Here is a 121,896-nt window from a genome sequence, read left to right as displayed (position 1 = left end):
CATGTGAATAACCTGAATTATGGTTTCAGTTGAGTTTTTCTCTCTAAAACCGAATCCATAACTCAAATCCTAGTGTTTCTCACCAAAGTTGAATGAGAAACCCATAACAAATGCCTATCTTCCCATAGCATGGATCAGTTTAGATAAATAAAAGTAAATAAATTTCCAATGAGATGACGTTAATATAATTCATGCTTGGAATGCCTTAATAGAGAAGGGATTACATGTCAATCTCATTAAGACCTTTATTTATTTATTTATCAAACCACCACCAGTCCTTTATTATCAATAGCTTAGAGAGGGCATTGTTTTAGATGCATAAACCCATGTATACATACATACATACATACATATATATATATATATATATATATATATATATATATATATATATATATATATATATATATATATTATTTTATTTTAAGTAAACAAACCCATACAAACAGGCCCATATTATCACACATTGGGCTCTATCATAAACCTGGACATGATGAGTAATGTATTTAAAGGCCTCATTGTTAGTCCCACCTACAAGGATTTGAACTATTTATATATATATATATATATATATATATATATATATTATCCACTACAGCCCCAAACGACCTAAGGTCCCCTGCAGCCGCATCATTAGTGGTGCCAAAACGGCGTCGGAGCAATCCTCAAACTACGTTGGCAACGGTACGACGTCGCCAATGGGGGACGACGCCAAAACAACGTCTTCAACTCCGATCCCCAACAACAATGAGAGCGGCGTCGCAAGGAGGCTTGCAACAACACCTGAAAATAGCGCTTCTGACCGGTGCCTGAACGGAGGACTCTACAGATCTGGAACGCCTGCAACAATTGTGCCAAAACGGATCCTAGATGGCGTCACCTGACTAGGAACAACACCATAACGGTGTCTGAACTGCACCGCCGTCTGGAAAAGACGTCATAACGACGTCTCGCTTGCCTGAAATGGCGTTACAGTGGCGCTCCCAACCGTCTTCTAAGTGGCGTCGGAGGAATCCAGCGTTCAGAGACACCAGCAGCGGCGCCAAGGATCAGAGTCGTCTTCTCCAATCTATAATCGTCCGCCAAAACGCCATTGCAGGGAAGGCCACCATGACAGGAGCAAAGTTGTATGCCTATCAAGGGCTTTGACGGAATGGGTTGCAATGTATTTTACAAAGAAATATGCATTAAGAATTAAAATGTAGCAATTTCACAATGATTAAACATGTCGGCTTTGATACCAATTGATGGGGACTCCATTGTAAATCCAATGACAGACTGGGATCTCATGTTGAATCATATGAAGAATTTATGCCAAACATCTTTATAGAAATGAACAAACCTGAGTCAATTTTTGCTTTTCAGTTTTGAACAAGGTATGGATCTTCTAAGGCTATAGAGGGGAAACCACCATCTCTGTATTCTCTCTGGCGATGGTAGTGAGAGAGAGCGCGTTCTATTCTATTAAAAAAATATCCCAAAAAATGAACAGACACTTGACTTTATATACTCTTTATGCCTTAGGGACCATTCCCTTTAAATATTGGGTCATATGTGTCTCAGGCCCATCATCTGAGACACATATGGTATCGGGCTCTACACATGAGGTGGCCCATACTTTAGAACAAATAGAAAATAAAATACGCGAATGCGAATAGCTTAATCATAAACTATGTTACATATATGAGTCCATATTTTAACATTTGAAACTAAGAAAATTCCTTTTGGATTCAGCAGAATATAATGCATCATCAATGATAAATTTGATTCTACCAAGTAATATAATAATGACTCTTCTAAAACCTTGAATCAGGTTTACAAAACCTGATATTGTATTTACATTAATCAATCCAAATGTTAAGTTCGAAAAATAGTTTTTATTTCAAAGAATTGTATGTGTTGTTGCACAATCAACAAGACATATATCTTCATTATGTGTTGTGGAATTAGAAGGATCCATCTATCTTATCATATAGAAGGTTTTGAAAATATATGAGATTTTGGACCTTGATATAGTCTTGTTGCGTGCTCCTCTATTATATCCTAGTTCTCCTTTATTGTGTTTGATAACATATTGTAGAAAATAAAGTGGAAGAAGAAGAAAATGAGAAAAAAAAGGAAATATAATGTTATGGAGGAAACATAATGAAAATTCGTTAAAGGTCTTCCCTTTTTTATATAGAGCCACAAAGAGATTTATATTATCACGTATGATCATCCATAAATTTGCACGATGCAACAAATTCTAAATTATAACAAGGTCTTCTCATTTTTTGGTGTTTATAATTTTTGGTTCTTTTTTCTATATTGTTTCAAATTGGTGAGTCAAAACCCATTTTTCCCGGTTTATAAGTACCTCTACTTTCATACCTAACTTTAATAATTTTTTTAGAAGATTGTGATTGAAATATAACTTCTTTTTATTTTAATTTGATAAGAGTTAGAAATCTCATTGGAATAAAATTATTATTTTAGATTTTTAAAAAGTTTAGGAAATATTGTATCTAAGAAATTCTATTTAAACGGGATTAATAATGTTTTTAATTTCTTAAAATTTTAAGAAAAAATGCTTGTAAGACAAATAATAGCATATGCTTGTTTATTAATAATCTTAAAATTTTAGGAAATTTTAAGAAATTTTAGACCATACTCCCCTGCTCTACACATAATAATATATGTTTATTTATTAAATAATAAAAAATAAATTAATTACTTTTAATTTGATATCTAGTTTTATTTATTTATTTATTTATTTTTTATAGAGTTGTCATGATAGTATAATATTTTTTAAATATAAATACTTAAAATTGATTAAAAGTTTAAAATTTTTGTTTTATTTTTTTCTAAATTATTTTTTTAATAATTTTTATTAAATAATTAATAATAATTAATTCCTTTTTGGAAAATATTAAAATAGTTATATAAAAATATGCTGATGTGTTTTCTATTTCGTTTATTTTCATTTTCATGTAAAATTAGGGACTGAAGCTCGACGACATCATTTAGTTCGGTTAACCTTTATCTCTTTCCTCACTTCAAGTTGGATCCTTCTGCAACTGGTCCATGACCTGCGCCGGAGAAAAGGTATTCTCATCCTTACCCTCCTCTTTTTTTACTCAAATTTTCCTGCTCCGCTTGGTTGCTCAAAAACCCTAGGAAAACGAAAGACAGGATAAGAATAAGAAAGATTAAGCCTTGTAGCTTCTCGTCTTCATTTCAACTTCCATTGAATGTTGTGCAATTCCTCTAGTGATTTGATTTTTAACTAGTAAACAGAAGAGTAAAAAATGCAATTTTATTTTATTTTCCTTTTCTTTTCTGACACAGGGTTAAGGTTATGTTTGGTTCTGGAAAATACTAAAGAAAGAAAAAAAAATACAAAAGAAAATGATTTTTCATGTTTGGTTGAACTATGAAAAATATGAAAGAAAATCAAATATAATTAAAACTAATTAAAAGCTTATATATTTTTAAATTATTTAATCTTTATATTGATGAGTTAAAATAAATAAAATGAGTTTGAAGTAACAAAAAAAAAATTATCAATTTTTAATCTATCTTTTTATTTTCCTTCACTTTTTCTTTTCTTCTACTTTTCCTTTATATTTTCTTTCCCTTGCATTTTCCTTCAAATTTTATGGGAACCAAACATAGCTAAGGGTTTTCTTTATCAGATAGACACATCCTCAATTGACTTGTTCTCTACAGCTGTTATAACAAACTTTATCTTTTTGTATATTCTCTTTTCCAGCTTAATATTTCCATGTATATAGGCTTAAGACTAGGCAACTCTGTTATGGTTTTAGCTGTATATATTGCATCGATTCCTTCAATAAGATATCAGAATTTCCAATCTCTTATTATGTTATGGTATCAGAGCCATTAGCTTAAATTTTTATTTTTATTTTTTTTCCCTTCCCTTCTAATGACTACCAGGGCCAACACCACCATTCATAACACAAACGACCCTCATAGCACATTGATTAGCATCAATGTTGCAGCTCAAACTCCATTAAAGCTTACCTCCACCAACTATGTATCTTGGAAACTACAATTTCAGACTCTCTTTATTGGGTATGATTTTCTAGGATTCATCGACGGATCATATCCTTGTCCAACAACAATTCTTCCAGGAACCACTACACCAAATCCAGCACATACACTTTGGATTAGGCAGGACCAACTCCTTCTCAATGCCATTCTTGGTTCTCTATCCCCCACCATAATTCCATTTATTGCTCGAGCAAAAACAACAAGGGAAGCCTGGACAATATTGGCCAATACATATGCCAAACCATCTCGTGGAAGAATCAAGCAGGTGAAAAATCAATTAAAACAAATCACGAAGGGATCCATGGGTGTCTTTGAATTCCTTCGGACCATCAAGGCTTGGGTTGATGAACTTGCCATTCTAGGCGCAGTTGTTGATGATGAAGATCTCTTAGAAAAGATTCTTGAGGGACTTGGTGAAGACTACAAAGAATTGGTGCGGGCAGTTCAAGCTAGAGATACTCCAATCTCCTTTGATGAACTCCATGAAAAGCTTCTCAACTTTGAAGCTTCTCTTTAAAGCACCACAAAGACTGAACAATCCTACTTCCCTGCCTCTGCTAATCCTGCCAATCGTGCCTACTCTGGGTCACGAAACCTACCATACTCTAATTCTTCCTCCGGAAACAACACAGGCTAGCGTCCACCCTCCAATCCTGGCAATAGCACTACGGGCTGGCGTCCGTCGCCCACCTCTGGTAATCGATTCCCTACACCCACTAGCGCTAACAATTTACATTCAGATCGCAGCTCTCCAAAGCCTTATCTTGGCTACTGCCAAATCTGTAGAATTCAAGGACATACAGCAAAGCGCTGTCCCTTTTTCAGATTAATACCAATTGAGACATCCACCAACACCAGTACAGCAACGCCAAACTCCTCCTAGCAACCAAAAGCTCACTTTGCTGCTAATACCTCCAACACCCCAACATGGCTATTGGATAGTGGTGCTTCTCATCACGTCACCTCCGACTTGAGAAATCTCTCTATTCATGCACCATACAATGGCTCTGACGACATTATGATTGGTGATGGAACAGGACTTCCCATAACACATACTGGTTCCCTCTCTCTCCACACTTCCAATGCTCAATTTTCCTTAACCAATGTTCTCTGTGTTCCTAGCATGAAAAAAATTTTGATTTCAATTTCCAAACTCTATATCTCCAACAATGTTTCAATTACATTCTTATCATATTCTTTTCTTGTAAAGGATCTTCACATAGGAGCAACACTTTTGAAGGGCAAAACTAAGGATGGTGTGTATGAGTGGCCGGTATCATCACCTCTACTTGCCTTCTCCAGTGTCAAAACCAGCTCATCGGAATGGCATCACCGATTGGGACACCCTGCTTTTCCTATTTTAAAGCATGTCATCTCTACAAATAATCTTGCTTTATCATCTTCTAGCCTTTTACATTTTTCTTGTAACGCATGTCATTGCAATAAGAGTCATAAACTCTCATTTTCCAATTCTACCATTAATTCTAGTCGTCCTCTTCAAATACTCTATTCAGATGTATGGACATCACCTATTATTTCTTATGATGACTTTAAGTATTATGTAATTTTTGTTGATCATTTTACTAAATATATCTGGTATTATCCTCTAAAACAAAAATCCCAAGTCAAAGACATATTCATAAGATTTAAAGCCATTGTAGAAAAACACTTCAATCAAAACATCCATACCTTGTACTCTGATAATGGTGGTGAATACATTTCTCTCTCTAACTTTCTTGCTCTTCATGGTATCTCTCATCTCACTACTCCACCTCACACCCCCGAACACAATGGCTTCTCTGAGCGATGCCATCTCCACATTGTTGAAACAGGTCTCACCCTTCTCTCTCATGCTTCTATTCCTTTGCCTTACTGGTCTAATGCCTTTTCCACAACCGTTTACTTGATCAATCGGATGCCAACTCCAACATTAAATCTCTTATCCCCTTATGAAAAAATCTTTGGTACTCCTCCCAATTACTCAAAACTCAAAATATTTGGTTGTCTATGCTATCCTTAGCTTCGCCCCTATTCTAGCTATAAACTTGACTCTAGTTCTAAGCCATGTATTTTTCTCGGGTACTCTCGAACTCAAAGTGTCTATTTCTGCTATGATCCATCCACATCAAAATTTTTTGTTTCTAGGCATGTTAGATTTGTTAAATCAATTTTTCCTTTTAAATCTTCTCTTCCACAAGCTCCACGACCTGAATCAACCTCTGTTTCTACTTGGATACCACCACTAATTCATATCAACACCACAACATCAGCACTCATACCACCATCTGCAGTTCATCCTCAACAACAACTCCAATGTGAAGCTTCTGCACCTGTTACTTCTCATCTCAGCCCCGCCAACAACCAAAACCAACCACATCAGTTGCCCTCCACAAACTCCTTGCCACCCACCACTCAACCAGACCACCACACCACAAACTCAAACCATTCTATGCAAACTAGAGCCAAAAACAACATTCGCAAACCTATTCAAAAACTCAATCTTCACATCCAATTATCCAAACCTCTTGATCTTGAACCCGCCACACCAACCCAAGCTCTTAAAGATCCAAAATGGCGCAAGGCCATGTCTGAAGAATATGATGCTCTTGTTCGGAATGGGACATGGGAACTAGTGCCTTCCAATCCTAGTCAAAATGTTGTGGGTTGTAAATGGATTTTCCGTACTAAACGTAATTCTGATGGCTCTATTGACAGGTTCAAGTCTCGTTTGGTTGCAAAAGGTTTTTATCAACGCCCAGGCATTGATTATTATGATACCTTCAGTCCGGTAGTCAAGCCTTCCAATCTCTTATTCTGTTATTCTTTTCTCCTTCAACATTGTTGTTGAGTTTGATTTCTTGTTATATTTTGATTGAAAATGATACCAGATAGGTTGAATTTTTTCTCGTGACATTTTTAGCTTTGGAAATTCTGGGCTCTGGAATTTTGGTTGTCTGATTGTTGGTGGTTTATTCAACGTTGTGGTTGAATCTTTGACATGGTAAGTCCTTTCAATATAAACTGTTTCATTTTAATTATTTATGAACATTTTAAATATAAAATAATAATATATAATATTTAATTAATAAAAAACAAATTTAATATAAAAATAAATACATGACAACAAATTTTGAGATTACATTAATATATATTAAATAATTTTTTTTTTCTTTTAGGAAATGGCAATCAAATCTTCATCCACCTCCCATATATGATGTGTTGCTAATTGGGTTCACTTTTGTCCAATTAGAGTTTGTTTGATAGTTGTTTTTAAAAATAATTTTGAAAAATAATTTTTTAGAACAATTTTTGAAATTGTTCTTTAATTTTTATAAAAAAAAATCCGTTTGAAAACCTAAAATGTTTTTAATATTTTAAAAATAATTTTTATATCTAGTGTTTTATTTTTAATCATTTTATATGTTTGTATCATTATTTCTTAAAATAACCTTAAGAAAACAAGTGAAAATTTTTAGAAAACAACTAAAAAATGTTATTTGAAAACACTATATTTTATGTTCTTAAGAACAAAAAATAGAAAACGGTTTTTTATTACCAAACATATTTTTTGTCTTTTTTGTTCTGGAGAATATAAAACCATTCTAAAAACCAATTCTCAAACAAACTAAAATTTGTTATATATTTTCTGTTCTTAGAACATAAAATAAAGTGTTTTCAAATAATATTTTTAAATTATTTTCATTTATTTTATGATATTTGTTTAAAAAAATAATTATACAAATATATAGAATGATTAAAAATAAAGTATTTAATATAAAAATATTAAAAACAAGTTAAAAATATTTCAAGTTCTCAAACAAACTTTGGTTCTATAAAACATTAAAAAACAGCTTTTCAAAATTATTTTTTGAGAACAATTACCAAAAAATGCCTAAAACTCACTACAATATGATTCGAGTAAATAGGTTTTATAAGTTTTAGGAATATAAACTAATTATGTTTTATGTACTTTCATAAAAACTTAAACTGATAGGATTTAGGCCCGATAATATGTAAGCAAACAATTCTAACCCCTTTATAAGGTTAAAATCTACTAATTATATTTTATAAGTTCTCAAACAAACTTTTGTTCTTTAATTTTCACTGCTCTTCTTCTTTATTTGACGCCCGTTAGTTCTTCATTTCTTCTCTTCTTTTCTGTGTTTCTGTGAAATCTTACTAAATTGTATGAAAAATTGTGTCTATCAGAGATTGAAGGACCCGAAGAAACTGTATATGCCAAAGGAATCTGCCTCGACATTCTCAATCTACCTCCTAGAGTGAGTTACTTTGTTGCTGGAATTGATATCTGAATAGAAAAACTTGGGTGCAATTTGCATTTTAGAACGTTGAGTCTCTAGTTATTGCTTAATTAATTTGCCTTTGGAACGAAATTTTCAAGGGAAAGGAATGAGAGGAATTGAGCACTGGATTTGATTTTCTTTCTTTTGTTTGGCAATAAGAAAATTTAAATATGAAGATAATATACACTGACCCCATTTTCCCTGTTATTTTCTACCACGATTCCCTTGGCTGGGTGAAGATAAATCTTAGGTTAGATAATATACTTGTTAGTAAAAATATACAAGTATCATCTTACACCCTGCTTTCCTATTTTTCAAGAATAGGCACAATACCTCCACCAAATATCTTATCATTCACAGAATACTAGAATAAAGTTGTCTCTATTGCTGTAAAAAAAAACAAATAGCACATGGAAGACAAGCTCTTCACTCAGTCCCTTCCTTTTTAGCACAAGAGAATCATTTGCCTAGCCCATGGGCTAAGACCCCTTCCCAATAGCAGAACCCTGGGCCTTTCCATGTGAGAAGCCACGAGATACCACTAGGCTTCAGAGGCCCGTACTATTCAATCACTTAAATAGAGAGACTAACCTATTACAAACCATTCATAAAAATCATGAGCTGATATTTTTATCACACTTAGTGCATGTGTGTGCATCTGGGCCCATCCATCGTCTCTTTTGGTTGTCGTGACGTACAAAATAAAATAATAGAGTAGGACTCCATTGCCAATCAATTATGAATTCCAACTGTACTTTGGGCCCATCCATCGTCTCTGTTGATTGTCGTGACGTACAAAATGATAGAGTAGGAATCAAATAAAGTTTTGTGACAGTGACTATAACTTAAATTAAATTTTCCAGGTGGACTTCCTGCTCCCTTCTCATATGGGTTACCTTCTTACCTACCGCCGGATGCACTTAAATATCCAATTTAATAAGACTTTTGCTAGCCATTTATTGAAAGCGGGATGGTGGCAATGCCATTTATAAGTGGCCATTGATTTTTTGAGCCAACCCCATTTACTTTATAGTCAATTTTTTGTGAATTCGATCTAATGATATTTTTAAAATTATTGTTGTACTTTTAGGGGTGCTTGGGGCCTAATGTGGAGCTGAAAGTAATTAGAAAGAAACAAGAGGATCAAAATTTGTATGAAAATTTTACTAAATTGTATGAAAATTTGTGTTTATCAGAGATTGAAGGACCCGAGGAAACTGTATATGCCAAAGGAATCTGCCTCGACATTCTCAATCTACCTCCTAAAGTTGTTGGAAAGTCAATCTTCCTAAATCTTCCCTGTATATGTTAGTTTTCCTATTGTAATGCCTGACTTATAACTGGATAGTCTAGAATATGGTAAGCTGATTCCTGACTTGTAGAAAAAGATCTCAAACCTTCTTGTATAAATACACACTTCAACATCAATAATATTAATTCAACCAATTCTTCTTCTTTTCAAAAGTGAGTTACTTTGTTGCTGGAATTGATATCTGAATGGAAAAACTTGGGTGCAATTTGCATTTTAGAACGTTGAGTCTCTAGTTATTGCTTAATTAATTTGCCTTTGGAACGAAATTTTCAAGGGAAAGGAATGAGAGGAATTGAGCACTGGATTTGATTTTCTTTCTTTTGTTTGGCAATCAGAAAATTTAAATATGAAGATAATATACACTGACCCCATTTTCCCAGTTATTTTCTACCACAATTCCCTTGGCTGGGTGAAGATAAATCTTAGGTCTGTCATTTTCAGCTGCGAGACTTCATATCCATAGTCCAGCCATCAATTTCTGCAAGAATATAGAGTGTCATATTATGATTCTTATTGCATCATGTGTTTGTAAAACCCAGTGCTTCAAGATTCTAAAGGGTAGTTCCCATAAGGTTGACTTCAGGTCCAAAACTCTTGCAGCTGCAAACTTTCTACAACTTTCAGTAACAATGGTATTTCATTTCATCTATTTTTGAAGAAGAATGATATTTCACTTTTAAAAAATGCAATCGAGTTCAAAATGTATAAGCTTTCAGTTCTATAACAACCACAAATATTTGTACAATTCTTGGAAAGCTATTCGGACAATAATAGCACATGACCAGCTGTTGGTATTTATAGACACGTACGATGGTTGGAATATGGTACTTGGCACATTGAATTCTCTCGAGGTGACGATGAAGTTACATGACCACTTTTAACTCTCTCGAGTCATGGTCACATGGAGAGCAAATTATTACGGGATAATTGTGTTTTGGATCTAGTTGGGCACAAAAACTAAGTTTTGGTCCATATAAGTTCACCATTTAAGCCCAAGACCTAGAGAAAGCGTGAAAATTGAAAAGAAATATATGAATTTTTTATCTTTCCAAAAATGACCTTTATTGATTATAAAAAAAAAAAGAGTAGAAAAACATTTATTTAAATTTTATTCTTTTTGTAAACCTCAATAAAATTTAATTTAATTTAGTGATTTGGAAAAAAAATACACCATTTTCCAAAAAAATAAAAATAAATTATTAATAATATTATTATTATTTAAAAATCAAACATCTTGAAAAATATATATATTTAAAATTATGTATGTAAAAAATAACTAAAAATATATCAAAATCATTTTTTTTAAATGATATATTTTTAGAATTTTTTTTTAAAAAAATAGTTTTCTAAAAATAATAAATTTTCAAAATAATTATTAAAAAAATTAAGATAAAAAAGTTTATCAAATATTGTAATAGAAAATACTTAAAATAGTTTTGAAGGATATATTAGTCTCTTCATATTTTATATTATTCTCATCAATTATGTAATTTTTATGGGTCAAATCTTAATTTTTGAGTCCAATTGAGTCCAAAACATAATTTTTCCAATTATTATAAACACGTACGATGGTTGGAATATACAAGGTACTTGGCACATTGAATTCTCTCAAGATGATGATGAAGTTACATGACCACTTAAACTCTCTTGAGTCATGGTCACATGGAGAGCAAATTATTAGGAAACATAATTTAAAGTATCTGAAAATGTAGTGAATGCATCGGATGGAAAATTTACCTACTATAAATAAATGAGGGACTTGGTATAGTGATGAACATGGAAGGTTATAAATGAAATTTCACTATTTATGAATCTTGTTGCATTAGTCAATTGTATATAAGTGATTTTGCATTGTTTATGTAAAAAACATAGGATCTATTGATTTAAAGGTTAATTTTATTCACATTCCTTGAGGTTTTGATTAAATACATCTAACATCTACAAGTTTGAAATTTCATCATATACCTTCCTTTTTTTTAGTAAGAGGGAAAGTGAATAAAAATAGGAAATAAAAATGATAAAGGAGGTATTTGATGAAATTTCAAATTTATGGGAACTAGATGAATTTAATCAAAACCTTTAAAAAGATGAATGAAATTAACCCTTGATCTATAATTAAGTGGTTCGTGAAGTGGACAACTCATAGGAAGAATAAGTAAACGAGAAAGTGATAAAAATTAAAGCTAAAGAAGAGAATTAATATTTGCAACGTTTTAAGAATAAGGCCAGTAGAAAACATGGACATTGGTTGGATGTTACAAAATTTGAATCTAATTAGGGCTTCAAAATTTGTATTGAATTTTTGGAATTGGGTTTGTTTATCAAAAGTTGATGGAAAACTTTGAAAAAGAATGACGAAGAAAAAGAAAGAGAGAAAAGGTTTTAGAGTATGTGGGAATGTTTTTAAAAAATTAATTTTTAAAAATAATTTTTAAAAACAATTCTTAAAAATCATTTTCAATTTTTTTAAGGAATAAAACTGTATTTGGAAACTCAAATATGAACAATAATTTTATTAGCTTATTCCATGCATTCAATGTACAAAATTATTAAAATATTTTCCATATTTTCAATTATTTCTTAAATATTTCCCGGAAAATAACTAAAATACATCAAATTTGTCAGTTTATTTTTCTATCAGTAATTTACCAAACATATTTTTGAAGTTAAAAAAAAAAAAAAACTGCTTTTTATTTAAAAAAAAAATTATTTTTAAGAACCATTGTTAATAGGGCCTTGGTTTCTTATTTATTTATTTATTTTTATAAATAAAGATGAAGAGTAAATGAAACATAAAAATGGATGTGCTGCACTTATACTTGCTATTTAACCGTGTGCTCTTCACTCAATTGCTCACTCTGCACCCACATTTTCATGGAGAAAATGGAAAGCTCCGCAATCCCTTTTTTTGAAGAAGTAGATTTTGAGAAGCTTAGCGATGAGTGTCAACAACTACTCGCAACCCTTCCTAGAGAAAAAACCTGGGATGGAAGCTATTACTATCTCTATCAAGGCTTTTGGTTCCGAGCTATACCCCTTCATGGCATCATTCTCTTTCAGAAACACTTCCAGGCAGAAGACGAAGATGTATTAATCATCACTTCTGCAAAATCAGGCACCACTTGGTTGAAGGCCCTCACCTTTGCCATTGCCAACCGAAAGGATTCCCCACTCACTCAGAGCCCTTTGCTCACTACCAGCCCTCATCAACTGGTACGTTTCCTTGAATATGACCTTTATTACATGAAATCGGAGTATTCCGATCTCCAAGACCTTCCTCGCCCTAGATTCCTTGCAACCCACCTGCCATATGAACTGTTGCCGCCGTCCATTAAAGATTCCAAGTGTCGGATTGTGTACATGTGTCGAAATCCAGTAGACAAATTCATCTCACTGTGGCATTTCGTAAACCACAATCGCCCTGAACCCCTGCAGCCAGATTCACTGGAGGCTGGTCTGGAGATGGTGTGCAAGGGAATTGAAGGATGTGGACCATACTGGGATCACGTGTTGGGGTACTGGAGGATGAGTAGGGAGAGACCAGAGAAGGTGTTGTTTCTGAAATATGAAGATTTGAAAAAGGACATCATCTGTCAATTGAAAAGGTTAGCCCACTTCCTGGGCGTTCCTTTCTCTGAGGAGGAAGAGAGACAAGGGATGATAGAGGAAATATCAAGATTGTGTAGTCTTGACAGCCTTAAAAACTTAGAGGTGAATATGAATGGAATGCACACCAGTGGACTTAAAAATAGCAGTTTCTATAGGAAAGGAGAGGTGGGAGATTGGGTTAATTATGTAACCCCTTCCATGGCAGAGCGAATTGAAAATGCTTTTGAAGAAAAGCTCAGTGGCTCTGGTTTATCCTTTAAAATGTCTTGCAACACTAAGAAGGAGGATAATTGAGTATTACTTTGCTAGTTAGATTTATATTTAATGTTTTAAGTTTCTTGGTGTTATGCATCCTTGTATTTTAGACTTTGATGTTGATGTAATAGTAGATAACCATGAGTGTTGACTTTCTATGCACTCACTCTTCTGCATTATAAAGTTTTCATTGTCTTCATTCATTAAAGAATTAGAAAGTGTATCATAATTTGAAAATATCGGTTTTGATCAATGTTTTAAGAATCGGACCAATGATTGAATTAGAAAAGTTATCAATTCACGACTCACTGGTCAAATTAGTGGTGAAACCGTAGTCGAACCTATGACATCATAAATATATAATTTATATATTATATAAAATTTAACATAATTATAAGAAATTAAAATTATATATAATTAAATTTTTTTAATAATATTTCATTTGTATATTTGACATATCAAATTAAATGATGAAGATAAATATGAATAATATTTTAAATTTTATTAAATAGAACATATATAATATTTAAATATAAAGATATATTTAAAATGAAAAAAAAATATAATATTTAATTTCATTTGCATGTCTTTGTATTTTATTATTTTAAAATTATTATATTAATTAATTTATATTATTTTTATAATTATCATTATATAATTATTTGCAAATATAATATAATGAAAAGGTTTCATAGCTTAATGGTTCAGCCTTAATTTTAATGGATAAAAAAATCTGTAAGGATCATGGGGTTTAAAAGGCATGCAAGAATCTTTGACTTGCAAGACTAAAAGCTTGTTGGACTTGATGACAAAAATGGGTTGGATGGGCTTCTCATGGAGTGATCTGGTTTGCATCAAAACGACGTCTTTTTGGCTTAAAAAACATAATCAAATTGTTCAATTCGTTAAGAACTATCTGGTTCAGGTGATTCACCAGTTCAACCGCTAGTTCACAGAAAGTTCAATGTCCAAACAGTGAGTAGGGGTGGATCAAACTGATTTGGTCGGTCGATGCTCAAACTGGCCGATTTGATCTGATTCTTAAAACATTGGTTTTAATGGATATATCAATAACTTAATTTTATGGATATCGAGAAATATTAATGGATATTTTAACACAAAATATAAGTGAGATAAAAATTAATAAAAATAAAAAATAAAAACTCATAAAAATGTTGGAAAAACTCAAAAAATGATAGAAAAATAATAATACATTTATTGAAGTTGTTTTAATAAGGAAATTAATATATATCAAAAGATATAAAAGAAAATAAGATATATAAGTATTTTTTTCATTTAAAAATGTTGATAATTTTATTTATAAATTTATATTTATTTTATATTAAATTATTATATAAAATACATAATAAAAAATTAAAATTAATTTATTTATAATATTTTTTTATTTTAATTAATTTATAATATAATATATAAAAGATTTTATATTCTCATTTAACCTAGTGGTAAAGGTTGTTGATTTCAATCTCAAGGTTTTTAGTTGAAACCCTACCTTGCATAAGTAATTTTTCTATTTAGGTTTGAAAAAAGTAATCCCGCATAGAGAGTGGGAAAGAAAGCAGAGTTGTATTGAATAGGTTAGTGCCCCACATGCTTCCACATATCCTATTGGGCTCAGGCACTAGGTTAGTGCTATTAGGCCGATACAGCCTATATGCATGATTTGAAATTGCATGTTGGTTTGAAATTATTGAAGTCTTGAAATCCCTACTACTCCTTTACTTGATAACACTATCGTAAATTGTTGAAATCTTTAAACTCTCACTGATTGTGCCTAAGGATCCAAGACAATCTTGAAATCTTTGAAGTTTTAATTCAAATATCTTGATTAGAGAGATTTATCATTGATCCATTAAATGGCTTTAGCTTTTACTTATTTCGCATTTGAGAAGTTCTATTATCTTATTTCTATAAAAAAAAAAAAATTGTACATGAAAAATGATAAGAGCAATTGCATGATTGGTGCTACATAATCACACGATCAAAAACTTTTGTTAGGAGGGGGGCAATGAGAAAAATAACATATGGTCATCATCTATAAATTATAATGTAATTAATGGTATTCATTATTATTAAAAAAATATAAATAATGATTGACTTTAATTATGAAAATTTATCAACTTAAAAAGCAAAATCCTAAGAATATTGAAAAAAAAAAGTTTTAGGGTTTATAAAAAAAAATTATCAAGAACATTTGAAGGAAAATTTCAAAAGAATTAAAAATAATATGAAAATTGATTATAAAATTTCAATAATTTTGATAACTTTTGTAGGAAAAATACTTAATTTTTTTAAAGAACTTGATAATTTTTCTTATAAATTTTGAGATTTTTCAAAGTGTTCGATTGGTTATAGTATCAAAGAGGTATCTACCAAAAAAGTATGATCAATCTAGTATCACACTGCATTGAAGTTTCATTTTTTTGTTCCTTAATCTCATTCATATATACCTTAGTTTTATCTTTATATACCTTTATCCAATAGCCTTTTTTTTTTCTTTTTATACTTTCGTCGGTGGAGATTGAGATTTCGGTAGATACCAAATCTATACCTTAGTAATTTCTTTTTTTAAAGAACTAAACTATAAGATAGTTAAGAGTAAAGTTTTGAATTTAAAACTTATGTAAAATTTGATAGCAAATTTTAGAAATGTATAATGAGTAGCTATTTTTTTTTTTTTCAAATTTCTCTATTTTACATAGGAGTTATTAATATTATTATAGAAAAAAGAAATATATCAAAAGAACCTCTTAACACTATAACTTAATATTAAAAATAATTTGAAATAATAAATTAAAATAAATAACTTTTTGGAAAATAAATTATAATAATGCCTTAGTTGTATTTGTTTCTTTGGTTGAACCACATGTTTTTGCTTAAAGCTTTACCTTTACAAGGCCCACCAATATCTTTTCTCACACTTAAGTTATCACATGTGTTAGGACAATAAGTCGTTATCGTGTATTGGTAATTTTGTTCCTTTTATCTTTTGCCTTAGAAATATTTTTATATAGTGACTTCCTCTCCATTGAAGATCCAAGGTTGTTGCTCATCTAACTAAAAATGTCACAGTATATCTAAAAAGGTTTGACTTGTAGTAGGTTAGGTGATCAAGGGTTTAAAAGAGATTGATATGTTTTTTCTAAAATTAAAAATTGTTTTATTTAATATTTAAAACTGCAAGGACCGCTCCAGCGGGGGAACAAGACTCAATCACCAAGGCCTCTCAAGCACTTAAGCGACGCTCGAGCGATGGTTAAGTGCACTCGAGCGTTCCCGCCAAATCTACTAGAATATGACGAGAATATTTTCGCGATATTCACGCAAATCGAGTTCGAAAACTTTGAGATACCAATTCATTATACCTTTTATGCCTATTTACACCCCTTTATAACCCTTTTAGGGTTAGAGGTTCATCTATGGATTAAGCTTACCTTGCCACACCATTCCCAATCTCTCATCGAAGGATTCAAGTGTTGAAACTAGGGTTATTTAAAGACCTACATCCCTTCGGCGAGGGTGAAGCGTATTCACCAGAGCAATTGGAGGTTGTTGCGTCGCGGATATGGAACAAGTTGTAGGTTATGAATAGTAAGTCTTTAAGGTAAAAGTTGTCAAGTAAATTTGTATAACTTATTCTCATATAGTGGATTTAGATTATAGGAGTGTCCACCTTTTCATATGCTTTTTCTTGTATTTTTTTTTTCCTGAGGAATTATATCTTTTGAGTTGACAAGTTTACCACGCTTCAAGCATGACTTAGATTTATTTGTTTTGATATTACTTAATCATCCTATAGGTACATCGATCTATGTTGGAGTATTTACTTTGGTCACTTTCTTAGCATTAGTGAATGCATCTAGTAGTTGATTCATAATTTTTTGCATGTGAATAATCTTTTGAACTTTTAATTCATATTGTTTTGTTTGAGGATCAAGGTGACCAAAGCCAATGCATTTCAAGAATTTATTATTTTCAAGTCCTTTTGAAACTAATTTTACTCCCCCTAAGGATGGGAAAATTGTCTCATCAAAATTGCAATTGACAAAACATGTCATAAAAGCATCACCTATTTGGGGTTTCAAATATTGAATAATAGATGGAGAATTAAAACCAATATAAATCCTAAGATACCTTTGAAGACCCGTCTTAGTCCTTTGAGGAGGAGCAATAGGGACATGGATAACACAATAAAAAATTTGTAAGTGGGAAACGTATGGTTGTTGATGAACTACAAGTTGTAAGGAGTGAGAGATTATTCTGACAGGAAGGTCAAATACGAATTAAGTACACAATATGGAGTATAGCAAGACCCCAAGCAGAAAGAGGTAATTGAGTTTTAAGAAACTATAGTCAAATTATCAATTGAAGTTTTTTGATAAGGGATACAACTAAACTATTTTGGGTATGAATATGAGTAATAGGATGTTCAATGTCATTAATACCAATTGACATACAATAGTTAATAAAGGATTGAGATGAAAATTCACCCGCATTATCAAGATGAAATTTATTGATAAAATAATATGGAAATTGTGCTCTTAAATGAATGATTTGAGCAAGTAGCCTTACAAAGGCGACGTTATGAATGGAAAGAAGATAAACATGTGACCACTTAGTAGAGACGTCTATTAAAACTTAAAATACTAAAATGGTCTACATGGAGGATGAATGAAGCCACATATATTCCCACAAATTATTTCTAAAAAGTTTGTGAATTCCAAAACAACTTTGGTAATAGAAAGTTTGATAATCAATTTACCTTGTGAACATGCAACACAATCATTAGGAAAAAGAATCTTTGGGTTCTTTAAAGGGTGCCCATGAGAGTTGTTAATGATACGTTGAATCATGGATGATCTTAGGTGACCAAGTCATTCATGTCAAAGCATATAGGCATTTAGTTCATATAACTTTTGATTCGTGACAACATATACTTCAATGGATCTAATGGTTGTGTGATACAACCCATAAAAATAAAAATAGGGACCTTCTCTAATAGATGCTTTTGTCTAAAAATAAATGAAGTAATATAGAGATTTTTGATATTATTTTTATTCATAGTTTTAATATGATATCCATTTCAACGAATATCTTTGAAACTAAAAAAAATCCTTTTGGATTCAGCAGAATATAATGCATCATCAATGATTTGATTCCACCAAGTAATACAATAATGGCTCTTCTAAAACCTTGAATCGGGTTTACAAAACTTGATATTGTATTTACATTAATCGATGCAAATGTTAAGTTTAAAAAATATTTTTTATTTCAAAGAATTGTATGTGTTGTTGCACAATCGACAAGACATATATCTTCATTATGTGTTGTGTAATTAGGAGGATCCATCTATCTTATCATATAGAAGGTTTTGAAAATATATGAGATTATGGACCTTGATATAGTCTTGTTGCGTGCTCCTCTATTATATCCTAGTTCTCACTTATTGTGTTGATAACGTATTGTAGAAAATAAAGTGGAAGGAAGAGAAAATGAGAAAAAAGGAAATATAATGTTATGGAGGAAACATAATGAAAATTCGTTGAAGGTCTTCCCTTTTTATATAGAGTCACAAAGAGATTTACATTATCACGTATGATCATCCATAAATTTGCACGATACAACAAATTCTAAATTATAACAAGGTCTTCTCATTTCTTGGTGTTTATAATTTTTGGTTCTTTTTTCTATATTGTTTTCAAATTACTGAGTCAAAACACACTTTTCCCCGTTTATAAATACCTCTACTTTCATACCGAACTTCAATATTTTTTTTTAGAAGATTGTGATTGAAATATAATTTCTTTTTATTTTAATTTGATAAGAGTTAGAAATCTCATTGGAATAAAATTATTATTTTAGATTTTTAAAAAGTTTAAGAAATATTTTATCTAAGAAATTCTATTTAAACAGGATTAATAATGTTTTTAATTTCTTAAAATTTTAAGAAAAAAAGCTTGTGAGACAAATAATAACATATGCTTGTTTATTAATAATCTTAAAATTGTAGGAAATTTTAGACCATACTCACCCGCTCTACACATAATAATATATGTTTATTTATTAAATAATAAAAAATAAATTAATTACTTTTAATTTGATATCTAGTTTTTTTTCTTTATTTTTATAGAGTTGTCATGATAGTATAATATTTTTAAAATATAAATACTTAAAAATGCTTAAAAGTTTAAAAATTTTGTTTTATTTTTTTCTAAATTAATTTTTTATAATTTTTATTAAATAATTAATAAAAAAATAATTCTTTTTTGGAAAATATTAAAATAGTTATAAAAAATATATGCTGATGTGTTTTCTATTTTATTTATTTTCATTTTCATGTAAAATTAGGTACTGAAGCTCGACGACGTCGTTTAGTTCGGTTCACCTTTGTCTCCCTCCTCACTTCAAGCTGGATGGTACCTTCTGCAACTGGTCCATGACCCGCGCCGGAGAAAAGGTATTGTCATCATTTCTCTTCTCTTTCTTTACTCAAATTTTCCTGCCCCGGTTGGCTGCTCAGAAACCCTAGGAAAACGAAAGACAAGATAAGAACAAGAAAGATTAAGTCTTGTAGCTTCTCGTCTTCATTTCAACTTCCATTGAATGCTGTGCAATTCCTCTAGTGATTTGATTTTTAACTAGTAAACAGAAGAGCAAAAAATGTAATTTTATTTATTTTTTCCCTTTTCTTTTCCGCGGTTTCTCAGTAACAGAGGGTTAAGGGGTTTTTTTTTTTTCCTTCGACATTGTTGTTGAGTTTGATTTCTTGTTATATTTTGATTGAAAATGATACCAGATAGGTCGAATTTTTTCTCATGACATTTTTAGCTTTGAAAATTCAGGGCTCTGGAATTTTGGTCGTCTGATAGTTGGTGATTTATTCGACGTTGTGGTTGAATCTTTGACATGGTAAGTCCTTTCAATATAAACTGTTTTATTTTGGTGGTTCTCTTTGGTGGCATTTTGTAGCTTTTGTGTCTTGCTGATTTACTTTTGATATGCCATTGTGATAATGTCGTGGTTTATTTTCTTTTATTAATTTATTTCCCTTTGGTTTTTCTGTTTATGTAATCGTGTTAGCATTTGTGTATTCTTCTCAGGAAATATTCAAGCAGGCCTTACTGAAACCTGGGCCACCGGAAAGTTTTGCTCTCCAGGTAGTGCAAGAGGCCATAAAACCTCAGGTACTTGCCCCAGATCCTTCTCTTTAAAATGATTTTTTTCCCCCTTTCATGTTTCTGGCGATCCGCACATATGGATGGTTTGCTTCTTTGTTCAACTTGAATGTAAAATTTGAAATTCTTTATGCCCGTACTTTTGAACTTTACTAGACATTCCTGGTAACCTTGGTTTAAAGTCCAGTCCTGTGAATGACTGAAATTTTTTTTCAGAAAAGTTGGAGCTTAAACCTTGGGTTTATAGCATTGACATGCTAAATAACTTCATTCATTAGAGGGTGTCATGGTAGCTTGCTGACAAGGTTTCGGGGAGGTTTGATGGGATTGAGTCCTTCCTCAATATGGGTTTAGGGGGATCATAATTCTGAAAAGAGCCCCATTCTGGACCCCATAGTGGCCTTTGGAAGAAACCCCAATTACATTGTTCCTCTTTGGCTTGGTAGTCAAAGTTCTCCACTTCTATGTCAGAGATTGATCGTCAGATGGATTTTTCTTTGATAGTCAAATAAGAATATATATATATATATATATATATATATATACTGGAAGAAAAACTATGGCAGTTACATTTGGTAGTATTAATTTCTTGGCATTTTAGTATGTGCAAATCTTCCATTTTTGGGTGTATGATGATATGCATTCCGACTAAAACAATGACTACACCAAACCAGTACAACATGCTTAGTTTCTTTATTTTGCATGTTCCTTTTATGGAGTCATCTTGTTTAGTTTGATCTGACCAGGTGAATTGATTTTGTCTTGACAGAAGCAAACAAAACTAGCTCAAGATGAGAATCAATTGTTAGAAAATATTCTTCGGAAATTACTTCAGGAACTTGTGGTATGTAATATTACTGTACTGGCCCATAGAATTTTATGGTTTATTTTCATTTCACTTTTGCATTCAAGTGTAACATATTTCATTGTCATTGATTCATGAATAAGTACAATGGAATATCATATGAAAGAACATCAATCCTGAATGGTCATGGTTCTAAGTAAATTTGCTCTTCTTATCCATTTTCTTTGAGCCATTATTTCATTGGAAGGAAACAAACACTAAGACAGCAAAGAGGCGTACTACTGTTCAGATGCTCCATCTAAATTATGTAATACATACCATAACCATTTAGTTATGTATAAAATTGTACTTGTTTACAGCTGCATTGATGTAATGCTTGCATACTAACATGCTTGGCTTTCTTGGTGCTTTGCTAAGATTCCATTCAGCTGCAAGTCAGTAGAAATTATACGGCCATAAGTTTGGATGTCATCTTTGTGAGAAGTAACATTTTTTTCCTTGACATGCTTCAGTTTTTCATGAAAACTTATGGCCATGTAATTTTAAATTGAAGGGAGGCAGAATGAGTTGCAGATAGGTATAAAAATTGCATTTGGGTGAGTCAGCATATATTGGAGTTACTGTGGTCAGTAAAATTCAATTTTCCAAAGAGAGAATGACCCAAACAACTTGCAAGTGGTATGATTTGTAGTTTGATCTTCTTCAAGTCAGTGGAAATGAGGTGGCCATAAGTTATGTCATCTTTTTATGAAGTAACATTTTTCCTTTGATATGCCTTATATCCTTTCATGAAAATGGGAGGCAGAATGAGTTGCAGTTGGGCATGTTTTGAAAAAATTTGATTCAGGTGAGTCACGATATATGGGAGTTGGTTGCCTGGTCAATTTCAATCATCCAAAGAGAGCCATGGGCCTGAAAACTTTCAAGTGGCATGAGTGATAGTTTGATATTTGGCTTTAGCTGAGAAGGAAACAACTATTCTTTTCCCCTCCCCACCCTACCTCCTTCCAAGTTCCAACTTCTTCCCCTAGAAGATGATTTTGAATAGGGAATGCTGATGAACTTTACTGCACCTAATAAGAGTTTCTTTGGTTCTGAACTTCAAATATGATTGGATATTGTACTTTGACGTCCATGATGAAGTTATTATTGTGGATTTTTTGGTATTTATAATAGTTTGAAGAATGCAGGAATTGATTGGGGAAATACCATGGTAAAATTGGGGTGAAGTGATATTGATCAAATCCATCAAGGACCAAAATGAAGGGAGCAAGTGTGTTGCTGCAGTGTAAGGGAAATCTGCGGTTTGATTTTTAAGAGTCTTGTACGGGTCAATTTTAAATTTTGGCATTCTTTAGGGGATAGCTACATGGGTTTGTTTAGGAGACACTTTGGAGAGTAATTGCCACAAAATAAGGAGTTGCTTATAGTGGATGGAATCCCAAGGTAGTGAGTGCTCTGTATGGTTGTGGCCTCTATGGGGCTATAAACGAGGAGCCTTACTTTTTAAAAAGGTGTAGAACTCAGGGTAGCTTGTAGAAATTCAATTAAGTTTTGGAATGATATGTTAATGGTGATGGTGCATTGAAGACCAATGGGTTCACCAATATGGAGGATAGGAGGAATGACTTAGTTCCAGTTGAAGGCAACAAAAGGTTGAAAAGAAGGCCAAAGAAGATGAAGGTCAATGTAGTAGAAAAAGCATATTTGTCCATGCTATGTGAAGGTATAGCTCTAAATGGAGTTGAATGGTGAAATAAGATTTATATTGCCAATTCCAAGTTGTTGGGAGTAAGGCTTAGTGGAGTTAGGTTGGGTGGTATGATGATGCGCCTCTTTGATGGAAATTCCTTGAGATACTTCGTCCCTACTTACCGTTATTATGATGTGCTACTTTGAGTCGGCTGGAAAATGATGTAAGAAGATAGGTATTTGAATATCAGTCTTCTTTTTAGTAAAAGTTTTCGCTCGTTATTGTTTGACATTTTTTTTTTTGATAGTTCTCATTATTGTTTGGCATTTGAATATTATAATTTCAAAATTTAAAAGAGAGTTGAAGAGAGTAGAGTGCATTGTGAAATTCAAGGGTTTTTCAGGTAGTGGGGCAGGTTGTGGCAAGGAAGGCTAGGATCAACTTCAATTTGCAAATGAAGTTGAGAATTATTTCTTAACATGTGAGGGGGGCTAATGATAGTGATAAGAGAAAGATAATCATGTCTGTGATTTGTATGTAGAAAGCTGATTTAGTTTGCTAATAGGAAACAAAAATTTAGGAAATGTTGAGGGAGCTTTTGAGGAGTTTAGGGGTGGGAAGATTTTTGGAATAGGGAGTTGTGGGTGTAAGGGGAGCCTTTGGTGGGGTGCTAGTGTTTTGGGATAATAAGGTGTTGGAGCTTGTGGGTAGGGAAGAGGGTGAATATTTGATTTCATGTTGATTCAAAAATTGCGAGGATGGCTTTTTCTGGGTGTTTATAGGGGTGTATAGGGCCATCTTGAGGAGGGAAAGAGAGGGTTTTAGGCAAAGTTGGGGGCCATAAAGGCTTGTGGGATGACCCTTGGTGCATTGTATGTGATTTTAATGTGGTAAGATTCCGAAAAGAATGCAACAAAGGTAATAGATTGTCTTCAGTTATGAGAAGGTTCCCGAAGATGATTGAAGAGTTGGAGCTGTGGGATCTTCCATTGTTGGGGGCCCAAGTGCGGGGAACTGAGTTATCAGTCCTTATTGAGATTAGACCTGTTTTTGGTGGTTGAGAGATGGGAAATCTATTTTAGTGAGGTGGTTCAAAGCAATTTGTTGAAGCTTGTTCTAGATCATGTGCCTATTTTGCTAGATGGGGGTGGGATCAGGAAAGGAAAATATGTGGTTAAAGGGGGAGGGTATCAAAGAATTGCTTAAAGGGTGGTGGATGGGGTATGATTTTAGTGTATCTCCTTTTCATTTTGGTAGCAAAGTTGAAAGCTTTGAAATAAGACTTGAAAATTTTGAAACAAAGAGGTGCTTGACAATGTCTCAATTAGGAAGAAGAGGACCTTAAATTCGGTGGGATTTTAGGATTCCAAGGAGAGTAAGGGGACCTTTTCTCAAGAAGAAGAGGAAGCGAGAAGCACAACAAGGGAAGAGTTTCGCAAATGGGCCCTTTTCAAAGAAGCTTCGTAGAAGTAGAAAATCTAGGGAGATTTTAGTAGAACTAAATTCTTCCACAAAATGGCCAATGCTCATAGAAGAAGGAATTTTTTGGCCAAAGTGAAGGTTAATGGGGCATGGCTATTTAAGGATGGTGATATAAAGGAAGGAGTGACATTGACCTTTCACAACCTTTTGTCTGATCTAGAAGAGTAGAGACCTAGCATCGATTATGTGGCTTTCAATACTCTTAATGGGCATCGATTGGGTGTTTAGTGCTTTGTTGGAGTTGAATGGGAACAAAAACCTAGGTTTAGATGGGTTCTCAATTGAATTGCAATTGGGATTTTGTGAAAAATAAGGTGATGAAGTTTTTCAAATAGTTTTTTGAACAAGGGAGATTTGAGAACAATGCTACTTTCTTGGTGTTAATCCCCAAAAATGAGGGAACACAGGATCTGAAGGACTTTAGACCTATTAGCTTGGTGGGAGGTTTATATAAAATTCTTGCTAAAGTGTTGGCAAATAGATTGTAGTGGGTGGTGGGAAAAGTAGTTTCCAAGTCCCATAATGTTTTTGTAGAGGGAAGACAAATTCTTGATGCAGTGGTGATAGCTAATGAGGGAGTTGACTCTGTGTTGAAAAGTGAGGGATGAGACATTATGTGCAAACTAGGTATTGAACAGGCTTATGACCGTGTTAATTGGAACCTCTTACTAATAGTTCTTGAAAAGATGATTTTTAGGTAGAAATGGAGAAGATGGATTAGATGGTACATTTTCATTGTAAAATTTCAGTTTTTGTTAATGACACGACACCTTTTCTAAATTTTTTCAAAGCTCCAAGGAATTAAGAGAAGGGAAATCTATTCCCCCTACTTATTTGTCATTGTAATGGAGGTCCTTAGTTGTTTGTTGAAGAGGGAAAAGGAAGGAGGCTACTTGTTAGGTTTTAGGGTGAGTGGGAGAGGAGGTGAGGTGGAGAAGGTGTCTCATTTGTTGTTTGTAGATGATACCTTTATTTTTTATGAGGCTAATCAAGATCAAATGGTTCATTTAAGTTGGTTGCTCATGTGGTTTAAAGCTATATCAAGTTTGAAAATTAACTTTGAAAAGAGCAAGTTGATTCTAGTTGGAAGGGTGGACAATGCAGAGGAGTTAACCTATGAATAGGGATGTAGGCTAGGAGAACTTCTGTCTTTTTACTTGAGGCTTTCATTAGGAGCTTCAGTAGCCACTTAGGATAGAGTGGAAGAGTGGTTTTACAAAAGGCTATCAATGTGGAAAATAAAATATATTTCTGAGGGAGGGAGGCTTGTTTTGATATGAAACATATGTTCTAGCTTACACCTCTATTTCATATCATTGTTTTTAATTCCAAGATCAGTTACAATGAGTCTGAGGCTTGAGAAGATTCAAAGAAACTTCCTCTAGGGAGGAGGGCCTTTGAAGAAAAATATTCATCTAGTGAAGTGATCAACTATTTGAACGAAGAAGAGAAAGGGGGGTTTAGGCATTAAAAGTTTTTCTTTGCTAGATAAGGCTTTTTTGGGCAAGTGAAGTTGGTGTTATGCATTAGAAAGGAACCTTATGGAGATAGGTGAAAAGTGGAAAATATGAAGAGGAAAAATTAAGGCCTATGCGTTGGGATCGGTATTCCACTTCTCTTGTAAGTCCTCAAGGGTGCTTCCATAATGTTTCTCATTAGGAATTATTATCTTCAATTTGTTTTGGACTTTTGGAAAGAACATCAATACCGGGTTACGACTTATGTTGATAAGAACTTCTTTATTGCTACTTATCTATGGGTTACTAATGAAGGTATGTAATGTAACTGGCGAGAAGATCAGGTGGGCAGTCCCTTTGGTTGTTTTCAGGTTGTTTCTTGGGGATGTTGGGCCAAATAGGGTTAAGTAGTGTTATGGAAATCACTATGGGAACAGAGCTAATTGTCACAGGATGCACAAGAAACGGTGGATCACCTTTTACTTCATTGTGTAAAGACGCGGGCCTTGTGGAATCTTCTTTTCTCCCTATTTGGTGTGGCTTGGGTTCTCTCTGGTTCAGTGAAGGAAACTCTCTTTGGGTGGTATGGAGCGTTTGTGGGGAAAACCTGTAAAAAGGCTTGGAAAATGACTCTTTTATGTATATTCTAGTCAGTCTGAAAGGAAAGGAATTTGTTAGCTTTCGGGAATGAGGAGCTTTCGTTTCAAAGACTGAAATATTCTTTTGTATGTAATCTTTGGTCTTAGGTTAAGGTGTTTATAGTTTTGAACCCTTCTTCTCTTATTAGCTTTTTTGAGTGGCTAGGCTCTAAGTAAGGGTAGGGGTTTTGTTGTTTATTTCCTACTCCCTTGGTTTGGAGCTTGTGGGCTGCTTTTGTATACTCCCTGTATACTTAGAGGCCACTATTTTGGTGCTTCCTCTTTTCGTTCAATATAATTCTCTTTATCTATCAAAAATAAAAAATAAAAATGACCCTCCCCATGGGCTTATATAGGAGGAGGGAAGCTTTTGGAAACTCGTGGAGCCATTTACACTAAGCAATTAGTGGGAAGAGTGTGGAAGTTTCTAGAGAAGCCTAGAGATGTCCACACATCTCTACACTATGGTAGAAGGCATGAGAAGAGTCTAAGGCTTTCTAGAGAGTTCTAGAAGTCTCTTGTATATTCTTGTACATAAGCTTGTACATAGAATTGTGTAGGGTGTTCTAGAATATTCATGAATTGTAAGGAACTCTCCAAGGTTCCAGAGAGTTCCATTGGTGCCTATAAATAGGTGAGGGCCTCATTTGGCCAAGGTGCCAAACAAGTGAGCTTCCAAGCATTGTATAGCTTCTTTTGAAAGCAATAAAGCTTCCATTCTTTAAGTGTTGTCTACTATGCCCTCTAAAGCTTCTAAGTTGGGTGCATCTTAGCCTAGCAAGCCAAGCATCGGAAGTAAAGCTGACTTAACAAGATCAAGTGTCTTGACTTGTCTAAGTGCCGCACGAGCTTAAGAAAAGATTAAGTCCGTGACATAATGCTCTTTGCCAAACTAATCAATTTTACTGTAATCATTGAAACTGGGATATTAGCCTCAATGGAAGTGTTGATGGTGGAAGTAGATGTGGGCATTAATAATTTTTTGATGAGAAACTATACAAGTTTTCTAATAGAAAAGTAAGTAATTGTCAAAAGAAAGAAGGATGAGAAATCCCTCCCCCCCCCCCACCCTTGCTCCCCCTCTCCCTCCCCCTCCCTAAAAAAATAAAAAGAAAAAAGAAAAAAAAAAAAGACGTATTCAAGAGTATAAAAATAGAAAAGCAAAAGAGAAGTCCCTGTAGTAGAAAGTCTTTGGCTTCCTGACCTTATGGGAAAAGAGCAATAAAACTTTGGGGACAGCGGCGGCGGCACAGGCATGAGATCCCAATAAAATCAATAGAGGAAGGGGCTTCTCTCTTGGCCATCCTATCGGCTTATTAATTAGTTGATCTAGGCCTCCATAAGAAGGAGAAAAAGAAGAGTCTCCTTTCTTGGGTACTGATGATTTTCATGTAGAAAGGGTCAAGACATTGTTCTATCCTGGTTATCTCAAAGCAAGAGGGTCTTGGAGATGGGGTTTGGATTGACAAAATTCCTGACCTTTCAGGGGGTGTGGTTGCTCTTCCTACAGCGGTCACCCATGTAGGGGACGAGTTGGCTAAGTATCAAGCCTCATAGCTAGAAAAGTTTGGTGGAAATTTCTTGCCATTATATATTTTTGTCAGTATTTTTTTTTTCCTGTTGGATCTTGAGAAATTCTCTCTACCATGTGGGCAATATGCTGCATTTGAGACATTAATTGCCGTTTCTTCTTCTTCTTCATTTGAGACATTAATTGCTACATTTGCTTCTTCTCTACCGTCCCTGTACTGTATCCATTCGATGACTTAAATTGCTTGTATTTTGTGCAGTCATGTGCCGTTCAATCAGGGGAGAAAATTATGCAGTATGGGCAATCAATTGATGATGAGGAAGCAATCCAAAGTCAAATTCCACGCCTTTTGGGTCTGTACAAGCTTTTAATATTTTTGTTAATAATGCATAAAAAGAAAAATGATGTGCTAGAAGTATTGTCAAATCTCCAAACTTTGAATGCAAGATATCTCATCTTGGATTCAGCATCCCGATGCATGAAGGGAATTATGAAGTCATCCCATAAAGTGTGATAAAATACGTAGAAACCAGATAAGTTCTTTAGTTAAGTAGCCAAATAGAAAATTGAAATGCATTTTTTTCCTTCTATAGATTGATCGACTCTAAGAAAACTGAAATGAGAGCTAGAATAAAGCAATTAACTTTACTCTTGACGAATCTCTGTCTCTTCAGTTGCTTCTTGAAAATCATCAAATTAAGATAAAAAAGAGCATGGACTCCTAGCATGTAGAAAAAGGCATTGACTTGGGGCATGTGAGCATGTGGTGTGTGCAAGCAATAAATCAAGTATTAGTATATCATTAAGCATAACATGGTTGTGTTCCAATAGATAGATAATAATAACATTGTGCAATCTGAACATGAAATAAGAATAAGCAAATAAATCTGCTTACCCAGTATGTTTACATATCATCATGTCAAGTAATAAATTAATAATCCCAGTGTCACTCTTGAGCATGTAGAAGTAGAATCCTCTTGACAAACAAACATATTCAGTGCTACCACAATGTGAAGCAGAATTTGATCATTAGTGCACAATAACTAAGGAAACAACTGCAGGAATGCCCTGAAAACAATCCAAATTGTAAAGTCCAGAAGCAGTAACAATGCAGTAGTTCATATGGGATGTCCTGATAATTAGTGCACCTCACTATTCTAGACAGGTCCAAAGTTCTCTTAATCCAATGATCTTATCTACAAGATGGTGGGAAATTTTCTTGTACCTTGAGTCAACAAGGAAAGTACTGTTGTTAACTCCTTTTCACCATTTTTGAGATTCCCAAATGAATGAATGTTGATACAAAGAAGAAATTGACCCAAAACTGATGTGATTGCACTATTATTTCTAATTTCACGATTGACAGTGATCATTAAAATTGGGAATATTACGAAGTACAGAAACGAAAAACCATAAAAGAAGAAAAGCCCTCGCCTTTTCTTATCCTATGACTTTTTGTTTTTGTACTTTGTAATATTCTCAATTTTAAAGATCACTGTTTACTATGAAATTTGAAATAATAGTGCAATCATAGGTGTTGCTTTGTTAGTCTTTCACTAGTGAGCATTTGGCTATGATAGTAGTATTGGATGGTCTCACGACATTCATTTCTTTGGGAGTCTCAAAAATGGTGGAAGGGGGTCGACAATAGTACTTTCCTTGTTGACTTCAGGTACAAGAAAATTTCCTACCCTCTTGTAGATAAGATCATTGGATTAAGAGGATATTGGACCTGTCTAGAATAGTGAGGTGTGATCTATTCAGGAGGTCTAGAGAGGCACAACAAGAAGCTGATAGACTAGTCAAGAGAGGAGCTTCAACCTTCTCTTCCTTTGTAAGAAACCACGTTGTCCTCCATTGCTCAATCTTGTTTATCATCTATCCCTACTTATTTCATTTCAATTTTTAAGGTCCCAATTAGTGGCCTCTAGGATTGAGAAATTGCAAAGAGACTTTCTTTGGTAAGGTTTTAGGAAAGGGAAAGAGATCACCTAGTTTGTTGGGATCATGTGTGCAAACCGAAAAGGGATGGAGGATTGGCGTTAGGGATAATCTCCTTAAGGAATAAAGCCCTTCTAGGTAAGTATTTGTGAGGTTACCTATAGAGAACACCACTTTTTGGCATAGAGTCATCTAAGTATTTATGGGTTGCACTCCAATGGTTGTGATGCCAACATTGTTGTTCGGAAGTCGGATTATTGTTCTTGAAAAGCTATTTCTCAGATTCTTGACAATTTTTCTATATTTACTTAGTACTCAGTGGGAGATGATACTAAAATTTGTTTTAGAAGGATACTTGGTTGGGCAAATGACCTCTCAAGTTTCAATTTCCAATTTTTTTAAAAGTTATAAGGTGTAGAAATGTGCCTGTTTCATCAACTGTAGATCGATCCTCTACTTGTCGATCTTAGAATTTCAATTTTCGATGAAACATTTCTGATCTAGAGCTTGAGGAATTAACTATGTAGCCTCCTTTCCACCTTATTACATGTGTAATCACCTTCCTTTTTAGATGAAAGGGTTTGGTTTTTGACTCCTTTAGGACTTTTCTCTATGAGCTCATTCTATAAAGCCCTCTCAGTCTATCTAGCTTCTCTTGTCTTGAACCCTTTTGCTCCCATTAAGTTAATGAACTCAAGAGCTCCACCAAAGGTCAAGTCTTTCAGTTAGCTTATGACTAATAAGAAGGTTAATGCCAACGATTTACTTCAATTGAGGAGGCCTTACAAAGCTCTCAATCTAGATTAGTGTGTTGTGTGATCAAATAGTAAAGAATCACCTAATCATCTTTTTCTTCGTTGTCCCACTACACTAGAACTTTGGCATAGATTGTTTTGCATAGCCAATCTCTAGTGGGTTCCTCCCAGAGGCGTTGTAGAGATGTTGAGAATCTTCTTTAAAGGCTTTGGAAGCCTGTCAAAAGGGAAGACTCTTTGGTAGGTGGCTATCGTATCCTTGATATGGTTCATATGGTTAGAGAGGAATGCACAGATGTTTGAGGATAAATAGAGACTGTGGATCCCATTCGTGATTGGATTTTCTTCTTCTCTTTTGTATGGGCCTTGATTGTTGAACCTTTTGCGGATATTCCTCTATATATTTGAATGCTAGATTGGAAGAGTGCTTGCTACTTGAACATGTCAAAAAAGAAAGTTATGATTCATTGGTTACCCCTTAAGGAGGTTTGGTAAAGTTAAACTTTGATGGATGTTCCTTAGGTAATCCTAGATAGATGGGTATTGGAGGAGTGATCATAGTTCTCTAACTCTTAAGAGAGCCTCACTTTTTCACTCAAAAGACTTGTACCTCTCTTTTTCTCTCAACTTTGGGATGGCTAGAATGAGGAGAGGAGACCTTTATTTATAGGCTCCTACCACCACCAGGTTTTCCATGTAGATCACACGGTATTGCCAAATATATGAATGACAATATACAATTCTGATTTGATTTACATGCTATTGCCAAATATAAATGGCAATACATGATTTTGTTTTGCATGTGTCCATAATTTCCTCATCCAACATTCTTTATATATATCATACACACACACACACATATATGGTTGTGAGATTCTCTGTGTATATTTTGTGTCCTAAAATCAAGGACTTTCTGACCAACAATATGGTTGTCCATGTTAACAAGCGGACAACCGTGTGGTCATCCACATGCTAGACAGTAACTTCCCCAACTAAAACATAGCAATTTGACATCCACGTGGTTGTCCACTTGTTCTCTCACCCAATATATTCCTCGAAGTTCATGCATTGTTTTGGGACTAAGACCTTCTTTTACTAACACATATGAATTTAGACCACCTTTGAACAAATCTTAATCGATATTTTGAGAACTTTTCAAGTATAAATAACTTCTAAGGCACTTCATTGAAGTCGATAATGTTGTTAAGAAACATAAGAGATTTTCATGAAAAGTTTGAGGTTCAAGGTAGTCTCTTAGACTAGGTAAGTCTTGCCATCCTCATGGGGAGCACAAAAAACTTCAATTACATGCAAAACAACTCAAAGACAAGCTTAACTAAGGTCTTCATGAAAATTATAAAGTCCTCTTGCACCTTCCTCTCGAGTCTTGCAAATTGTCTTGCTTCTTGAAAGAGACACTTGAGTTTTGTAGTATATATGGTGATGCAATCCTTTTGAACCGCTGCACTTAAACAATAGACTTATTGCTGTCTTTTAACCTTTGCTTTGTTATCATCAAAATTGAGATTACTCAACCCTAGGCTAACACTTTCGAACCAACATTTGTACATCTTTGAAGGATTGCTCATCCTTCTTGTATTTATTATTTAATGCATGAAGATGTTTGTTTTTCTTCCAAAAAAAACAAAAGGTTTAACAGCTTTGGACTTTTGACCACTTTGCTAGCTTTTTCCTTTCTCTTTTTGGATGTTTCTTTTTTCCTTGACCTTTTGATCTTTTCAGTTGTTTATCCTGATTACATCTTATGTATGCTTCAATGAATTAATTTTACCCTTAAACGGCATTGTTGTAATTGTTCTCTCTCTCTATCTCTCTCTCAATTTTTTTTGGTTATTACTAGACATTGTGCTGTATCTTTGTGAGAAAGAACATGTTGAGGGTGGTATGATATTCCAGCTATTGGAAGATTTAACAGAAATGTCTACAATGAGAAACTGTAAAGACATCTTTGCTTATATAGAGAGTAAACAAGATATATTGGGGAAGGTATGCTCTGATCTAATTGGGGGGTGGTGAAATTCTTTTGTTCATGTTATCCATGCATGGCCATGATGCATTCTTCTTAAATCTGTGTTTCCATTACATACAGCAAGAGCTCTTTGCACGTGGAAAGCTTGTGATGCTGAGGACGTGCAATCAACTTCTTCGTCGTCTGTCAAAGGTTGTTTTATACCTCAACTTACTTTCAAATATTCCATGTTAATTGGTGTCAATATTGCTAGGCTGCTAGCAAGGTTTTAATGCGCCTTTTTGCTAGCAATGTTTTAATGCACCTCTCTGCAAAGGTGCATTTAAATAAAATATTGGGCATAGTCATTGTCTGCTAGGTGTCTGGTTTCTGATATGTAGGCATCATTGTGATACAACCAATCCTAAAGTGCTACATGTTCTGGGACTTAAAATCATATAAACAAAACAATTTTCAATTTCCACTGCCATGCCAGATGTCTCTTACCTTTGGATGAATGTACTGCATGACCACCTCCATATCTTCCCCTCTGTAATAGTGTTGCATTTTTTGGACATGGATGACTACTTATGGGTAGATGGCCAAATACTTTAGATGCCCATGAAATGGGAATGCTTGTCATGGAGGTTATTACAACTCCTAACTCACCTCCAAAGGCAATGCCATATGCATCCAAAGGGAATGACTATGTCCTTGTTGCCAAGAAAATTGTTCAATGTTCCTTCAAGATGGCTAATAATCTCTTGTGCCCTTCCAAAGATACTTCCTTAACACAATGCTCTTATACTAATATACTTTTCTAAGCTGCAAAGAAAACTAGGGGTTCCAATGAGTATGGGGTTGGTGTACCTTACTAGCAGAACTGACCCTTCCAGCAATGGGTACATTGGGATGGTTTGTGTTTTTTTTTTCTTTCCAGAGTAGGAGGTTCATAAGGCAGGATTGACATGCATCATGCCCAATTTAACCAGAGTAGGTGGGATCCACCAGTGTGTGCAAGACAGTCACCATCTCTGACAGTGTCCATGTCAGCATATTACAAGTAACAGGAGTTACTTTTTGGGCCACTATAAAAAGCTTCACTTCATAGAGTACACATGAATAAAACTGAAACTTGCTCTTGCTTTTCAAGAGTCCCTTTAAATTTAAGGTCTTCCTATGTGTCAGCTTCCCACAGGAGAGCACTGCCACTTTTTCCATCTCCCTTATGCCACTTTCTCCAGCTCTCTTGCATTTTGCTTTGCTTCAATCTCCCCATGAACCTGGATGGCCTACTATTCCACTGGCTGACCTCCTCTAAATTAGAAGTCAGCACAAACGCTCACAATAAAACAATGTGAATGTAATAGAAAATTATAGGGATATTTTACTAGAAGTTGAGGATAAATTATAAGAGTTATTCTGATGTTTTTATTGAGACTGTAGATCAATATTTATAAATTTCACTTGAAATTCGTCTTTAGAAATTCCTCTAGCAGTACTTTTGGGCTAAATTTTTATTTAGAATGTCATAAAGATATCTTTATCTCATCATTTATCATTTGGAAAATGTTGTGTGAATTTCAGTTTTTCTGCTGATTCATGGGAAAACTGACTTTGTAGGCAAACGATGTGGTTTTTTGTGGACGAATTCTCATGTTTCTGGCTCATTTCTTTCCCTTGTCCGAGCGTTCAGGTTTGTTTGAATTTGTTCCTGATCTTTACTTTTAAGTGATCTCTCTCTCTCTCTCTCTCTCTCTCTCTTTCTATATATATATATATATATGTGAGCATCTGTGTTACCTCTGTTTTTTGTTCTATGCTTACAGCTGTGAATATAAAGGGGGTTTTCAACACATCTAATGAAACAAAATATGAGAAAGATGCCCCTGAAGGTACCTCCATGCTGCACAGGATTTTTAACCATCTTTAAATTCCATTCCTTCTAGTTCTATTTATGTGTTATTGTTGTAAAGGTCTCTGGCTGAAGTGTAAATAATAAATTTACTATTTTTTGTCCAGGAATTTCTATTGATTTCAACTTTTACAAGACTTTTTGGAGTTTACAGGTAAAATATGCAACTTAAGGAAGGAGAGAGTTTTCTCATTTATCCCAAATATCTTACCATTGTTCCATTTAATAAAACTTTCAGCAGAATGAGTCCATTGTGACTATGCTAGGATCTACTTATAATTGAAAAATGAAGCAGGAGTTTAAACTAAAACCAGTTAATTTCCTCCTATCTTGCTGGGGAAAAAAAATTATCAATTTGTAGCAGAGAAAGCTGGTGATTTAGGTTAAATATTTTACAGTTGGTAAGTTTGGTTATCTAGTTTAGGTAAGATCCTAGTGTGTAAGCCGAAGTATGGAGGTTTAGGATTAGGGAAGGTTTCTCTGAGGAATCATATTACGTTAGGGAAGTGGCTATGGAGGTCCCTAGGGAAAGTTTCACCCTTTGGCATCAGGTCACTTTAACCATTTATGAGACACATTCTAATGGATGAGACACCAACATTCTAGTTAGATGGTCACATTAGTGCCACTAACTGACCATTGCACAAGTTTTTCAAAATTTTTCTACACACTTACTTTGTGGTTGGGGGGGTCAACCTTTATGTTCTCAATTTCGAGGACTTCCCAGAGGAGTCTTAGAGAAAAACCTTTCCATCTTAGCTATCCTTGGGAGCTCTTCCTCGTCTTCCTGGAACCTTAGTTGTCATCATATTCTTATTGATTTGGAGATTGAGGACCTTGAAAGATATGTGTCTTCTCTTAATCGTATGCATTTGTCTTCAACCATTCCAAATGCGAGAGCTTGATCTTTATCCTTCTCAAGTTTGTTCTTAGTAAAATCCCTTTTTGTGGCCTTGTCCAATCTATCAAATTTATGTCCCTTTTCTCTAGCCAAATTTGTATGGTAGTCTAAAGCCCCATCTAAGGTCCAAGCCTTGCTTCTCCACATAAAAGGGTAAATACCAATGACATGCATCTGTTGAAAAGACCTTACAAAGCCTTTAGCCCTAATAGGTGCATTCTGTGTTTGAGAAGTGGAGAAATGGTTGATCATCATTTTTTTCATTGTCTTGTGACAATGAGGCTATGCCACCATCTATTTAGACATGCTAGGCTGGACTGGGTTCCACCTAGGAGTATATGTGACATGATGATTATCGATGTGGAAGGAAAAACTCAACATTCCACCATCCATTATAATGATTACATTCCCCTTTACATATAGATGATAATACTCATCTATTTTAGGGATATTTACAACTTATCAAAAAAAATCAAAACTACCTAAAACAGAAATGGATTTGGTAACAGATTACCAAATCTCATAAAATCATGGGATAAGAAAAGATGATTTGTTAGCTGTAGATATCCTCAATCTTAGCCGTTAACATTGCTGACAAGTCATCAAATTAAATCTTCCTATAATTTTACACTCCCCCTCAAGCTGGGCGGTAAATATTTATTAACCCCAGCTTGGAACTCAGATCATCAAACACCTTTCTCGGTAGAGCCTTGGTAAGAATGTCAGCTGTTTGAAGGCTTGTAGGCACGTACAACATCTTGATTATTCCTTCCTCTATCTTCTCCTTTATGAAATGTCGATCAATTTCCACATGTTTTGTTCTATCATGATGTATTGGATTTTTTGCAATGCTGATTGCTGACTGATTATCACAGAACATTTTCATAGGTTCTTCATCTGAAATCTTTAATTCCTTTAGCACCCTTCTTAACCATATTCCCTCACAAATGCCGTGTGCCATTGCCCAGAATTCAGCTTCTGCACTGCTCCTTGACACCACTGATTGCTTCTTACTTCTCCATGTGACCAGATTACCCCACACATATGTGCAGTACCCTGAAGTTGATCTTCGGTCTTGTACTGATCCTGCCCAATCTGCATCGCTGAACACTTCAATATCTCTTCTTTGGTTCTTCTCAAAAAATAATCCTTTACCTGGTGTTAGTTTCAGGTATCTCAAGATTCTATACACAGCCTCCATGTGTTCTTCATTTGGATTATTCATGAATTGACTTACCATGCTGAAAGAAAAGCCAATATCTGGTCGTGTGTGAGATAGGTATATTAGTTTACCTACTAATCTTTGGTATCTCCCTTTATCCACGGGTGCACAATTTTCCTTAGCTCCTAGTTTGGTTGTTGGATCCATAGGAGTATCTGCTGGCTTACACCCAAGCATTCCAGTCTCTTTTAAGAGATCCAGGACATATTTTCTTTGTGAGACAGAGATTCCCTTTCTTGACCTTGCAATCTCCATACCTAGGAAGTATTTGAGATTCCCAAGGTCCTTGATCTCAAATTCTGCAGCTAGAAAACTTTTGATGGTGCGGATTTCCTCTTCATAATCTCCCGTTAGAATTATGTCATCCACATATACAATGAGGACAGCAAGCTTTCCCGCAGGAGAGTGTTTAACAAATAGAGTATGGTCCGTCTGACATTGGGAGTAGCCATGTTTCTTAACTACCTTTGTGAATCTTTCAAACCAGGCTCTTGGAGATTGCTTGAGCCCATATAGAGATCTCCGAAGTTTACAAACTTTGTTGCGTGTAGTTTGTGTCTCAAATCTTAGAGGAATTTCCATGTAAACTTCTTCAGCTAGGTCCCCATTTAGGAATGCATTCTTGACACGAATGGGGACTCAGAGGGGTACCTCAAGGTGGGGGGTCGGAAAAGGAGGTTTGGGGTTGAGTCAAAAATCTTTGAGATCGAGGTAGAGAAGAAGAAGGGTAGGACATTTATTTTCATTACGGAAAGCAAAGGAGGCGTCTCTTCTTGGATTAAGCTGGGGCCGGCAAGTTTGGGGCCGCTCATTGAAGGCCTGGTTTTCTGCTCAAAGGACATGAGGACTGGCCATTGGGAGAAACGCTGGCAAGAGAATGGGAGATTTTTCTCTTTAGAGCGCGACGAAAACAAAGGGGGATGTTTCCTTAAGCTGGGGGTTTTAGATCGGGAAAAAAAGAGGTTCAATATCTTTGTTCCCAGGGGTAGAGGAGCAAAAGGGGGATGGTCTCTCTTGGTGGAGGCGCTGCGTGAGATGGAGTCTATCTCAGGCCGGCAAGTGAGACAGAAGGATAAGGAAATTTTTTGGTCACCTTTGAGGGGAAAGTCCTTTGCGGAGGTGGTAAAGCAGAACCACAGCATCGGAGAAGAGGTGGCTAGGGTGCGTGTGGACAACAGTGCATTATGTGTGAATTTGGAGAAGCTAGCCCACTGTCTTGTCGGGTGCTGGAACTCAACGAGAGGAGGGGGGGAAGATTTAAGAAGTTGGGGGACCCAAATGTCAAAATTATGGGGGCTAAAGGGCAATTTAGGCTTGGCCAAATTGGAAGATGGCAAGGCATTGTTGGAATTTGGGCTGTTATCAGAAGCTGAGAAAGCCCTAGATATAGCGGAAATTTCGGTTGGAGGCTTCGTCATTCGACTGGAGAAATGGAGCCCAAGGTCGGGATGCTTAATGGAGGAAGAGAAAGTAAGAGAGGCATGGGTAAGGATAGTGGGTCTTCCCATCTCTCTATGGAATCGGGACATCTTGAGCAAGGTAGGAGAGGCATGCGGGGGTTTTTTGGGCATGGATGTTAAAACAGAGAGGATGGAGGAGCTTCAGTGGGCAAGAATCCGGGTAAGGAAGATCGAGGAGAAGACTCCTAATATGGTGGAAATATGGGTGGGAAATATGTGTTACTCCCTAACACTGTGGTGGGAGACCAGGCCGACGCTGAGCGCGTCGCCGACGGGAGGGAAAGGGAAATCTGTTGTAACAGAGGGTGAGGTAGAGGGTGAGGCCCATTCACGCAAGGGCAAGCGCGTGAAGGAGGCCAAAGGGGGTTCAAGGCCCGAGGTGCAGATGCAGTCGACGGATGGGACGCGAAGACTGACCTCCGGGTCGGGGCGCCCCATGGAGTGCTCTCGTGGGCCTTATGGGCTGCAGTTAAAGCCCCAGGGAACAGAGAGCGTGCAGAGTGGACAGGTTGGGCTGGGCTCTCTGATGAGGCCTTGTGGGACTGAGGGCTTTAATCAGTCCTCCTCCTCTGTGGCCTCTCTTGGGCCAAAGGAAAATAGACGGATCGAGGCTTGGAGGCCCACGGTGGAGGCGGGACTGGTAGCTGAGAAGGAGCCCAGTGACCACCTTGTTGAGGCCCAGAGATGCGGCCCAAGCCACGCGGGAAGCCCACTCTCTGATATGTCCCTGGTTTGGGAGAAGGATGGGATGCGATGGCTGGGTGAGGCAGAGCTCCCCCCCTTAGAGCGATCGAAGACTGACCTTGCCCTGGTGGAGGAAGCGTCGAGGTATGTTACGGTCCAGTCCGATTGCTTGTTCCCTGTGCTTCCCTCTTCCCCTCTTTCTTTTTTCGGTCGGACTCCAGTGGGGGAGTATTGCGACCTTTCTGGACTCGGAGAGAAGCGTGACGAGGATGAGAATCCGCTTCAAATGCTCATGGGCATGGAGCCACCTGTGAGTGAGCCTGTCGAATGCTGGGATTTGGTGGAGGCCAGCAAGGACAGAATTGATGTTATTGGAAAAGGGTTGGACTCCGATCAAATAGTGCCAATTGGTAATAAGGCAGGAGGGGAGCTAAGCTGGGAGAAGAGTGATCTGGCCAAGTTTAGTAAATTTTTGGGGTTTTCAACAGAAGGTCTGGAAAAGGACATTATGGAATTCTTGGTGAAAATTCGTAAAAGAAGGGAAAGTGTCCACAGCAAAACCTTTCTGGAGAAATCCAAATTTGAGAGAGAATTGAAGAGATTGGAGTGTTCCATCAACTATGAAAAGGGGAAAAAGCAAAATGGTGAAGTGCAAGTAAGGGGGTGCCAAATTACGGAAGTAAATGAAGCTAAGAATCATTAGTTGGAATGTTCGTGGAGCCAATGATAGCTCCAAAAGAAGGGTTATTAAGGCAGTTATAAGAAGTCAGAGGGTGGACCTGTTTTGTATTCAGGAGACCAAATTTCAAACTTTGTCGGAGGGTTTGGTAAGAAGTTTGGGTTTTGGAAGGTGGTCTAATTGGGTGGCTTTAGACGCCTTGGGCTCTGCGGGAGGGATTTTGGTGTGTTGGGACAAAAGGTCTTTGGAGGTGATGGAGACGGAGGTAGGAAGGTTCTCAGTCTCCTGTAGGTTTAGGAATGTGGAAGATGGGATGTCCTGGATCTTTACAGGGGTGTATGGGCCTTTCTCCAAAGAGGATAGAGATTGTCTGTGGGAAGAGCTAGGGGCGATCAGAGGCTTGTGGGAAGATCCCTGGTGCTTAGGGGGGGACTTCAATGTCATATTATCCCAGTGGGAAAGGAGCAGACAGGGAAGGTTGTCTGGTGCCATGAGAAGTTTTGCCCAAATAGTTGACGATTTAGAACTCATTGATCTCCCAATGCAAGGGGGTATTGCCACTTGGAATGGGGGCAGGAATAATCAATCCTGGGCTAGACTAGATAGGTTTTTGGTGACTCAACAGTGGCTAGATATGTTTTGTGGGGTAGCCCAATGCAGAATGCATAGACCCACTTCCGATCATTTTCCTATCTTGCTGATGGGTGGGGGGATAAGGAGAGGACCCACTCCGTTTAGATTCGAGAATATGTGGCTGAAAGTGGACGGGTTCATTGATCTTCTCCGGGGATGGTGGCAAGGGATTAAGGTGAGAGGAAGGGCCAGTTTCAGATTGGCCTATAAGATGAAGGTTTTGAAGCACAACATTAAAGTTTGGAATAGGGAGGTGTTTGGAAGGCTGGAAGTCAACAAAAATTCTGCCCTCCAGCAGTTGGAGTATTGGGATGGAGTGGAGAGTGAAAGGACCTTGACTTTAGCTGAAGCTGAGCAGAAAAAACAAGCCAAGGATGCCTTCCATCATTGGGTGCTTTTGGAAGAGGTTCATTGGAGGCAGAAATCTAGGGAGCTGTGGCTTAAGGAAGGGGATAGGAATACGGGTTACTTCCACCGTATGGCAAATGCCCACCGTAGGAATAACTCCATGGACAGGATTATGATTAATGGGGAGCTGTTGACCGAGGATCAAGAGGTGAGGGACGGGATAGTGAATGAATTCCAGAAATTACTCTCAGAAGAGCAGGGGTGGAGAGCGGATATTGAGGGGCTGCAGTTCAAACAACTTAGTTCTAGGGAGGTTGATGGTCTGGAGGTGCCTTTCTCTGTGGAGGAAATCCATTCTGCTTTGATGGAGATGGGGGGTGACAAAGCTCCTGGCCCGGATGGCTTTTCAGTGGCCTTTTGGCAAGAGTGTTGGGATTTTGTGAAGGAGGAGGTGGTGGAAATGTTTAAGGAGTTCTTTGAGCATGGGTCCTTTGCTAAGTCTCTCAATACTACTTTTTTGGTCCTTATTCCTAAGAAAGGAGGAGTTGAAGACTTGAGGGACTTCAGGCCAATCAGCTTGCTTGGGGGTTTGTATAAACTTTTAGCCAAAGTCCTAGCCAATAGGCTAAAGAAAGTGCTGGATATGGTGGTTTCTGTTGACCAAAATGCCTTTGTGAGAGGGAGACAGATTTTGGATGCTTCTTTAGTAGCTAATGAGGTGATAGATTATTGGAAGAAAAGAAAAGAGAAAGGGTTAATTTGCAAGTTGGACATTGAAAAAGCCTATGATAGCATCAACTGGAAGTTTCTTATGAAGGTTCTTCGGAAGATGGGCTTTGGGTCTCGCTGGAGGGATTGGATGTGGTGGTGTATTTCTACGGCCAAATTCTCCATATTAATCAATGGGGTTCCAGCTGGGTTCTTTTCGAATTCAAAGGGGTTGAGGCAAGGAGACCCCCTCTCTTCTTACCTCTTTGTTTTGGGTATGGAAGTGCTTAGCACTCTTATAAGACGGGCTGGTGAGGGTGGCTTCATTTCAGGCTGTAGACTGAGGGGGAGAGGAGGGGAAGAGCTGGCTGTCTCTCATCTGCTTTTCGCTGACGACACTCTCATCTTTTGCGAAGCTAGAAGAGAGCAACTTGCCAATCTTAGCTGGATATTGGCGTGGTTTGAGGCGGCCTCCGGCCTCAGAATTAACCTGGCTAAGAGTGTCCTAATTCCGGTGGGGGAAGTGGATGAGCTGGAGGAGTTGGCGGCTGAGCTAGGATGCAGATTGGGGGCTTTACCCACTGTTTACTTGGGGCTGCCCCTTGGAGCCCACCATAAAACCTCTTCTTCTTGGGATGGGGTGGAAGAGAGAATGAGAAGAAGATTAGCCCAGTGGAAAAGGCAGTATATTTCGAAGGGGGGAAGAATTACTCTCATCAAGAGCACTTTGGCCAGCATACCCATCTATCTTCTTTCCCTTATTCGCATTCCTAAGGCTGTGGCAAAAAGGATTGAAAGAATTCAAAGAGACTTCTTGTGGGGGGTATGATGCTTGGAAGGGAAAGTTCACTTGATTAATTGGAAGGTGGTCTGCAGCCCTAAGGAGGAGGGTGGTTTAGGCATCCAAAAGATAGACTTGTTGAACAAAGCCTTGCTGGGAAAATGGGTTTGGAGATATGCCTATGAGAAGGATAACCTTTGGAAAACTGTGATAGGGGTGAAATACGGTCAAGAGGGATGTGGGTGGAAGACAAAGGAAGTGTGTGGGCCTTTTGGGGTGGGGTTGTGGAAGGACATCATGAAGGAGGTGGATTGGTGCTGGGAGAACATTGATTTTAAGGTTGGGAAGGGGAATAGAGTTTTGTTCTGGACGGATAAGTGGTGTGGCAATGAGGCGCTTGCTCAATCTTATCCGCAGTTGTTTACCTTGGCGGGTCACAAGAATGCCAAAATCTGTGAAGTGTGGGACTCTAGCATGGGTCAAGGAGGTTGGAATCTCAGGTTGGTTAGAGACCTCAATGATTGGGAGATGGAGCAGATAGGAGATATGCTGAATCTGTTGAAGGACTTCAGGACCTCTCTTGAAGAGGACTCAGTGAGATGGAAGTGGGAAGGCAATGGAGTTTATGGGGCTAAGGGGGCCTACAAAATTTTGAGCGGCTCTTCAGCCGGGGTTTTCCCGTATAGGCGCATTTGGATGGATAAGGTTCCAACAAAAGTGTCTTTTTTTGCTTGGGAAGCCTCGTGGGGGAAGATCCTTACTTTGGATAAGCTTCAGAGAAGGGGGTGGCAGCTCCCAAACCGGTGCTTCCTATGCGGCTATGAAGAGGAAAGTGCGAATCACATCCTCTTACATTGTACAGTGACTAAAACTATTTGGGAGATTACCCTTGCCATTTTTGGAGTTCAATGGGTGTTCCCAGAGTCAGTTATAGAGGTGTTACTTAGTTGGAGGGGTTCTTTTGTGGGGAAAAAAAGAAAGAAGATATGGAATTCCATTCCGGTGTGCATATTTTGGACGGTTTGGAAGGAAAGGAATAGGTTAGCTTTCAGGGGAGGGTCTTTAGATATTCAGAAATTCAAGAATTCTTTTGTATGTAATTTGTGGAGTTGGGCTAAGGTGTACAATGGTGAGGAAACATACTCTCTTTTAGGTTTTTTGGAGTGGCTTGGAACCACTTGAGGGTGGGTGAGGTTGGGTGGGGTTTCTTTTTCCCCTTTTTTGTTTTTTTCTAGCCTTGTGTAGGGCTGTTCAGTATACTCCCTGTATACGTGTGGCTTTTTAGCCTTTTCTAATATATATGGTTGTTTATCTATAAAAAAAAAAAGACATCTAGTTGGTGGAGAGGCCAGTCAAGGTTTGCAGCCAAAGATAGTAGAACCCGAACTGTGTTTAACTTGGCTACAGGGGCAAATGTCTCCTCATAGTCGATTCCGTATGATTGGGTGAATCCCTTTGCAACCAGTCGTACCTTGAATCGATTAACACTCCCATCTTCATTATATTTGACTATGAAGATCCATTTGCAGCCCACTGGGCGTTTTCCAGCTGGTAATTCTGAGATTTCCCAAGTTCCATTTTTTTCAAGTGCATGAATTTCTTCATACACAGCTGATTTCCACTCAGGTGAGCCGAGAGCTTCTTGTATATTATTAGGAACCTGGATGTTGTCGAGGTTGGCAACAAATGTTTTGAACTTCGGTGATAGTCCTTCATATGACACAAATGTGTATATAGGGTGTTTTGTGCATGATCTTACACCTTTTCTCACAGCAATAGGAAAGTCACTATCATCATTAGTTTCGGGATTATAGTTACCTGATGGATCTTCACTTGATCTAGAACTTGGGTCAGACTCTTGGGTTGGCTCAAGAGATGCTTGTTGTTCCATCTCCTTTTGGTTCTGTCTCCTTCTTGAGTAGGTAATCAACTCATCATTCTTTGTTGATTGAATAGTGTCCAGATTTTGAGGAGGTGGATTAGTAGGCGGATTGTTGGTTTGATCTTGAGAAGGAGATTCTAGGAAGTAAGGAGACTCAAGGAAGAGATTTTGAGGAGGAATGGATTCATGATTTAGTGATGGGTAGGGTTGGTCAGAATTAGGAGAGAAATGAGATGATTCTTCAATATCCCAAAGCTGGTATTCCTGGATAAAGTTAGTCTCCCCCTGAATATTAGATTTGGAGAAATAAGATTGTTGCTCAAAGAAGGTGACATCCATGGAGTGATAGAACTATTTAGTGACCAGTGAGTAGCACTTATATCCTTTTTGAGTTGGAGAGTACCCAAGGAAAATACATTTAAGAGCTTTAGGATCAAGTTTGTCCCTGTGTTGTTGATGGACATGGACAAAAGCTGAGCAACCGAAAACTTTGAATGGGATTGTTGAGATTAGACGAGTATTGGGAAAGGACTGAAGAAGAATTTGACAAGGAGTCTGGAAGTCGAGAATACGAGATGACATCCTATTTATGAGATAGGCAGCAGTGAGGATGGCTTCACCCCAGAAAAAATTTGGTACATGGGTAGAGAACATTAGGGAACGAGCAACATCAAGAAGATGTCGGTTTTTTCTTTCGGCAATACCATTTTGTTGAGGAGTGTTGACACAGGAACTTTGGTGAACTATACCATGACTCAAGAGATAATCATTAAGAATGGAGTTGAAATACTCTTTGGCATTGTCAATTTTCAGAATTTGGATTTTTGCTTGGAATTGTGTTTGGATCATGGTGTTGAAGGTTTTGAAAATCTGGTTTGCCTCTGATTTTTCTTTCATGAGGAATACCCATGTGAGTCTAGTGTGATCATCAATAAATGAAATGAACCAGCGAGAACCAGTAACATTTTTTATCCTAGAAGGACCCCATACATCACTATGAATCATGGAAAAAGGTTGAGATACTTTGTAGGATCGGTTAGGATAAGAATTACGAATATGTTTAGAAAATTGACAGATCTCACATTGAAACTCATTTGGATTTTTATTATGGAATAATGAAGGAAACAACTTCTCAAGATACAAGAAATTTGGATGACCTAACCTATAGTGCCACAACATAACTGCACTATCATTATTAGACTGACTCACAGACAAAGAAATAGGACTACTGGACACTGAACAATCAGAATGATGAGTTGATCCTTGAGGAGGATCATTAACCTCTAGAAGATAGAGCCCCGAACACATCTTAGCACTGCCAATCGTCTTCCCCGAGTCCAAGACCTGAAATTCACACAGATTTGAGCCAAACTTAGTAACACAGTTGAGATCCCGAGTGAGTTTACTAATGGACAGTAAATTGCAATTTAATTTTGGCACAAGGAGAACTGAATCAAGGGTGATGTTCTTTGAAACTCTAACAGAACCTGTACCAGCCACCTTTGAGAGTGAACCATCGGCTATTCTCACAGTTAAATTTTTATAGCATGGATTGTAAGTAGAAAAAAGCTTCTCATCTCCAGTCATATGATCAGATGCTCCCGAGTCTATAATCCATGGACTTAACTTCTCCTTTTTAACATTTAGAGCACTAAAAAAATTACCTTTTTGTGCCAAGGAACCAGTACCAACCACAGTGGGGACAACTGCAGGCAAGGATTGGCTGAACAATTTCTGTAGGACTTCTATCTGTTCCTTGCTGAAGGGAGTGGGTTCAGGTGATGGTTTTTCATCCATGGAGACGAGGTTGCCCTGTCCTTCGTTGTCATTGGCAAACCGGGAAGGCTTCCAATCTGCAGGTTTGCCGTGAATCTTCCAGCAGGTGTCCTTGGTGTGACCAAGACGTCGGCAATGATCACACCATGGTCGCCCTTTCTTCGGTTTGTGATCATTGTTATTAAATGGATTTCCTCTAACTGCAAGGGCTGAGCTCTCAGGATTTGTCACAGAATCTTGAGAGCCCATCATGATCTTCTTTTGACTTTCCTCTCTCCGAACTTCTGAAAATGCTTCCCGGATATTTAGTAGTGGTTTGGATCCTAAGATTCTTCCTCGTACTTCATCGAGATTCTTATTTAATCCAATCAGAAATTTGTATATTCTTTTCCGTTCAATAATCTGTTTATACTTGATTCCATCACCCGGACAGCTCCAATTGTGCTCCTCGAACAGGTCCAGCTGCTGCCAGTAGCGATTGAGTGTGTTGAAATACTGAGTCACCGTTAACTCTCCTTGGCGGAAGTCATGTAGAACACTCTCCACCTCGAACAATTCCAATGTATTCTCATTGTTGGAATACGTTTCCTTGGCAGCGTCCCAAATCTCCTTTGCTGTTCCATAAAGAAGAAAATTTTCTCCAATGTCATTTGTCATGGAATTAATGAGCCATGACATGACCATATTATTTTCAGCATTCCAGACTTTGAACTTTTCATCTGTCTTGTTTGGTTTGGCAGCAACTCCATTGAGATAATCGTCTTTGCCTTTTCCGCATATGAACATCATTACGGAATGGGACCATTGGAGATAGTTGTTCCCATTCAGTTTGTGTCCTGTAATGGGCATGAGGTTACTATCTGCACTACTATTGCTGGAAGCCATGGCTTCCTGATTGGAGGTGATTTGGGAAACAGTAGCAGTTGAATTATGTTTGCCGTATTTGGTCATATGAGGGAATTAGGGTTCAGAGAATGCTCTGATACCATATTGATGTGGAAGGAAAAACTCAACATTCCACCATCCATTATAATGATTACATTCCCCTTTACATATAGATGATAATACTCATCTATTTTAGGGATATTTACAACTTATAAAAAAAAATCAAAACTACATAAAACAGAAATGGATTTGGTAACAGATTACCAAATCTCATAAAATCATGGGATAAGAAAAGATGATTTGTTAGCTGTAGATATCCTCAATCTTAGCCCTTAACATTGCTGACAAATCATCAAATTAAATCTTCCTATAATTTTACAATGATCATCTCATATAGGAGTTTGAGGAGTTCCCTAAGAGGCAAGTTGTGGCAAATCACTTGTCTCACACTGATGTGGTTCATGTGGCGAGAGAGAAATGCTAGGGTCTTTGAGGTTAAGTGGAGGACGAAGAGACACTGTGGGATCTAATCCACTTCTATTCTTCTTTGTGGACTTCTTGTACATTTGCCTTTTAAGACATTCCTCTTAATGTTGTTCAGCTTGATTGACCCTTAGTGTGTATAACAAAAGGGTTTGAATAGCAATGAGAGGAGTTTTGTGTTTCTTTTTATTTTTAGTCTACACTGGTTGGCTACGTTACGTCTCCTTCATGTACTTTTATTCATTTTTAATATAATGAAAAAAAGATCCTAGTGGTGTGTGATTGTACCCTCTACATGAAGTTGGAATGATTAGTGGGTGGTGCTATCAAAGTTACATTGGCAAAAGATGCAATTTCATACCAAAATAGGCATTGGTGAAGTTGAGAAGTAAATTAAATGTAGAGTGTGTGTGTGTGTGTGTGTTTGTGTTAAATTTGATACAAAAAATTAGTGTGTTTAAAATTCTGCTAGAAGCTTCAATTGCTTGAAATGGCATTCTAGATTTCCTAACATGTGTTTCGTCTTGCTGCCTAGTTGTCCTTTAAGAGAATTCAGGCTTTGTCTGTGAAAGGGTAGAAAAGGAATTAATTTCATGGAGGAATACACTTTTCTTTCCTTGGTGAAAGTTCAGAGGATGGGGTATATAGTAGATGGGTGAACTGTTGTGGGCCCTGGTACTCTCTGTTTGTTTTTTTTTTTTTTTGGACTTGTTGGGTACTTTTCGGTCTTCAAAAGAATTGCTCCTTGGTTGATATGGAAGTTCTGTTGAAAGGGGCCACAGGATGTTTTCAAGGTTTGCCACTCTGTTTCTGATATGATGCTTATGAGAAGAGTGCAAAAGAGTTATTTTGAGGTGAAGAAAGTTCAGTTTTATTGGTGAAGATTTTTGTTTTTATTTTAACAAATTTGTATTCTTGGTCTAGTGTCTCTTTAATATATATACATATATAGTTAGATTCATTTCATTGAATGATAAATACGAAGAATGAAAATTGGTTATTGGCAGAGTAGAAATTGGAAACATATATTGCTCCACAAAAAGCTAATACTATTTGCTCATACTACAAGTAGAAAAAGCAACATGCACACATTATCAACTCTCTATACACGAAGGGAGGAAAAAAGTCTGTTCAAATCTGTCTATGTTTCCTTGATTTTATTGACTTTCTTGGAAGATGTTAGGTTTTATGATACTCTTATTGTTCTTATTGTTAAGCCGTCGAATCTCTTTGTATACTTCCTATGTACTTGGGTTGCACTCCTAGACAGCCCTTTTTAAATGTGTTTTTTTTCTTATTTTTTTAATTAAAAAAAATAGTTGTAGGGTGGTTAGCATAGTGCTCCTAAAAGGCAATTTCTGAGGTTTTCTCAGACTTCTTAAGTTCATGCATTTCATAGCATGTGATGGCTCCAAAGTTTGCTCCTGGATGTTGTTTGGTGGGCTATCATTCTCAATATTCTTTATCCTAATCTCCATCTCATTTGAAGGGCTAAGAATGTTCCTATGTCTTATGAGAAGTCATATTCTTCCCTCTCTTGGAATTTTGACTTTCGATTTAATTTGCCTAATTGGAAAATTGACAACCTCTTCTCTTTTGTTCTCTGTGCACAATGTGTAACAACCTCTCTTTGTCATTTCCAAATGAGAGGGTTTATACTTTTGGTTCATTAGGCATCTTTTCCTTTATGCCTTTCCCCTCATGCCCTTTCTAAGAGTGATTCTCTTGCCATTTCTCCTTAAGCTATTTTTATCTGTAAAGCTAAAACTTCTTCCAAAAATAAAGCTTCTGCTTTGTCAGTGGCTACTAAATACTAACAATTTACCAATTGAGACCTTATGTAGTTTTCTGTCCTTAAAGTTGTGTGCTTTGCTTTGCGTATGACAAAAACATGGATCATCTTTTCCTTCACTGCCTTGTCATTTTGGGACTGTGGAGAATACTTTTTGGATTGGGGCTTGTCTTAGGTTCCCTTAAAGGTATTGCAGATTTGATGCTAGTTTTTTCATAGACTTCAGGATTAGTACAAGGGTTAGAGTGATTTGGCAGGGCAGTGCACTTGATTTAAGTTGTGGGTCATTTTGGTTGAAGTGGAATGCATTAATTTTTTAAGACAAGTGGAGGCCTCAAGAATTAGTTTAAGAAGCTATCCACTATTGTTTTTTGGTAAGTAAATAATATATATATACATATATATATATATATATATATTCCATACAGATTACTACTAAATACAATATCTTTTAATTTCATTGTCATTAGTGAAAATTTCAAAATGATCTTATGCATAACTTTTCACTTTGCTTGGAAGTGTTTGGAGTATCACAAATATCCTCTAGCCGTTCTTACCAAGAGCAAGTTGTCCACCCTGAGGATCAATCAAAGAAAGATTTTAGCATGTCAGAGCCTTGCATTCGAACTGGAGGTGGTCCAACCTAATACTCATTTCAAAAATTGCCACCCATTCCCTCTCTCTTTATTGGGAAGAATGCTCTTCCCTCCTCTTTGTCTAGTTGGTCCCAACAAGAATAGAGGGATGAAGGGAAAGACCTTCCCCACACTCCTAGTTTCATAAGGCAAGCTGCTTAACTGCCCCTGCATTCAAGATAGACCTGGTCTATGGTCTTCCCTTTCAAATATGAATATGGTGACAGTGGATTCAACTTAAAAATGGTTATGGATTAAATTATCCAAAAACTTGGAAGTCAAATGTATATAAAATGCCAAACAAAAGGAGGCAAACACAATACACATGAAAGTATACATGTGAGAAAACAAAAAGAAACAACCTACAACCACAACCCCAATCTAGCACTCAATAAAATCTATCAAGTTTAGTGGAGCAGCTTGACCATCAACCAGAATATGCCTGTGGTACCACATTTATAAATTAAATATAAGGGAGTCCTTAAGAGATTGGTTTGTGCACTGCACCCCTTAAAAGATTCTTTGGTTGCCTTGCTTCCAAATTGTCCATTAAAGGCAAAGAGGAGTTGTTCTCCAAGCCTTTCTTCTCTTCTTGCTCACAAAGCTCCCATTCCAATCCATTAACAAGTCCTTTACAGAATATGGGAGAACCCACAAAATGCCAAATAAAGAGAATAAAAAGTGCAATCCTCTAGCTTTCCCACAATGGATGAGGAGATAGTCTATTGATTCTTCTGCATTTGTATGCATACAACAATAACCCATCAAAAACCATCCTCTCCTTTTAAGTTGGTCCGTGTTTAGAATTCTTCGCCAAGTTGCTTCTCATGCAAAAAAAACCCACTTTGGTAGGAGTCTAAGATCTCTACACTATATTTGAGGGGAAAGACACTTCACCTTCTAACTCCAAGGCTGAGTAGAAAGACTTCATCAAGAATTCCCCACTTTTGCTAGCCTTCCACACCATTCTGCCCTCCTCTCCTCTACTTCTTCCTAACGTGTAGAGCTTTCGAAGAAACTCCGCAACATTATCCATCTCCCAATCTTGGAAATATCTTAAGAAGCATGGGTTCCACATGACCATCCTACCCTCTACCTCTCGAAACATTCACCCATGCCTTCTAGGAAGCTATGAGGAGAATAGAGATGAAAAAGAGTCCTTTAGGGGACATCACCACAACCACACATCATGCCAAAATTTTATTCTTCTCCCATTGCCCTCTTCAAATCTTGTTTTGGCTTGAAAAACTCCCCACCCTTTTAATGCTTTCGGCTTGGAAGCTAAGAAGAAGCTATAGGATAACCTTCCCACCACCCCTTCACCATATCTTTGAATCTCTCTGCCTTGAGCCACATGCTTTCAAATCTGAAAGGGGTCATACCCCTTCTTACCCCACCTTCCTCCAGTAAAATAGGGGAATGATCAAACATTGGCCTTGGCAACAAGATTAGCATTGTATTTGTGAAGTGTTCCTCCCAATTGCCCGTAATAAGGAAATGGTCAATTCTTGACATTGATTGCCTATTCAATCTTTTGCACCACATGAAAGGGCCTCCTGTCAAAATCAGCCAGAGAAAGCTCTTTTGTAAAGTTGGAAAATTGTCTCATGGTTGGGGAAATTATAAAATGGTATTCACTATCGTACTTCTCTTTAAGGAGTGGTTTTCTTGGAGTTTATTGACTTTTCTATTGGCAAGATTTTTTGCTTGATTGGAGAAAAGTTTGTTGAGGCAGGACTTGGATTGGGGTTGCAGTGGGGAGTATAAAACTTATATGCTCTTTGGGAAATTTGGGCCAGATGGTGGTTACATGTTTAGAGATCAAAGTGTTAATGTGGTTAGAGCTTTCTTGAGTCTTGCTGGTTCATGCTGGCTATAGATGAAGAGATTTAGCCTTGTGGGAAGGTCTCTTTAGGCCTCAGATTATGGGTATCAATAATTATGTTGTGGAAGGTATTGCAAGCGTTCTTGTGTATTCTAGTTTCTTTGGTGGCCCTGGGTAGAAGAGGTGCTAGGAGAGGAATGCCTAGATTTGCAGAATCTTGGATCTCCCAAGAAAGATGGGATGCTTTTTTCACAGGATGGTTGGCATAGCATGGGGACTCCTCATTATAGATTTCCGTACAGAACGTCCTCTTCCCATCGGATGTTTGTGGAGTGTATTAAGCTTTTGAAGTTTCTCTTGACCTTTGGTTTGCACTTTGCTTCCTGTTTAGCTGAAGGATAGCTTCATTGCATCTTCTTTCTATTTTGGTAATGAAATGTTTGCTTACTGCAAAAAAGAAATGCTTGCTTTGGTTGCCAAGACCATTTTCTGGAAAAAAGTTTTCTTTCATTGCCATTCAAGAAAAAAGGGTGGTTGAGTCCCTTAACAAGCTAAGGGGAACGAGGCACTTTTGACTGCATCTTTGTGTTCAAAATGACCAGAGTTTGACCTAGAAACTTAAAAGTTTTTATGAGTGATATTTAAAAGGAAAAAAAGGAACAAAGCCCAAGAGTTAGACAGCATGAACTGATTGATACATTATCCCATCATAGTAAATTTCCTGATAAATCTGTCTTACTGGTTTGCAGGAACACTTTTGCAATCCTGCTTCTATATCTCTTGCTCCTACCAAGTGGCAGAAATTTACATCCAATTTAATGGTATATCTTTTTCTCTATGGAAACCAGGTTTTTATGTTGTTGCTTGTCTTCATTCTGTGTCTATATTGCATCACAAGTTACATCAATTGCTTTCTTGAATTATGATGTTTAGGTTGTGTTGAATACCTTTGAAGCTCAGCCTTTGAGTGATGAAGAGGGCAATGCTAATAATCTGGAGGAAGAGGCAGCAACTTTCAGCATAAAATATCTTACAAGCAGTAAACTAATGGGATTAGAGGTAAGAAATTCTGAGAAGTGTTGATGAATTAAATTTTTCTTGCAGAGAAGTTGTTTCCGGTTTTTGGTAGATCCTCTTGGTTCTATTAATTTCTTTTTCCTTTTCTTTTTCTTTTCTTTTACATCAGTTGAAAGACCCAAGTTTTCGACGCCATATTCTTGTTCAATGCCTCATATTGTTTGATTATCTGAAGGTACTGATGTTCATCTCTTGGTCTTTTTCATAACATGCATGTTTCAAAGAGATTACTGTTTTATTGTTAATTATGTTACATGATGATGTAAATTTGAGTTTTGTATGTTTGAACAAGGCTAGTAACTTAGAGGTTGAATAATCACACTACCCTTAAAAGCATTTGTGATGCTAAGAATGCCGTCTCAATCATACTACCCTTAAAAGCATTTCTGATGTTAAGTAGACTGTCAGCATTAGTTATTGAGATTGTGTGTGGTCACTTTTGCTTGTGCCAGCATGCCCACCCGTCACATATGCAGGAGTTGCTGGTCCATTGTTTATAGGTCAATTGGTAGTTTAACATGGTACCGAAATTCTGGTTAGTTGGAGACCTCAAATTTAAGTCTTTCATTGATCTGTTATTTGTAATCCGTAATCTCTTATTTTCAAAATTTGGTGGTTTGGACTCATTGAAGGATTATAGCCTATTTATCTGGTTAGTACTCCATAAAATTTCCTGGCAAGTTATTTCTTCTTACATAGGAGGGTGATGGATTGACTTTTGTCCTTAACTCAAGACTGTTTTGGTCAGTGGAATTGAAATGATTGATCAGATGTTAACTGCCAAGGAGTGCATTTATTCAAAATGCGAAGAGATTCTTAGGATCTTGTGAAGAGTGATAGCGAAAGGCTTAAGGCCATGCCAATTAGGATTTTTTGATTAATTAATTTCGGAAGGCATTGAAGGATTATTCCCTGTTTATTTGGTTAGTATTGTTTATAAAATTTTCTCGAAAGTTATTTGCTTCTCTCTTAAGAGGGGTGATGGGTTGACTTTCTTAATTCCAACTGCCTTTGTTAGTGGAAGTGAAATCATTGATCAGGTCTTAATTTCCAATGAATGCATTTATCCAAGATGCAGGGTGATTCTGGGTATATGTGAAAGAGTGACATGGGAAAGGCATATAACCATGTCAACTGGGACTTTCTGATCAGTGACTTTGGAAAATAGTTCTTGATAAGTAATGGAGAAGTTGGATGTGTATCTGAGATTTTCTACTGCTGTTCTCTCTTCTTTTCAGCGGTTCCCATAGATTTTTTACCTAGATTAATCTTTTTCCTTTTTTCTTGGTTCTGGAGTGAAGGCAAATGTGCAAAGGTGAGATGTCTTTGATGTGCATAGACTGTTGTCCTGTAAACAGTATTACAGCAAATTTACTTTCCTATACCTCCTGGATTATTCTCTAGGTATGTTGGTCGGTTTTTAAGTCTTATCCAGAATTTATCTTAAAATCTGTCGTTATTATGTGAGAATTAGAGAGTGAGAGTAGTGGAAAACAACATTTAAAATGTTTTGAGGATTTGTAAAAAGGCTGGTAATTCTTTTTGGATATCTATTTTGAACTGGCAAGTTTATGCGGCTTATTTTCTAACTCCTTAGTTTATTGGAATTTTTTCTTGGCATATATCCATGAGATGTTAGTGGACATTTTCTTCTTTCAGTATCATTTAGAGTACTTCATGTTTCAATTTTTTCATGGTATACCTTGTTGGCTGTTTTGACCGGAATTTAGAACTTAGAGTTCCTTCTCTAAGAGCATCACCATGCCCTAGGGCTATGGCTGGAATTTTTTCTTTCTTTCTTTTATTGATTAGCTGTGTATTTTTTTCTTTCTGAACTACTACAATACTTATTATATACTTATAAAGCACTTGTTCATTGTTCTTTTGATGTGGCATGACATTATCATGGGAGAACTTGGATCAGGGGATTCTGTTGTTTTAGATTTTGTAAGGCAAATGTGCTGATAAGTGTAAAATGTTTTTATGGAAAACTTGAAAGGTTCAAATTCTTTGATGTTTTTCCTTTTCCCTTTTGGTTTGGGAGAGCAGATCTTGTTGGTCTTATATGTGACTTCCATGTTACTTTTTCAATGTAGTAGTTAACAGATTCAACTCTTGTTATCTTTTTGTTCTTAACAAAGCTTTCCTTTTCCATCGCAAGTTAGTTGTCAACTGATTTGACTCTTGTTTGTGTATAGGCCCCTGGAAAGAATGACAAAGACTTGCCATCTGATAGTATGGTTAGTGCAAATTTATTATGAACTCCTAAGATATGCTTTGTGTCTTTCTTTAATTATGGAGTCGTGTTTGTATATTTCATATCCTGTTTCATCAAGAAACAAAGACCCTTGGAATCACTTGTTGCTAGTTCTGAAAACTGTTGAAATTGGTGGCTGCTCTTCTTATTGAACTCTTAGTGGCAAGTTTTCAAATGTCAGCCTCAGAAAATCTGGGGTGTTGTGACTGAAAAAATATGTAATGTTGATGGATCTATTGACATTTAGGATAATGTATAAGCATTTGTGGAAGTACAAAAAACAAGGAAATTTTTAGTAAGAAAACATTGCTAGACAACTAAAAATTGATGATGTGGCCAGAAAAAAAAAAAAAAGAAGATATGGCACAGTTATGAGGTGGAATTGTTTGTGAACAAGCATAGCTGATATGCTAACATGTTTAATAACATCTTTATCTTATGATCAATGAATGAATTTTGGATAAAGTATGTAAAAGTTTTTGCAGCACATTGAGAGCTTTAATAACTTCTTTATCTTATGATCAAACATGGAATAGCTTTTGTGCCATGTTGTAGGGTGGGGAATCTACCCACTACATACTTAGGCTTGCTTATGGGAGCTCCTTACAAAACAACAAGGGCTTGGGATGTGATGGAATAGAGATTTTAGATAAGGCTCACTCTATGGAAGAGGCAATACCACTCAATACTTTGATTAGAATTACACTATCTAGCCTACTAATTTATTTCATGTCTCTGTTTGTCATTTCGAATAAGGTAAGCTTAAGATTGGAGTAGATCTAAAATAAATTCTTTTGGGGTAAGGATGCACTTGCGAACAAACTCCATTTGGTAAATTGGTCTATTGCTTGCCTGGATAAAAAGAATGGAGGCCTCGACATTAGAAATCTATCCACTCTAAACAAGACTCTATTTGGCAAGTGGAATTAGGGATATGTAATTGGGAGAGTCCCTTTGGAAATGGGTTATGAGGTACAGTTGTGGAAGACAATCAGAATGGGTGGAAGGTCTTTAAAAGTATATCTCACTTCATAATTTTCAAGGAGTTAAATTCAGAAAGATAGATGGTATAGAGACTTGTCTTTGGAAGAGTTTTTCCCTACATTATTCTTTATAACCACCACTAAAGATACATGGGAAGAAGAGGGGTGGGAGCAAGTTGGGGAGAAAGGTCGGTGGAGTCCTCGCTTCTCAAGACAGTTTCGTGATTAAGAACTTGAAGGAGTAACAACCTTTTTACAAAGATTGCAAACAAGCTCATTCAAGCAAGATGAAGAAGATAGAGGGGGTTGGAAGGAATCCAAGTGTGACAAGTTCTCTTTGAATACTCCTCCCTAGCCTAAGGAAGAAGAGAACCCTATCTCGCAAACATGGTTTGGAATATCTAGGTACATGTGGAGGTGGGATTCTTTGCATGGGAAGCCTCTTGGGGAGGGATTTTGACAATTGATCAGCTCAAAGGGAGGGAGGGATAATGATGAATAGATGCTATATATGCAAAGATGAAGAATAATCAATTGATGATATGCTCCTTCTCTGCTCCAACACAAGTGTTCTGTGGGAGCTAGGTATTTCTATGTCTGGTATGGTTTGGGTGATGCGCTCTATAATAAGAGGAACTCTATTGAGTTGGCATGGATTATTCATGGGAAAGAAACAAAATTAAGCTCCCTTTTGTCTATTTTGGATGTTATGAAAAGAAAGAAATAGGAGGTCATTTGAAGATCTCAAACAATCAGATCAAGCAATTCAATCTTCCTTGATGAGTATTTTTTAGAATGATTTAGAATGTACACAGATGATCATTCATTGATCATGATAGACTTTGTTGATTGGCTTAGTTCCAAGTAAGATGAGGGAGTTTTTCCCCCCTCCCTTTTTCTTACTTGTTGGTGCCTATTGTATACATATATGCTTTGGCGTGCCATTTGCTTAGGCACCGTAAGCTTTTATCAGGTTTTTGCCTATCAAAAGAAAAATATTTTTCAAAAAATAAATAAAACAAAATGAACAAAATATGGACTATTCATAATTATCAATAAATAAATAAAATATGGACTATTCATAACTATCAATAAATAAATAAATAAACAAACAAATAAATAAATATGTGGACCCTTGGTGTCAAACAAAATTAAACTTTAATAAAAGGAATTTTAACTGTTCTAGTTTGATTCTAGAAGGCACTGTTGGGTAATTTCTTCTTCTCTTCTGGTTATTCTCTAATTATTTGAACTTCTGTATTCTTTATTTAATTTCATAAAATGGTCATTGCTTCTCATTTCTTCAATCTACTTTAGTATTCCTAAGCTTCTTTTTACCTTTGGATTGACCCAAGCACCATAGACCCTTAATTAATTGCTGCCCATAAATTCTAGCAAGAAATTTGAGCAACTAATTATATCTAAACTGTGTTTAGTTCCCACACATATTTAACCAATAAACCTTAAAAACTTTGTTGAACCATGCAAACATTAAAACCTGAAGGTTCCTAAACCATGAAAGGCGTAGGCTCTAGAGAAAAGAAAATATTAGGGTTTTCCTTCATAAGAAGCTATGGATATGGTTTTGTTTCAAGAAACTAAGGCGGAATAAAAAAAAAATACATTAGAAGTGTTCAGAAGGTTAGGCGTAGAGAGGGGGCTAAATTCCCCTCTTGGAGCACTTCAAGGGTTGTTTTGATTTTTGGAATTGCAATTCAATTAAGGTCAATGAGTTCATGATATGATCCTTCTTAGTGTCTGCTAGATTTTCTCGAGAATTCTTAGGGAGTTAGAGGATTTACTTGTCTTGACTTATTTGGTTTGTTTGTTTGTACTCACTTTCTCTCTCTCTCTCTCTACCCATCTCTCTCTCTTTGTTCATTTGAGTGGGGAAGGGGGGATGATGTTGGGCATTTGACTTTAATGTTTTCAAGAGATCATTGAAAATGTTTGGTGGCTCTAAAGTTACTACAAGCATGAGAGAATTTTATAAACTTGTCGAAAGTTGTGAGCTAGTTTGATTTCGAGGAATGCATCTTCACTTGGTCTAATAATCAGCATGACCTTGTAAGACTTTTGCCATCTATTGTTTGGGAATCAAGATTCCATCACTCTTCAAAAGGCTTTTTCCAAGTCATATTTTGAACTGTTATCCCTTTCTTTATTCCCCCTTATTTTGATTGTAAACAAACAATTCATTAAAAATGCATTCACTTCATTCCTCTGGAATGAAATAAAAGGGAGTTATTCCCTTACCTTAGTTTCCTATGTTTACTTCACTTCTGGAATTAGTAAAGGTTTGAGTTCCACCTCATTTTGCAGAACCCATTCCCCCAAAATGGAGAATGGGTTTCCTTGAGGGCCCCAAGGATTGGACAAAAAAATCTGGTTTGCCTTCAGTTTTCCCTACCAAGTTAGTCTGGAATTCTCAAGTCCCTTTCAAAATCAAGTCCTTTGTTTGGTTGGTGGCGCACAAGAAGGTAAATACTAACGACATGTTACAGTTGAGAAGACCCTACAAAGCACTTAGTCCCGACATTTGTATGTTGTGCATGGAGCAGGGAGAAACAGTAGACCATCTTTTTCTTCATTGCTCTCTGACAATGGGGTTGTGGCACAGATTATTTCAGCTAACAAAGATAGATTGGGTCCCTCCTAGGAGCATCTGTGACATGCTTTCTACCAATTTTAACGGTTTTGGATCTTCTAAGAGAGGGATTATATTATGGCAAGCTGCGTGCATTGCTTTATTATGGGTGGTATGGCGGGAAAGAAATGCAAGGATTTTTGAGGATAAATCAAGGAATTCAGAGAACCTTTGGGACATGATTCATTTCCTTGCTTCTCTTTGGGTTTCTTGTTCTAAGGTTTTTAAGGGGATTCCCCTTAATGTGATACACCTTGATTGGTTAGCGGCGTGCAACTCCATTGGGTTGGCCTAACTTATAGAAGTTGTTTGTATCTACTTTGTATTTTCTCGTATTTGTTTCATTGTAGTTTTGTTTTCTTGGGTGGGAGGATTCCTCATCCTTCTCTTGTATTTTCCCTTGCATTAATATATGCCTTTGTCGTTTCCTATCAAAAAAAAAAAGGATTGGACAAAAAATGTCCTTGTCATGTTTTCATAATTATTTTAAATTAATATAATGGTATATTTAATTATGTTGAATTTAAACAATGATTGATATAATTAGATATTGAAAATATGGCAGGCTGAAGTATTAAAAATAATAATATTTTAGAATTAAAGAGTTATTTTAATATTTTAATTGACATAATAACTTATTTGATCATTAATATTTTTAATTAGAAGTTTTTATTTATTAAATAGTGTAATTCATGAGCTAAGTACATGCTTTAATTTTTTTGGTTCAATGAACTTTTGTAAATTAAGAACACTTATATAAAAATTTAATTATAAATATCAGCTTTTTGACATATTAAATAATATCCAACTAATGAACCTTAGCACATGGAAGCTAAATTAATAAATAATTTCTTTATGCTCATTTTATTTTATTTATTTAAATATTAATTATCATTTATCAAATTTAGAGGTTGTAAAGAATATTAAGAATATTATCTTCTCAATAATTATTCCTAATCAATAAAATATAAATATGCTTAATCTAAATTCGTATGCCTAACTCTAATTTCTCTCACTATTTTCAAGATGAAGGTCTAACATTTTCAAGATATAACATTCAAATAAGGATTATTTTAATATGCTTAATCTAAATCATATTAAAATTTTTGGTATCCCTTTGTATAAGGCATTATGAAAAACATATACATTTCATTCTGTTTCCTTACAACCAATGAATAAATCAAAGGAATCAGTTTCATTTTGATTTTTTTGTTTGATAGTCTTGTTTTGGTTTTCTTTTATTCCATTTCCTTCCCATTTTAATTTGTTTTCTCTTCCATTATTTTTCTTGAAATTTTTTAAAAACCATCTAAACAAATTAGTAATTTAGTACTAGTCTTCTTATGGTTAGTGCCAACCCATTCTTTTCTCGAGTACCTTTCATTTTGAAAACATGTGGACCCACATCCCAGGTTTTGGGGTTTTGTTCAATGTTTGGTGGAAGGAGGCCTAGTTGTTGGATCAAGGTTATAAGTTTATGCAAAAACTATCTGATCAAAAAAGTTTTTGCAAAAACTATGGTTTGTCAAAGCTACATTGAAAGTGTGGAAAAAAGATATTTTTAGGGATATAGGAGAGAAAATAACTCAATAGTTGGCTCCACAAAATTCTAAATGTTGCTTATAAGATGGCATGCTCTTTCTCTCAGATTCCTTGCTCAACTAATCAAACTATAAACCAGTTAACTAAGTAAGGAGCAAAACACTTGGTTTCTTTTGTTGGAGACTTTTTTCCTTCCATGAATATGTGGAGCTTTTGTGGCGTGTATACATTGCTTTTTCTGCTTATAATTTGGGTACATAGTTTTAAGTTTTGAGGAGCAATATACATTTCTACTTTTTTTATCAACAATTGTACATTTTGGTAGGATTGCTCATCCTTCTTTGTATTTACCATTCAATGAAATGAATATATTGTGTTTCTAATTGAAACAAAAAATTGTATTGTGCAAGAAGGATAAGAATATTTTAAATTTTTGCACTGCACATAAATGCATGGTATCTTCATAGAAAATAAGTTGAGAAAATTATTTTTCATATTTGAGTTTCCAAACAGAGTTTTTATTGCTAAAAATAAATGACATCTGCTTTTAAGAACTGTTTTCGAAAATGTTGTCAAATGGGCACTAAGCTTCATTTGGAACATTAGTGGAGTTTAGAAATATGAGTCCTCATGCACTCTCTCTCTCTCTCTCTCCCTCTTGCGACCACCCTCTCTCTAAATTGGACCATCAAGAAGAGAAAAGGGTGCACTCTTGATTAACTTTTTCCCAGCACTCAAATGTATTACACAAGGCCTTAAAGGAAGGTGAAAAAGAAGAAAAAAGGGGCCAGTACTCTTGATTAAAAATTGGGAAGAGGACAGGTAGATTATCTTCTATAATTGAAGGTAAAGAAGTACCCCATAATTAGTTCTTCAGTGATATCTGCTGAAAAGTCAGAAATCTGAAACACTTTCATATGGAAGCATCCTCCACAATATCTGCCTTTTCCAAACCAAGCTGTGACATGGTAATACAAGGAAACTTCCTTAGGCGGCTGGAAGAACCCTAGTGCCCAGTTGAGGAAATTACTTCAAGTGTTAGTAGTCAAATTAACTAGACATGGTTGATCCATTCCGAATTTGCCTTATACAACATGACAATTGGGAAGAGTGCATCTCAATAGGATGATCAAAACCTGTCATCCAGACAAATAAACACCATGATGAGGACCAATCTGTATGTCACGGTCAATACTGAGAAGACACCTTTCCCCACTCCAACTAGCTAGCGGAGATAGGTAGTTTATTGTGTAATTTCTGAGATACAAGGAACATAGGTTTTCCTATTTGGAATGATCAAACCATTGCAAGCAACTGGTCAAGCAACTCTCTTCTCCCATCCTGCTGACCCATTTGGTAAATTGGATATGATAGGACACCATGAGAAGAAACTTGGAACAGTTACCTACTAAGGTGATATAGTCCACAATGATAAGAAGGATGTGCATAAAACTGCAGGCAGGCAACTGAGCAGATCGTTGTCACCCAATATTCACCTGCTGACCTTTAATCACATCATATTCCACACTTCTGGCAAACAATACACTTATTATATGGTTTCTTCCTATGGAAGTTACTGGAAAAGTAGTCAGTCCCTAGTCATCAGTCATCCAGTTGATCTGCAACAATTTCATTTGGGTTGAGTTGAAATTATGAGTTCATTCTTGTGTGTCTTTCCTATGTGATAAGATTATAATTGCATGCTATGTTACATGTGTCATTGTTCTCTCATTATTTTGTATACTTCTCCAGCAGGCCTTTAATGTTGCTGGAATGCACTTAGAGCATCTATGCTTTGTGTTCCTTTTGATTTCATTTCTACTCACAGCTTGACAGAACATTATTAATTTTTGGTTTAAGAAAGAAAGTTACAAAAGCATCTTTACTGCCCCTATTTTCTACAATAATGTATCACTATTGGTACTATTTACATGTCTGCTTAAGTAGAATGATATGCATGCTTGCAGACATGGCTAGACATATATACATCTGTTTTTTTTTTTTTCATGTGCAATTTTCTTCAACCATATTTCCTTGCTGATTTCAGAAAGAAGAGATAAAATCTTGTGAAGAGCGTGTGAAGAAACTGCTTGAGATGACCCCACCGAAAGGGAAAGAGTTTCTTCATAACATTGAGCATATACTAGAACGTGAAAAGAATTGGGTCTCTCTCTCTCTCTCTCTCTCTCTCTGTGTATATATATCCCCTCCCTCCCTCCCTCCACCTTTTCTTAATTGTGATATTTGTCATCTAATTTCCTTTATTCTAACACTTTCGTGCTTTTAGGTATGGTGGAAACGTGATGGTTGCCCACCATTTGAAAGACAGCCAATAGAGAAGAAAGCTGTTCAAGATGGTGCCAAAAAACGGTAGGCAGTATAGTGGTTAATTTGTTTTCAGTATGTTATCTATAATCTTATGGAGAATGTAGATATTGATGTGATTTAAGTAGCATAAAAAAAGATGGGAGAGCAGAAAGAAGTCTTTCCAATTTGTTGGACTTGTGTTTCTATCCCAGACAGTTCATGTACATTATGGATAAGGATTTTGGAATGATAACTTGCTAGTAATTGATACCCGCCAGATCCCACAATGGAACTGTAGGCCTCTGTCTATTGTTGAAAATCTTGGCATTCTTCTCTAGCCAATCTTCCTCTGACAACAAATGAAAGGGAATACCTCTCACCTCAACCTGCCCAAGCTGGAAAACCCCCACAGCCCCACTTGAACACCACTATCAAAGATTTACTTGAACTATATTTTCCAAAACAAGTTTGCCGATCCCACTTAAATATACCGCACCCTCCATGAATTCAATAAAGAAGACCCCTTTTTTGCCAAGAAATGGCTGATATAACCGTTCATTTAATGCCTGAGGTCTCTAATCCATCCCAGCTAAAACCCTCTTTCTTGCTGCTAAATGCTTTTTCACAAATCAATGCTCTCATCCATATGCTGACTGCTGCTCAACTACCATTGCATGGACTCTCATGTGAAACATTCATAAAAGTGTGGGATGGAGAACACTGCCTCACCATGAAACTTTTCAACCTCAGGAATGCCCTTGGACCAAACTGCACTTCACCCTTCTTGGTGTGTGAGAGGAGAAAATCAGGAATTTCAAATTAATCCAGCTGCTGCCATTAGGCCCCTTCAGAATTCACAAAGGGGCAGGCCTTCTGTTCATCATAAATTCTGATAAGCTAATTGAATCTCTCATTCTTGTTCAAACCAATTTCAAATAAATGTGCCCTTGATCTTCCTTTAAACTTCCTGTAAAACCCCATATCCCTTGCCAAAGAACATGCCCTGTTCAACTGTTCTGTAGCCCTTCCAGTTGAACCTCTTGTCCCTTTCCAAATAAAAGTCTTCTGAGCTCAAGCAATTTCCTCTCCACTGCACAGAATCTCCTTTTAATCTTTAGACCTCTTTCTCAGTCCTTCAGGTAATCTAAGAAATCTCTCATTAGAATTACCTTTTCCCTTGTCAAACACACGTATTATACAATTTTGGGAGTTGACACCTATGTGGAGTTTAGGTTTTAAGGTTCCTTTCGTCATCTATAAAATCTTTTTCTTTTTTCCCTCTCAATTACCCAGAAAGATCTCTTGCATGCATATTTCTTAAACCAGAAAAAAACTTCCCTATTTATTTTGTTTAGAACTTATTCTTTAAGAAAAAAAAAATTGTAAAATAATTTTTCAATAACTGAGATTCAACCATGAAATGTATCAATCAATCACATTCAGATAACTTTACACTACTTATATTCTAACCAATTATATTCATTTCAAATTATAATTGTTCTGATTTTCTGAAGTATGCTTAGAAATTTTGTTTTCAGAAATTTCAATTACCGACAAACATTGACCTTAAAATAAGACATAGTTAAGAAGTGGAATCCACATGAGATCTTTGACTTTGATTCAAGAGAGAATTATATTCCAATTATTTTTATACTTGTAAATCTGAATGACTTCAAGCTCTTTGACAGAGAGTATGTCAGTGGATTCTTAATATGGTGAAAATTCAGTACAAAATGGATTTTCATTTTGTAATCAGAGGGTTAATATGTATCCAGTGATTTTCTTTTTGCTTTTAATGTGTTTATTTTGTTCTTGTACCTGTGCCAACCAATTAAATTTGGAAAATGCATAATCAACTATATATCATCCTTGTCATTGAGAAATCATGTTTATATTAAAATTTAAAAAAATGTTTTACTAGATCCATCTACAGCTGCTGATGGAATATGTATTTCTTTTCCAGTAGGCCAAGGTGGAGAATGGGAAATAAAGAACTCTCTCAGTTGTGGAAGTGGGCAGATCAAAACCCAGTATGTTTTATTCTCTCATTTACTCAATAGTTTTGGATGATAGGCAATAAATTAAGGTTGTCATTCATTTATACATTGTGCAGCTCTCTCCATCATAGAAAGAAATAGTATGATACTTCTTTGAATGTCAAAACATTTAATTGAGAAAGCCTGCATCACAGCATGACTGTGATCTCTACTCTCCAGAAAACCCTCAATTTCGAACTAGCCTGTATCCCCTGGGGGCCCTGCATTTGTCTTTGCTGATCTTGGCATTGCTCTCATCAAATAACCCATAACGTGGAAAACTTGATTCTCTGCCAGGACACTCCATCTCTTGAACTGACCCCAAAGCTAACTAAGTTGGTGTTTGTTTTTTTTTTTCCCTTAATCCTAAGTAGAACTTAAAACTAAATAGTATTTAATAGTGTTAAATATTAGGTTGTTTGTTTTTGTAATATTTTATTTCTATTAAACATTAAAAAATAAAGAAAAATCAATGTGTTACTTTTTCTATTTAGAAAAAGTAAAAAATTTTGGATTTTTCTATTCAGCCAAAAATTTATAATAAGTTATGAAAAAGTAGAAAAACAAACAACTTAAAGTTTGAAAGTAAATTGCTTTCAGCAAAAAGTTAAAAAAACAAACAGTCTAAGGTGGCGTTTGTTTTTTTACTTAATTCTAAATAGAACCTTAATACTTAATAGTATTAAATATTAGGTTGTTTGTTTTTATGGTATTTTATTTCTATTAAGTATTAAAAAGTAAAAAAAACTATTGTGTTATTTTTTCTATTTAGAAAAAGCCATATATTCTGGCTTTTTCTATTTAGTAAAAAGTTTATAATAAGTTATGAAAAAGTAAAAAACAAACAACTTAAATTCTAAAACTAAATGGTTTTCAGTAAAAAGCCAAAAAAACAAACACCACCTAAGTCTTTGAATGAAATGTCATTTCATTAAAAAGAAATGAAAATTAAAAAAAGAAAGAAAGAAAGAAAGAAAGAAAAGAAAAAAAGAAAAGTTCCTTAGTACATAATTTCCCATTCCCAAGGAGCTTTTGATACGGTTCAATGAAATTCTAATGCAAGTCATAGCTAACGAAATCTTGGAACAGAAGGTGTTTTTAAAAATGGGCTTTAAGAAGACAATCATGTTGATTTTGATTTCCTGGACCATACTAGGAATGGGAACTGCTTTAGCATAAGATGGTGTTGGTTGATCAGGGTTTTTCCAGTCCTTGATGATCTAGCTGATGTACATGACAGGATAGCTAGGTTTAGATTAATGCTTCTAGGAAGCCCTAGAAAAGGGGAAGCTCAATCCCTTTTCCTTTCTTGTTAAAGGGTGGTGATGGATGTACTTGAGAGAATGATTAATAGGGTGAAAGGTTTTAATTTTAGTCAAGAACGAATTACAGTTACCCATCACTTCTTTGCAAATAATACAACTTTTTCTCTTCTACTGAAAAGATTATATAGCCTGAAGCCTATCTTAAAGTCTGCAGGCTGGTGTCTAGTCTTAAAAAAAATAAAAAAAAATAAAAATTAACCTCCACTGAGTGCCTTGTGGAGGATTCAACATCCATCAGGAAGATAGCATAAAAATAGCCTCTTTCAATGGGCTATGAGACTATCAAGTGGCCTTTGAAATATGTAAAGGTATCCTGCTGAGAGGTGACATTAAAAGCCCAGGGATTTTGAGATCTATTTAGTTTAAGTGTTGAAGGAGCTTGATTGTTGGAAAAAAGCCTCTGTTCTTTAAGGGATTACTTTGATTTAGTCTTTCTTGGCCGACCTTCCAACCTGCTTGTTCTCTTAGGATTCCGGTTAGTGTACCTCCAGAATTGAAAGATTGAGTGAGATTCACTTTGGCCAGGTCATGGGGAATCTAGCTGAAATCATTTAGTTGGGTAGGAGGTGGCATTAAGCCAAAGCACAAGGACGGTTCAGGTCTTGGGAGGTTCCTTTAAAGAATAGGGCACTTTAGTGTAAATAGCTTAATTGCCTGAGCACAGTAAAGCTTCCTTCTCTCAAATCACACTCAGAAAAGTTGGTCTATCAATGTTGTATGGATCTTTTCACAGTCCTCTTTTCTAGATGTAATTTTCCTCAATTTCTGTTACCTTTTATTAAACAGGTTATTACCCTTTGTTGGTCCTATATATGAGGATTGGATTCAGTAAGGTGCTAACCTCGTGCATTTTTGCACACAATGACTGCTATCAGGAGTTAGATGTGCACATTTGCACTTTGCTGCATAATATATTGCAATTGCACATGGCCTTAGCCCCTATTCTAGTACCTAATGATTATTAATTTTATGGAAAAGGAAAAGGCTTTTATAGTATCAATTTTACGCACGTATTAGTCACTACAAAAGTTTCTCACTTGACATGTGTTGCCCAATGAAATCCTCTTACTCATAACAAACATAAAGTGAGCTAGCTATCTAACAATAATTAATTCATAAAAATCCACATCTTACAATTCATAACTTCCTATTTCTTTTCCTTGTTGAGTGATGATCTCATTGTTGGGTTTTTTTTTTTTTTTTTTTACAAGGTTTCTTTTTGTTTAGGAAGTTGAATATTTGTTAGGAATATTTTTTATTGGAAGTCAAGGATGAGATTTAATGCTTAATACAAAAGATGGAACTTTCTCGGTTAAGTCTCTTTACACTTTTCTTGAGCTTAGAAGATCAGTGCCCTTTCCAATATGAGTTGTTTGGAATCCGTGGGTTCCTCCTAAGGCGTGTATTTTTTGCTTGGGAGGCGCCTTGGGGAAAAGTACTGACTCTTGATCAGCTCCAGAGAAGAGGATGGGTATAGCAAATAGATGTTCTCTCTATCTTGTTGAATAGGAGTCGGTTGATTACATTTTTCTACATTGTGAGAATGGGGGCTTTTGTTGTCCCTTTTTGGTGTTTCTTGGGTGGTGTTGTCTTCTGTAAAAGCAACTTTGCTAGGGTGTCATGGCTCCTTTGTTGGAAGGAAATGGAAAAAAGTGTGGGAAGCAGCCCCATTGTGCCTTTTTTGGACATTGTGGAAAGAGAGAAATAGAAAAGCTTTTGATAATGAGGAACTTTCGAACCAAGAACTAAAAACTGGGTTCATTTGTAGCTTTTGATAGGTGAAGGACCATTGTCCTTATTTGATTTCATTGATTGGTTGGGTTCTTGTTGAGGGAGGGAGTATTTTTGTCTCCCTTGTCCTTTTTTGGCGCTTTGTGGCGACTATTGTATATGTCCTTTATACTTTGGTGTGCCTCTTTGGTGCTTTATTAATATTATGTAAATTTACTTATCAAAAATAAAAAAAGTATAGGGTTGAATTTGGATCAAAAGAAAAAGAAAAAAATATTAGTATAGGGTTGAATGGTCATGCTTACCAGCTTGTTAAACCAAGTTACGCTTGGATTTTCCAACTTTTCTTGAGGAAGTGTAAAAAGGGCTTTCTTTCATATCCAGAAACTTAATTCTTAAAATGTTCTTACTCACACTCACCCTCCTGACAAACTCTCTACTTCCCTTCGAGACTCCAGAGCTTTGCTTCTATAAGACAAAAAGTTTTCTTTGTTTAGAAAAGTAAGATTCATTGGTTTGGGGAAAAGAGGAGATGAATGTTGAAGAGGAGCAATTTTAGAATTCATTCATCCAGGCGTAAGTATAAAAAAGGGGGCCTGATTAGAGGAGGAATGGAATTTCTTTTGAGTTTTATGAGTTGTTATTGGACAAAGGTGAATTTTGGAGTGAGAAGTGGTGCAAGGTGAAGTTAAGGCAAGCAGGTTATTGGTGAGATCAGGAGGAAATTAGGGTGTCGCGACAAGCTGAAAGGGATAAATGTGTTGAAATAGCTTTTGGCTTAACAATGGGCTGAAAAATGCTGCACAACCCCATTTGATTTTTAAGTTGAGTGTGGTTACTATTGGACAAAAATTGGATTGTGATAGTTATTGATGCATCTGGAACATGGTGTATTTAAGAATTGTAGCCAATTACTTTAAAAGGCAAAATAATTAAAGTTCAATAGAGAATAATTGTGGTCTAGCTGCACAATTGGCCCATGGGGCCCATAAAATCAATGCAAACTAGGCCCTAAACAGCACATCCTTAGTAATGAGAATTAAATCATTACAGGACTTTCACCTTCTCTCTCTCTCCCTCTTTTTCCCTTTAAATCTCAGGTTGATTGCTATGATATTTTAATTTCCAGATCAGTAGTATTATCAAGATCAAGAATCAAGTGGGCATTGATGTCTGATCAGGAAAAAAAAAAAGTGGGCATCGATGTGCTTCATATGGTTGAAATGCCACAAGATACCAAGATAGTTGTCTGTTTTTATCTTCCAACCATTTTAATTTTAAAAGTGTGTTATGAGATAGTTAGATCCATCTTGTATAACTTTGCTAATTCCCAAGTTACCGGTCTTTTGAGTGTTTCATAATACATTAATACTTGTTTTTTTTTCTGATTTTGATATGAAGGGACATTCTAACATAATATTATTTCATAGTTTTGGATAATCATTCTATTGTTCTCATGCCTTGGTTTTTATTTTCCTGTCCAGAATGCTCTTACTGATCCACAGCGTGCCCGCACTCCCGCTGTCTCAGAGTATTGGAAACCCTTGGCTGAAGATGTGAGCATCCTGAGTTACTTCCACATTTCAAATTAATACAGTGATCTTTTTTTTTACTTTTGATTCCTTTTTTCCCTTCATAACATAAAAAAAAAAAGTTTTCTGGAGTTTTTCTTTCTGATCTTAAGCTTTTACTTGACCATGTGAACTATCATAATAAAGTTAATTTCTTGTTGGAATTGCAGATGGACTTATCCGCTGGAATTGAAGCTGAATACCACCATAAAAACAACCGGGTAGATGGTCTTACCCATAAACATTTAGGTTCCATTGGTCTGCATTCCATATGATAAGCTTCCAGGAGGATATTACATCCCACTTGGTTCAATAACATGGGAACACCCAGTGAGAAGATGTTTTAGGAACTCTGGAAATGACGTAAAAATTTGGAAACATGAAAAATGCTTAAAACATATGATTGCATAAAAATTAGGAAATATCAGAACATTTGGAAATGTAACTTGAAATCTAGTGGTTTCACTTACATCTCAGTTGAAGAGAAGAACAGAACATAAGCCTAACATGATATTTATTAGTATCCAAAACACTCCCTGATGGGGAACAACGATGGAAACATCCTTTGAAGACTTATAAGAGAAGGGTTAAGGCTGGTTCCAATGTCCAAGCCTTAATATGGCATAGTTTGTTTGTTAAGTTTCTATTTTAGTTAGTTAAGTTTTTATTATAGTTGTTAACTTTTGTTAGGTTTCTATTTCTTTTAGTCTTCTTATTGTATTAGAAAAGTTTCTATTTCTTTAGTTTCTAAATGATATTCCTTTGCTATATCTTTTCTTATTCTTACAAGGGAAGATAAGGAATTAGGAGAGTTGTCCTGTTAGGAAAGGGTCATTAGGACAGTTGTCCTATGTAACTCTTCAAAGTGAGAAGAGAATTTAGTAAAAGCTTCAGCATCCATCATGCTTCTTTTAAGGGTGTAATCGCCTTTTTCCTAACTGTGATTGCCTAGGAACCTTGGTATGATTGCTAAGGATATCTTTTTATTTTTCCAATCCATCTTTTAGTTTCTTCACCTTATTCCATAACACAAGAAAGTTGCATAGTGCTAGAAATTTTAGGATCCTACATCACTCCCCAACATTAGCAGTCAAACATCCTCAACATAACTTCTGTGCTGATTATAACAATAAACAGTTCTCATAAAAAGGAAAATAGTATATTAAACAGTATATGTCATTACAACACTATATAACCCTAAATTATGGTGTTTAGGTTGTTGAATGAAATCAAAATAGTCACATGATCAGTGATCTATGCATAAAAAGAAATTTTTACATATCTAGATACCAAGATCTATGGAAGTTAAGGCTGGATGAAACAACTCAAAGACACATACAATCAAGCAAAAAATTTTTTAAAAAAAGAATGAAAATCTGATACATATATGCATGGATGAAAATTTTGAAACTATTGCTGAAATCTCACATATAATTTCAAGTATCACTTTATCCCAATGTGTTATCCATCTAATTAGATATCCTCGATTAACTGCTGGGAACATGTGAAATAAGTGATGCATTTGCGAGACGCATGTAACATTCATGTTTCATTGAGCCATTGTGCAATTGAAAAGCGAGGAGCTGATGGTTGGACCAAAATTTCCATTATCAATTGCTTAGATTTTGGGTGGCCCTTGTTTGAAGTCATGTCAGAAAATAATTATGAACTTTTAATGACCTTTTTCTCTCGTTCTCTTTGAGCTTTGTGCTTTGTTGGTTTACTTGGGTTTATAAAGATGAGAGGTTCTGGAGGAAGATAAAATTTCCCTTAAAGGAACAGAAAAGAAAAAGGGAAAATGTAGCAGTGTTGACCATGAGAGTAGCATCAGGTAAGATTGCCAATGTTGTGGTCAGAAAATTGCATCAATACCCCTGAAAATCTATAGCTCCATGTTATCTTGACTTCATTAGTCATATTCATCTTCTTGTCACCGATGGATCCTCTTAATTCATTTCTAGAATTATCTCTTCCATCACATTTATTCTCTTTTGAGTTTGAGGTGTCTCTGCATTGCTACCAGAATCCTGAAATTCTGGATGAACATTTAGATTGAGTTATCAAATTTCATTTGGGGTCTTATTTATCCTAATGAGCAAATATGAGGATTTCTTAGTATAGAAAGTTATCAGTGACTGCATTGTGGGAGAAAACTGGCTTCTCACAAGTTCCTATATTTCAATTGCCAAGGAGTTTTCAAGAGTTCCCTATATCTGTATATCTATACCTATATATAAAGTAGGGTTGACATAAGCGGTTGTGCTCTGTCGACATTAAAATATGGTTGACAGATCCACCATCTTGCTTTCTTCAAAAGGTGCATTGAGTTTTTCATGTGTTATGCAAAGAATGAATTTTAGTATGTTATTATATTTGTAATGTTGGTCATTTGTCTTTATGTCAACTTTCCTTTATATAAAAATGTTTTGCTTATTTATGATGCAGGTTTATTGCTGGAAAGGTCTTCGATTTGCAGCTCGGCAGGACTTGGATGGATTTTCTAGAGTATGATTTACTTTTTCTACAAGATACTAGTTAATTAAAGAAGTGGGTTAACATTTGATTTAACAGAATGGGTTGGTTTTGCTGCAGTTTACTGAGTATGGAATTGAAGGGGTTGTGCCTATGGAACTTTTGCCTTCAGATGTCCGGTCCAAATATCAAGCTAAACCAAGTGACAGGTCTAAACGTGCTAAAAAAGAAGAAACAAAAGGTGCTGCACAACAAGCAGAGGAAAACCAGGTATTTTTGGCAGTATTAAGCTTTCCAATGTATTTTAACCATTCCTGAAAAGTTGAGTGTGAAGCTAACATGATTTTACAGTACTGTTTTTTAATGGGAATTTGAAAAAAGCTTATCACCTCTGCCTTTGTAGTGCCCTTAATAACAAGCCAGGGGCCCTACATTGATCTTTCACTGGGGCTGAGGATCCTCTTGGCCAAATTGAGTCACTTCATTCTGAATATATTGAATTTTTGATACTTTCTCAGCCAGCCAATATCATGTAGGTCCTAAGGTCAAAGAACAATATTTGGAGCTTGTACTATGAAAATATTCTGCCGAAGGTCTTGATTGGTCTTGTGTTAAACACAAGTGCAGTCACATTACTGGCTAAACTTAGTAGAAACTAAGCAGTATGAAACAAGACTGAAATGCATGGATGAAGGGTGAAATCACACATTTGATGCCTACTTTATTCTGTGTCAGAGTTTGCTAGAAAGTATAAATATTGGTACCAATTATGGTCATATGGTAGATTTGCTGGGATCTGCAGTAAGATTGCCAACTCATTTATTTATTCCTTGTGATTGTGGTTCTCAAAAAAGAACCTTGCTGTGTTTTAAACTTCAGGATAGATCATCTTTGATTTGGTAAGTTTTGAGAGTTTAAGATAGGTAAGGTATAAGTTCAACCGTTGAAGGAATGTTAATTTTATGAGTTAAGCCTGCCTTGAATTATGGAGTGTCAACCTTTAATCTCTCTGCTTCCTCCTGTATTACCTGCCCTTTTTGAATCATAACTGGTAAGAATACAGTTGGCCACCTTTTCTAAAATTTAGCTGCTAGAATTTTGTTTTAAGAGGCTATATGCATCAATTTTCAGAAATTGTAGTGGATTCTGTATAAGTAGTGTATTGCCTTATAAAAAAATGACCTCCGGGATTGAAAGTTTGTATGGTCATTTTTTTGCCTTTTTGGTGGTTTTTAGATGTTTTCTTTTATTGTTATTGCAAGATCGCAACACCTGCAAGTGAGATTGATGGGGAGGGAACCAGAGTTGATCTTGAAGCCTCAGCAGCACCAATGGACACTGATGTCACAGCCACAACTCCAACAGCAGATGAAAATCAGAAGCAAAGCTCTGACACCGATGCGGGTCAGGAGGCAGGGCAGTCAGAAGCAGATGCTGAAGCAGAGGCTGGAATGATAGATGGGGAGACAGATGCAGAGGTTGATTTAGATGCAGTTGGCTGAGACATGCAGGACCGGCTTTCTGGACTGGCCTTAGTAGTTGACCCAAAGGCAAAATTACAGTGCTAGCTGTTTATCTCTCTTTACTAAACAAGGCAGTAAGCATTATTATATCACTGATAAATGCAAATAATATCGTCACAATTTTTTAGGAACATTTCTTTGTAACATGAATTCCAAACTTATATAAAATTGGTGCCTTCTAACAGCTGCCAAGATCTTTGTAGATCATCCAAGTGGTTGCAGATCACATTCACTGATGAATATTCCATTATCCTTGCTATATCATGTGAGTGTTGATAGGCTAGAACTAAACTTGGAAATTGGGCAAACCAAAAAGAAACAGGTCGAGGAAAAGTGAGAATATAACAGAGCCAATAGGGCTAACTGGGTTTCGTGTGATGATCAATCCTGCTACATTAATGGCTGAACCATGCATAAAAATAACTGATTTAAGGGCCTTTTTTTCTCTCCTACCCGGCTCAACATGGCTAGCCTTTTGTCTATTATCCATATGATTCTTTTGCTTCTTCAACTCGATTTGAATGAGACTCCATTTGCTCTAATACTACCAAGACAGACTTTATTTACACTATTGGATCAGTGATCACCAAGCTAAGCGTGCACAGCAAAAGAACAATCTTTTCAACCAACAACACGAAGCCAGCATTCTGCAAAATCATTTGATTCATTGCTCAAAACACAGCCTTGTGTTATGAAGAAGTTTCACCACTACAATAGTACATCCATTGAATTGTGACCACAAAAAGTGCAGTATGAAATAGAAATACTCAAATCATGAAATCCCCATTCCACCCACAAAATGGGCTTGACGAAATAAGATATATTCACTTTATGAAATCCTAAAATGGTAATATTTTAAACAAGCATCAAGCAAGTAGAAAAGATGGTGTTCATCTCAGCAGGATTAAATGTCATCCCTTGGTGAAGAAACACATTCTGAATTTTGAAGATACTGTGTTCTGAGAACATGGGCAGCACTAATCCCTTAGCTTACTGTGCCACAAACCCCATCATGCTTTCTGCAACAAAAGTGATTTATGGTTATTGACAGCAAATGAGAAGCAAGTGAAATCAAAATTTATAGTTATTTGAGCTGGTGATTGGCTGTGGTACCTGCATTGGAAGATACAGTTCGAATTCTGGTGGGAGTTCTTCTTCCAAGTAAAGGGGGTCAGAGAAATAAATCCTTCTCAGCGGGCAATTTGCATGAACTTGAACTGACAATGTCTCAACATAGACGGTTCCATATGCTCTTCTGGCAAAATCAGCAAGATTCTACTAGATTGTATTCCATCCCTCATCCATCCTCAATGGCAAACTGCATATATATAGCTTCACTCCAGTCATGGCCTACAGCGTGAAAAGGAGAAAAAACAGATTCACACAAGCAGCATTTTCACTTATCATCCCATAATGCTGCCATATGATCTCTCAAATATGAATAGGAGGTGCACATCAGCAAAACATCATGTTCAATTCAAAATTTTATTTTATTTTATTTTATTTTTTTGTGGGAATGCGATGATGAATCAAAAGTAGGAATTTTGGAGATTGACAACTAAATGCACATACATATTTAGTTGGAAAAAAGGGAAGCTCATACAAAGATAGGTTCCATAACGATGCTTGTTGAGATTAAATACATTGGAAACATGTAAAGGAAATTAATTGTGTACGAAAGAATTTACTTGGAATAACTTCTTGCCCATGGTTAGGAAATTTTAAACTTTTTCGTTCGACCTTCCTATTTTTCTCTTTCATCCTAAATATACATGGGAGAATTTGATGAACATGAAAAGTAAGAAGTGGCATAACAGATAAGATAGGACTTGTGTGTTCTAAATGGTGAACAATAAATTAAATAGTCATCAGCTTCCATCAAATCCCAGAAACAAAATCATTCCAATAGGTTCCTTTATATACAATCACTTGGCACAAGACTCCTTAGCTTCAATGGTAAACTATAGCATCAGTAGCATAAGGCTATTGCAACAACTCTTTTTGCAACAAGTTTTCAAGAAAATAGCTCAAGTCAGAATGATGAAACTTTGGATGATCATTATGTAAAAAGTAAAACAAAACTAATTAAATATATAAAATAAACAAATGAAAAGTAGCCCACCTTATTCTCACCGGGTTACCCTTGATTCACTCATCGCACTATAAACATTGCTTTGTAAAGAAGAGAAACAACCGAGAAATAGCAATTGACCACACAAGATTCAATACAAAACTTAAGAGTCTCCAACATGAAGTCCAAATTCAATTGGACAGACCTACAAATTCCAAAGAAAGAAAGAAATATGGTGTTATCATGAATAGATTAAAAGCAAAAAACATTTTAATTATAGTACATCTCTAATGAGGGAAAAAATGATAAGATTTAGCATTTTTGTATTAGTATTTATTAGTTGTGGTCCATAATGCCTGTAAATTCTGTCAAAAGCATCTCCCAGTCAAAGTTCAAATAAATAAATAAATAAAACAAAGTGAAAGAATAAATTAAAGAACAAAAAAGTATTGCAGGAAAATTATATGCGGTGACATTTGTAATTAGAAATTGAAAGAGTAAGATTTTTTGTTGAGTGTTGAGAATGGGAAGTACCTGGTTGAATAACGTCTGCTCTCATTTGCTTTGCAGAGAGAAAATTGAGTGAAGGTCTCAATTGCGGCCTATATCAATGACGGGGATGTGGGCAATGTGGGGCCAATCTTCTCCTCCGTTCTTTAAGCACCTCTTTTCTATGATAGGACAACCCCAGATCTCAAGCCAACCGAGTGTTGCCGGCAGCCCTTCCTTTGGCAAAAACTGCTGGAGCTTTGGACAATTCCGGATATAAAGACGTTCAAGGGAGACGAGGGTCGGGAGAGGCAGGGAGGCCATGGATTCCAGATTCTGGAAATTTCCAATGTGAAGATCGGTGAGAGATGTAGGAAGACGAAGGTGGCAGTCATCATGACCATGTGAAAATGAAACCACATTTTGATATCCACCTGGAGCAATGGTGAGGTCTTTGAGAGAGAGGAGCCTGTTGAGTCCCCACTCTGACAGAGGCGTCTTCAGCTTCTCACAATTGACAATTGTAACAAATCTCAAGTTGGGGGCGAAACCCAAACCCCCTTCCGGTAATGACTCTAGACTGGGACATCCAATTATATACAGAAGTTCAAGAGAAGTGAGGTTTTGCAAGTGATGATGTTTGAGACCCTTACATCCCTCAATATTAAGATATGTGAGGTTGGGCATGTGATCCGGCGGCAATTCCAGATTCCCACAATTCCAAATGCTGAGGCGCTTAAGGGTGGAGGGTAACTCACCACTTGGAAATGAGGTCAGAGATGAACATCTCCCAGTATACAACTGCTCGAGATTGCAATTGCGCATAATACCCTCCGGTAGGGACTTGACATTTTCACAAAATCGAATTATCAGTCGTTTAAGTGAGGTGGGTAATTCACCTTTTGGAAAGAAAAGGAGAGATGGACACCACCAAATTTCCACTCTTTCAAGGACACATGAGGAGTTGGTGTTGTCACCATCCATCCTCATCATCATCCAATCACCTGGTAGTGCCTTGATACCCTTACAATCATACACTCGAAGTTCCCTTAGCATGGGCGGCCACCCTTTCTCCAGAATGTTCATAAGCTTCGGACACTCTCGGATTACTAACTCAGTTGCTGACCTGAGACTTTGCAATTCATTTGGCAGCTTCTCAAGATTTTCACACCCTTCTATTTCCAGATATTCAAGACTGCATGGTAGAGCTGGCTCCTCCAAGGATACGAGTCCATCACATCCACGCACCTTTAAACGCTTCAGCCCGCCGAGCTTTTCTAATCTCAACCATCTCACCTCTTTGCAATCTCCAATTTCCAACGCTGCAAGGGAGTTGAAATCAGCTGCAATTCTGCCCAACACTTCTTCGTTACATGCTTCTAATTTTAATTCATGGAGAGGTAAAACTTTTGGAAGCGGAGGAATCAACTTTGGACATTCCATCATCTTAAGCTCACGGAGGCGAGGAAATAATCTCTCTTCATCAATGAAACTGGGAGAACGCCATTCTTCCCACTCTGGCATATCCGAAAAGGTTAGAGACTCCAACGATTGAAAAGACTCCACATTCGGCCCGTAAAACTCAACATCTATATTTTTTATTCCACTCATTCCTTGAATGCGCAAGTTTTTGAGCGAGGACAATTGCCCAAGAGATGGTAACAGTGTGCAGTTTCTGCAACCTTTGAGACACAACTGCACCATCAGTGAGAATGAAGGGTTCCCAATCCAACTTGGGAATATTCCTCCACCATAAAATGAGATGGTGAGTTTTTCCAGATTTTTATGAGGTTGAAGCAACTCCAAAACTTGCATTTCATTCTTTTCATTGCGAGTATCATCAAAATCATAGCCCCATTCCATTGTTAAATCTTTAATGTTATGCTTCCCCTTCAAATCCACATCCATTGCATCTTGAGCATCCGCCACATTATGCAACCCTAAAATGGAAAGTGTCCCTCTAATATTCGACAACTTCTTCAATTCTTTTATACTTGATGAGCTATTATTTTTCTCCACCATAAATTTTGATAGTGTTTGCAAATTTACCAAGTTACTTATGTGTGGAGGCATCTTCTTTAAGCTCCTTGTATCAGTAATATCCAGATGTCGAAGATTAACCAAATTCCCGATGCTCTTAGGTAACATTGCAAGATATCGACATTGACACAATATTAAGGCTTGTAAATTGTAGAGCTCACTTATCGATTCTGGTAGCCTTTCAATAAATGTATTGGAAAAATTAAGATATCGTAAATGCTTTAAATCTCCAATTGAGTTTGGCAACTCTTTTATCCAATACCCACTCAAAGATAGCACTCTTAAATATCTTAGTTTGGGGAACAAGCAACTAAACACCTTACTAGTTAAATGGCACGGTCCAAAAAAAGGTCCAACATAAATTGGTAACGCTATAAATGTTCGTAACTTCTCCACTTCGTTGAGAGCTTCAAATTTTTTAAAGATCTCATCAAAACAACGATTGAATGACACATGGCGAGTGTCTCGTGAAATGATATGGTTCTTATTATGCTCCAACTTATCCTCCAAATTGAAACATAGTTGTGCAGCAACTGATTGAGCTAGATCACTAATGAGGTCGTGCATGACGAATTGTGATCCACCATTTCCAGACTGTTGGAAAAATGACCTCGACACCAATTCACGAAAGTACTCAGCACCTAAATCTTCCATTTGCTTATTTCCTTCCAATGGTTGAATTAATCCCTCTGCCATCCATAACAAAACTAGCTCAGTTTCCCTAAATTCGTAGTCTTGAGGAAATGTTGCGCAATAAACAAAGCATCTTTTTAGTTGCGCTGGAAGATGATGATAACTCAACCGTAATGCAGGAATGATGCCACATTCTGGTAAGGTCCAAATTTTGCTATTCAATATATGCTCCCATTCATCGTCTCGCTGCTTGGAGCGTAAGAGGCCACCAAGCACCTTTGCTGCTAACGGCAAACCATCGCACTTTTCCACAATCTTCTTGCCTATTGATTTTAAATTGGGATGTTTTTGGATGTCTCTGTTTTCAAATGCATGTTGTACAAATATCGACCAGCAGTCATCGCCTGATAAACGCTCAAGAGAGTGGTGGTAGTTAACAGATGGTTGCATTATTAATGCCACTCCTCGATCACGTGTGGTTACTATGACTTTACTTCCTTTAGCCCCTCCCCTGAAAGGGGATCGCAAGTCATTCCAATTATCATAGTTCATGTTCCAAACATCATCCAGGACAAGCAAAAACCTTTTTCCAGCTAATGATTGGCTTAATTCAACTTGGAGTCGATTGAAATTGTTGGAATCGCTGCTCTGGGGAGAGATGTCGCTGAGAATAGCCTTTGTTATTTTCTCCACATCAGACTCAACAGACACACAAACCCATGCTCTTGGACTAAAATGCTTCACCACCGCATCATCGTTATACGCAAGTCTGGCTAATGTGGTTTTACCCAACCCGCCCATACCAACGATGGGGACAACAGCAGATTCATCGCTGAGCAGCAAATCTACCATCTTGTTTTTGTCATCATCTCGGCCATGAACTTGTGGTTCATTAAACAAAGATGTGGTGGGTGTTCTTTTCCAAGTAGTAGTCGTTCCTGCAACCTTTTTCAAACGCAGTTCGGCTTTGCGAGTGGAAATATCTTCCAAGCGGCTGGTGATATCCTTGATCTTGGATCCCATGCTAACATTAAAAGTAACATGACTGGGAGTGAAACTAGTACAGCAAGAAGGGATGAGACTCCATACCTTGCTCGTGGAGGCGGCAGCCGCCTGAGGTTGCACTGCCAGCTTGCGTCGCAGCATTTCGGTGTTGAACTCGTCGAGGATGTCCTCCATGTCATACGCCAAGATCCTGAGCTCAGCAAGCCAGAGTTTGACAGAGGTACTTTCATTCTGCTTATCCTCGGCGTCGTTGAGCACTTCACGAATATTGAAGAGTTGGGTCTCCCACTTTTTGAGTTGAGAATGAATGTGTTCTTGTCGGGCAAAGCTGAGGAAATCAGAGGAGGCCAACTTATCAAACAGCACTTGCAAGGCGGCAGAAAGAAGAAGCTCTCCAACAACCTCCATGGTTGGTCTGAACTTTGAAGGGAAAATGCAGAGAGACAGAGAGACAGAGAGAGAGAGAGATGAGAAGTGAAGAAGAAACAGATAGGTTGCCAATCAATTATGAATTCCAGCTGTACTTTGGGCCCATCCATCGTCTCTGTTGATTGTCGTGACGTACAAAATAATAGAGTAGGAATCAAATTAAAGTTTTGTAACAGTGACTATAACTTAAATTAAAATTTTCAGGTGGACTTCCAGCTCCCTTCTCATATGGGTTATCTTCTTACCTGCCGACGGATGCACTTAAATATCCAATTTATTAAGACTTTTGCCGGCCATTTGTTGAAAGCAGGATGATGGCCATGCCATTGATTTTTTGAGCCAACCCCATTTACTTTATAGTCAATTTTTTGTGAATTCGATCTAATGATATTTTTTAAATTATTGTTGTACTTTTAGGGGTGCTTGGGGCCTAATGCGGAGCTGAAAGTAACTAAAAAGAAACAAGAGGATCAACCCCAAGTGGAGGTAGAAGCAACTGTGCGGACAGAAATATGCGCTCAACTCTGAAGACAACAAGGTATAGGAGGTGTAGCCTAGGCCAAGGTCTGTAAGGAAAGATGATCGATGATCTTTTGACTGATAAGGTGATCAAACTCAATGATGATTGTAAGATTTCGTGGAAAAGATTGAATTTAATTCATACAGGTATTGAGATTACATGGTCATGACCTTAACCACAAAAATACAGTATGAAATAGAAATACTCAAATCGATCAGGAAATCATAAATCCGACCCACAAAATGAGTTTGATGAGATAAATAGAGTCACTTCATGAAATCCTAAAATGGTAATATTTAGACAAGTGTTAAGCAACTAGAAAGGATAGAGTTCATCTCAAATGCAACCTTGAAGCCCGGCAGGATTAAATGTCATCCCTTTGTGAGGACTGAAGAAGCACCTTCTGAATTTTGATGATATCATGTTTAGAAAATATGGGCGAAGAAGCACAAGTCCGATAGCTTTTATTGTGCCGCAAACAAGTATGGAATAGCCCATTCAGTCACACGCTACCTCCGCCTTATTTACCTCTTCTAGATCATTCATTAAAACAACCTTGTTGTGGAACACAAGGACTTATGCCCGCTTGGAAACCACTTACATCAAAACAACAGATTAAACAACTGATTACAAGTAGATGCTACAAATAAGAGATACAAGTTCTGGCATTTAGAAAAACAGCTACATAGATGCTCGTATGGGTTCCATCTTTCCATTCCCTGACATCTAAACAAGCTTCTCAACATAATAATTTAACCACCACAAGAATACATCTAGGAGTTTGATACATTACTGTATATTTTCTCAACTTATAGACCAGTTTGGATATAACCAGTTGACTGGCGCAAAGAAAATGTGCAAAACATGAATATCAAGGGCGGCCAGCTCTTCCGATGGGATAGTTTTGTCGAAACTCATCATGCTTTCTGCAACAAAAGTGATTTATAGTTATTGACATCCAATGAGAAGGGGTAGTAGAAGCCAAGTTTATAGTTACCAAGCAGGAGATTGGCTCCGGTACCTGCATTCAGAGGTACGGTTTAAAATTCTGGTGGGAGTACCTCCTCTGAGTAAAGGTGATCAGAGAAATAAGTTCTTAGCCGGCAATTTGCATGAACTTCAACACTCAATATCTCAACATAGTTGGTTTCATATGATGCTCTTCTGCTAAAATCAGCAAGATTCAACTGGATTATATGCCATCCCTCATCCATCCTCAATAGCATACTGCACATATATATATATAGCTTCACTCAAGTCATGGCTTATAGCATAAAAAAAAAACAGATTCCATACGATTTCTTAAAACATGAATAGGAATTGCACATCACCAAATCGCCATATTCAATTCAAAATCATATCCTTAAACTACTATAAAGCAAGAACATTTGCTAACACATACTTTTTGTTAGTAAAAATATACAAGTATCATCTTACACCCTGCTTTCCTATTTTTCAAGAATAGTCACAATACCTCCACCAAATATCTTAGCATTCACAGAATACTAGAATAAAGTTGTCTCTGTAATTATGTTTTTGCAGTAAAAAAAACAAATAGCACATGGAAGACAAGCTCTTCACTCGGTCCCTTCCTTTTTAGCACAAGAGAATCATTTGCCTAGTCCATAGGCTAAGACCCCTTTCCAAGAGTAGAACCTTGGGCCTTTCCATAGTGAGAAGCCACGAGATACCACTAGGCTTCAAAGGTCAATTCTATTCAATCACTTGTGTTGAATATAATGTATTTATAGTGTACAGTCTTTCCTTTTTAATATAGGTCACATGTATGGTAGTTAGTTCTCCTAGGTTTGTATAGATATATTTCTCAATTGTAAGTAGTTAAAACACATGAATAAGAATTAAGGTTTTCTTCTCTCTCTCTCAACATGGTATCAGAGCCAAAGGAGAAAACCTAATTCTTTTCAATTTCCCGTGTCATCGATTCCGGGAAACCTTCCTGTGACCGTGTTTCATTCCAGTCACCTTCCCCATCTCCCAAAGCTTTCTGGTCAGTCGGATCGTCGTTAGAAAACACTCACCGCCGGCGCCTTTTTTTGGCAACTTTTTCCGACGACTTTCCCAACGACGTCTTTTTCTGACACCGACCATACCATAAGGAGCGCCTCGAGGAGATCTCCAACTTTTGTCAAGGCATCGGAACCAGACGTTCAGCTACGCGTCGGCCACGCGCGTTTTTCCGCCCGGCAACTGAATCTCACGCGCCGGCGTGTGAGGGCGTGTGAAGAATTTTCCGGCAACGCGCCTCCTCCCCCAGCCTCGCCTGACACCAACCACACCACACTTCCTCCTCATGTCTTTGGTTGTACTTGCTTTGTTCATATTCTAACTCCTGAACAGGACAAACTTTCCGCCAAAGCCATGAAGTGCCTCTTCTTGGGGTATTCCAGACTTCAGAAGGGTTATCGTTGTTATTCCCTTGAGACTCATCGATACTTTCTCTCCGCTGATGTCACCTTCTTTGAGGACTCACCATTTTTCTCCACCACTTCTGAGTCTCTTCCTGTTTCGGAAGTCTTGCCCCTTCCCATTGTCTCCCCACCTGATGTTGTGCCTCCTCGACCACTTCAGGTTTATCATCATCGTCCTCGTATCGCTGCTCCTCTCCCTTTTGCTAAGGCACCTGCTGACTCACTTCCTATCCCTTCGGCTTTTCCTACCCCGACTCTGCCTTCTACTGATGACTTACCCATTGCTATTCGGAAAGGTACTCGCTCTACTCATAATCCTCATCCTATTTGCAATTTTTTGAGTTACCATCGATTATCTTCACCCTATTCTGTTTTTGTTTCTGCTATATCCTCTATTTCTCTTCCAAAGAGCACCCATGAGGCTCTTTCCCATCCAGGCTGGCGATAGGTAATGGTGGATGAAATGGCTGCTCTGCACTTTAATGACACTTAGGATCTTGTGGTTTTACCCTCTGGTAAATCTACAGTTGGCTGTCGTTGGGTCTACGCAATTAAGGTTGGCCCTGATGGTCAGGTTGATCGCCTTAAGGCACGCTTAGTTGCTAAAGGCTATACTCAGGTTTAAGGTTCTGATTATGGTGACACATTCTCCCCAGTTGCCAAGATTGCTTCTATCCGTCTGCTTCTCTCCATGGCTGTTATGCGTTCTTGGCCTCTTTATCAGTTGGATATTAAAAATGTCTTCCTTCATGGTGATCTTGCCGAGGAAGTTTATATGGAGCAACCTCCTGGTTTTGTTGCTCAGGGGGAGTCTGGTTTAGTGTGCAGGTTATGCCGTTCTCTATATGGCTTGAAACAATCTCCTCGAGCATGGTTTGGTCGTTTTAGTTCTGTTGTTCAAGAGTTTGGCATGCTTCGCAGTACAGCAGACCATTCAGTTTTCTATCATCATAACTCCTTGGGGTAGTGTATTTATCTGGTTGTTTATGTGGATGATATCGTCATTACAGGCAGTGATCAGGATGGTATTCAGAAACTAAAGCAACATCTTTTTACCCACTTTCAGACTAAAGACTTGGGGAAACTCAAGTATTTCTTGGGAATTGAGATAGCTCAATCCAGTTCCGGTGTGGTCCTTTCCCAAAGGAAGTATGCTTTAGACATCCTGGAAGAAACTGGTATGTTAGACTGTAAACCGGTAGACACACCTATGGATCCGAATGTCAAACTTGTACCAGGACAGGGGGAGCCTTTAGGAGACCCTGGGAGATATCGACGACTCGTAGGTAAATTGAACTACCTCACCATTACTCGTCCAGACATTTCTTTTCATGTGAGTGTTGTTAGTCAATTCCTACAGTCACCATGTGATAGCCATTGGGATGTCGTAATCCGCATTCTTCGATATATCAAAAGCACACCAGGCCAAGGTGTGTTGTATGAGAACAGAGGTCATACTCAGGTTGTTGGTTACACAGATGCAGATTGGGCTGACTCACCCACAGATAGGCGTTCCACTTCAGGGTACTATGTTTTTATTAGAGGTAATCTAATATCTTGGAAGAGTAAGAAACAAGATGTAGTGACCAGATCTAGCATTGAAGCCGAGTATCGAGCTATGGCTCTGGCAACATGTGAACTCATATGGTTGAGACATCTTCTTCAAGAGTTGAGATTTGGAAAGGATGAACAGATGAAACTCATCTGTGATAACTAGGCCGCATTACATATTGCATCCAATCCAGTCTTTCATGAAAGGACCAAGCATATTGAAGTTGACTGTCACTTCATTAGACAGAAGATCGCCTCAGGATGTGTTGCTACAAGTTTTGTTAATTCAAATGATCAACTAGCAGACATCTTCACTAAATCTCTTAGAGGTCCTAGGATTAAATACATTTGTAACAAGCTTGGTGCATATGACGTATATGTTCCAGCTTGAGGGGGAGTGTTGAATATAATGTATTTATAGTGTACAATCTTTCCTTTTTAATATAGGTCACATGTATGACAGTTAGTTCTCCTAGGCTTGTATATATATATTTCTCAATTGTAAATAGTTAAAACACATGAATGAGAATTAAGGTTTTTTTCTCTCTCTCTCAACAACTTGAATAGAGAGACTAACCTATTACAGACCGTTCATAAAAATCATGAGCTGATATTTTTATCACACTTAGTGCATGTGTGTGCATCTGGGGGGTATGTGTTAGACTATTTGTACATTTTCCTATAGGTTTATTCACTTATCATTGTGGACAATTGTCAACACCCGTGCCCTCACCTGAACATTGAGGCCACTATGGGTCTCATGGGGGAGCACCTTGCACCCATGAGGGAAGCCTTGAAGGAAGAAACAAGGTGACAAAGGGTTTGTGGCATCAGATAAGAAAAGGGGTTGCAGCACTTGGGCGGGTGCAAGGAGCTGCACGCACAGGCCGCACGCACTAGCCATAGGCATGGCCATGCACACAGCAGGCCACCTGCATGCATGGGACGCACGCATAGCAATAGGAGGCTTTTCTGGGAAATTAATGGATTTTTAGAATTATTAAATAAATTCATTATTCCTCCTCAAGCATAGATGATGTCTCTTCCATAAACTTCCAAAACGGCCTAAAATGCACTTTAAAAGGAGGGGGGAGGTGACTCAAGGTGAGGCATGTTGGCTTGGGCGTGACCACACTTAAGGGCTTCAGTGCAAAGCCTCCAACATAAGCAAGGTACATGGGATAAGCTTTGTCGGCACCCACACATGGGCTCCACAACATATGGTGGTGTGCAACCCGTGACCACAATTGCATGGGGCTTGATGCGGACTCCTCTCCTGACTATGCCACAAGGGCACAATGCCTTATGCAAGGTGACTTAAAGAGCCATGGCCTGTTGCTTAGCATGGAGATGCAACAACAATAAAGCCAACTCAAAACACGATGTGGGATGCGACACATGAGGTCGCAATGCCTCATGCATGGGAAAGGATTCATGGGCAATTGCCATGACTTGTGGCTGCACCAAGAGTAGGAAGGAACGTGGCACGGTGCCATAACAGCAACATGAAGAGGCATGGGCCTTAGACATGAGCAAGGGGTGGTAATTACCCTTGCTAAAGCATGCAACCATGGCCAAGGAGCTTGGATGCGATGCAACCCATGGACACAATGACATGGGGCGTGGGCATAGAGACGGATGGTTGTCTCGGCTTGAATGAGACTTAGATTCACTGACCAAGAAGAGGGCTTGGCTTGCCCAAGAATTGCTTACATGGGTGCATGCAATAGCAACACAATGAATGCAAGGGCATGTTGCCTTGACACAGATGTGTGGACCAAAAGAAAGCTTGGAGGGCACACAAGCTATATATAGATACATATGGTAGCAGCATGAAGACTTGGACTCGAAGTGGGATTGTAGGCTCAACATGAGTAGGAGTCTCATTCGAGTAGGAGTCTCATTCCTATTGTTTTTGTAATTATAGTCTGAGTAGGACTCAGAGTCCTAGTAGGAGTGGTTGGTGTCACACTTCTTAGGAAGAGTCCTAGTAAGACTAGGATGAGGAGTCCTAGTCTAACAAAGAGTGGGCGGTAGTCACTCTATAAAAGGGGGATGGGAGAGCCTCCTTGGCACACACATTTAGAGAGATCTAGAGAGGGAGATCTAAACCAAGCATGAACTCACCAGTGCCATTGTGGGAGTCTTGTTAATTCGTGTCTTATATTCTTATTCAGTGTAGCAATAAAATACAAGTTAGGGTCCAACCCTGTAATTTGGTGTGTGCTTGTGCGGGTTCCTTAATTTAATCTTGTGTGGGTTTTGGAAGGCTGGCTTGGAGGGCTGTCTAAGCGCTGCACAAATGTGAAAATATATACGAGTGTTTTTGCTCTTGTGACAATAATCTCTAATGGATTCACAAACAAGATTACAACCTATCTAGTGACATCTCCCTGGGAAATTAAAGAGCGAGCACACATCTCTGTAAAACCAAAGGTCAAATGAAGGGAACATGAGGCATTGACTCATTCCATAAAACTATTGATATGATACACCTGCTTAAATTCTCAGTAAAACTCTTGGAAAGATTTTTTGTTGAGAATAATTGTACCTCATTCGATACAAGGACAGAATGATCTCTACATAAATGTCCATAAGGACAAACTAGGATTTAATGAACAAGTATACCTTCTCCTCATGCAAAGGGGATGTGAGTCATCATGAAGACTATCTTCTCCTTTGTTCTGCAAGCAACTATAATTCAAACCACAAAAGCATCTTTTTGGTTTTCCCCTGGAAAAGAATATCAAGGTGCAATTCTTTGAGACCCTATGTAAAAATAAATAAAATGCTGCAGCTTAACTCAATGAAAGGAATATAGTTGAATGAGAAAAATTACAATAAGATGATGCATGAGATAAAACATTCCCATGTTTCAGCAGTTAACCCTTTGGAAATGATTTTAATTTGGATTCCATTCGCATTATTTTCTGCTTAATAAAAAATCCTGGAACTTATACTAAAGAAGATAAGAGTTGTATATTATGAATAGGTGCACCTGCTTGCATCCAAGCTGGGAATGGATGGGTACTTGTGCTTCTGACTGGTATGAGATTCAATTAGATGCAAAAGGCTGTGGAGGCACCCTAATAAAAGTTGGGAATCCTAGTATCACACTGCAGGGCCTTCATGTGACATATTGATCTGTTTAATGATCATTATACAAACATAAAAATAATTATGAGGAAAAATATCAATAAACATATGAAAGTAACATTAACCTTACAGAAACAATGCAATCAAGAGAACAACAGTTGACACATAAAAAGATGGAAATCCATCCTTTTGACAAACCTGTGAGTTCTATAGAAAAAGATGGAGTTGCTGCCATAAAAGTCCAGTACATTATTAAAGTTAAAAAGAAAAAAGTTATTTTGTTGTAACTAGGAAAAAATTGTTGATAAAAAATGTTTGTATTAGTATCCATTGTCTTTGATGATGGCAAGATGAGAATGTAGATGTCTTCCAATTGCGCAGTTGCTATTTTATCTTATTTTAGTTCAACAAGTCTTCCCAATCAAAGATGGAGGTAATTATTTGAGTTCAGACATAAAACTAATGACAAAGGATAAATGCCATGACAAGATATCATAACTAAGAAACTCTACAAGTTCAATTATGGTGAAAGCTTACTGCAGTTTAAGACGTGGATTATCTTTCAAGTTAAAAAGAATTTGCAGTTGCAAGCATGGTGCTCACTGCATTAGTGCAAATATGAAGGGAATGATGCAGAAGTCTCAGGAGTGAAAACTTTAAAAAAAGAGCAGGGACATTAAAGGAAGATAAGCTCATATAATTTTATTATTTGTATGTTATGGGAGATTAAAAAGGGAATAAAATTTTATATGAAGGCAATTGGCTCCCTCTAAAGAGAATGCCAATCTTATAGTATTTTCAAAACCTTCCTTTTGGTCAAATTGTTCAATGAAAAATGTAATGAAAAGATTAGATGTGAATAAAATATTAACCAAGAAACACTACATCGAAAACAAGCTTTTTAGCCTACAGAGAGAAGCAGAGAAGGTGTGATTTCAAAATTTTTCAATTTGTTAATCACTTGAAAAATTTATATGTTGGACAGATTACTATGCAAATAAATGTTCACAATTACTTGGAAAAATCCCAAAAGAAGGAAAAATAAATAAATAAATAAAATTGCACACTGTTATTAGTTTAGTAGGAGTTGCATGCATATTTGGTACGAAAAAAAGGGAAGCTCACATAAAGATAATTTCCGTAAGGATGCATGTTGAGATTAAATACATTAGAAACATGTAAAGAAAATAAATCATATATGAATAGTGCATGGTTAGGAAATTTTGAACTTCTTCCACCTTCATCTTTTTCTCCTTTTCATTCTAAATTTACATTGGATCATTTGATGAACATGAAAGTAAGAAGTGGCATAGCAGATAATACAGGACACGTGTGTTCTAAATGGTGAATATAAGGAGGGAAAAATGGTCTCTATTGATATTGTTGTGAAGAGAAATAGGATACATATAAGGATGACTCAGTAATCTATGATTCCGAAGACCATATATTTCAGAAGAGGATACTGGATCTCGTCCTGAAGAAGAGCAAGCAAACACCTTTTCCTATATCAAAGAAAGTCAAAACTTCAGTCACTCCTTGATCCATAGCCTTCAAGAGAGAAGAAAAAGGTAAGAAAGTGATGTAATCCTAAATAGATAAGGTGGAAAACAATAAATTGAACACAGTTGGAAAGAATTAGAAAATTTTCCAAATTGTTGCTTAACATGAGTAATTCAAAAGTTAGAGAAATCAACACCTCTCACCTCCCCCTTGCCGCAGACCATATTTGCAAGTTGGTGGAAGAATCTTTCTCAATTTTGACATGAAAATAAGATAGGTTTCCTACAATATTAATATACAAGCCAAAGTCAATTTGAAAGCATTCCTTGTTATCAAATTCAAGCAGAAAAAAAATGTTCTCTATTATCAAGGACACCATCAGTTTCCATGCAGGGGATGCCCGTGTTATGGAGCCAAACTTCTTTCTCCTTTGAGCATCATTGTTTTGGAAAAGAAAAGCCCTTAATAAATATTTGTTAAAGTGACCTTTTGCAGACCCATTGAAGACAGATTTCAGGATCAGGAGTCTTTAAGAAAAGAAAAGTTATGTCATAGGAAGAAGAAAATGGAAAGGACAAACATACAAGGAATCCTTTTCACAGAAATCAGTCTAGTTAAGCATATTCATTTAGACCAGGCTTACAAAAAATAAAGAGAAACAAAAATACAACCTAATATGTAGGACTTGGTGTCATAAACATTCAAAAACTCCTTTTCTTCTTTAAAACTAGAAAATTTGGATTCCCTTTGCATCCTTTTTCCCATTTAATAGCAGGACTTCAAATAATATAACAAACTGAAACTCGTATCAAGCATGTAATTGTGCCAGTAATAGATATGCCTGAAAGAGCACAAGCAGAGATCATGGCAATTATTGAACAAGCTTTGTCTTTCCAGTGACAAGGGCACTGATTGATCCATGCCTTTTCCATGTTCACATTGATTCTCATCTCAACATTAGTTGAAAATCTTTCATTTGAAGGAGAATTGTGAACCAAAAGATGCATGGAGAGATGAAAATGGGGATACAAAAGATATTGGCAAGATGAAAAATAAATTAATATATATTTCCAAAAAACAATTCTTGCTCAAGATTCAACACAAAAGTAAAAAAGGTGTCCTGGGTTCCACCTTTCCTATTTTTCATCTTTCATGTGTAGTAGGTAATTCAATGAATATGAAAGAAGTGGCAAGTTCATACCAGGTAAGGTAAGAATTGTATCTCTGATCATACTTCCATGAAGGGAAACTAGGGTTCTTAACGCATACATAGGGGATGTTGTCATCATCACTACAATCTTCTTACTCTTGCAAGCACCTGTACTTTAGAAGAGCAACAACTCCAAATTTTGAGTTTTGAGAGTGTCATTTTGGCATTCTTCTAGAAAGGAATATCAAAAACTTAAGATGATACTCAATCCATAATACTTCAAGAAAGCTGTGAACCTGGGAGACTCTTAAGAGTCCTTGAACCTACTGCCTTGTAGCAGCCCACAAACTTGTTAAAAAGAAAAAGAAAAAAAGAAAAAAGAAAAAAAAATAGACTGAAGGTTGAATGAAACTGAAATAAAAAAGTAACAATATCATATAATTTGCCAAACTGAAAAAACACCACATACAAGAAGGAGATTATTTCCTTCTCCTCATCCTACATGTGCTGATGTACTGCAAAGAATTACTTTAACATTAAAGAAGATCATAGTTGTGCATTGCCAAGAATGTATCTGATTGCATATAAGGAGGGATGGAGGGTTCTACTTGTACTTGTCAGTAGATACAAGGTTCAATTAAATGGAAGAGTCAGCAGAGGCACCCAGTTGAACTTTTCATTCCTACAGACCCGACTGCAAGAACCTTCAAGTGAGTACCAATCTGTAACATATAAGCTTCCTTAAAACAACTTTATACACTTGAACCAGAATCTTGAAGATTTTCCAAATTCAATTGTAACTCAACTCTCTCAAGCAACATCAGAGGTGAACAAAACTTCATCTCTCAGTATTCAGGAGAATTGCCGTTGCTGTGTGGTCATCTAAGTATTGAAAACAGAGCTAAAATCAGATGAATTGCCAAACTGCATGCCTTTCTGGGTCTTTATAAAAGTGTCAAAAGTAAATAATTATTCATCTGCTCCCACCAAATCCCAGACACAAAATCATTTCAGTAGACATTTACTTCAGGCAAAATCAAGAAGGCCTTCAGGCACAATCAATAGCATAATACTACTGCTAAAGCCCCTTCTGCAGCAAGAGTTGAAAACTTCGGATGATCATTTTAGAAAATGGAAAACAAATAAATTAATAAATATATAAATAAACAAAATGAAAGTGACCCACCTTGTTCTCACTGGGTTAACCCACCTTGACTCTCCCATCACACTGTAAACATTGACTTTGTAAAGAACAAAAACAAACTGAGAAATAGCAAGTGCCCACACAAGATTCACTCCAAACTTGGAGTCTCCAACATGAAGCCAAAATTCTCTTGGACAGAGCTGCAAATTCCAAAAGAAGAAAGAAAGACTAATTAGCAAGCAAGCACATATTTGTATGCATTAACTGTCTCCTGATTGTGAAAGGAAATTGAAAACTCAAGTTGAACAAAGTAGCAAGTTTATATTTTTTATGCACCCTTATCTGATATCACCCCCCACATTCAACGCGAAATCCTTTAGAATGCATAGTGGGAGATTGGTGACACTTCAAAATTATAGCATAAAATCAAATTTTAACTTGGAGACGCAAATCTAGTGATGCTTAAATGGAATTGTGGGATATTAACAACTCAGAATAAAAAGGAGTTGAAAGAGAGAAAAGAAAAATAATTCCACCTGTAATTCCTGTCAAAAGCCATCTCCTGGTTGAATTTCAAATAAATAAATAATAATAAAGTAGAGTAAGAAGATTATAAGTAGTGAGATTTGTAGATTCATAAGTAGGAATTTGAAAGAGTAGGATTTTGTGCTTTCATTAGTTTTGCACAGGAAAAATAGAGTGAAGGTTTAAATTACATTAATAATCTCATATTGACATAAAGGTGATGTGGGCAATGTGGAGCCAATCTTGTCCTCTGCCCTTTTTTATAATAGGACATTTCACGATATGAAGCATCCAACTGTTGCTGGCAGCCCTTCCTTCGGCAAAAACTGCTGGAGCTTTGGACAGTCATATAGATGAAGATATTCAAGAAAGACGAGGGTTTGGAGAGACAGAGAGGCTATGGATTCCAGATTCTGGAATCTTCCTATGCTAAGGTAAGTGAGAGATGTGGGAAGAAGAAGGCGGCAGTCATCATTTGAAAATGAGACCACATTTTTATATCCACCTGGAGCAATTCTGAGTCTTGTAACAGAGGTGAGCCTGTGGAGTCCTCACTCTGACAAAGGCATCTTCAGATTCTCACAACCTTCAATTTCAACATGTGTCAAGTTGAGTCCAAAACCCAAACCCCCTTCCAGAAATGACACCAGGCCCTGACATTTAGATATTGTAAAATTTCCAAGAGATGTGAGGTTTTGCATGTGATGTTGCTGGAAGTTGAGATTCCTACAGTCCCTAATAACAAGAGATGTGAGGCTTTGCATGAAATTGGGAAGCAATTTCAGATTCCCACAGCTCCCAACAAAGAGCTCCTTAAGGGTGGAGGGTAACTCACCTCTTGGAAATGAGGTTAGAGATGAACAATTGAAGATGTCCAACTTCTCGAGACGGCAAGAGTGCATAATACCCTCTGGTAGGGACTCTACATTTTCACAGTTTGCAATGCACAGTCGTGTAAGTGAGGTGGACAATTCACCTTTTGGAAAGAAAATAAGAGATGGACAACTGCTAATTTCCATGCTTTCAAGAACACATAATGAGTTGGTGTTGTCACCCTCCATCCTCATCATCATCCAATCACCTGGTAGTGCCTCAAGACCCTCACAATGAAACAAGTGAAGTTTTCTTAGCAGAGGCGGCCACCCTTTCTCCAGAATATTCACAAGCTTTGGACACCCTTCGATTATTAACTCAGTCACTGACCCCAAACTTTGCATTTCATTTGGCAGCTTCTCCAGATTTCTACACCCTTCTATTTCCAGATATTGAAGATTGCATGGCAACGCCTGCTCCTCCAAAGATATGAGAGTGGGGCATCCACACATGGTTAAATGATTCAGCCCACCTAGCTTTTCTAATCTCAACCATCTCACCTCTTTGCAATCTTTTATGCTCAAATCTTCCAAAGCTGGTAAGCACCTCATAAATTCTTCCCCAATATGACTCAGATTTGAAATTTGTCCAATTTCTAATGCTACGAGGGACGTGAAATCAACTCCAGTACTTCCCAACACCATCTCATTACACGCTCCTTACTTCAATCTATAGAGAGACGAACCTCTTGGAAGTGGAGCAGTCAACTTTGAGCATTCTGCTATCTCTAGCTTCATGAGAGAACTTAATGAATTGGGCAACTTCTCTACCAAGTTTGGACATTCCCTCATTCTAAGAACACGGAGACAGGGAAATAATCTTTCTTCATTACTTGAACTGGGAAAACACCAAACTTCCCATTCTAGCATCTTCGAGAAGTTTAGAGACTCCAAAGACCGGAAAGAATCCACAATCTCCCCATAAAACTCAACATCTATATTTTTTATTCTGCCCATCCCTTGAATGCGCAAGTGTTTGAGCGAGGACAATCGCCCAAGAGGTGGTAACAGTGCGCAGTTTCTGTAATTTTTGAGATGCAACTGCGGTTCCCTATCCAACTCGGGAATGTTCGTCCACTACCCCATTCCATTTTTAACTCTTTAATTTTACGCTTCTCCTTCAAATTCACATCCATTGCATCTTGAGCATTCACCACATAATACAACTCTTAAATAGAAAGTACACCTCTAGGATCCAGCAAATTCTTCAATTCTTTTATACCTGAACTCTGTCAGGTGTTTATTTTTTATTAAATAGAAAAAGTTAAAATATTTGATTTTTTCTATTTAGTTAAAAGTAACTTATTAACATCATTTAATATAATTAAATTGAACATATTGATAATAAGTTCACTTTAGTTATTTTAGATAGTGTTAATAAGTTACTTTTAACTGAATAGAAAAAGTCAAAAAACAAACGCCACTTTACTTTTATCCATGATAAATTTTGACAATGTCTACAAATTTACCAAGTTGCTCATGTGTAGAGGCATTTTTTTTAATTTGTCTGTATTAGTAATATCGAGATATTGAAGATTAGCTAAATTTCCAATGTGCATAGGTAACCTTGTAAGATCACAACATTTACACAATATCAGTGTTTGTAAATTATTGAGCTCACTTACTGATTCTAGCAACCATTGACTAGAAGTCCGAGACAAATTAAGGTGATGTTTGTTTTTTTGGCTTTTTGCTGAAAACCATTTAGTTTTAGAATTTAGGTTGTTTGTTTTTTTACTTTTTCATGACTTATTATAAACTTTTTACTAAATAGAAAAAGTCAAAATATGTGGCTTTTTCTAAATCGAAAAAATAACACAATGGTTTTTTTTTACTTTTTAATACTTAATAGAAATAAAATACTACAAAAACAAACAACCTAATATTTAATACTATTAAGTATTAAGGTTCTATTTAGAATTAAGTAAAAAAACAAACACCACCTAAGATATCATAAGTGCTTTAGATATCGGATTGAATCTAGTAACTCCCTTACATTATATCTAGTTAAAGAAAACACCCTCAAAAATCTTAATTTTGGGAATTAATCATAAAATGCCTTACTAGTTAAGTAACTCCCTAGTCCATAAGGATAATCTTGATCAATTGATAAGGCTAGAAATGTTCGCAAATGCTCCACCTCCTTGAAAGCTTCAAAATTTTTAAAGGTCTCCCTCCCTATAGCAATGATTGTATGACGCATGTTGTGTTGTAGTCTTGTAAAATGGTATAATTCTTATTATGCTCCAACTTATCCTCCAAATTGATACATACTTGTCTTGCAACTGATTGAGCTAGATTAGTAATGAGATCGTGCATCACAAACCGTGTTTCATGATTACCACATTTTTGGAAAAATGACCTTGACACCAACTCATGACAGTACTCAGCACCTAAATCTTCCATTTGTTTATATCCTTCCAATGGTCAAATTAAACCCTCAGTCATCCGTAACAAGACTGGCTCCTTTTCCTTAAATTCGTAGTCTTTGAGAAATGTTGCACAATAGAAAAAGCATCTTTTAAAATGTGCTGGAAGGTGATGATAACTCAACCTTAATGCAGGGATGATGCCACATTCGGTATCGGGTAAACTCCAAATTTTTCTATTAAATATATGTTCCCATTTATCATCTTGAAGTTCAGAGCATAAGAGATCACCAAGAACCTTTGCTACTAATGGCAAACCATCACACTTTTCAACAATTTTCTTGCCTATTGACTTTAAATTCAGGTGCTGTTCAATATTTCTGTTTTCAAACGCATGTTGTACAAATACCAACCAACAATCATCATCTGATAAAGGCTTAAGAGAATGGTGGTGGTTAACAGATAGTTCCATCATTGATGCCACTCCTTGATCGCGTGTGGTTACTAGGAGTTTACTTCCTTTATCCCCTCCCCTGAAAGGGGCTCGCAAGTCATTCCACACTTCATAGTTCTTGTTCCAAACGTCATCCAGGACAAGCAAAAACCTTTTTCCAGCTAAGGATTGGCTCAATTCAACTAGTAGTAGATTGAAATCCTTGGAATCGTGGGTCTGGGGAGAGATGGCACTGAGAATAGTCTTTGCTATTTTCACCGCATCAAACTCATTAGACACAAAGACCCATGCTTTTGGATCAAAATGCTTCCTCACTGCATCACCGTTATAAACAAGTCGGTCAAGTGTGGTTTTACCCACCACACCCATACCAACGATGGGGATAACAGCAGATTCATCGCTGAGCAGCAAATCAACAATCTTCTTTTTGTCATCATCTCTGCCATGAACTTGTGGTTCATTAAACAAACATGTGGTGGGTGGCCTTTTCCCAGTAGAAGTCGTTGTCCATGCAACCTTTTCCAAACCCAATTGAGTTTTGCGAGTGGAAATATCTTCCACGCCGCTGGTGATATCCTTGATTCTTGGACCCCATGCCAACCTTAAAAGAAACATGACTTGGGGTGAAACGAGTACAGCAAGTAGGGATGAGACTCCATACCTTGCTTGTGGTGGTGGTGGTGGCTGCGGCATGAGGTTGCAGTGCCAGCTTGCGTCGCAGCATTTCGGTGTTGAAGTCGTCCAGTTTGTCATCCAGGTCATAGGCCAAGTTCCGGAGATTAGAAACCCAGAGTTTGACAGAGGGACTCGTAATCTGCTTCTCCTCGGGTCGTTGAGCACATCATGAATACTCAAAAAGTTGAGTCTTCCATTGGCTGAGTTGAGAATGAATGTGGTGTTGGCGGCGAAGTCGAGGGAATAAGAGGAGGCCAACTTATCAAACAGCACTAGAAAGGCGGCAAAAAGAAGCAACTCTCCAACGACCTCCATGGGAAATGGGTGTGTTTGAAGGGAAAATACAGATTGCAGAGAAGGAGGGATGAGAAGGAAGTTAAAGAAGAAGCAGATGGGTGTGAAGCAGTTTGTGAAGATGACTTCCGATTCCGGTGCCAGCACATGAAGTTGTTGAGGTCTTGGTAATTAAGGTTTCAATTGAAAAGTAAAGTTGCATTTAACAATATGAGCTTCAGTTTAAAGCAGAAATCATGATGGTGTTTATCTCAGCAGGATTAGATGCCATCCCTTGGTGAAGAAACACATTCTGAATTTTGATGATATTTTGTTTAGAAAAATATGGGCGGCACAAGCCCCTTAGCTTATTGTGCCACCGCCTACTCAGGAGTAACCCATTCAGTTTCACACTACCTGCCCCTTATTTACCTCTTCTAGATCAATCAATAAAACAATCTTGCTGTAGAACCTAGGGAGTTATCCCCACTTGGAAATCACCAACATCAAAACAACATATCAAGGAACTCATAAGTAGATGGTATGAATAAGAGGTACAGGTTCTGGGATCAAGAAAAGAAGCTACAGTACTTCTGATATGGGTTCCATCTTTCCATAGCCTAATGTCAAATAAGCTGCTGAACATAATTTTTTTTAACCACCGCAAAAATAGATCTAGGTATCTGATACATTACTGTATGTTTTCTGAACTCACAGAGACCAGTTTGGATATAACCAGTTGGCTGACTCAAAGGAAATCCACAAAACATGAATATCAACCATGGCCAAGCTCTTCCAAAAGAGCTTGTTTTGCTGAAACTCATCATGCTTTCTGCAACAAAAGTGATTTATAGTTATTGACAGCCAATGAGAAGGTGGTAAAATCCAAGTTTATAGTTATTGAGCAGGTGATTGGCTATGGTACCTGCATTGGGAGATACAGTTTGAATTCTGGTGGGAGTTCCTCTTCTGAGTAAAGGCGGTCAGAGAAATAAATCCTTCTCAGCCGGCAATTTGCATGAACCTGAACTCGCAATGTCTCAACATAGTTGGTTCCATATGCTCTTCTGGTAAAATCAGCAAGATTCAACTGGATCGTATTCCATCCCTCATCCATCCTCAATGGCATAGTGCATATGTATGGCTTCACTCGAGTCACAGCCTACAGCATAAAAAACCAAATTCATACTTGCATCATTTTTACCTATGTTGCTATATGCATAGTTTTAAAAGACACAAAAGTCTCCTACAGCTTAGGCACAAGGTGTAACAGAGACGCGCACCTGAGTGAAGTGAAATGCGATGTGGGATGCATATCAATTTTATAAAATGTAATTCAAAATCTAATCCAATTAATAAAAAATATAAGATTCCAAACATTTAAAAGAAACATTTAATAAAAAAGTAATGAAATTATATAAATTTCAGTATAGAATTAAAAATTTCATGAATAGAAGTGTTTAAAAAGGAAGAGTAAAGTCAACAAAACGTGCCTCTTCAATAAGGCGCATGTCTTGGCAAGCGAGACACTATAACTAGGAAGTGGTTGCACCTTGAGCCTAGGTATGCTTACAGCGCTTCTTTTAAAACTACGGCTATATGATCTCTTTTTATTCATAGACAACAAGAACATGCATTAAAAAGGGCCAAAAAGGAGGGGGTGCGTCCTACAACAAGCCAAACACACCTCAAACAAAGAAAGACCACACAAACAAACCAAGCAAAGTTGACCACAAAAAAGAGTATCTAGGAAAAACAAATCACCATGCCCAATTCATATTTTGGTATCCTTAAACTACTAAAGCAAGAATATTTGCCAACACATACTTTTTTTGCAGTAAAAATATACAACTATCATCTTACACCCTGCTTTCCAATTGTTCAAGAATGGCTATAATACCTCCACCAAATATCTTAGCATTCACAGAATAATACTAGCATAAAGTTCTCTTGCAGTAAACATAAACAACACGTGGAAGACAAGCTCTTCACTCCCCTCCCTTTTTAGCACTAGAGAACCCATTTACCTACCCCATAGACCAAGACCACCTTCCCAAGAGTAGAACCCAAAGCCTTTCCCGTGGGGAGCCATGAGATACCACTAGACTATACAGGCAAGTTCTATTCAACTGCTTGAATAGAGAAATTGAACTATTCTAGACCGTTCATAAAAATCATGAGCTGAATTCTTTATCATACTCCTGCATGTGTGTGTGTTTGTGCCCATAAAAAATAGGTATGTGTGAGTGTGGTTGGTGCAGGGGTATGCTAGACTGCCTGTGCATGTGTGTACAGGTTTTCTCACTTATCATTGTGGACAATCTCTAAGGGATTCACAAACAAGAGTAAAAGCTATCTGGTAACATCTCCAAGGGAAACAAAAGAGCAAGCAAGCACACACATATTAAGTCTTTAACACCTTCAAGTTTTCCATCTACTCACTTATCAGCCCATTGTGGATGCCAGCTGGAACAGAAACATGTCCTTCCAAACTCCACTAAAGCTTAAGATAAGTGTGCCATCTCAGTAACACCAAAGGTCAAATGAGACATTTATTCAGTCCATAAAACTCTTGGTATGATGTTGAAGAAAAAATGTTATTGACAACATGGACAACCACTTGTTTTGAAGCATATGGAACTCAAGGGAGATCAGCTAATCTTAGATGGAAAAGGAAAATACATAGATTGCAATTTTTATAGCATAACCAAACCAAACAATGGTAGGGCTATTCATAAGATTTTATTAGAAACCAAACAAATAGGAGAACCTCAATTAAAGGCTATATGCATATCAGTTGATGGTGTTGGGAAACCATAGTATCCAGCCAAGATAATTGATCACATCACATGTCTTCCTAGGATTCATTACTTAGCAATCGATCATTTGGTTCAAATAATTCATGCTGCCAATAATAGAATATTCCTGAAAGACTAAGCTAATCTAATAAGATCCTGTTAAGTGAAAATTGTTGTCACAACAAGAAAATCAAGAGAAAATAGCACAGTATTAAAACAATTGGGCAGACTTACACACTTGAAAATTAGAAGCACGAAAACGTCGCCTGACATTCTTATCATCCAGCACTTGAATCTCAAATGTGAAATATTTCTTTAGATTCTTTACAATCATAACCAAGAACGGTAGCTTTATACCAAGTGTTGCAGCAGGGTCTGCTGGGCATGTAATGTATGTGGATTGGACATTTGACCCAACTATTTCAAGGACATTGGAGTGTATATCTTCATCTTGAGTTCGTTTTATCTGGCCATTGACAACTGCAAAAAATCCAGAAAAGGAGGCATTTTGTACATTTGATTTGACAAATTAAATACTTGTGTCATCATCAGGTCAAATAACTTAAACGCACAACACCAATAAAAGCATTGCATCCGAAATGGATAAAATATGTTTTCCCTTTAATACACGGAAATTTGCTTCATAGGAAAAGGTTACCCAAGTGTAACCCACAAACCAAATCGAAGTTTGAGCTTGCAGAAGCTTTAACATCAAATCTCACTTAGAGAATTGGGAACAGGTTTCATAATCTGAGTTATTTTAAGTGGTAATTATATGTTAACAAGAATATATTATTTTTATTTTTGTCTTTTTTTAAATAAAAAAAAAATTGACAGGCAAAAATGAATTTATCAAGATGCACCTAATGAAAAAAAGGATGCAAAGCAGGACACAAAAAGTATACAAGCTACAAAGGATACCAAAAGGCTAAGAGCGAAATACGAACAACAAAAGCCCATGGCAACCATGATGGGGGAGCACCCATGAATGTCATGATGAAGGTGGTGTGATGAAAATTCACAAAGCCCAGGGTACCAATGGTCCATCATGGGCACCACATGATAAATACCACTTTAAGGGAACAAAAGGTAAGGCTAGTTAAAATTTACTTTAATGAAATGTTTTGCAATTTAAAAGCTCTAGATGCATTAGGCGAGTTTTTATAAATACAACCTTTGGTAACTTAGAATTGAAAATTATTTATCACTAAGTTGTCTAAAAGCTTTAGTTGTTGAATCCAGAAAAATAGGGCACTTCCTTCCTTTATTACCTAGCACAAAGCAACCTCCTTTCTTACTTAGCACCTAAGACCCCACTATGTTTATATTGGATTGAAACTTTTCAGTTCAAGGCACTGATGGAAAGCAAATATTTGTGTGTGCATGTGCTTATCTACTTTTCATTACTCTACCTCTAGATGCCTCAACATATCTCTCTTCCCACAATTCTTTGGTTGTCAATAGAATCCTTACACATTTATATATCAGCATGTTCAAGGCATAAATTATTGAACTAAACATCTACACCCTATCTAGAACGCCTTCCACAATTAATAAAATAACATAAATAAGGTGAGAAAACTATAATTCTTACATTCTTCTCTGACTTCAATCAAAATAACAACTGGATTTATAAAAATAATAATAAAAATAAAACAACTTATTGCCTACACAAAAGAAACTTGCAAAAATTTTCAAGCTCATTTCATGCAAAATAGATTTTTATCATTTCTTTTCCATGCATGATAAGTTTTCTAAAAGGGATGAAAAGGGATAAAAAGCCAACAGGATGAGGAAATTCATCTGACAACTAACAATCAATTGGGAAAAATATTGAAAGAAAGAAAGTTAGTTAATGCAAAAGAGAGAGAGAGAGAATTGGGATTCATTTCCTTTATCATAGAAACAAAAACACAGAAGAATTTCCAATTAACTCTTTTTGCACACAAATAATAGCAAAGTGCAAGAATTTTGAAGTGCCAAATATCTAAATTTCCAAAAATCTAACACGAACTCGACTTCCTAGAAATCCCTTCCCAATTCCTTGACTTTCCCCCAAATCCCCCATTCTAATAGCATGAATATGAGCAGTATCACCGGTAAAGACAAGAAGAACCACTCACCTTCTTTATCCCAAATCTGCAAAGGCTTGCTCCTATAATACCCCAAAAACAAATCGGGGAAAAAAAAAAATCAGAGCTTTGAAGAGTAGCAGAACTTGAATTAAAAAAAAAAAAAAAAAGGGGAAAAAACATACCCGAGGCTGTATAGAATTGATAGAAACCCTGACTGGAATGTGTTCTTAAACATTTTCGCTCAATTCATCTGCAATCAAACCTAACAATCAGAAAAATTCTTTGTTCTTTTCTTTTCGTTGCAAAGTTCTGTTGTCAAGGAAAGGGCCTAGGGTTAGGGCTACCTGGATGCCGTGCAAGACGGCGTCGTTTCGGCTGACGAAAGAGTTTAAACCACAATCTTTCGGTTTGAAAAAATATATGCTACGAATATAAATAATAACATACATAATTAAATACTTTAAATTCTTTAATAAATCTTATCATTTTTAAGAATAATTTAAAATTCAAAGAATTGACTAATTAATTATGGATTAAATAAAATAATTCAGAATACTATCTTTCTAAAAAACTTTGACTTATTTATACCTTAAAAAATTAAATTTTATTTGTTTTTATATTAGTTTAAAATATAATAGTATTAAATATTATTAATTTTGAATAATTATTTTTTATTTTTAATAAAATTAATTAATTGTAATTTTATAATTATTTATTTTTAACAAAGAAAATCAATTAATTTTATTATCTATATTTTATAATATTTATAAAAATATAATTTATGATTTTATTATATTATCAATATCCATATATTTATTAAAAACTATTAAATTTTAATTTATTTGTAATTAAAATTTTATTTTTATTTTTAATAAAATGCGAAATAAATTTAGTTTATATTATTTAAATTAAATTTACAATTTGTATTTTTTACAAAATCAAAATAATAAAATATTTTAAAAATAACTGATCTAGTTTTAAAATTTTTAAAAAATAACTTGCGCACATGGAATCAAAATACCTTGTAATTTGGTGAATTGGAATCTCACTAATTTCATTTCAATTAAAATTGCTTTTGATTCTATTTAAATTATTTAATTATGAGAATGAAGAAGAAAAAGAATGAGATGTTCATTCTCATTCCTCATTTTTTTTCGTATCAAACATGTTCTAAAGAGAAAATAAATAAGAAAAAAAAATTAATTGTATATTATTTCACTATTAAAAAAATGAAATAAATAAAATATAGTTAAAAATAATTAAAATTTTATATATGTTTAAATTGTTTAATTTTTATATAATGAAAAAAAAAAGTAAAATAAGTTTTAAAAAACATATTAAAATAATTTATTAATTTTAAATCTATTTTTTATTTTCTTTTTACATTTTCTCTATTACATATGGTACAAAAGTTATTGATTTATTGATAAATGAATATTTATTAATTAAGAGAGAATATTATATTTTTATTATATAATACTTTATCATATACACCTTATAAAAAAATAGCAATGATCAAAAAGTAAGTAAATAAAAATATAAGAAATTTCAAAAAAGAAAATATGATCATTAATTATAGAAGATAGAAAGATTCCTAAAAAGAAGAAATGTCTTTTAAAACTTAATGCCCTAGAAAAAAAAGAGGAAGAGATTTTAAGTATGTAATGATTATGAGAAAGTATTGAATTGTGCAAAATAAGAATTGTTAAAAGTTACTTAATATTATATTATAAATTTTTATTTACTATTTTTGTATACTTCAACAGTTATTAATTTATATTTCTGTAAGTCCTTAAGGATTTTTAGAAAACTTATTATCATATACATTTAAGGAGGTTATTAATTTAGTACATTGATCTAAGATGTGATAAAACGATTTTATTATTTAAGCAAGATTGATTATTAGTTTATTAAATATTTATTTTCACTATTTATAATTAGTTTTTATTGATCATGATGCTATCGAGGTATTGGAAAGACTATAAGAAAGCCTAGATACAAGACGCTTTTAGTAAGGTGCTTCCTGAAAGAGATTTTGAAATTTTCAACCAAGATTTTCACATAACAAGGATTTTGATTAAAACACTTTAAGTTTATAGCTATCAAGTGATTATCCACGAATTACTTTAGGTGATTCTCCTAGCTTTTAGAAGTGAATTTTAAAAAATTATCAAAAACTTAATTTTTATAAAGAAATAATTCTATCTCTTTCAAAATAAAGACATTTTAGAGGGATGTTTTTTGAAGTTATAGTTGTGCCTAAGCGATAGGAAACAACACCTATGTAATAAAAATCAAAATCATTTAGTTTGGTATGCAAAATTCCTAGAATTGTATATCGGTTATGATATACCAAAACCAAGAATGACAACCCATTAGATTATGTTTGATTTAAAAAACTAATAAGAAAAATGATTTTCACAGGTTTGATTTTACATTAAAAAATACAAGAGAAAACTAAATATAATTCAAATTAGTTAAAAGCCGGTATTTTTTTGAATTATTTAATGTTTGTATAACAAATTTAAAATTAGTAAAAAGGGTTTGAATAACATATAAAAATATTAGGTTTTTACATCTATAATAAACGATATGATCAATAGAAAATATGTTTGTTGTGTTAGATGGCAAAGAGTGGAAAACACCATTAGAAAAAACATGGATGCCATTTGGAGGACTCATGGATGGAGATGGATGACTCTTAGAATGGTTAGATGATGCAGCAGGGACCTACATCAGGGAGCATTGTGACATTATCATGAGAGAATATGCCAAGAATCATAAAAATGCCTTAAAAATTTTAAAGCAATATAGCAAGGTTTAGTGCAAGGTTCTCTGCCTTAGAGGCTAGTAGTCTTACCATCTTTCCAATGAACCACCTCTACATTCCACCCCATAAAGGAAACAAATGAGTTAGCACATAAAAAGAACACGAGGGACACCTTCCCATACAATGAAAAGTTGACTTGCATCTACAATTTTTTTTTCTTTTACATTAAATAAGTTTTGTAAGAGATGAACTACAATTACAAGACAAATATTTTGCTCTCTAAGGCCATCAACGTGAAGTCATGAAAGTGTAACTAAAGCAAAGTTATTGAGTAAGCATGATGACTTGTTGTCCATTTTGTAAATATTGTACTCATGTTATAAAATTTTTGTAACATGAGTATAATCATACAAAACAAACTTGTACTATATATCTTATTTTTAGAAAAATATCAAATTGATTTTTTTGAAAAACATGAATATATTAAAAAAAAACTTTGGTTGTTAATAGAATGCCTGATCAACATAGAAGGACTTACAAAATGGTTAGTCCCGAATGTTCCTTATATGCAGGTAGGCGAAATCACAACCAATCTAATAGTATATTAGAAGCCAGCAATTATCCTATCGACTCAATTTTCATATCATCATTAGCCTCACTAAGAGTAACAAAGGTCAACATTTTTTCTCTTATGGATGAGGGCCAAATAACTATAGTCAAATAAAAAAATAATTTCCATATTTAGTACTTTAGACTTATCTAAACATATTATTTATAACAAAAAAAAAATATTTTTTTCATAATCCCTTTACATGAGGCAATGATTGAGAAATTTCCTATGAATTAAATGAAAGATTTAAAGAATTCTTCAAACTATAATTCTAATAAATATTGTACTAAGTATACATTTTTTTTTATTTAACCGCACAATAGTCTTATGAAAATTCAAATGAATTAATGTTTGCACATCTTATGGAAATTCAATTTGTATTTATATTAACAAATAGGAGTATAATGAGTTTCTAAAGTACAGGAATAGACATAATCACTTGTACAACTATACTATAATAATCCATAATACATGTCCATGATTAATGGAGAAAGAATTTAAAGAAAAACAAATAACAAATTGCCTAGTTTTGCTAATGTTGGCTGATCAGACGTGAATTACACTTCTTGGATGTGGGACGCCGGAGTTTATGGCAAGCTACTTGCTTAGGCATTAGTTGAGGTTGAAACTCGATCACCTGAATCCTTCTCTTCTTTTTTGCTGTTGGACAACAAATTTCAGGGGCCATGATCAGATTATAAGTTTCAATTAGTCTTTTCTTTAGAAAAAAAAAAAGGAAAAAGAAAACAAATACCATTCTCGATATTTTTATACGATTCATGGAGTTTCCTTTTGGTAGACTCAAATTTGGATTCCAAAGCAGCCATGGACTTGTTTAGTATGGACTTGTCACCTTCTATTGCATGATTATTAATTTCGTTTTTCTCATCAACCGCTTCCTGATTGAAGCTTCCTTTTTCATTTCCCTCAGCCGGGGTTGAATCTATGCATGCCTTCTGATCATCAGCTATGGGGTCGGAGCATGGTTTTGAATGTCCCTCAGGCTCGCTTAAGGGTTCTTCTGGCTTCAGAACTTCAATTAGTCTCTTCATCTCTTTGCCTCTACATTGTGTTTTCTGCTCTTCTCTCCCACCACGAGAAGTTCCCGTGTCGTCTCGAACATCTACACCAGATTTATAACATACAGATTGTTTAGAAAATCGAATAATCAGTTTGTTTAAAAAATAGGGCCAATAAAAATTCGAAAAACAAATATCCTTACTTCCATTCTCATCAATTTCATCGAAGAACTTGATCACGTCGGTTTGTGAAACAATGCAGAGGAATGGATCAGTCAGTAAGACAGCGCCATACTTGTTTGGTAATGATCGAGAAAATGAAAATTTTAAAAAATGGGATACCTGAAAGAGAGCCAACGTTGTGGGATGATAAGGAGAGAAAGCCCCATCATCAAGTGGAGGGATAGGGAGGCAACTCTCTTCTTCTTCCCATGCGGAATCCAGGATTTCCATTTCGATCAGAGAAAGCAGCAGCTTGGGAACCAACAATCACACCTGAAGAAAGTAGAGTCTGCACACAACGTGTTCTTGATTTCTTGATTAGATAAGATACGGTTTATAAGAAAGTTACTAGTTATAGAGTTCATTGATAATACGTTTTTAATTGCATATGTATATCTAATGTGTTGGGTTTGGACTCAAATTCTTTATTTATTTAGTTTTAGGAAAATCAATATTTTCAAAATTTAATATCTATGTATCAATATTTATAATAATAAAAAAAAACCATGTTTTCTCAAAATCCCCTTATTTGAATTGGGTAATCCTAAAGCAATGGATGTAGAAATTTCAGGTACTTCCAAAGGAAGGGATGTAAAAATTTCCTATGAATACCTGACAGATCTAAGTATATATATTTATTATTATTTAACTTTATAATAAATTAGGTAAAATAATTCATAATATCCAATTTCTATTACTTAGGTTGACTAAACTTTGTTTTCCTAAACAATTACTTTAAATTTCTTTCTTTAAGAAATTTTAGCCTTATGTTTGTTTGACATCCACCCATTCAAATTATTTATTTAAACTTCTATTTAGATTAATATTGTACAAATGTTTATGTCAAAATTCTTTAAGGCTTGAAACCACACCAAAAACAAATATAGGTGTTTTGAGCATTTTAGTATAGATGTTTGACAGGTTGTTTTTAAAACCAATTTTTAAAAATAAAAATAAAAAACTTATTTAATTAAGTTGTTTTTAAAAATAAATTTTGATTTTTGATCTTGTAAAAACATTATAAATTCAATTTATATAATATTAATTAAATTTAATTAAGTCTTATTAAAAATAAAAATAATTTTTAATTAATAATAAATTAAAAATAAACAGTATTTAGTAAAATAATAATACTATTATAATAAAATTAATAATTTTACTTTATAAATATATATATACAAAATAGTATTTTAGTATATAGCAAAAAATATTAACATTTTCTTAAAAAAATTTGTTACAAATGAGTAACTATTTAAAAACAATAATTATAAATAATATTTTATTTAAAATGAATAGCAAATGAAGTTTAACTTTTTTAACATATTAATGAACCAAGTTTTTCATTTTATGCATATATTTAATACTCAATTACGAACATAATATTTTAGTTGCAAGTCCAATCTTTTGAATTCCAAATTATTTTTTAAAAAATAAAAAATTTAAATTATTCATTAAGTCTTACTTAATTTATTATTTATTAAACTAGTGAGAAAATTAAAAAATAGAGTTGTATGTATATGAGAAAAAGTAAACTCATAATATATAATTTTTAGTCTATTATTTTTTATAGTGATTATCTTTTATTCAATATTTCTTTTTATTGATTTAAATGTTTTTGTTAGTATTTTTCAAAATTTTATTATAGTGATAAAAATTTATTATTTTTAGTTTACTATAATAAAAAAAAATTGTTTTATTTTGAAAAATTGTTATATTATGATTGATGTTTATTTATTAGTCCTTTTTTTGTAAATATTTTTCAACATTTTCTTGTAATCATAAAAATGATTATTTTAGTATTTTTTTTATCAATATAAATATTTATATATTCTTTTGTGATGAAAAGTTCTTGGTTTATTATAGTATTTCCTTTTCGTAATTAAATTGTATGTCCTTTTTATAATTTACTAATATTAAAAGTATTTTTGTACTTATGCAACACATTGTGAAAAACACTCTTATAATCACTTTTCTAGATTCTCACAAAAGTGTTTTATAGAAGCATGGCATCAAAGATAAAAAAAACACTTTCAATAAAATACTATGAAAATAAACTCCAAATTCAACAAGATTTAATATGTTGGATTTATTAATGAATCTAATAATTTTTAAAAATAAGTTAAAACTCAAAGAGTAATTCAATTAATACAAAAAAAAAATTATAGATAAAAATTAGTCTAAAACAACTCTATTGTTTGTTTTCTTCATAGATTCATTAAACAATACTTAATGCATTGGATTCACTAACAAGTATAGAAATTTTAAAATAATTTGAAACTAAAATAATAAACTCATTAATACTATAAATTTATAGATAAAAATTGGTTTACAATGACTTTATTATTTCTTTTTTACACATACTTATATTTTAAAAAAAATTTCTCACTAGGAAAATGAACTTCAAATCAACCAAGGCTATGTATTGAATTTATTAATGGGTTTAAAATTTTACAAAAGTAATTTAGAACCCAAAAAATAGATAATTTTTTAAAGCAAAACAATGATTGCATATATGTTTAGTTTCCTAAAAGAAAAGCTTTTCTAGTTAAAAGTAAATAAGAAGACAAATGCAAAAAAAAAAAAAAAAAAAAAAACTATATTCTTACATAATGTTTCTCTTCTATATAGAATCATTATTTTCTAATTTTTTTTCACTAGACAAATAAACTTCAAGTTGAGCAAGACTTAATGTGTTGTATTCATTAACAATTCTAGTCATTTTTAAAAATAATTTAAAACTCAAATAATAAACCCATTAATACACAAAATTTATGGATAAAAATTGGTTTATAATAACTTTATTATTTATTTTCTACATATAATTATATTTTTATAATTTTTTTTACTAGGAAAATGAACTTCAAATCAACCAAGACTTTCTATTGAATTTATTAATAGGTTCAACAATTTTTAGAAAGGATTTAAAACTCAAAAAATGGATCTAATCACTAAAAAAAAAAAAAAAAAAAGATAACAAATCAAGTAAGATACCATTAATAATGTTTAATTATTTAATGAATTTTTTATTTTTTAAGAATAATTTGGAATTCAAAAAACCAATCAAGGGAGTTGTTAAATTAAAAAATTATAGAATATTATTTTCATAATTGAGCACTAAATGTATGCATATAATAAAAAAAACTTAGCTCATTTACATGTTAAAAAAGCTAAACTTTATTCATCATTCATTTAAAAAAAATATTATTAAAAGAAATATTATTTTTAAGTTATTATTCATTTTTTTTTAAAAAAAATAGGAAGATGTTAATATCCTAATATTTTTAACATATACTGAAAAAGTGTATTTTTTTTATAAAATATATAATTTATAATTTTATTATAGTATTATTATTCATGTTTTATTTAAAACTATTTGCTTTAAATTTATTTTTAATTATAAAATTATTTTCATTTTTAATAAGGCTTGAATTAATATTATATAATAAAATTTATAATATTTTCACAAAATCAATTTAAAAACAACTTATCCAAACAAGTTTATTGTCTTTTATTTTTAAAAATTGTTTTTAAAAACAACTTGTCAAATGCCCTTACTTCTATAAAATAAATAAAAAAAACTATTCTTTATTCCTTAACTTTAAAACTGTTTTTAAAAACAAGCATCTAAAAACATGCCCGAACCACCTTATATTTTAATATTTTCAATGAAAATTTTTTACTAAAAAAATGAATCATTTTTTTTAAAGTTGTTTTTGTGTATCTTTTTGTGGCAATAATAACACTATATCGTTCTGAAAGTATGATTATGAACAATCGTTTCTCTTATAATAATACCTCCCTCATGATTTATGTAATACCTAAGAGTCAAGTTAGCCTAAAAATATAATTTTTGGCTCATATGCTTAAATTTTAGGCCCCATGAGTTTAAAGCCCTATAGGTTTAATTTTGGATTGTAAGCCAATAATAATAATAATAACAACAACAACAATAACAATAATAATATAAAAACCTTAAAACATGTTCTAAATACACTTTAAGACGTTGTAGAGAATAAAGGCGAAAGAAAAGTTGAGATTTCAAATCTAAGGTGAAAAGATGTTATTTTTTTCTCTTTTTGTGAAAAGTTTCAAGGTATAAGGGCTTTGTTTCAAAAAAATTTCCTTTTCCTTAACATACAATTATTATTTTGGTTTCATGAAGAAAAGGAAATTGTTAGGAAGTGTCCCAAATTCCTAATTAATATAGATTCTTTTTTTTTTTGTAAAGAATATTATATAGAATAGTTTTAGGTTGATATATTATTGTAATATTAGACTTCTTTATAAAATAAGGAAAGTTGTTGGAAATATCTCTATAAATATTCTAGGTCATGAGGAAGAAAAAGTTAGGAGATAGAGATGGATTTGTAATGACTATACGAGGTGGATAGAGATGTGAGGAAAAACGGAAGGTACCCAATGGAGTGAGATGGCTCGTGGTAGGGTAAAGATACGAAGAGTGGGGAAACATGAGATGTTTCGATAATCCAATAGTTGTATCTGGTTATGTCCTCTATAATGTTCTGGTTCTATCCTTTGTAATATTTTCTATTATATAATAGAATGATTCTCTCTCACCCGTGGACATAGGCATAGTTGGTCAAACCACATTAAAACTTCGTGTACTGTTTGTGTCGATTATTTTATCTTCTTGTTCTTAATTAATGATATTTGCATGAAAGCTTCCACCGTCATAACAAACTGGTATCAGAGCTTGGGTTGAAGATTTCTGGAAGAATAAAAGATCACAAAGTATACAAGATGAAAACAAAAGGAATTTTTAGTTGAAAATGGAGTCGATTGTTCTCTCGTGGTAATATGATACAAAAGTTTGTGTCATGGAGAGTTTGAAGATTGACTTCATGGAATGTGACCATTGACTTCATGGAATTTAAAGATTAATTTCATGGAATTTGGTCCAAGATGGAGATTGTTAGGAAGTGTCCCAAATTCCTAATTCGTATATATTCCTTTTTTGTAAAGAATATTATATAGAATATTTTTTTGGTTAATATATTATTGTAATATTAGACTTCCTTATAGAACAAGGAAGATTGTTGGAAATATCTCTATAATATTCTTTACAAAAAAGAAATCTATACGAATTAGGAATTTGGGACACTTCCTAACAATCTCCACCTTGGACCAAATTCCATGAAGTCAATCTTCAATCTCAACCATGGACGTAGGCATGGTTGGCCAAACCACGTTAAAACCTTGTGTATTGTTTGTTTTGATTATTTTATCTTTGTATTCTTGATTAACGATGTTTGCATGAAAGCTTCTAACAAAAATAATTAATAGAAAAGTATGTGAATAAATAAATTGATATTTAGGCGAATCTAAAATTCATAAATCTTAAACTTAGAGTTAATTTGATGAGGATTTGAGAAAAAAAATAATAATAATAACCCTAGGATAAAAGCTTAGATATGATGGGAATATCCTATAGATTAATACATTCCATAAACAAATACTACAAACAAAGACGATTGTAGTGGTAAGATCAAGAATCCATATAACCGCTACAATCATTTCATATGTGAAGCATTTGGAAGAGAAAACCCAGGAGGCGATTGTCATGACCAAAATCGAATGATGAAAAGAGAAAACCAAGGATGCAGTCGTCATGACCAAAATTGAAGAAAACTAGTTAATATGACACACCATGATCATTTCATGTGTGGAACCCAAAGGCTTAACATGAGTGACTTCACCAAATATGTGTAAATACTAATGGTTCCTTAAGCGTAGAGTTGCAATTGTAGTTTTTAAAAACCTAGTGAGTCGAGCGTCGAATCTCAAAGAAGTGACCTTGGAATGCAAGTGAGGTGGAAAGATTCAAAGAATGAAAGTTGGATGTAGTTGACAATTCTTTTTTAAATCTTGTTTTGGGAAAGAAAGTTGTTGAAAAGTAGTTATAGGGACAAAAACAAGAATTACTTAAAAACTTTATAAGTACTTGTAACACACCGTTGAGGAAGGAAGGATCCTTATGGTCCCTTCCCTACCATGGAATGATCCTTGTTATCAATATATTTCATTTTTACAAATTTTTTCACTTGGCAAATTAATAAACTCCAAATTAAGCAAACTTAATACATCAGATTCATTAATGGGATACTTCAACTAGAAGCATTGCCAAAAGCACTTTACTTTTTTGTATGGGCAAAGTTATTGAGTAAGCACGATGATCAGCTTTCAATCGTGTAGATATTGTACTTATATTATAACTTTTTTGTAACATGAGTATGATCAACCAAAACGAACTTCTACTATATATATTATTTTTGTAAAATTAGCAAATTGATTTTTTTGAAAAACATGTGTATGTTAAAAAAAATTTGGTTGTAAATGGAATGCCCAATCATCATAGTGGGACTTACAAAAATGGTTAGTCCCATATGTTTCGTACATGTTGGTAGATAGAATCATAACCAATCTAATAGTATAATAGAAGTTAGAAACTATCCTATTGATTGGATTTTCAGATCATCATTATCCTCACTAAGAGTAACAAATGTCAACATTTTTTCCCTTGTGGACTCGAGCCAAATAACCAAAATGTACATGAAAGCAAAACTGTAGTCAAATAAAAAATAATTTCCAATTTTAGTACTTTAACTTTGTCTAAACATATCATTTATAACAAAAAAAAAAACATATATTTTTTTTCATAATTCCTTTACATAAGGCACAATATAGACATTTCCTATGGATCACATAAGAGATTTAAAGAATCCTGCAAACTATAATTCTGATAAATATTATACTTTTAAGTATGCATTTTTTTTATTTAACTCCACAATAGTCTTATGAAAATTCAAATTAATTGACGTCTGCACAACCTATGGAAATTCAATTTGTATTTATATTAACAAATAGCAGTATAATGAGTTTCCAGAGTACATGGAATAGACATAATCACTTGTACAACTATACTATAATAATCCATAATCCATAATCCATTGATGAATGGTCCATGATTAATGGAGAAAGAATTTGAAGAAAAACAAATAACAAACTGCCTAGTTTTGCTAATGTTGGCAGATCAGAAGACGTGAATTACACTTCTTGGATGTGGGACGTCAAACTTTATGGCAAGCTACTTCTTTAGGCCTTGGTTGAGGTTGAAAGTCGATCACTTGAATCCTTCTCTGTTTTTATCTGTTGGACAACAAATTTCAGGGCCCATGATCAGATTATAAGTTTCTAACTCTTTTTTTTAGAAAAAAAAAATGTCGTTCTCTATATTTTTATACGATTATTGGAGTTTCCTCTTTGTATATTCAAATTTGGATTCCATTTGCATGTTAGCCATGGACTTGTTTACTAGGGAATTGCCATTTCTTTCATGATTAATTTCATTTTTCTCATTATTGGCTTTCTGATTGAAGCTTCATTTTTTATCTCTCTCGGCCGGGGTTGAATCTCTACATGCCTTGTGATCACCAGCTATAGGGACAGAGCATGGTTTTGAATGTCCCTCAGGCTCGCTTGAAATGAGGGTTCTTCTTGTAACGACCCGTTCCCAACCGTGTAGATATTGTCCGCTTTGGACCTAAAGGGGCCATCACGGCTTTAAAATGCGTCTACTTGGTTAAGAAGAGCCTTTACATATATAGCGCTAAGAACTTTCTCCCCTATCCAATGTGGGACATCACAAACACCCTCCTATGCAGACACAACGTCCTCGTTGTGTCCCACAGGATTGCGGGGTCAAACAGACAAACACCCCTTACAGAGCCAAACAAACCCCCACACCGGGGTCGGGGATCGGCTCTAATACCATTTGTAAAATATTTACATAATCACATAGATTAATCATACATGATTAAAGGATACTAACAATAGGAAATCACTATAAAGAACATACCAGTTTGAGCCATGATAAAAAATCGTGATTGATTGTTGCAACCAAGTCTTCCTCTCTATGATCTTGATAACAGCTATGGTGGCTCTATGGGAAAACAGAAAAACCCTTTTTATCTAGATTAGAGAGGGGACTTAGCATAACTCAAATTGGATTCTTATTGGGCCCTCCCATAATGGGCTTCAATGAGACCCATAGCCTACAATTGCCACTCAACTAAGCTTCTACTCAAAAGATGCAAAACCCAATCCAAAATGTGATCACTGGTTAATTGGGCTCATTATATAATAGACTATCCATTAACCCATTTTTGCAAATACAAATTATTCAATTAATATTAGCCCATATAAAAATTTTTTCCAACATTCTCCCACTTGGGCTACATTAATTGTTTTTGAGGATTCATTAAATTCATTTTGAAAATAAGATACTTGGGTTAAGTACAGAAAAGTTTATTTTGTGTGGCCACACCTTTTTTTTTTAAAAGAAATGATAGTCTATAAGTAGCATCTTGTTAAACTTATCCGATCCAACATGGTCTTAATATTGGACTATAATGATCTATATGTTAATCTCAACAAACATAATGCCCCTTATAGTCATGAATATTTATAACCATATCGACATGGATCGTAAACCCAGTAGTGTAGCAAGAAATCAATGCCAACATGTGATCATCATCTATATGCATTGTTTCTTATCAGTCCTCATTACAATTTACTAGCAAAATGAAATTGTAATTGCAATTTCTCAACAAAATGAAATTGCTGCAATTTCTAAACAATATGAAATTGCTTGACTTTATCAAGTCATATGTCACCAAAAGTGCACCACAAGATCTCAAAATAGTGGTATTTGTGACATCCAATAGTATACAACTGTAATTCTTAAGGTTCAATATCTCAAGATGCCATGTTGTATGTAATTCAATTACGACATGCTATAATATAATACTTAATTATGATGATCATAATAAAAAGATTTTAATTTTGCAAGTCGCATAACAATAATGATCAATGTTTACATAAAACAATAATTGAAATAAGGGAAATCGCAAAATCTCCCACTAAACCAAAGAATCAAAAGACTTAATGACACCCATATTCACAACATGTTCCTTGAACGTTATGGGCTTTAAACCTTTGGTTAGAGGATCAACTAGCATGGACTCAGTTCTTATGTGCTGAATCACAATATCTCATTTTCTTCACTAAGTCCTTGACTGTAAGGTACTTGATTTCCATATGCTTAGAACCCGTACTAATCTTATTGTTCTTAGAGTAGAACACAACTGCATTATTGTCACAATAAATCACAATGGGTCGAAAGATGGAATCAACAACTTGCAACTTTGAAATCAAATTTCTTAGCCAAACTGCTTGAGATGATGCACCATAACAAGTTACAAACTCAGCATACATGGTCGAGGATGCAATTAGGCTCTGTTTGACACTTTTCCATGAAATGACTCCACCAGCTAACATAAAAATGTATTCTGAAGTAGATTTGCGATCATTAGAACAACCACCAAAATCAAAATCTGAGTATTCAACTACCTCGAGATTACCCACCCTCCTATACACAAGCATAAAATCCTTCGTTTTTTGTAGATATCTCATGACTTTTTTTGCAACAACCTAATGATCATGTCCAGGTGTGGACCCGCATTTCTCACGTGCGCTCCCACTCGATCGGCGAGACTCGCTTTTTATTTTGGAGAAGTGAAAATTTTAGTTTTGGAAAAAATTGGAGTCGCCACTTATTTTTATTTTTATTTTAAAGGGAAAATAAAATAAGAAAGAAAAACCCTAAAAAATGACTCCATAATTTTTGGAAAAAGGCATGTCTTTGAAAAACCCGAGTCTAGGTATGGGGATCAGGTTACCTATTGGGAAGGTACCTTTAAAAGGTAGCACCCCTCTAAGCCCTATAAAGGTCTCTACTAACTAAGTTGAGGGAAATGTGGCAATTAACCGATTAATTATAGATACCTAAGTAAGCTTGGTGATTTTAAAATAACATGTTAACAAGAAAATCAATCACAATCGTATAGAGGATTCAGGGTGCGTACCTGAACCACTTCTTAAGCACTATCATAAAACATCAATTGTTAGTTTAGATAATATATCACTCAGCATACATTTTATTATGAATCGAGCATACATCTAAGCACCTAAGGATTATCAAATATATGCATATTTCACAGTGACATGATTGTTTACAAAATTTAGAAAATAAGTGATAGGGGACGTACCTGGATAACATGGACAACTTACAATGCGCTTCCATAAGACATGAGGGGTTAGATAATAAATAATAAAATATAGAAATCCTAGCATGCTCGTTATCTAATTAGCATAGTAGAAATTATCAAAGTATATGAAAACACTAATTATCACACTCATCTTGTATACAATTCCTAAAAAAAGATAGACAAAATTTCAACAAATGACCAAAGTGGCAACAAAAATAATTTTTGAAAAGATTTTCTTATGTAGGGGTTTCACCAATTCCCCAATCGATGTACACGAATTTAGCTTAGAATTATCCCATTTATTTGGGACCATAAGCTTTGATTCGTGTTTTATTCAAAACTGTAATTTTATTTGAAAGACACAAACCGATCAAAACATGGTTGCACATTATTTTAAAAAATGAGATTTTGATCATAAGAACTCTAAATGAATTTTTGAAATAGATTGTTAAGGGGATCTTTTGACTCTAAGAAACTCTAAATGAATTTTTGAAATGGATTTTTAAGGAACATGAGATTTTGAGAATATTGTTATGTTTTAAAGATAAAAGAAGTTAATTTGAAAACAATAAAATGTATGAATTAAAATACAAAGAAAAAAAAGAACAAAATCACAAAGTAAAATTTTTGACAATCGATTAAATTGAAGTGGTGGGAATGAAGGCCAATCTTCACTATCTTCCGATAGCCTCTAAAAATTGAATTTGACAAAGGATGGTCAAAGTGATAAACCAAAACCTTAGATCTTACAAGCACTGAAACTTTAAAAACATTTAATCTTAAGATAAACTTAATCAAGCACTAAATATTATGTGACCTTTAAAATAGTACAAACAATACGTATCAACTAATATTGACGATTTGAAGTACTAACTAAACAAATGAATAATGAAAATAATAATAATAATAATAATAATAATAGAACACATAAAATAAATAAAATTGATCAAAACTAAAATGAACTATTTTTAAACACAAAATGACAACATGGGGATGGATTAAACTAATAGCCTACAATTTGAAAGCATGGAACTAATAGAAAAATGGAATTAAAAAATCTTAGCATAAACTAATCAACATGAAACCAATCAAATTAATTAAAACTCTAAAAAATATCAACTAAAACAGGATCAATCAAGAGTAAAATAATTTTTTCTTTATTTATTTTAAAACATGAATATACCAACGCGGAATGAAATGAATTAACCAACTTAAATTCTAAAACTAATAAACTAGAAGGATGAATCATGAATTAAATTTAACAACCTTTAGATATGAAAAGAGTGACATGAAATCAATTGGACTAATAAACTGAATTTTAATAACATTTAAACTAACAGATAAATTAAGCTAAACTAAAAGAAATTATGAATTTCCTAATTGAGAATCAAAATAATGCTAATCAATATTCTAAATTTTTAACTATCATAACAAATTATCTAAACTCTAAAAAATCTCAACTTTTCCATTATTAACAAAAATTGCCCAAACCAATACTAAGAAACTAATTTGTCAAACTAAGGAAATAAATTGTAACTACAGTGAACAAAACATAATTTTTCAAGCTAGAATAACAAATCAAAAATAATTTATTTATAATTGGATAAATATATATATGATAAATTATTTTAATGAACTAAAATTTTATAAAAGTGCTTAAACCTAAAGTAAAATTAAAAACTAACAAAAATGATTTTTAAAACCAAATCTCTAACCTATAGAATCAATTTCATTTATAATTAAATAAATTACAAAGCATTAAATTGGTAACAAATAAATAAATAAACAATCAATAATTAAATGAATCAAAACCATATCAAATGAAGATTAAAATATATATATTTATTTTTCATGTGAAGCTATCTAAAATCATATTTTATGAATTTAATATAGTACATTAAAACTAACCTTTAACATGATGAATAAAGAAAAAAATAAAAATAAATGTGAGATTGTATTGCCATATTAAAGCAAACACGTATTGGAGCTAATAAACAAATCAACCCACTCAACCCAATATAATAATCCGAAAATGGTACATCACGAGACATCAAAGCTCCACCAAATGTAATAACTTAAACAATTAAACCACAAGTAACATTTTTTTTTTAATTCAAATGAAAACGTGCTGGACCCCATAAAGCATTCAACCTAATATAATAATCTAAACTGAAATGAAACCAGATTTATATATATATATATATATATATATTTTTAAAAAAGCAACCCAATGTAGAAAACAAATCAACTTACCAACGGCTAGGTGCGTGGACTGTTCTTCTCAAAAGTGGCAGCTGTGTAAGTGGATGGTATGAAGAGTCAAATCTGGTCGGCTATGCCTGCTCCAAAGCAATCTGAATGGCGTTTGGTTTGCTGTGGTGTTTAGGGATAGGTAGCAATAGGTTGCAGCATGGAGATGGTACTCAAAAGTGCCACCCGTGGAGGCTCTATTGGTGCGTGGATTGTTTTCCCCTCAAAGTGGCAGTCGTGTGGATGAAGGCTTGATGCGTGGACTGATGACAGATGCAGATCATGAGGGGAGGGGGAAGAGACATGCGGCGAGATGAGAAGATATTGGTCCGAGGATGATTAATACGACATCGCAAGTGTTTCTCCTTATGGTGATAGGCGAATCATCAAGATGAGCGGACTGGCAGTGGTGAAGCTCGTGTCCCCGTGGTGAGACGTCTAGTTCCTTTCAGAGAAAGCACGATGTTGATCCCCCCTCCAGGCTGAGACCAGTGGTCTTCTCTAGTCACCACCTCTAAAAAAATGACAGCCTGAATTCTTCCTTTCTCTCTCGTCAATCGTGTGTCTTCCTTCCTTTTCTTTTCTTTTCTTCCTAAAAAAAAATTCCGATCCCTCTCTGTATCTCTGCCAACATGGGAAGACAACTCACCAGCCCGGAGAGCCTCAATCATCCACGTCAGTCCAGCATCATCAGGACTCTCCCTCCTGAACATAGTCTTCATTCCGTCCAAATACCCATTGAACCTTTCCTTTTTCCATGCCAAAATAGCTTTGGTAATTTTCTTTCTTCATTCATTTCCTTCCATCAGAAGCACAATCAGCACATGCATGGGTGCATACTTGCTTTCTTTCTTAGTTCATTTCCTTCCATACGTCCTCTCCTCTTCCAACCACCTTGAATCTATCCTTCAACCCGCTGAATATTTCATTTCCATAATCACACATGAAAATTCCTCTATTTCCCGAAAGACTCACACATGAATATCCTTGCCAATACATGTTTTCAACCTTTCTTTTTCCCTCCGGTGATGATTCCTTTGGTGAATTTCCCTACAAAAATATAAAGAAAAGTAGACTTAATGAATGAATCCCAAGGTGTTTTAGAAAATTATAAAATAAATAAACAAATTAAATTAACAAAATAATTAAGTAAATAATGGTAATAATAATAATAATAATAATAATAATACTAATAATAATAATAATAATAATAATAATAATAATAATAATAATAATAATAATAATAATAATAATAATAGTAAAGTGTCACGCAATCTATGCAACCATGCAATCATGTGAGCAACTCAAGTCATGCAAAGAATGTCGAATGGGCCTCGAGTGTATCTAATGGACCTAAAGGGTCTAAGTGGACCAAAGACGGTGCCTAATGGGCCTAAGCGTGCCTAAGTGGGCCTAGGGTGGTGCCTAATGGACCTAAAGGGTCTAAGTGGGCCTAAAGTGATGCCTAATGGGCCAAGTGTACCTAAACGGGCCTAGAGATACCTAAATGGGCCTCGGGTTACCTAAATGGGCCTAGGGTGCCTAAGTGCTATCCTAAAAAAACAAGAAAAGCCTAAGTCTAAGTTAGGGCTGCCAAGGGTCACAATAAGGGGTCAGATAATCCCTCAACCAAAGTCTCCGAGATGGCTTAGAAAAAAAATAGGCTACACGAGTATTAATGGGCCACCAGGGAATTGCTATAAACGACATGTGTGAGGAAGACAAAATAGAGGGTCTACACCAGGGTTCGATAAATATCTACCAAGAGCATTAACAATGAAGGCGATATCAGGTCTCATACATACTTGTGCATACATCAGGCTACCAATGGCACTAGCATAAGGAATAGTCTTCATGGCATCCTTTTCCAAATCATTATTTGGACACTGTTCATTACTGAGTTTATCTCCCTTCACAACAGGTACATCACCAGCTTTGCACGTCTGCATATTGAATCTTTTAAGCACACGATTGATATAGGCTCTCTAAGATAGCCCAAGGAGGTTTCGAGATCTATTACGATAAATCTCAATACCCAACACAAAAGATGTTTCTCTAAGATCCTTCATGTTAACATTAACAGACAAAATACGCTTGGTATCGTTCAAGAGATTCACATCACTACTAGCAAGTAGAATGTCATCGATATAGAGAACCATGAAAATGTATTTGCTCCCATTAACCTTCATGTAAACGCACTGATCAAACTTGTTCTCTATAAAACCAAAAGACGTCACAATTTTGTCAAATTTCAAGTACCACTGGCGAGAAGCTTGCTTGAGACCATAAATTGACCTTTTCAATCTGCATACCATGTTCTCTTTTCCATTTTCCTTAAATCCTTCAGGTTGTGACATGTAGACCTCCTCACTCAAATCACCATTGAGAAAAGCTGTCTTGACATCCATCTGATGAAGCTCTAAGTCAAAATGAGCTACCAACGCCATAACTAGCCTAAAGGAATATTTGGTAGAGACTGGTGAGAAAGTCTTTGTGAAATCAATGTCCTCTCGTTGTGTATACCCTTTAGTAACCAACCAAGCCTTGTATCTTTCAACATTTCCTTTGTTGTCTCTTTTGGTCTTGAATACCCATTTGCATCCAATGGGTTTATATCCTTTAAGAAGTCAACAAGTTCCCAAACATCATTGTCTAACATAGACTGCATCTCATCTCTCATGGCAATCAGCTATTCATTTGCCTTATCACTACTGAGAGCTTCACGATAAGTAGTAAGGTCCACTTCTTCTCCAATGTCATACTCTTCCTCTCTAAGGTAAACATAATAATCGTTAGATAAGGCAGGTCTTCTAGTTCTTTGTGATTTCCTCATTTCCACAGGAGGAATCTCATCCACAATAGGGTTTATTTCGATAGTGGGGAAATTGACAGTAGCAACTCCTTGTTGAATCCCAGAATCAAAAGCTCCAACATCAAGGTTAACGTCTGAGACTGGCAAAGGTAAATAAATAAATCCATGGATTCCACTCTTTCATTGGATTGAGAGGGTATACTATCAGCAACATCTAACTCTAAAAACTTTGCCACTTAAGACTCAACAACTCTAGTGCCACGAGTCAAACAATAAAACTTATATCCTTTTGAATGACTAGGATACCCAATAAAGTAGCACCTAGTAGTTCTCGAATACGTTTTCTTTAAAGAAGGATCATAGATTTTCACCTCAACTGGACATCCCCATACTTTAAAATGATTCAAACTGGGTTTTTTGTCTGTCCATAGTTCAAACGGTGTTTTAGGCACAGACTTACTAGGAACATGGTTCAGAATGTAGGTTGCTGTTTTAATGGCTTCATCCCATAAGTATTCTAGCAAATTTGATCTACCCATCATGCTTCTCTTCATTTCCATAAGAGTGCGGTTGCGCCTTTCTACCATGCCATTCTGTTCAGGACTACCAGGCATAGTATACTGAGCAACAATACCATTATCTTGTAAGTACCTTGCAAAAAGTCCCTTTTGTTGTCCAGCATCACCATGCTTCCCATAATACTCACCACCTCGATCAGATCTCACAATTTTGATGACTTTCCCCAGTTGTTTCTCAACTTTAGTTTTGAAGACTTTGAACATTTCAAGAGCATCTGTCTTTTCTTTGATAAAAAATACATAGCCATAACGGGAAAAATCACCAATGAATGTAATGAAGTACTTGTTGCCACACAAGGTAGTGGAATAAGGTCCACTAATGTCTGTATGAAC

The 121,896-nt window shown here is 35.4% G+C and overlaps 7 protein-coding genes across 15 annotated transcripts; 3 read left to right on the top strand and 4 right to left on the bottom strand.

The window, feature by feature from the left end:
- The first annotated feature begins 3,046 nt into the window (after nt 1-3,046).
- LOC100262610 (THO complex subunit 1) lies at nt 3,047-73,261 on the top strand. 4 transcript variants are annotated; one of them, XM_010660771.3, is made up of 22 exons: nt 3,047-3,084; nt 20,394-20,460; nt 20,652-20,735; nt 21,496-21,570; nt 28,592-28,685; nt 32,890-33,035; nt 33,139-33,210; nt 34,621-34,693; nt 34,827-34,892; nt 35,020-35,066; nt 52,356-52,427; nt 52,540-52,665; nt 52,793-52,858; nt 54,882-54,923; nt 62,160-62,276; nt 62,400-62,482; nt 64,383-64,449; nt 68,996-69,067; nt 69,253-69,303; nt 71,528-71,587; nt 71,675-71,824; nt 72,817-73,261. In XM_010660771.3, the coding sequence occupies exons 2-22, from the start codon at nt 20,458-20,460 to the stop codon at nt 73,054-73,056; spliced, it is 1,806 nt and encodes a 601-aa protein (XP_010659073.1). In that variant the 5' UTR covers nt 3,047-3,084; nt 20,394-20,457; the 3' UTR covers nt 73,057-73,261. The 4 variants fall into 4 exon arrangements, with proteins under 4 accessions (XP_010659073.1, XP_010659074.1, XP_002264619.2 ...); XM_002264583.5 differs by lacking the exon at nt 3,047-3,084 and adding an exon at nt 19,872-20,008; XM_019224351.2 differs by lacking the exon at nt 3,047-3,084 and adding an exon at nt 20,047-20,213.
- Nucleotides 3,926-4,570, top strand: LOC109123679 (retrovirus-related Pol polyprotein from transposon RE1). The gene has a single exon (XM_019224086.1). It carries the CDS (start codon nt 3,926-3,928, stop codon nt 4,568-4,570), a length of 645 nt encoding a protein of 214 aa, XP_019079631.1.
- LOC100267771 (cytosolic sulfotransferase 15) lies at nt 12,553-13,572 on the top strand. Its single transcript, XM_002264538.3, has one exon. The coding sequence runs from the start codon at nt 12,553-12,555 to the stop codon at nt 13,570-13,572; it is 1,020 nt and encodes a 339-aa protein (XP_002264574.3).
- A 461-nt stretch (nt 73,262-73,722) lies between the features above and the next one.
- LOC100257485 (putative disease resistance RPP13-like protein 1) lies at nt 73,723-79,895 on the bottom strand. 3 transcript variants are annotated; one of them, XM_010660767.3, is made up of 4 exons: nt 75,683-79,895; nt 75,200-75,353; nt 74,191-74,427; nt 73,723-74,096 (listed from the first exon to the last, which is right to left on the bottom strand). In XM_010660767.3, the coding sequence occupies exon 1, from the start codon at nt 79,721-79,723 to the stop codon at nt 75,740-75,742; it is 3,984 nt and encodes a 1,327-aa protein (XP_010659069.1). In that variant the 5' UTR covers nt 79,724-79,895; the 3' UTR covers nt 73,723-74,096; nt 74,191-74,427; nt 75,200-75,353; nt 75,683-75,739. The 3 variants fall into 3 exon arrangements, with proteins under 3 accessions (XP_010659069.1, XP_059597414.1, XP_059597413.1); XM_059741431.1 differs by having other exon boundaries at nt 74,191-74,395; XM_059741430.1 differs by lacking the exon at nt 75,200-75,353.
- Nucleotides 79,896-81,015: 1,120 nt separating this feature from the next.
- On the bottom strand, nt 81,016-93,752 carry LOC104881260 (putative disease resistance protein At3g14460). Of its 3 annotated transcripts, none has more exons than XM_059741443.1 (7): nt 91,177-93,752; nt 90,042-91,080; nt 89,044-89,122; nt 87,243-88,888; nt 86,873-86,977; nt 81,286-81,491; nt 81,016-81,190 (listed from the first exon to the last, which is right to left on the bottom strand). In XM_059741443.1, the coding sequence occupies exon 1, from the start codon at nt 93,174-93,176 to the stop codon at nt 92,211-92,213; it is 966 nt and encodes a 321-aa protein (XP_059597426.1). In that variant the 5' UTR covers nt 93,177-93,752; the 3' UTR covers nt 81,016-81,190; nt 81,286-81,491; nt 86,873-86,977; nt 87,243-88,888; nt 89,044-89,122; nt 90,042-91,080; nt 91,177-92,210. The 3 variants fall into 3 exon arrangements, with proteins under 3 accessions (XP_059597426.1, XP_059597427.1, XP_019079894.1); XM_059741444.1 differs by having other exon boundaries at nt 87,243-88,842; XM_019224349.2 differs by having other exon boundaries at nt 87,243-89,122.
- A 440-nt stretch (nt 93,753-94,192) lies between these two features.
- LOC100247232 (putative disease resistance RPP13-like protein 1) lies at nt 94,193-96,718 on the bottom strand. Its single transcript, XM_002264710.4, has one exon. The coding sequence runs from the start codon at nt 96,342-96,344 to the stop codon at nt 94,959-94,961; it is 1,386 nt and encodes a 461-aa protein (XP_002264746.2). The 5' UTR covers nt 96,345-96,718; the 3' UTR covers nt 94,193-94,958.
- Nucleotides 96,719-96,821: 103 nt separating this feature from the next.
- Nucleotides 96,822-101,616, bottom strand: LOC100241992 (uncharacterized). Of its 2 annotated transcripts, XM_059741428.1 has the most exons (6): nt 101,520-101,616; nt 101,358-101,425; nt 101,224-101,255; nt 99,339-99,580; nt 97,228-97,464; nt 96,822-97,134 (listed from the first exon to the last, which is right to left on the bottom strand). In XM_059741428.1, exons 2-6 carry the CDS (start codon nt 101,408-101,410, stop codon nt 97,126-97,128), a joined length of 573 nt encoding a protein of 190 aa, XP_059597411.1. In that variant the 5' UTR covers nt 101,411-101,425; nt 101,520-101,616; the 3' UTR covers nt 96,822-97,125. The 2 variants fall into 2 exon arrangements, with proteins under 2 accessions (XP_059597411.1, XP_002265223.1); XM_002265187.5 differs by lacking the exon at nt 101,520-101,616 and having other exon boundaries at nt 101,358-101,504.
- Between the last annotated feature and the right edge of the window lie 20,280 nt (nt 101,617-121,896).

Source organism: Vitis vinifera, chromosome 13 (genome assembly GCF_030704535.1).
Source record: "Vitis vinifera cultivar Pinot Noir 40024 chromosome 13, ASM3070453v1".
Classification (NCBI taxonomy): Eukaryota; Viridiplantae; Streptophyta; class Magnoliopsida; order Vitales; family Vitaceae; genus Vitis; species Vitis vinifera.
The sequence above is the reverse complement of the archived record's forward strand: the minus strand, read 5'-3'. Positions and strand labels throughout refer to the sequence as shown.

Bases quoted from the DNA above. Each gene is read 5' to 3' on its own strand.
- LOC100267771 (XM_002264538.3), top strand. From the start codon at position 12,553: ATGGAAAGCTCCGCAATCCCTTTTTTTGAAGAAGTAGATTTTGAGAAG.
- LOC100257485 (XM_010660767.3), bottom strand. From the start codon at position 79,723: ATGGAGGTTGTTGGAGAGCTTCTTCTTTCTGCCGCCTTGCAAGTGCTG.
- LOC100247232 (XM_002264710.4), bottom strand. From the start codon at position 96,344: ATGGAGGTCGTTGGAGAGTTGCTTCTTTTTGCCGCCTTTCTAGTGCTG.
- LOC109123679 (XM_019224086.1), top strand. From the start codon at position 3,926: ATGACTACCAGGGCCAACACCACCATTCATAACACAAACGACCCTCAT.
- LOC100262610 (XM_010660771.3), top strand. The intron at 52,666-52,792 runs GTAAGAAATTCT...CTTTTACATCAG, and splicing joins GTAAACTAATGGGATTAGAG to TTGAAAGACCCAAGTTTTCG. The intron at 71,825-72,816 runs GTATTTTTGGCA...TGTTATTGCAAG, and splicing joins AACAAGCAGAGGAAAACCAG to ATCGCAACACCTGCAAGTGA.
- LOC104881260 (XM_019224349.2), bottom strand. From the start codon at position 93,176: ATGGTGTTGGGAAGTACTGGAGTTGATTTCACGTCCCTCGTAGCATTA.
- LOC100241992 (XM_059741428.1), bottom strand. From the start codon at position 101,410: ATGTTTAAGAACACATTCCAGTCAGGGTTTCTATCAATTCTATACAGC. The intron at 99,581-101,223 runs GTGAGTGGTTCT...GATTTTTTGCAG, and splicing joins GCAGATTTGGGATAAAGAAG to TTGTCAATGGCCAGATAAAA. The intron at 97,465-99,338 runs GTGTGTAAGTCT...TTTATGCTGTAG, and splicing joins TTCGTGCTTCTAATTTTCAA to GCTGTGACTCGAGTGAAGCC.